Source organism: Bos indicus x Bos taurus, chromosome 23 (genome assembly GCF_003369695.1).
Source record: "Bos indicus x Bos taurus breed Angus x Brahman F1 hybrid chromosome 23, Bos_hybrid_MaternalHap_v2.0, whole genome shotgun sequence".
Classification (NCBI taxonomy): domain Eukaryota; kingdom Metazoa; phylum Chordata; class Mammalia; order Artiodactyla; family Bovidae; genus Bos; species Bos indicus x Bos taurus.
Genome location: NC_040098.1, coordinates 9,687,308 through 9,831,486, shown reverse-complemented (window position 1 = coordinate 9,831,486; position 144,179 = coordinate 9,687,308). Strand labels below are relative to the sequence as shown.

General features: G+C 42.1%; 1 protein-coding gene across 4 annotated transcripts; it reads left to right on the top strand.

Moving 5' to 3' along the window:
- The first annotated feature begins 33,833 nt into the window (after positions 1-33,833).
- Positions 33,834-141,022, top strand: C23H6orf106 (chromosome 23 C6orf106 homolog). Of its 4 annotated transcripts, none has more exons than XM_027525196.1 (5): positions 33,834-34,192; positions 75,963-76,117; positions 81,695-81,892; positions 122,156-122,484; positions 137,715-141,022. In XM_027525196.1, exons 1-5 carry the CDS (start codon positions 34,035-34,037, stop codon positions 137,748-137,750), a joined length of 876 nt encoding a protein of 291 aa, XP_027380997.1. In that variant the 5' UTR covers positions 33,834-34,034; the 3' UTR covers positions 137,751-141,022. The 4 variants fall into 4 exon arrangements, with proteins under 4 accessions (XP_027380997.1, XP_027380998.1, XP_027381000.1 ...); XM_027525197.1 differs by lacking the exon at positions 137,715-141,022 and adding an exon at positions 131,756-135,471; XM_027525199.1 differs by lacking the exon at positions 137,715-141,022 and adding an exon at positions 131,756-133,002 and having other exon boundaries at positions 122,156-122,259.
- Positions 141,023-144,179: the final 3,157 nt, after the last annotated feature.

The following is a 144,179-nucleotide window of genomic DNA, read 5'->3' as shown; positions in this document are numbered from 1 at the left end:
GTTCCTTACCAGGACCTTCTATCATAAAATAACTAATACAAATGGTTACTATGGTACCTGGGCACGGTGGGCACTTTTAGTCCATGTGTTCCCCCTAACAAAATCAACTGGAGGTGAGCAAGGCCTTGGAAAGCAATCCTGCTTTCCAAGGCTGGTTAGTGGAGACAAGGTCTTTGCCACCTCTCCTGGGCAAGTGAGACCAACACTAGGACAGTGAGGGTGCCCACCCGCCAGCCACGGGACGGCAGCAGACCCCACCCACCCATCGTCATCTGGGAGTGAGATAGAAATAATTACTTACTAATTCTTCCGTGATTGTCTTGTTTCCCTCACGGTAAACAAGGCGGTCATTTCTGGGACTAGAAAAGCCCAAAGTCCTAGGGCCCAAGAGACATATTATTTTTTTGAACCTCTTCATTAATTGAAGGCTGTCGGATCAACGAGCCGTGGTATCAGGAGGAAGCTGGGTCAAGCTCTAACCACGAAGGCAGAAGAACGGGTTTGGCTGGGTCGTTCTGAGTAGCTCCTCATTAAAATGGGGTTATTACTCACTCATGGAATGTCCTCCCTCAGACAAATACGATGTTTCCCTGCGAGCCCATTTTATTAGCACAGGAAGCCTTCACTCTGACTCTCAGGGTCCCAAACTGGAAAACTGGAAACAGAAACATAAGTGGCCTCTTTGTGGCTTAATACCCCAGCAGAACCTAAGGTCATGGTTCAGAGTCTCACACATAGACACACACACACTCCATTCTGCCACCCCAGGCATGTTGTTTTTAGAGACTTGGCTTTTACTGGAGAAAGGGGAAGCTAATATTTACTAAGCACTTAGACTGTGTCACCACTAAGCAATGTGCTTCCATTATATTATCAGATGGGATCTGATTTTGAAGATATGGGGTATTAAGGAAACTGATACCCAAAGAGGTGATGTTTTCCAAACAAAACACCTACTTAATACATGGCAAAGACAGGGTTTATACCCTGATAGTCAGAGTCCACTGCTTCCTCTCTTTCCATTGAGCACACTGCTTGTGTGTGCTGATTTATTCAAATAAGTGCTTCAAAGCACCAAGTATGTCAAACCCCCAGCTAGAAGGCCTTCCACATAAAAGGGACAGCTCCACTAAAAGGTGTAATTTATACTTCAGTAAGCCTGATTTTTAAAAAGGTGTTGAGTATAATATATAAAAAGCTCCTACAGAACAATAATTAAATGACCATCAACTCAATAGGAAAGTACAAATAGAAACTAAATATAAATATCCTTTAAACATAAGAAAAAATACTCATCCTCATTCATAATAAAATGAATTCAGAGCTTCCCTGGTGGCTCAGTGGTAAAGTATTCGCCTGCCAGTGCAGGAGCCATGGGTTCAATATCTCTGGGAAGATCCCACAAGCTGCAGAGCAACTAAGCCCATGTGCCATCACTTCTGAGCCAGTGCTGTAGAGCCTGGGAGCCACAGCTGCTGAAGCCCGGGCGCCCTAGAGCCTGTGCTCCACAACAAGAGAAGCCACGGCAGTGAGAAGCCGGTGCACCGCAACTAGAGAGTAGCCCCTGCTCGCTGCAGGTAGAGAAAAGCCCATGCAGCAATGAAGACAGAGCACAACCCAAAATAAAGAAAGAAAGACAAAGTTATAGAAACATAATCCACTGGAGGAAGGAATGGCAAACCGCCCCAGTACACTTGCCATGAGAACCTCATGAACTGTTTAAAAGGATAAAAAGATACGACACCAAAAAATGAGCCCCTCGGGTCTGAAGGTGTCCAATAAGCTACTAGGGAAGAGCAGAGAACTACCAATAGTCCCAGAAAGAATGAAGCGGCTGGTCAAAGTGGAAATGACTCTCAGTTGTGGATGTGTCGAGTGATGAAAGTAAAATCCGATTCTGCAAAGAGCAGTATTGCATAGGAACCTGGAATGCTAGGTCCGTGAATCAAGGTAAACTGGACATGGTCAAACAGGAGATGGTAAGAATAAACATTGACATCTTAGGAATCAGTGAATTAAAATGGATGGGAATGGGCGAATTTAATTCTACTATTAAATATATTTAGTATCTATGACTGTGGGCAAGAATCCCATAGAAGAAATGGAGTAACCCTGATAATCAACAAGAGTCTGAAATGCAATACTTGGGTGCAGCCTCAGAAATGACACAATGATCTTGGTTCGTTTCCAAAGCAAGCCATTCAACATCACAGTAATCCAAGTCTATCCCCTACCACTGATGCTGAAGAAAGTCAAGTTGATCAGTTCTATGAAGACCTAGAAGACCTCCTAGAACTAACACCAAAAAAGGATGTTCTATTCATCACTGGGGATTGAAATGCAAAAGTAGGAAGTCAAGAGATACCTGGAGGAACAGGCTAAGTTTGGCAAACAAAATGAAGCAGGGCAAAGGCTAACTGAATTCTGCCAAGAGAATGCACTGGTCATAGCAAATACACTTTTTCAACAACGCAAGACGACTTTACACATGGACATTACTAAATGGCGAATACTGAAACCAAATTGATTACATTCTTTGTAGCCGAAGATGGAGAAGCTCTATACAGTCAGGAAAAACAAGACCTGGAGCTAACTGTGGCTCAGATCATCAGTTTCTCATAACAAAATTCATAATTAAGCTAAAGAAAGCAGGGAAAACGACTAGGCCAGTCAGGTATGACTTAAATCAAATCCTCTATGAATATTCAGTGCAGGTAATGAATACATTCAAGGGACCAAAACTTGTAAACAGTGTGCCTGAAGAACTAGGGATGGAGGTCCATAATATTGTAAAGGAAGCAGCGAACAAAACCATCCCAAAGAAAAAGAAAAGCAAGAAGGCCAAGTGGTTATCTGAGGAGACCTTACAAATTAAAGAAAGAAGAGAAGTGAAAAGCAAAGGAGAAGGGGAAAAGTGTATCTAACTAAAAGCAGATTTCCAAAAAACAGCATGGAGAGACAAAAAGGTCTTCAATTCACAGTGTATGATAGTAGAAGAAAACAACAGAAGGGGAAAGACTAGAGATCTCTTCAGGAAAATTGGAGATATCAAGGGAACGTTTTGCCTAAAGATGGGCACAATAAAGGACATAAATGGTAGAGACTTAGGAGATACTGGAGCGATCAGGAAGAGATGGAAAGAATACATGGAAGAACTGTACAAAAAAGATCCAGATGAATTGTATGACTCCAGTGGTGTGGTCAGCCACCCAGAACCAGATTTTGGGGAGAACAAAGTCAAATGGGCCTTAGGAAGCACTGCTGTTAATGAAGTTAGTGGATGTGATGGAATTCCAGTAGAACTATTCAAAACCCTAAAGGATGATGCCATCAAGGTGTTACATTCAATATGTCAGCAAATCTGCAAGACCCAGCAGTGGCCACAGGACTGGAAAAGGTCAATCTTCATCCTAATTTCCCAGAAGGGTAGTACTAAAGAATGTGCTAACTGTCAGACAATTGGACTCATGTCCCGTGCTAGTAAGGTCATGCTTAAAAACTTGCATGCTAGGCTTCAGCATTATGCGAACCAAGAACTTCCAAATGTCCAAGCTGGAATTAGAAAAGGAAGAGGAATTGGAGATCAAATTGCCAATGTTCACTGGATCATAGAGAAACCTACGGAAAAGCGTCTACCTCTGTTTCATTGACTACACCAAAGCCTTTGACTTTGTGGAACATCATAAACTGTGGAAAGGGCTTAAAGAGATGGGGATACAAGACCATCTTATCTGAGGAATCTGTATGTGGGTCAAGAAGCAACAGTGAGAACCCTGCATGAACAGCTGACTGGTTCAAGATTGAGAGAGGAGTACAACAGGGCTTCTGCTGTCGCCCTATTTGTTTAATCTGCACGCTGAGCACATCATGCGAAATCCTGGGCTGGATGAGTTACAAGTTGGAATCAAGATAAGTGGGAGAAACATCAACGACCTTAGATATGCAGATGATACAACTCTAATGGCAGAAAGCAAAGAGAAACTAAAGAGCCTCTTGACAAGGGTGAAGAAAGAGAGTGAAAGAGCCAGCTTAAAATTGAATATTAAAAAAACTAAGATCATGGCATCCGGTCCCATTACTTCATGGCAAATAGAGGGGGAAAAGGTGGAAGTAGTGACAGATTTCCTGTTCTTGGGCTTTGAAATCACTGTGGATGGTGACTGCAGCCATGAAATCAGAAGACATTTGCTTCTGGGCAGGAAAGCTTTAACAAACCTAGACAGTGTGATGAAAAGCTGAGATATTACTCTGCTAACAAGTGTCCATATAATAAAGGCTATGATTTTCCCAGTGGTCACATAAACGGTTGTGAGAGATGGTCCATAAAGAAGGCGGTCTTGAAGAATTGATGCCTTCGAACTACGGTGCTGGAGAAGACTCCTGAGAGTCCCTTGGACAGCAAGGAGATCAAACCAGTCAATTTTAAGGGAAATCAAGCCTGAATACTCATTGGAAGGATTGATGCTGAAGTTGAAACTCCAGTATTTTGGTAATCTGATGCGAATAGCTGACTCACTGGTAAAGTCCCTGATGCTGGGAAAGATCGAGGGCAGAAGAAGAAGAGGGCGTCAGAAGATGAGAAGGTGTCACCAAAGCAATGGACATGAACTTGGGCAAACTTCCGGAGATGGTGAAGGACAGTGAAGCCTGGAGTCCTGCAATCCATGGGGTTGCAGAGTCGGACATGACTGAGCAACTGAACACCAACAACAAAATTATATAAAAATTTTTTTAATTAATTCAAATCAAGTGTCACTCTGATACCTTTTATTATTTGTTGACTTGTAAAAACCCAAGTGATGGAAAACTCTTAGCTTAGGCATAAATATGGATAAATAGGAACCATCATACCTTATGCTGTGCTTAGTCACACAGTTGTATCAGACTGTTTGTGACTCAAAGGACTGTAGCCCGCCAGGCTCCTCTGTCCCTTGGGATCAGATAAGAATACTGGACTGGGTTCCCATGCCCTCCTGAAGGGGATCTTCCCAACCAATATATATAAATTGGAACAATAGCTACTGAGGGCAATTTGGCAGTGTCTACCATAATCCCATATGTATATACTCTTACATACAGCATAGGAATTTATCCAACAGTTATAGCTACAGGTGTGAAAAAGATGTATATACAAGGTTTTTCACTGAAGCAGTATTTGAAAGAAAGAGCAAAAATCTGAAAAGTTAAATGTCCATCAACCAGGCTCTGGTTAGATAAATCGTTGGACATCATAGTGGAATACTATGCAGCTATAGAAAAGAATATGAAGTATCTGTGTGTGATATGAAAAGAAGTGATATGGAAAAATCTCCAAGACATATTATTTGAAAAAAAAGCAAGATACTGAACCGTGTTTATAGTAGGTAGCATTTCTATAAAAAAGGAGAGAGATCCTATGTATTTATATTATCTTGTAAATGCGTTTAAAAAATCTCTTAAGGGAGACGCAAGAAGCTAGTAAGAGTGGTTATCTATTGTAAAAGGTAAAGGTGGGAAAGATAATTTCACTATACTTTTTCAAAATTTTGAAGTTTGAAACTTAATGAATTTTTAAAATTAAATACGATTTTTAAAAAGAAAAGAAACCAATGTAGTGGGAGAACTGCGCCGCATGTACAGGCTGCCTGTGGGACCGCCTCCAGAACCACGCCCTTGGAACTGCTCCCTTCAGCACTCTTCACCTGAAGAAGTGACTCATAACACGCAGCCTCCAGAACTGGCTCACCACTGAACTCACTCCCCTAAAGACTTGCAGTTGTAAGAAGGGGTGGATCTGCTGAGATGGCAAAATGATTCAGTCTGGTTGACTCTAACCTAGGCTCCATCCTCTAACCTAAACTCCGTAACCTACACGTGAAGCTCATTCAACTTGAGAAAAGAACTTTTAGTCCTGAGATTTTAGTTCTAAGAAATCCTCTTCTTCCTTACCCCTTGGAAGTCCTTTAAAATCCTTCATTTGCTCACCAAAGAAATCGGTTTGGCAACTGACCTTGTGAGTTTAAAGAAGGGAAAAAAAATGTATTCATTTGATTCCAGCACTAATTTAAAGTACCTGAGATTCACAACCTGGAAATAGGCAGAGATTTCTTCAGGCACAAAAATCAAATAGCCCGGGACTTCCTTGGTGGCACAGTGGGTAAGAATCAGCCTACCAATGCAGGGGGCACGGATTTGAGCCGTGGTCTAGGAAGATTCCACATCCCATGGGGCAACCAGCCCCCTGTGCCACAACTTCTGAGCCCACGTTCTACAGCCTGCACACCCAGCTACTGAGCCTGAGTGCTCCAATGACTGAAGCCCTTTTGCCAAGAGCCAGCACTCTGCAACAAGAGAAGCCACTGCAATGAGAAGCCTGGGCACCTCGGTGAAGAACAGCCCCTGCTTGCCGCAGCTAGAGAAAGCCCTCGCACAGCAGTGAAGATCCGGTGCAACTAAAAGCAAATTAATTAATTAATTAAAGAGAAGAAAACAAATATCCATTTAAAAACTGGATAGGAAATTCCCTGGAGGTCCAGTGGAGACTTTGCTCTCACTGCCAAGGGCCTGGGTTCAATCCCCGACTGGAAAACTAAACTCCCACACGCCTTGGGGTGTGGCCACAAAATGAATAGACTTCATCAGAATTTGAAACTTCTGCTCTTGATAAGACATAGTTAAGAAAATGAATAGGAAATCCATAGACTAGGAGGATATATTCATAAAATGTTTATTTCACAAATGGCTAGTATCAAGAACGTATTTTAAAACTCTTACATGAATGGAGAGAGTAACATGGAAACTTTACATTACCATTTGTAGAATAGATGGCCAATGGGAATTTGCTGTATGTCTCAGGGAACTCAAACAGGGGCTCTGTATCAACCTAGAGGGCTGGGATGAGGAGGGAGATGGGAGGGAAGTTCCAGAAGGAGGGAATATATGTATACCTATGGCTGATTCATGTGGAGGTTTGACAGAAAACAAAATTCTGTAAAGCAATTATCCTTTACTTAAGAAATAAAAAAAAACTCTTACAAATCAATAAGAAAAAGACCAAAAAAATTTTAATGAGCGAAAAACTTGGACACTCACAAAAGAAAATATACAAAATGCTGATAATCTCATTAAAAAGTGCTCAAAATTTTACCCATTAGAGAAATGCAATTTTAAACTATGAGATACCATCAAAACCCCACTATAATGGTTAAAATTTAAAAAACTGAGAATACCAAGTGTTGGCTAGGATGGAGTGACTAGAACTCTTATATACTGATGGCAGGAGTGAGAAATGGTACAACCACTCTGGAAAAATATTCAGTGGTTTCTTATAAACATACATCTACTCTATGACCCAAGAATTCCAATCCTAAGCAATCACTCAAGAGAAATGAAACCTATGTCCATACAAAGACTTGACCAAGAGTATTCAAAGACATTTTAATTCATAATAACCTCGAGTTGAAAACAACCCAAATATCCGTCCCAGTAGAGTAGTTAAATTCATACAGTGGAAAGTTAGTCAATAATAATAAGGAACTAACTATTGAAATGCACAATAATGTAAACGAACTTCACGGATACAAACTTTATGTTGAACAAAAGAAACCAGACCCAACAGAGTGTGTGCAGTTTGTTTCAATTATAGGAAGATCTAGAACAGGCAAAACTAATTAATGGTGGTTAAAATGAGAAGTGTGGTTGTGTCTGGAGATGTCAGATTGCTAAGGCAGCGGAAATGTTCTATATTTTGATAGGAGTGAAAGTTACATAAATGTACGTATTTGTCAAATTTCATCAAATTTTGCACTTCAGATTTGTGTGTCTCATTGTCCCGCCCTCCCCCCCTCCAAAAAAACCTTATAAATAAATACTGACCTATACTTGGTAGATTAGGCTCCAGTAACATAAATATATGGGCTTCCCTGGTGGCTCAGATGGTAAAGAATCTGCCTGCAATGCAGGAGACCTGGGTTCGATCCCTGGGTTGGGAAGATACCCTAGAGAAGGGAATGGCTACCCACTCCAGTATTCTTGCCTGAAAAAAAAACACATGATGGGGGAGCCTGACAGGCTACAGTCCATGGGGTCACAAAGAGTCAGACATGACTGAGTGACTAAGCACAACACAGCACTATATATACGTATAATATGCTATACATACTATATGAAGGTAGTGGGAGCCTTTTATATCACGGTTGGCCAAAGGGAGTTACAAAAATGGAGAGGGAGAACATTCCGTGTGAAGGTCGATTCGATTTGGAGATATCAGTATGAACTCACAGTTTCAAATAAACGCCCTGACTTTGTCCACTGAGAAAGCCTAGAGAAGGAATGACATACCAGTTGTTACAAGTACACATAGCAACCAGACCTTTGGTTCCAAATACCATTCTCCAACAAGGGGTACCAGGATTTCTTGGTTAACAGACTTCTGCGAAGAATGTATAAGATAAACCTAAAATATCTTCTTGTGCCAGAAAGTGAGAAAGCGTTCAAAGAACATTGGGAATTTATCAAAAGATTGTATCAAATCTATCAAATTTACCAAAAACTTATCAAATCTATCTGATTTTATCAAATTTATCGAAAGAACACAGAAGCCAACCTTCAAGACCTCCCACTGGCCAAATTGAGAACAATCTGAGCATCAGAACTCTCTCATTTATTATTACTACTTTAAGGGACTTCCCTGGTGTGGTTTGGTCCCTGGGTCAGGAAGATCCTCTGGAGAAGAGAATGGGAACCCATTCCAGTATTCTTGCCTGGAAAATCCCATGGATAGAGGAGCCTGGCAAGCTACAGTCCATGGGGTCACAAGAGTCGGACATGACTTAGCGACTAAACCACCACCAGTGGTTAAGAATCCACCTCCCAATGCAGGGGATGGTGGTTTGATCCCTGATCAGGGAGCAAAGATCTCACACGCCATGGGGCAATTAAACCTTCGAGCCACAACTGCACCCAGCTCTGGCTCTGCCATACTGACTATGTAAACTTGAGCAGTTTATTTAAAATCCTAGGTTTCCTCATTCATCAAAAAGAGACAGCCATACCACCCAGGGCTCTTGTAGTAAATGAAGCCCACAATGTACATGACATGTGCAGCATAGTGCCCAGTTCGTAGTAAACCATAAATGCTTATTCTTCATGCAATTAACTTCCCATGTCTCTTATCGTGCTAGTTCTATTAATTCCCTGGCTAGTGGTGGGGATTATTCATGCCAAACCTTTCCACGTGCTGCCCATTTGCCCTTTGCTCTCTGCCCTAAGTGTAATGCAGATTTGTTTTGTCAGGAAGATCAAGGCCTTGGAGCTGGGCCCAGCAGGCAGGATGTAACATGAAGAGCAATGGGTTACAAAGTGTTTTGCAAAATATACCTCAAGGCAGAGATCTGGGGCAGTGCTGGCACCCTGAGCCCCCCAGAGATGGCCCTCTCCTAACAACAGGTGCTGGTACACTTCCAACAAAGCTAAGAAGTCTATTCTCTACTCAGGAATTTAGAGGGAGAAGAAGTGGTGTCCAGGGAAGGTCAGATATAACAGCTGTCCAGAGCTCACAACTGTTGCCACACTCAAGGCCACGGTACTTTAAGGTGGTCCAACTAAAGCCTGTCAAAAAGGCCAGCTAGGGGACGCTCCGGGCCTCCTGGTGAACTGGAAAACAGAACACTGGGACTATGAACAGCTGTAGGATGGACTCCTCCACAGAATCACACATGACCATTTCTTTTCTGCTCAAAACAAACAGTCTGGAAGTGGACATCTGGCCCCCAAATTTGGGATCTGCTGCTTGCATAGACCTTACTCCATTTCCTACACGCAACCAAATCATCCTTTGTCCCAACAGCAAGAGGGTGGTTTCATCTTCCAGTCTGTGACCAGAGTCAGGAAATTTAGCAAGTTTAGTTAACAATGTAACTCATGATGGTGTAGGGAAATTGATCTTGTTTTGGGTTAGTAGATGTCTAAATTCTCTTGGTTTTTACAAACTAGTAGATTTGAAACACAGTAAAAACTCGAGACTCCAGATCAAAATTTGAACCCACTTGAAACAGATGGCAACTTTTACTGAAGCCTTCAGTCCACCTTGCAACTTTTGTTCCTTCTTGTGAGAAGTCATCCCAACATTTCTGGTGGTGATGCAAAAGCCCTGGACTTCTCTGTGGCTCAGCTCGTGGTGAGGGGATTCAGAGCTCCTCTCTTCTCCATGCCAGACCAAAGTCCAATCAGCCTGCTCCTAGGATCAGCATTAGGCCCTGCATAATTGTGCTGTTTGCTGACTAACTCCCGAACTCTGAACTTTACCTGTCTCAATCTACAGTCCGGGTCCATTTCCCCATTATGTTAGTCATCTCTATGACTTGGCTCCTTCCTGCTGATAACTGTTAGATCTTGGGATGTCCTATTTTCTTACCACTTCTCATCCTTCAGTGGCCCCAGAATTTCTGTAATAGGAGTTCTTAGAAGTAGCAGTCTCTTTCAAAGGTGGTTAGGCATGTCTCTGTTCTTGTACAATTCTAGGGGCATCCCTTACTCTATATTTCACATAAATGATATTTCTTCAGAGAGATGAAACTTGAGGACTCATATTAGGAAATTGCTGTGAAGTTGCATTTCCCTAGAACTCTTTCTTCTTATGTGTGTGTGCTAAGTTGCTTCAATTGCACCCAACTCTTTACCACCTTGCGGACTGTAGCCCACCAGGCTCCTCTGTCTATGGGATTCTCCAGGCAAGAATACTGAGGTGGGTTGCCCCCTTCCAAGGGATCTTCCTGATCCAGGGATTGAACCCCACGTCTCCTGCAGCTCCTGCACTGCAGACGGATTCTTTACCGCTGAGCCACTGGGGTAGCCTAAACTGTGTGTTTATCTGGAGAAGTTGATGGGTGGGGAGGCTAAAATTCTCTCCAAGTCACCTCTTTGTGCTGCCACTACCACCCATGACCAGATAGGAAAATAAATGTGGGAAGAAAATTTGAAATCAAAGGTTGTGGTAGAAGTTTGCATTACCACCAACACTTTCAGAAGGGTCATAAAGTGACCCTTGCAGAAGTGAGACTTAAGTGAAAACAGAAATGGTAAGAAGGGAGTTCCCTGGTGGTGGTCCAGCAGTTAGAACTTGTTTCACGCTGAGGGCCAGGGGTTCAGTCCCTGGTTGGGGAACTAAGATCCCATGAGTTGTGCAGCTTGGGGAAAAAAAAAAAGAAGAAGAAAAAAGAGGGAAAGAATTTGCCAGAAGCAAACCTACCTGTAAAGACTCTTAATCCTTGCTGTTGATTAGGAGGATGGCTCCTGAATGTCTGTCAGTTAAAAGGTTTTTCTGGAAGAAGAAGGCGTCATGGGACCATGAGTCAGGTGACTTGAACTTCTAAATCCTCCAACTTCCAGTTACTGAACCCTGTGGGAACTACTACCCTTTCCCAGGGGTCTCCTGGTCTGGAGAAGAGGATCAGTGACCAGCCCACCTCACAGGTTGTTGTGAAGCTTAAAGCTCAGGTAAGATAGCGGTGTGAGAGTATAGTGAAGGGTTTGGTTTGCTTCATATTGTAAGTTTCAGTTTACCTAAAAACTTCTAAGCTTCTCGGAATTTCCTTCAGAAAGTTTAGGGAACCTGACAATCATTTCAAATACAAATTGTTTTTGTAAACTCCCCCTTTTTCCCAGATATAGCTGTGTCCAGAATGACCTTTAAGTCCCCCTTTATAATGCAAATAACCCTTGGGGGGTATTTCCAGGTAGCACTTTGAAGAGAAAACAAAGTTATTAGTCGCTCAATCATGTCTGACTCTTTGCAACCCCACAGGCAGTACTCCGCCAGGCTCCTCTGTCATGGGATTCTCTAGGCAAGAATACTGGAGTGGGTAGCCATTCCGTTCTCCCAGGGATCTTCCTAACCCAGGGATCAAACTTGGGTCTCCTGCATGGCAGGCAGATTCTTTACCGTCTGAGCCATCAGGGAAGCCCAATTGTCCATAAATGCTTCAGCTCAGCGCAGGATTGAGATGTGGTATGTTTCCCTAGAAGGAAGGCAGGACCACTTAGAGGTTCAGAGATCTGATAGCAGATGAGGTGCAGGGCTGGCCATCCTTCAACAATTTTGTTAAATGTGCTGATTCCTATCGAAAGGGTTGAAATCATTTATTTTTCTCTCTGTACTATGTCTCTATTTGTAAATGTACATGAATAAATTATATTTAGTCCAGTCCCTTAATGGACAAACCACAGATGGCTAGTTGGAGTTGGAATCTGAGGTTTGCCAAGGAGGGGAGTGGCGGTTAGTGCTATGTCAGCTCATAGTTCAGTTATGAGAAATAAAATATGAAAGGACAAGGAAAATACTGAATGTTTTCAAGAGAAAAGTTCAGAATTCTCCTTCATTGTCCTTCTCTGCTGGAGAGTAAGTCTGGCTTTTTTTTTGGCCACGCCTTTTGCAACATGCCTCTTGCAACATGGAGAAGGAAATGGCAACCCACTCCAGTATTCTAGCCTGGAGAATCCCATGGACAGAGGAGCTTGGTAGGCTACAGTCCATGGGGTCGCAAAGAGTTGGACACGACTGAGCGACTTCACTTTCACTTTCACTTGCAACATGCAGAATCTTAGTTCTCTGACAAGAGATGGAATCTGTGCCCCCGTGCAGTGGAAGGATAGAGTCTTAACTGCTGGACCACCAGGGAAGTCCCTGGTCATCTTTTATGGACTGATTTTTCCAGTTCTTAATATTTGCCATCTAAACACTGGATGGATCGCTTTCTTCTTGTTGCTCTGATAATTTGGCGGGGTTTTTTTTGGCTGTGCGAGTTGTTGTTCAGTCGCTCAGTCGTGTCTGACTCTTTGCGACCCCCCCATGGACTGCAGCACGCCAGGCTTCCCTGTCCTTCACCATCTCCCGGAATTTGCTCAAGCTCATGTCCATTGAGTCAGTGATGCCATCCAACCATCTTGTCTTCTGTCATCCGTCCCCTTCTCCTCCTGCCTTCAATCTTTCCCAGCATCAGGATCTTTTCTTTGCGTTAGGTGACCAAAATATTAGAGCTTCGGCTTCAGCATCAGTCTTTCCACTGAATATTCAGGGTTGATTTCCTTTAGGATCAATTGGTTTGATCTCCTTGCTGTCCAAGGGAGTCTCAAGAGTGTTCTCCAGCACCACAGTTTGAAGGCATTTATTCATGGCTCCATCATGCCACTCACCAAACCTCAGTTCCCTGACCAGAGACTGAACCCATGCCCCTACAGTGAAAGCACGGAGTCCTAACCACTGCACCGCCAGGGAAGTCCCATGACACTTTATACATATATATATATGCATGTATATATGTATAAAGTGTCATATATATACATATGTTGTTGTCGTTTAGTTGTTAAGTCATGTTTGACTCTTTTGCGACCCCAGGGACTGTAGCCCACCAGGGTCCTCTGTCCATGGGATTTCCCAAGCAAGAATACTGGACTACCATTTCTTCTCTAGGGGATCTTCCCAACCCAGAAATCAAACCTGTGTCTCCTGCATTGCAGGAGCTGGCTCAGTTGTAAAGAATCCTCCTGCAACTCAGGAGTCACAGGAGATGTGGGTTTGATCCCTGGGTTGGGAAGATCTTCTAGAGGAAGGCATGGCAACTCACTCTGGTATTCTTGCCTGAAGAATCCCATGAATAGAGGAGGTTGGCGGACTCTTCTTGCAGAGCACAGGCTCTAGGGCAAGTGGGCTTCTGCACTTATGGCACCTGGGCTTAGCTGCTGGGTGGCATGTGGGATCTTCCTGGATCAGGGATGAAACCTGTGTCCTGCATTAGCAGACAGATTCTTTATCACTGAGCCACCAGGGAAGCCTTAAATTTATATTTTATATAAATATCAGTTTCTTTTGATTGAGACTCTTTTGAGAAATCTGCCATAGTTTTAGGACTTTAGGCTCCAGTCTGCTCCGAGCTCCATGGCCATAGGAAAGTCACTTCAACTCTTTCTGCTCTTGAATTCTGAATGTCTGAGGATAACAGAGACTGTTGCTATGTGTCTTTTCCTTCTCAAAAGGAAGGAAAGTGAGTCGGTCAGTTTTGACTGACTCACTTGTCATTCAACTGACCTCTTAGGTCAGAGTAAACAAAAACCCTTGGGGAGCTGTCCCGTGGAAGGGTAACCATGTCCTTGAAGCAGAATGAGTGTAGAGGGGAGAGACATCACAGCTTTGCTTAAAATCGACTGTGGTTGTGTGACCCTAAGGGATTTCCCTGGAGAGGAGCTAAGAAATGAAACTGCTTTTTATCAGAAGGAAGGTGGTTTAGAGAGTTAAGGACTTTCAGGGGGAAATCAATGCTGTGTTTAATTCTCGAAAACTTGGGAGAACGAACCGCAAATTTTAAAAAAGCACCCTAAGAGGTAAACGCAAAAAGCACTGCAAAGCTCTGTCACTGAGAGAGTGGCACAGAGGAAATACTATCAGTTGAGTTACATTCAGAGATATCTTCATGAATTTCTGAGTGACAGTTAAAGGTCTGATTTGGAAAGTGAGGGTCAGAAATCTGAATTTTGGTTGGTTTTTATGTGTTTGCCACATTATTGTAAACTAGTGCTCTCTCCAAGCCTCTGCCCTCATCTATAAAATGAGGATCTTGTAAGCCTCTGGAGATGATTAGGAGAGATGATTAGGCAAAGCTCTTGGCCTGACTTAGCTGTGGTAAGCACTTTTGTGATTTAGAAAAATCAAGAGAAAAATCACATTCCATAAAGTTTACCATTTTAAAGTGTACAATTCAGTGGCTTTTTCATGTATTCACAAGACTGTGCAACTAGAACTTTTCCATCACCCCAAAAGGAACCCTGTACACATTAGCCCTCACTCTCCATTACCTCTTCCTCCCAACCTCTGGCAACCTCTAATCTACTTTATTTTCATTTTATTTATTCATATTTTTTGCCAAACCATGGGATCTTAGTTCCCTGACCAGGAATCAAACCGGTACGCCCTGCAGTGGCCGTGTGGAGTCCTAACCACTGGACCAGCAGGGACTCCCTAACCTACTTTATATTCCTATGGATTTTCACAGCACAGTCCCCCTGCCACAGATTTGCCTATGCTGGATATTTCATATAAATGAAATCTACACTATGTGGTCTTTTGTGACTGGGTTCTTTCATTCAACAATATCAAATATGTTATTGTTATTACCATTGTTCCTATCTCTGATGACTCAAATAGCAGGAGAATGAATGACATATTGGACATGGAACCTCTTTGTGTAGAAGAAATTGCTCTGGAAATGCAAAAATGGTTTTATGCCTTGAGGTGTCCACTCTTTCATGGGGACGGTGAGCTGCCCGCAAGAACTTGCTAGAAGGAAACAAAATTGTAGAATTCAGAAACGTGATAGGACTGAAAACATCCTCTATTATTCAAAAATACATTACCCACTTGAAAAATGTTCAGCGGGCTTTTCTCCTAAAGCTTTTGCTTTCTCAGTTAAGCAAAGCTTGCTACCACTCATTCAGCTTGTCAGTTTCCCCAACCCTTCGAGCCATGCTCTGCCTGAATGCAGAACATGGAGGCAGGGCTGCAGAGGACCTCAGGAGGCGGCATCAGCGATCACTCACAAACCCAGCTCTGAACCATAGCCTTTGACCAACCCCAGAGAGGTGCTGGAGGCTGTCAACAGGTCTGGAGGCAAACAATATGCCTGATTTCTATCTACTCTTAACATTGATCTTGTGTAACACAAGAGAATTGGGAGTAATTTTTTATTTCAATTATGTGAGATGATGACTCATTTGGGAATTTCCCCATTCAAATGGGCCTGCTCAAATGCAAATAATAATTTATCAACAATCAGAATTCATGGGAGTATTAGCTAGACTCTAATGAAAAGCCCTCTTCACTCATAGAACTAATTATTCTGTTTTGTGTTGGCTTCTGGAGAATTTCTTGGAGACTTGAGGCCTCAGAAGAATCTTCTCAGGGACTTCCCTGGTGGTCCACGGTTAAGAATCTGCCTCGCAACGCAGGGAACACAGGTTCAGTCCCTGGTCCACGAGCTAAGATCCCACATGCCGCAGGGGCAGCGAAGGCCGGGCGACTGCAGCTACTCAGCTCCAACTTCTGAATCCCATGCGCCCTAGAGCCTGTGCTCCTCAACAAGAGAAGCCGCCGCAATGAGAAGCCCACACGCACCTAGAGAGTAGGCCTGCTTGCCGCAACTAGAGAAAAGTGTGTGCACAGTGTGTGCAGAGCCTGTGCAAAGGCACAGCAAAAGACGCAGCACACACAGCACACCCCCAAATACAATAAATAATGTTTTAAATGTCAATGACCTTAAAAAAAAGGAATCATCTAAGAATTTGCTGTCTGATTTATCTTCTTCATCCCACCCAGATAACGTGGCCTGTACTGTAGTGTTACCACTGTGTAGTGATGGTGTGTGGCTTCTAGGTCTGGGCAGGACTCTCTGGCTTTTGCCATACGACCTGGTGGGAAATCTAAGCATTTCCTCTCAGTAGCAAAAGAAGGTCAGGAAAGAGTGTTGAACTGCTTTTTCACTGACCTGTGTGACGTGGATTTACCTCTATGCTTGGTCCCACCTCCCTTTTATTAAAAAAAAAAAAAAAAAAGTGTTTCAAGAGGCAGTAGGGTTTGGTTGCTAAGAGATGAGACTCTGAAACCAGACTCCCTTCAAATCCCAGGATCACCATATTGTCACCAAATATGTAGCATCTGGCAAGTTTCTGATCTCTGTGCCTTAGTTTTCTCCTCTATAAAATGGGGGTAATCATACTATAGATTGGCCAAAAAAGTTCGTTTGGGTTTTTCTTCTTGGTCAACCCAATAATTACCTCGTAGGGGTATTGAAATGCTTAAGTCAGCTACTACAGTTAAAGAACCTAACAGGATCACTGCCTGTGACAAGTAAAGCATTATACCAATGTTTTCTGCTTGTATACATATGTACCTACAAGTATAAAGAAAAATATAATGAACATCCAAGTCTTTACCCAAAAATCCTAACAATATACCATACTTGCTTTAGATATTTTTAAAGAAGTAAAATATGACAGAAACAATTACACACACAGACACCTGGGTATCCTTCCCCTATTTATATTTCTTTCTTGAGATAACTATTATCCTAAATTTACTACTTGTTACTTTTTAAAGTTGATATATATGAATCCGAAAAAAAGTATACACTATTGTTTCACATGTTTGTAAACCTTATAAAAATGATATTATACTGTATGAATCATTCTGCCACTACTTTTTCCATTCGGCTTCATGGTTTTGAGACTTACCTGTGTTGCTACATATGGCTAGTTCAGTCAACTTAATTGCTGTAGGTGTTTGATTTTATGACTGTGTCATGACTGATCAATCCATTTTCCTGAGATTGCTTCCGGATTTTTGCTGTCACAAGCGCTGTTGCCAAGAGTATTATTGTGTCTTTGTACCACACATGCAAGAATTTTCTAGGGCACATACCTCGAAATGGACCTGCTGGAACATAGGGGAAATCACCTCTTCAACTTTCCTAGACACAGCTCTTGGTGGTGCCAAGTGGTTGTCCCAGTTTCACTTTTCCAGGACAGAATGCGCAGTCCTCTGGTTCCACGCCTTCAGCAGTACTCATTAAGCCTGTCAGTTTCTTCATCCATCAGGGGGAAAACCATGCCTATGGTAATGCATCCACAAGGTCTTCTGTAAGTCCAGAGACACCTTGTGAGATGTTACTGATAGCCCACTATGTGCTGGACATCATGCCAAGCGCCTCATTTACCTTGTCTTGTTTAGGTCTGTTACTGACTATGGAGGAGGTGCTTAGAGTACAAGGTGCATTTATTTAGGAACAGCGTGAAATCAACTCTTGGTTGTGGTGTTGAATTTCTGGTAGAATGCCTTCTGCTGCTGCTGCTGCTGCTGCTAAGTCGCGTCAGTCATGTCCAACTCTGTGCGACCCCATACACGACAGCCCCCCAGGCTCCCCCGTCCCTGGGATCCTCCAGGCAAGAACACTGGAGTGGGTTGCCATTTCCTTCTCCAATGCATGAAAGTGAAAAGTGAAAGTGAAGTGTCTCAGTCGTGTCCGACCCTTGGCGACCCCATGGACTGCATTCTAGGCGTGAACAGTCTGGAGAAATAATGTGTCTGAACACTGTTTTGTTTTGTTTTTTTTTTCTAAAATTAGTGGTATATATTATGAATCATAGAAGATTTTCATGTGAATTTTTAATGTAAAGAATGATGTAAGCTTTTCATGTAAATTGAGGGGGAAAATGTCACCCACGTTCCAATGACTACACACACTATTGTCACTGTTAACCGTCCAGTTTTTTCCCCGTGAGTGCATTGTATTGTTTTAAGGAGAGTTTGTAGCCACTTTAGAGCTTGGAGTCATGGCAACAACATGGATGAGAACTTACCCGTAGTGCAATTTCTAAATGCCATTTATGCTAAGTGTCGTGTATAAGTTAATTCCTGTCTTTTTAAAAAATTGGAATGCATTTCAAACACCATAAAATTCAATGTCTTTTAAAGTCTACAGTTCTTTCTTTTCAGATGAGGGCTTAAGAACGGAAATATTCTTTTATGTCTATGAAAATTATAGAGGCCCAATGCCAGTTCAATGTCCAGTACTATGTTAATAGTAAGAGTGGGTAGGCAGGTATAGCTAAAACAAATTGCCTCTTAAGTTGATAATACTGAAGCTGGGTGATGTATACATGGTAGGTCATTATATTATTCTGCCTTCTTTTGTTATATGTTTCATAACTTCCATAATAAAAAGTAAAAAGCAGTTAAAAAAAGTCTACCTTTCTGCTTTAATAACCAATCTTTGCATACCTGAATTTGTGTCTCTTATGTGCAAATCAAGACTTAGTAATAAACTACTTTATAAAACATTGTATAGTTTACAAAACATCTCCACATTTTATCTCACAACTACCCTCTGAGGTAGACAGAGAAGGTATTGCCATCTCCATTTTACTTTATTTATTTATTTTTTGACCTCAAGGATTTTGAGGAATGTTAATTCTTTGACCAGGGACCAGACCCAGGCCCTCAGCATGGAGTCCTAACCACTGGACTTCCAGGAAATTCCCCTAACCATCCCTATATTAGAGAAAACAGTAGATCTGGGACTTCACCCCATTCCTCAGACATGGAATTCAGTGGCCTCCCCACTTTTATTCAAAATGAATACAGCCTTAGGGGTAGGGGACTAAGGGATACAAAACATTATGTATAAAATAAATAAGCAACAAAGATACATTGTATAGCACATGGAAATATAACCATTATTTTATATAACTTTAAATGTAGCATAATCTATAAAATTATTGAATCACTATATTATACTAATACAATATTATAAATAAATAACAAAAGAAATACATACTTATTGCTTTTTTCTGATTATAAAAATAATGTGTATTATTTTAAAACAATGTAGAAACATTACAAAGAAGAAAAAAGTATGTAACCTGTAACCATTACCAAAGAACATTTCTCTTAACATTTAAAAAATTTTATCCTTCCAAATTTTTTGTTTGCAAAAATGATAAAATGTTTCATAATCTTTCTCAAACAATGATATGCTATAAACATGTTTCTCAGTCAGTAAGTATTGATCTGCATTTATCACATGGCACTATGGTAACTTATTTAACAATCTCCTGTTGTGGGACATTTAAATGGTTTCAATTTTCTGTTGTTATGAACAATGGCAAAATAAACATTCTTTACATAGTTCTCGGCTTACTCTTTAAACTATTTCCTTTAGATACATGACTAGAATCGGAAAATAGGCATCAAAGCATTTAGAAAGATATTTACGTACGTGCCTGACAATTTCAGAAAGGTTGTATGGATTTACATTCTCAGTCATCCAGCGTTTTTGTTTGTTTGCTTCTTCATTAATTTATAATTGTTTTTCTTGAGATAGATGTAATTCAGATATACCAGTGAAAATGTAGAGGCTAATTTGTTAACCTATAATCAAGTTAAACTATTGAGCAAACCATTAATAAACAACTCACTGTGTTTGTTTAAATAATCGTCAAACTTTAGTACATAAGAATCACCTGGTAATGCCTGGGCTCCATCCCACACAATGACTTAAATTCCAGAGGTCTGGAAAGATTGAAGGCAAAAGAAGAAGAGGGCAGGAGAGGATGAGATGGTTAGATAGCATCACTGACTCAATGGGCATGAATATGAGCAAACTCTGGGAGATTGTGAAGGACAGGGAAGCCTGGTGTGCTGCAGTCAATAGGGTTGCCAAGAGTCGGACACAACTTAGCGACTGAAAAGCAAAGAGTCGGACACAACTTAGCGACTGAACAACAGAACGTAGCAACCGACATTTTTAACATGAACTCCCGTCCCTCAGGTGCCCCTCATGTAGGTAGTCTAGGGAATTAGAGAAACACTGGTTTAAGAATATACACAGGTGTAGATTGAGAGTTTGCTGCTTATGGGTCCTACTACTTTTTGGGGATGTCAAGTCTGGTAAGAAATGAAATATTCACTTGCTCTTTCTTCTCTTGGCCTCATCCGTATCATTCACTCAGCCTCTATCTCTTCCTCTGTCACACGCAGGCACATTTCTGTAGGAAAAAAAACAAATACTTTGGATTTTTGGAGATGCCTTTATTATAGGCTGCCATAAGTGGTTACAGACAAGTATTTGATGTGTTCAGGCTCCTCTACAGGGCTTTCAGTTTTGTTTCACGCTGTCCTGTTTTGCAAGCAGCCGCCTCTGACGTTCCTAATAAGCTGAGCATCTGAGTCACTTTTCTGAAGAAGCTGAGATGGTTTTTAAAGTGGTCTCAGAGGCTCTGTGGTAGGAAGACAGACTGAAGGTGAAGAGGCAGTCAAATTCTATTGCACCTCTGAGGCAGGGAGCCCTGGAGTCCTTCTCGGCCTTTTTAAATCCAAACTAGGTTTTCCAGTATCTACTGTTCCAAGAATGGCTCCCCACTGCCTCATTCAGGAAACAGCCTTTATTTTTCTCCTTGAAAGTCTGACTTTGCCACAAAGTCTCCTTTCTCATGGAACCGTTCAGCTTTCACACATGTGGTGGCTGGGCGAGGCCTTCAGACACGCGGCCTGCGCAGACTGATCTGCTTGTGAGAAACGTGTGAGGAGAGCAGGGCCTCACTGGTCTCTTTCCAACAGTACCTTTAGTGTGCCTGTTAAACTTCATATGAGTGTCATTGTGCAGTACATGTTCCTTTGGATGTGGCTGGTTTTGCTCAATATATTTTCAAGACTCATCCGTGTTGTTGTACGTATCAACGCTGCTGCTGCTGCTCAGTCACTTCAGTCGTGTCTGACTCTGTGCGACCCCATAGACGGCAGCCCACCAGGCTCCCCCGTCCCTGGGATTCTCCAAGCAAGAACACTGGAGTGGGTTGCCATTTCCTTCTCCAATGCATGAAAATGAAAAGTGAAAGGGAAGTCACTCAGTCATGTCCGACTCCCAGCGACTCCATAGACGGCAGCCCACCAGGCTCCCCCTGTGCATGGGATTTTTCCAGGCAAGAGTGCTGGAGTGGGGTGCCATTGCCTTCTCAGTGTGTGTATCAGTGGTTCATTCCTTTTGGTTGCTGAGTAGTATTCCACTGAATGGCTATATCACACTTTATCCTTCTTCCTGTTGATGAACATCTAGCTTGTTTCCATTATTTGAATACTACAAATAAAGCTACAATGAGGGCCTCCCTGGTGGTCCAGAGGCTAAGAATCCTCCTTGCAATGCAAGGGATACCGGTTTGATCCCTGGTCTGGGAAGATCCCACATGCTGTTGAGCAACTAAGCCCGTGCACCAGAGCTGAGCCAGGGCTCTAGCACTTGCAGACCACAACTACTGGGTCCTCGTGCCACAACTACGGAAGCCTGCTCTCTACAGCCTGTACTCCACAACACGAGAAGCCCCTGCAATGAGAAGCCTGAACACCGCAATGCAGAGCAGCCCCCACTCACTGCATCTAGAGAAAGCTTGCTTACAGCAACTAAGACACACCACAGCCAATAAAATAAAATAAATAAATCTTAAAAAAAAAACAACCTGCTATGAACATTCATGTACAAGTATTTGTATGGAAGTAAACTTTCATTGCTTTGGGGTAAGTACATCGGAGTGGGATGGCTGGGTTTTGTGGCAAGTATATGCTTAATTTCTCTTTTTTTCCCTTTGGCCACACTTCATGGCTTGCGGGATCCTGGTTCCCTGACCAGGGATCGAACCCATGTCCCCTGCAGTGGAAGCATAGAGTCTTAACCACTAGATAGCCAGGGAAGCCCTCATGCTTAACTTTTTAAGAAATGGGGCAGTTAAAAAAGAAATTCTCACTTTTAGTTGTCAAGTGCATATCCTATGTTAGTAATTCCAGCTTCTTGTTCCTGTGGTCTATCTAGTTGGAAAGAATATTGTTTTAAGAGTCAGAAGTCTGGGGTTTGGCCTGAGCAGCTTAGTTCTAGACTTGGATTGTGAAAAAAGGGATCTTTTAGCTTCTTGGAGCTTCAGTTCCCTAATCTTTAAATTGGAGTTAATTTTTCCCTTTTTTTTTTTTACTGCATTGTGAGGCTTATGGGATTTTAGTTCCCCGACTAGGGATTAAACCCTGGGCTTTCCACAATAAGACCACAGAGTCCTAATCACTGGACCACCAGGGAATTCCCAATAATTTCTATAACAATGAAAAAATTGGAAGTAGTTTCAGAATCCATCAACAGGAAATGGGTCAAGTAAAATAAATTCCTAAATTAGACAAACCGTGCTACAGCTCTTAGGCAAATCAGTGTTACAGCTCTATTTTATTTAGAAGATAGCAGGAGAGAGAGAGAGTGAGAGAGAGAGAGAAAGAAAGAAAAGAGTGCACGCAAGCGGGAGAGAGAGTCCCTGAGAAAGCGCTTTGGCTCCTCCTTTTATATGTTTTTTCCTCCACCTCGGCCTGCCCTATGCAAATTGGGCTTAGCCAGGAGTGCTGTTTGTTCTGCCTGAAGTCTTCACTCTGGTCCTCGGATCTTCTTTTGACCTTCCTTGTCTTTTAGCCACCGCCATTTTGGACTCCTTTTCCCTATTCTAGCTACCTAACAGAATACTATATAGCCAGCGGGGTGGGGGAGTTTGGGATGAGCAGATGCAAACTGGTGTATATATATATATATATTTATGGTTGTGCTGGGTCTTCACTGCTGTGTACAGGTTTTCTCTAGTTGCGGTGAGCAGGGACTAGTCTTTGTTGCAGTGTGTGGAATTCTCAGTGTAGTGGTTTCTCTCGTTTCCGAGCACAGGCTCTAGGCACACGGGCTTCAGTAGTTGCAGCACGTGGGCTCAGTATTAGTGGCACACAGGCTTAGTTGCCCTGTGGTATGCGGAATCTTCCTGGATCAGGGATTTAACCTGTGTTCAAGACTCTAAGCTCCCAATGCACGGAACCCGGGATTGATTCCTGGACAGGGGACTAGAGTCCACATGCTGCAACTGGGAACTGGTGCAGCTAAATACATCAATATTAACCATATAACCTAATGCCTGTGCTATTTCTGAGAATGAAATGAGGGAATGTGTTGAAAAACTATAAGATTTTATTATATAAATGTAAGATATTGTATTAATATTGATCAGTTTAGTTCAGTTGCTGTCATGTCCGACTCTTTGCGACCCCATGGACTGCAGCACACCAGGCTTCCCTGTCCATCACCAACTCCCGGAGCTTACTCAAACTCATGTCCATTGTGTCGGTGATGCCATGCAACCATCTCATCCTCTGTTATCTGCTTCTCCCACCTTCAATCTTTCCTAGCATCAGGGTCTTTTCCAATGAGTTGGTTTTTCACATCAGGTGGCCAAAGTATTAGAGTTTCAGCATCAGTCCTTCCAATGAATATTCAGGACTGATTTCCTTTAGGATGACTGGTTGGATCTCCTTGCAGTCCAAGGGACTCTCAAGAGTCTTCTCCAACACCACAGTTCAAAAGCATCAATTCTTGGGTGCTCAGCTTTCTTTCTTAATCAAATTATCAAAGTAAGAGAAATAAGAAAAAGGAATGACAGCTCCATAGAAACTGTCAAATTTGAACATGAGGAAGAGGTTAAACTCCGTAGAAATGAAAGAAATCTGGAATGACTAAAGAGCCAGTTTTATTCTGAGCTTTGGGCTTAAATTCTGGCTTTCTCAATATCCATGTCTCCTTGAACAAGTTATTTAAACCCTCTCTCTCCATTTCCTTATCTGCAAAATGGTAATAACAATAGTACAGATCTCATTTTGTCCTGAGAACTAAATGTCACAGCATTTAAAGTGATGGACATTTGGCACCTTGTAGGGGTTCATTATGTATTTGTTCCCCTTTTCCTCCTTTTCTGTCTTACCTCTGCCTAGGGGCAGATAGCAAGATCCTTTACATATTGTGACCCAGTTGGAGAAGAGTGAAAAGAATGATAATAATGAACAAGAGGAGTTGTGAGGGTTTTTTTTTAACAAGGGGGAGAGGTAAGAAATTGGTATGTTCTTGGAAGATGCTTTGGCTCTGATAAACTAGAGGGGCCAAGAAAAGAAGAAGAAGAAAGAAGAAAAGAATGTACTATTTCTGGATGTATCTAGGTCAAAGGACCAAGGGACATGAAATAAAGACAGGTTTTCTTTTCCATTGTCCCATTCACTACATTAGGGAAAAAAAAAAAAAGACCCAGGGCATCAGATGCTTTGTCCAGGAAAAAAAATAGCATAACGGGTTGGTTCCTTCTGTTTTTGTAGCTCTTGAGTAGGAGCATAATAGGGTAGAGGAACTGGAAAACCTCCAAATGTGGGGGATCTGGTCTTTTCCCATCATGCTCTGGATGGATGTTGAAAGCAGAGTTACTGCTCACCACAGTAGGCTGCTCTTCAACCTCACCTCTTCACTTCCCAGAAAGAATGCTCCCTCCAGGACACACAGAAGTGCAAATCAAAACAGAAATCAGGTATCGCCTCACACCCATAAGATGGCTACTATCAAAAAACAGAAAATAACCAGTGTTAGCAAGGATATGGAGAAACTGGAACACCTGTGCACTGTTGGTGAAATTATTTTTTTAATTTTTTGCTGCAAACTATCTTTTATTCATTTATCTTGTTGCTGCTGCTGCTGCTGCTAAGTCGCTTCAGTCGTGCTGCTACTGCTGCTAAGTCGCTTCAGTCGTGTCCGACTCTCTGCGACCCCATAGACGGCAGCCCACCAGGCTCCCCCGTCCCTGGGATTCTCCAGGCAAGAGCACTGGAGTGGGTTGCCATTTATTTCTCCAGTGCATGAAAGTGAAAAGTGAAAGTGAAGTAACTCAGTCACGTCCGACTCCTAGCAACCCCATAGACGGCAGCCCACCAGGCTCCTCCATCCGTGGGATTTTCCAGGCAAGAGGACTGGAGTGGGGTGCCATCGCCTTCTCCGTCATTTATCTTAGTTAAATTCATTTTTGGCTGCGCTGGGTCTTCGTTGCAGCACACAGGTTTTCTCTAGTAGCAGGGAGTGGAGGCTACTCTCTAGCTGCAGTGCTGCGGCCTTTCACTGCAGCAGCTTCTCTTGCTGAGCAGGAGATTTAGGCCTGGTGCCCAGTAGTCGTGGCCCACAAGCTTAGTTGAAATATAGTCGTGAAAAAACAGAGTAAGGACTCTGTCCATCCCTGCCCACATGTTTCTTTTGGAACAGTTTTCTTACGGGTGGACACTGGGGCTATTTTCAGCCTTTTAACTTTTCATTATTATATGTATTATAATGCCTCTATGAAAAGTTCATTTATAAACCTAGGATTTGGGGGTCGGAGTGTACGAATATTTCAAAGGTTCTTCATACCAGTTTATCTAAATTCACATCTACTCACATTTAGGGAAAAATATATCAATTTCCATTCCCAGAAGCAGTGATATTTGAAAGTACCCATTTCCCTACAATCTTGCCAACAAAAGCTATTACATATTTTTCAAAGCTTTGCCACTCTGATTAGGCAAATGTGATGCCTTATTGTTGTTTTAGCCCATTTCCTTATCTATGAGTGGTATACATCTTTGAGTGCTTGTTGGCTAACTCAATATTCCTTCTTTTGTGAACTATCCGTTTGTGTCCTCATTTTTCTTTTTTTCTCCCCCTGTGGTGTTTCCATTATATTTAAGAGTAGGATGTCCATTTCTATCTATAAATCAAATATTCACTTTATCCTACTTTTTCTCCTCCGTCTTTTTGAAATGACTTGATCGTTTCTTTGACTTCATCCTGGAGATAATGTATTTTTGTCTTTTAAAGGGGAGCATATATTTTTTAAAGTCTTTATTGAATTTGTCGCACAATCGCTTCTGTTTTATGTTTTGGGTTTCCTGGCCCTGAGGCATGTGGAATCTTAGCTCCCTGACCAGGGATCAAACCAGCATGCCCTGCACTGGAAGGCAAAGTCTCAACCACTCAACCTCCAGGTAAGTCCTGAGATAATGTATTTTGAATGGAGCTTGGAGAATTCCAGGAATCTAAGGAAAGCTGAACAACTAGGATGACTCAGGAGGACAGAAACCACTTTCTCCCATGCCTTCAGGCCTCTTATCTTTGCCTCTCTCTGCCTTATGGTCCACTTATTACAGATGGGCATCATCTCTTTTTCATGAGTGCCCCACAAAGGTCGTCTCTTTTTGTGTATTTCTATTATTCACTTTCAAGCACACAGCTTAGGTCTTGTCAAGTGAAAAAAAAAGCACAAGGTGAGAGTTGTGAGTTAAGTTTTATTTGGCCCAGGAGACAGCATTTCAGATAGCTCTGAGAAACTGCTCCAAAGAGGTAGAGGGAAGGCGAGTGTTACATATGATTTTAGTGAAGGGGGGTGCATAAAGTTAAGCACACATTTTTGGCAGAGGCTTGCTGCTAGTCATGAGGAGCAGATGTCACCGTAATGATTTTAGTGCTTTCCTAGACATGAGGGAATGCAAGACTTGGGCTCATAAATCTTCTCTTGAGAAGGTCTAACAATCTAAAGATCAGTTCCGCCAGTTTTCCCCAGAGGACAGGGTGCCTCATTCCTGATCTCCCCACTGAACTTTCAGCAGGTGTTGATGCTCAGCAGCTGCTGATCTAACCCTTATAGAGGTAGATGGCAAGTGCCACTTTGCAGTTGGCAGCCTATTCCACCAGCTCATGCATCAGTTGTGCCTGCTCACCTGTGTCAGCTCAGTTGTGTCCTACTCTTTGTGACCCTATGAACTGTAGTCCACCAGACTTCTCTGTTCATGGGATTTCCCAGGCAAGAATACTGGAGTGGGTTGCCATTGCCTCCTCCAGGGGAATCTTCCTGACCTAGGAATCAAACCCAAGTCTCCTGCATTCCCTGCATTGGCAGGTGGAATTTTTTTTTTTACCACTGAGCCACCTGGTGAGCCCTTTTCACCAACTCGCCGAGTTCCAATTTCAAATTCCTGATAGAGAGAATCTGATTGGCTGATCCTGGTCCAGTGTCTCCCTCTTGTCCCGTCAATGAGATGTGAGGGCTAAGGGACATGGTTATCTGGGGAAGAAACGGCTGCTGGGGGCCAGCTAGAATGTTGCTAAAAGTTTGCAGAGAAAGGAGGTCATCACAGTTTGCATGCACACCCAATAGCTTTCTACTACAAGTTGCTACTGTCATATAATGTATTCTAATATCAATTTAGAATCTAATATCAATTTAGAAAACTCAGCAGTGGCCACAGGACTGGAAAAGGTCAGTTTTCATTCTGATCCCAAAGAAAGGCAATGCCAAAGAATGCTCAAACTACCGCACAATTGCACTCATCTCACACGCTAGTAAAGTAACGCTCAAAATTCTCCAAGCCAGGCTTCAGCAATATGTGAACCGTGAACTTCCAGATGTTCAAGCTGGTTTTAGAAAAGGCAGAGGAGCCAGAGATCAAATTGCCAACATCCGCTGGATCATCAAAAAAGCAAGAGAGTTCCAGAAAAACATCTATTTCTGCTTTATTGACTACACCAAAGTCTTTGACTGTGTGGATCACAATAAACTGTGGAAAACTCTGAAAGAGATGGGAATACCAGACCACCTGACCTCTTGAGAAATCTGTATGCAGGTCAGGAAGCAACAGTTAGAACTGGACATGGAACAACAGACTGGTTCCAAATAGGAAAAGGAGTATGTCAAGGCTGTATATTGTCACCCTGCTTATTTAACTTATATGCAGAGTACATCATGAGAAACACTGGGCTGGAAGAAGCACAAGCTGCAATCAAGATTGCCGGGTGAAATATCAATAACCTCAGATATGCAGATGACACCACCCTTATGGCAGAAAGTGAAGAGGAACTAAAGGGCCTCTTGATGAAAGTGAAAGTGGAGAGTGAAAATGTTGGCTTAAAGCTCAACATTCAGAAAACAAAGATCATGGCATCTTGTCCCATCACTTCGTGGGAAATAGATGGGGAAACAGTGGAAACAGTGTCAGACTTTAGTTTTTTGGGCTCCAAAATCACTGCAGATGGTGACTGCAGCCATGAAATTAAAAGACGCTTACTCCTTGGAAGGAAAGTTATGACCAACGTAGATAGCATATTCAAAAGCAGAGACTTTACTTTGCCAACAAAGGTCCGTCTAGTCAAGGCTATGGTTTTTCCAGTGGTCATGTATGGATGTGAAAGTTGGGCTGTGAAGAAAGCTGAGCACTGAAGAGTTGATGCTTTTGAACTGTGGTGTTGGAGAAGACTCTTGAGAGTCCCTTGGACTGCAAGCAGATCCAACCAGTCCATTCTGAAGGAGATCAGCCCTGGGATTTCTTTGGAAGGAATGATGCTGAAGCTGAAACTCCAGTACTTTGGCCACCTCATGCGAAGAGTTGACTCATTGGAAAAGACTCTGATGCTGGGAGGGATTGGGGGCAGGAGGAGAAGGGGACGACAGAGGATGAGATGGCTGGATGGCATCACTGACTCGATGGACGTGAGTCTGGGTGAACTCCGGGAGTTGGTGATGGACAGGGAGGCCTGGCGTGCTGTGATTCATGGGGTCGCAAAGAGTGGGACACGACTGAGCGACTGAACTGAACTGAATATCAATTTGGACTCTTGTTTATTCTCTGAATCGGTTATGTTACCAAAAGCTCAGCCTCTCTGTACACCAGGGCTGAGTCTTGGAGATAGTTTTGGGTGAAGTAGAAAAGGATAGCTTTATTATTGGGTCTGGCAAAAGGAGACACCCCAGGATTCTGCCTTGAAAAACTATGTATACCAACCTGGGAGAATCTGTTGAAGGGTTTTCTGACAAGATTAAGGTGTGAGCAGGGTTTGCACCCTGGAGAAGGAAATGGCAACCCACTCCAGTATTCTTGCCTGGAAAATCCCATGGATGGAGGAGCCTGGCAGGCTATAGTCCATGGGGTCGAAAAGAGTCAGACAGGACTGAGTCACTTTGATTCACTAATCTTGTCTCAGGGGGGGCCTCCTAATCTTGATGAGCCTCTCTAATCACTTTAATCTTGCCTCAGGTGGTTTCTTGGCTGCCCCTCCCTTGACCAGCTCCTCCCTTGAATCTACTCTTTGGAATTCAGGGAAGGTCATGGAGGCTAAAGTCTTGACTACAAGGAGTGGAGGACAGAGTGGAGGGTCCTGGGGGGGACCTTGCTTGGTTTCTTATGTTGTGGCATAATCTTGTCACTTGCTGGCCCTGGCAATTCTGAATCTCAAGAACTTGGATACCTGGAGGCAATCTAAGATGCTCTGGTGAAATTGTTAGGGGAATCACTGACTGATACAATAGGAGGTCCTGGTAAGGAATGCAGAACTTACAAGCTACCACCAACTGAATGAATTCAGGAAAAGTCAAAAGGTGAAAAATATACCAGTCCATATTTCTACCAACATCCAATAATTCTTCTTGTTGGAATCCATCTTGGCTGAAAGATGCTCAAGTCACCAGGTAGGATCCTGAGTCAGAATGATTGGCTAGAGACAACTCAAAAACAAACTCTATTACCAAAAGCCTGAGACTGCTACAGAGCAGTTCTCCTGAGTTTTCTAACCCTCCTATTGTCCGCCCAATAGCCCCTTCCCAATAAAGTCTTTTGCTTTGTCAGTATCTATGTCTCCTTCCCTGGTGGCTCAGTTGGTAAAGAATCCACCTGCAATGTGGGAAACCTGGGTTTGATCCTTGGGTTGGGAAGATCCCCTGGAGGAGGGCATGGCAATTCACTCCAGTATTCTTGCCTGGGGATTCTCCATGGACTGAGGAGCCTGGCCGGTTACAGTCCACGGGGTCACAAAGAGTCAGACATGACCGAGTGACTAAGCACAGCACAGCACATGTCTCTTTGAACAATTTATTTTCAAGTATTAGACAAGAAATCCTGAAACTAGGAGTTCCCTGGTGGTCCAGTGGTTAAGAGTCTGCCTGCCAACGCAGGGGACACGGGTTCGATCCCTAGTCCCGCATGCCGAAGGGCAACTAAGCCCATGTGCCACAATTACTGAGCCTGTAAGCCTAGAACCTATGCTCTGCAACAGCAGAAACCATCACAATGAAAAGGCTGCGCACCACAACGAAGAGTAGCTCCCACTCGCCACAGCTATAGAAAGCGCATGGACAGCAACAAAGACCCAACGCAGCCAAAAATAAATAAATATTGGAAAAAAAAAAAAAGAAACCCTGAAATTTATCTGGTGTGGGATCTGGGATTAGTCTAAATTTTTTACATAAGATCACCAGCCGAAGAGATTTAGAAAGTGGCAGGTCTTGGGCATATTCCAGGCAGTGACATATTTAAGCATAGCCCCTGTGATGTCTGACTCTTTGTGACTCCGTGGACTGTAACCGGCCAGGCTCCTCAGTCCATGGAGAATCCCCAGGCAAGAATACTGGAGTGAATTGCCATGCCCTCCTCCAGGGGATCTTCTCAACCCAAGGATCAAACCCAGGTTTCCCACATTGCAGGTGGATTCTTTACCAACTGAGATGGTACCTAGAAGCCCCTTTGGAATATTGCTTCTCAGTTTTCCTTTCTTAGAGCGGCTCAGCAATTTATCCTTTTGCCTCTCAACCAGCCCTTCTTCAGGCTCTTTTCCTAACAGAACAAAACAAAGGGGCACAGCCATCAGGGCAGGACCATAGATGTTTTTATATGACCACTCAGACTCAAGTGGAGATTCACATGTCTGAGAATCTCCTGATTGGGTAACACCTCATTTCCTTCATCTCATATCCCACCCTACAAAAGAATCTTTCCATGGGGGGATGGGGTGGGCTGGTTCTTCATATCTAATATGCCAGCCACCTTGGTCAGTGTACACAGTGGTTAGGGATAGGGCAATATTTATTGGGCATCACTGTCCCAGGAATTGTAGATGATTAGCATCCTTGGTCTTCAGGGAATTCATGTTCAGGTTACAACCTCCAATCTCGTGAGAACCAGAAATGTCCCCATAAAGTTTCAGAATTCACTTAAGGAGTAGTTATACTGCTTTGAGATAGCTCCCATCATGAACTGAAGTTCTGAGCCATTTGGGTCTCTTATTTGCAAGGATCTTTTTTGTATTATGTGGGCTGTTTAGGTGTGAGCTGAGACCCTAGTACTGACTGAGTTGGCAAAGAACTTTTAATTTCCTTTGGGTCAGCATTCTAATAGCATCATCAGATTTCAATAACATTTTCTTCTTTAGATCCTTGGTCAACACAACTTTAATCCATGAATGTGCAAGTTAAAACAGTTCCTGGAAAAGTGTATACATTTAGAATTATTTTGTAATTTAAGGCCACATTGAAGTCAAAAGGGAACTGAAGCAGGATATAGTGGATAGAGTGCTAGACTGAGAATTTGTGTAATTACTAGCTGTGTCATTTCAGATTAATCAATTCTCTTCTCTCAGTTTCAATTCCTTTGTTTGTAGACAGTCTCACTTCCTTTCAGCTCTAAAGTTGGGATTTTTATAATCTTTCTGTGTTCTCATTCCATCATCCATAAGATTCAGACAGTAGGAGAAAAAAAATCATTGGAGAAAGGGTGGTCCCTTATTAAGAAAAGAGAAAGGACACATACTTCATATTGTAACAGAGGACAAGTAAGAGAAGTGAAGTAGAAGAGGGACCAGGTGAAGGAGTAATCCCTATCTCTTCATCTCCTCAAGATTATGGTCACAATATTAGTTACCATTTCTTGAGTGCTTCTTAGGGAGCAGGCAGGGTACTAAGTTTATATATTGTTAACTCTTTAATCCTTACAATAAACCACTCTGGACAAGCACCATGATTACCAATAACTGGCAGAATGAGAATTTTTCCCAAAGGTGTGGGACCTCAGAAACTTTTAAAACCTTTTAGTCTCATTTGGTAGTAGGACAGAAGGAAGTAGAATCTTTCTGCCGTTCCAAAATCTCATGGCACCCTAGATGCTCAGTTCAGTTCAGTTGCTCAGTTGTGTCCGATTCTTTGCGACCCCATGAATTGCAGCACGCCAGGCTTCCCAGTCCATCACCAACTCCCAGAGTTCACTCAGACTCACGTCCATTGAGTCAGTGATGCCATCCAGCCATCTCATCCTCTGTCGTCCCCTTCTCCTCCTGCCCCTAATCCCTCCCAGCATCAGAGACTTTTCCAATGAGTCAACTCTTCTCATGAGGTGGCCAAAGTACTGGAGTTTCAGCTTTAGCATCAGTCCTTCTAAAGAACACCCAGGGCTGATCTCCTTCAGAATGGACTGGTTGGATCTCCTTGCAGTCCAAGGGACTCTCAAGAGTCTTCTCCAACACCACAGTTCAAAAGCATCACCCCAGATGCTACTGGTCTCTTATTCTAGCTGTCTACTTGTTGAAATTGTTATGGAAAACATAGGAATGAAAGATAGTTTCTAGTTTTGCGGCTCTGTATTTTTGGACAAGGCATACAAACTTTCTGGTTCTTACTTTCCTTAAGACAGAGAGCCACTTAAAGGCAGGAGACCATTTCTTATTCATCCTTCCCCCATGGGGCTGTAGGAGTGTCGGGCAAACGTGGTGAAAGAAGGAATGAAGACGGTGAAGAAGGTGAAAGAAGGTAGTCCCTATGCTTCCTTTCTTATTCTTTAGTTTTGAAATGGGGCCTTGATCAGGTACTATATGTACTATATGCACAGTAACACTTTGCTTTCTAAAAACGAAACAAGGCAGGTCACATTCTCATGACTTAAACTTTATTTTGAGAGGCTTGGTGTTGACGAGTGGGTGGAAGATTACATGCGGTGTTGGCACGGACCCGTGATTGCCGTTTGCACCGAGGCCTCCTTTACTTTCCGGAGACTGGAGACTACCGTTGCATAACAAAACAGCACCGGTGCCACCAAGTGTGTGGCCGGCAACCAACTATTCAGGGCATTATCCCTCTGCGAAAGCAGCTCTAGAAACTTAAGCAAACAAGCGCTTCCAGCGGGAGGGGCAAAGCCCTGGCTGCGAAGAAGAATGGGTCCTGCGTGCAATCTGGTACTTGGATCTCGTCCTGGTCTCTAGTTTCTTTCCCGACTTCAGTTTCCTCACCTCCAAAATGCTCACACGGTCGTAGACCAAGACCCCCCAGCTTTCCCCCTGCTCCAGCCCGAGGGCTTAACTCCTCCTCCTCAGGGTAGGGGCGGGCCGAGAAAAAGGTCAGTCAGGGAGTCACCTCCCCGCGCCTCCTGGCCTTCCCCTTCCTCCTTCCTTCCGCCCGCCCCCTCGCCCCACCGTGGTGAGGTCACGCGGGGGACGTCACGGGGTTGTGACGCCACTGAGGGCGGGCCTCTGAGAGAGGAAGGGGCGGGGTCTAGGCAGGCGACGCTTGCGCAGTGGGCGCGGCGCGGGAGGAGGCGGAGGCGGCGGCGCAGCTAGAGGCGGCGGCGGCGGAGGCGGAGGCGGCGGCGCCGGGGGGGTGGGAGGGGGGGGAGCGCGAGAGCGAGTGAGCGGCTGAGAGAGTTTACCCCGATGAGGCGGTGAGAGGCCCGGGGCCTACCTCAGCGGAGCGGGCTCGCGGCGCCAGCTAGCAGCGGGCCCCCTCCCGGTCCCCGGGCCCGGCGGCGCGGCGACTGCTTGGTTGTGAGGAGGCGGGGAAGCGAGTGTCCGGCCCCAGCCATGGAGGGTATGGACGTGGACCTGGACCCCGAGCTGATGCAGAAGTTCAGCTGCCTGGGCACCACGGACAAGGACGTGCTCATCTCCGAGTTTCAGCGGTTGCTCGGCTTCCAGCTCAACCCGGCCGGCTGCGCCTTCTTCCTGGACATGACCAACTGGTGAGCCGGCTCCGCCGCCGCGCCAGCCCCTGGCAGCGGCCTCGGGGCCCCGAGGGGAAGGGAAGGGACACCCGAGCTCGGCGGCAGGGCGGGCCGGGCGGGCTCTGAGGGACACCCCTCTCTCCAGGGGCGGGGAGGGCGTGTGGGGAGCCCTCGGGGCCTGGGAGGAATTAGGGGCCCGAGCAGGGCTAGAGGGGGACATAGGAGGAGAGTTGGGGGGCCACGGAGGGCTGGAGAGGCGGAAGGGAGGTGGGGTGGGGGGAGCTGGGGCTGAGGTTCCGAGGAGTGTTCTTAGCCGCCGAGGACCGTGGGAAGAGGAGGAAAAGGGCTTTAGCATCGAGGAACGGGGTCCACCTGGGAAGAAGGGGGCCGTGGTGTTGGCTAAAAGTAAAGCGGAAAATCCGAACTTGCGGAGTGGGAAAAAAAGCTTGGGGTATGGAGTTAGAGGCTGAAGATGACGGGGGTTGAGGGGAAACTCTGGGAGAGAATTGGGTGCTATGGGCAGAACCTGGCGCACGGGTGAGACTTGGGAGTTAAGAACATTTGTGTGCGTCTCTCTTAAAGTGTATGTCTCCATTCGAGAACAGACAGGAAAAAGGGGAAAACTTTACTGGGAAGGACAAGTGAGTAGGGTAAGAAAGAGGACTTTCCGAAGAGCTGTGCCAGGGAAGGGGTGGGATCTACTAATGGAGGACCGGGCGTGCTAGACCCGGGGGGCAGGGTCTGGGGGGAAAAGTGAAGGAGAGGAGGTTATCCTGCGGGAGGGAACTTTTCTGACGGGATTGGAGCTCTGGGCTCCAGAGTGCGGGAAGGGAGAGGGGCTTCTCTCAGAGGCACTTACGGGAAAAAAAATGCTGGGTTGTTAGCCGTTTGGGAAAATGGAGAACTTGACTTTTTGGCCTGGAGTCTTCTTGTAGAAGACTGATTTGGGACAGAGGGCCGTGATAACTTCGACTACAGAGGTGTTTCTTGGTTTTGGGTGGAGCACTTGCTGTTTCTGGTAAGCAAGGTTTCCCCCTTGTTCTCTGAGGAGGGCTTGTCGAGTTCACTCTAGGTGAGTGATGAAGTGGAGACCAGTAGACTTCCTTTGAAAGGATTTCAGGTGAAGTAGCTCATCTTTCTTTGGTCAGAAAGCCATAAGATGATTGCCCTTTGCTCTCTGTGTTGGGCACTCAGTCCCCTGGCATGTGGAATCTTGTTTCTTTTGGCATGACTTACAGAGCCAGGCTCCCCTTTATTCCGTGTCTACTTGATGCCTCAAGCAATGCCAGAAAAAGAGTTTGTAAGCTTTGTCTTTATCGCCTTTCTCATGCAACCCTATCCTGAGTGGTGCTCATCGTATAAATGAGAGTTTTGTAGCTGTGGTGGCTCCAAAGGTGATGTGTGAATATTTTTGTGTGTAACATCATTGGTGGTGCCTGTTGTTTTATCATTAAAGTTGATATAGTAAGAGTGGGGTTGACTTCCTAGATGTTTAGAAGTATTTCTTTTTTTTTTTTTTTAGAAGTATTTCTGATCCCCACTTTTATGTCCAACAGGGACTACAGCTTCCAGTCGTTTTCTGAGCACCAGCCTGTGTGTTTAATAGAGAGTGGCATGGGTTATTGGAAACATTGAGCAGAGGTATTACCCTGGTGAAATTTGGAAGTAAAGCTATGTCTTGAGGAGGGTTGTGCCCTTGCCTGCCTGCTTCCCACCCCCAGGTCCTTTTCTTCCTGTTTACACTAGTTCAGCATAGGAAACTTGGCATATTGTTGCTGCCAGTTTGGTAGAAATCATTATTTCTCCCTACCCTCTTGTGAGTTGTACCATTTAAATCCTGCCCTAATAAGTTTTTAGTTTTTTAGAGTCAGTATTTATTAGTCCAATTATTATGGCTACAAAGACAGTGTAATGAATTTTATATGCTTGAGGTATATGTGTTTAACGTCTAAGATTGTTTTTAAGTGGTGTGAAAGGTGAGGCTCAGTGCGGATAAGAAAAAAAAATTATGGTTGCATTATAAAAATTTTATTTGAATTTTATCTAAAAATTATTAAGCTTAGTGACAGAGTAGCATGTGTTCTGAGAAGATGTTATCTCTGTGTAAAACAAGGTGTGATACATTTCTGAGCGAAGGAGTGAGCCATTAAAAATGTATTCTGGTTCTAAAGCAGTTAGAAGTCAGTAGCTTCTTAAGAATCCAGACTGTGAAGTGATAACTCAGCTGTAAGTACATTACCTATTTTTTTGACTGTGGAAGTCATATGTTATTTATTTTCTTTGATTATAAAGTGAAAAATCTGTGAACGAAAGGAAGTAAGGGTTGTTATTCTTTTTCCAATGAAAGCAGTTAGCGTCATAATCCAGTATTGTGTTTTGATTCCAGTGTTGACCTGGCTAAATTTGCCTTGTTAGATTTTTATTTTAAACAAATACTAATTATAATTAATAAATTCTAGCTAAAATAAAATACATGAATGCATACTTAGTCAAAATATTTGTGTGTTAAATATCTAAAGTCTAGAAATGTATTGTTTTTAAGCGTCATTTAGTGTCTGACTTTGAAAACTTCTGAGATAGTCCTGATACAGGTTGCCAAAACTTCTCTCAAATTGCTGTGGTTAACCTGTTGAGTTTGAGATGAATAACCTCTGACTTCCTAAGTGCCTGTTTTGGGTTGTAATAAATAACCGCCATTCAGTTGTCTAGTGATGGTTTAAAAAAATGTGGTAAAATAAAAATAAAAGTTTTAAAATGAAGGCTTAAAATGAGTCTTCTAAAATGAAACCCTATTTGGAAAGACAATGTATTTGTTTTCAAAAGTAAGAATTTATTTTCTGTTGTTAACCAGCAACTTTTTAAGAAACTGTTGAAAACTGACAAAATTGAATGTTTTGGCCTTATAAATTACCTACCCTGCACACAGATTTTTTTTAGTCTTAGGTTGGATGTGTACTATGTAGGTATTTCTTCTTAATTTAGAACCCAGTATTATTTCAGTTTTGTACTGTTTATACCTGAGCTGGCAGCCATGTTGCCAGAGATTGGTGGAACTGCCTCTTAACAAAAGTAGTCAATTTTCAGTTCCTGAGTATCTAAAGTACATAAATGGTATTGTGAAGGAACCCAGTATCTGCAGCAAAACTGAGATGATTTGTATATTAGAATAACATTGTATAGGTGAATGTCTTCTAAAGACAGTATTAGGCTGTGAGTATAGAACTTGGAATTCTGAAACTGGAAGCTGGCTTAAGATTCTCTGGTTCATTCCAGTTTTTCCTGTAAGATTGCATTGAACTCTTCCAGGTAGCTTATTCTTGAATCCTCAAGGGCAGAGATTTGCATGGTACCTTATTATAGTGTTTAATTACCTTGCTAGTTAGAATCATGTCAAAACTGACTCTTTCTTACTGTAATTTAAGCTTTTTTCATTTGTTTGTGTCCTCCTTGGAGATGAATATCTAATAAACACCTTCCTTAAAAGATCAGAAAGCCTCTATTAATACAAATCACTAGAAGTTTTCAACCATACATAATTTAAAAATATTCAATTTAATGGTTTCTCATCCTTTAATGTAATCTGATAGGTTTATTTTTTCCCCAACAAAAACCAACAGGATTGAGAGCAGAGTTTAATTGTGGTGTGATATACATAATATAAAATTTACCATTTTTAATCAGTTTTAAATGTACAGTTTAGTGCAGCATAAGATTTTAAATTCAGTTGTGTTCCCTCTAAGTCATTTGTCTCTGTTGTGTTTTCAAGGTGAGTTATTCTTTAGCATTTGTGACAAGAGGCGAATAACACTTCTAGGTTAAAAGAGGACATTAACGTGAAAGTTATTTCTCATTATGTGTGCATGCTAAGTCGCTTCAGTTGTTTTCAACTTTTTGCGACCCCATGGATAGACCACTGGGCTCCTCCGTCCATAGGATTCTCCAGGCAAGAATCCTGGAGTGGGTTGCCATTTCTACTCCAGGGTATCTTCCGGATGCTGAGATCGAACATGCGTCTCTCATGTCTCCTGCGTTAGGAGGTAGGTTCTTTACCATTAGGGCCACCTGAGAAAGCCCTATTTCTCATTATAGAGATAAGTTAATTATCTTTGACGAGCATGTACACAGTGTTGGTTGTTCTGTCCCTCCTGTCATTTGGCTAGCCTTCCCTGGTGGCCAGTGGTAGACTCCACGTGCCAATGCAGGAGACGTGGGTTTCATGCCTGGGTCAGGAGGATCCCCTGGAGAAGGAAATGGCAACCTGCTCCAGTATTCTTGCCTGGAAAATCCCATGGACCTAGAGAAGCCTGGCAGACTACAGTCTGTAGGGTCTCACAAGATCAGGACATGACCTAGCAACTAAATAACAGCATTCATTAGGCTAGTGCTTTGCAGTTTGGGTGTTGCAACATCCTAGGTTACCTACAGGTATCTTCAGGAAGCAGTGTTTATTTTTTGGAAGACTGCATGCACCCATTATGGATGGAACAGATGTTTTTTAAGAAAAATAACTCAGGGAAAAACATTTTTGTTAAATAATGTCCTGTAGACTTTCAGCTTTGTCAGAGGTACCGTTCTGGGTAACAGGAAGGTATAACCGCTGTGCAATGAAGTGGAATCAGAAGCTAGAGGTGAAAATCAGGTGTACTCTGGTCTCACCATGCCTCCCCTGCCTGATCGAGATCCGTTTCTCAGTCACATGTATGCTAAATGAGTTTCTGATGCACTTGCTGGTGTATACGTATGAATCTAGACGTCCCTTTATGACGGATTAAAACTTGTTAATGATGGTTTCCTTTAAAAATGTGTGCCAAGCAGCAGCTTTAGGATCAGTAGGAAAGGTTGCATAACGTGATAGAGTGTTGTCCACGCTCTTGCATTTTTAAGAAGATTGGGAGTTCTTGCTTTGGGCTTTCTTCCCCACTAAAAGGTTGGGACTCTGGGTATAGTATAAAATAGTTTGCAAATGGTACATCCAGGCTCCTTTTAGTTTTAAAAGGAGGATGGTAAAAGCTACCTTGTTGTCCTGTACTGTTCAGTTGCTGTGAGACTTGCATTTCTGATTATATATCAAGTCAGAACTAGTCTCCATTATAGCTAGGGTGGGTAGAGGTGTTTCTTTACCACCTCTTATCTTCCGACTCCCCACTCCAATTTGTTTAGCATATAACAGCAAAAACTCAACCTGACAGTATTTATTTATTTATTGGCCACATGACTTGTGGGATCTTAGTGCCCTGACCAGGGACTGAATCTGGGCGCCGAGTCCTGACCACTGGACTACCAAAGAATTCCCTCAACCAGACAGTATTTAAACAAATGTATTTTGGATGGACCCCTGGTAGATGGTGTAATACAAAGCAGGAGACAGCCTCTATTATCATTTGCTCTCTAGTAGAGAAAGAACATGCCTGAAACTAAGAGAGAAAAAGCTTGGGGACAATAAGGAAGAAACATTTATATATTGATGCTGAATTAACAGAGGAAAGCTTCAGAACTGGTAGGGATGGACTGAATCAGACAGAACCAGCGATTCACAAATATTGACTGCTCACTATGGGCAGATTTCTTAGAAGGTTTGACATGGCTGGGGGATTTGAACTGATGGAAAAGTTGTGTCATGTTAGGTTTCCTGAATGAAACCAGGAAGGAGCAAGTGGAACGGAGCTGTCTGGATGATTGGCTTGGCAAGAATGTGGTTAATGGGATCAGAAGTGAACAAGAGCTGGAGCTTATTTTTATTTTTGCTTTGGAATATTGTTGATTTTTTAAAAATTGCGGTGAAATTGACTTAAAATCGAACCATGGTAAAGTGAACAATTTGAGTGGCAATTAGTGTCTTCATAATGTGCAACCATACCTTTATCTAGCTGAAACATTTCCATCACTCCAGAAGGAAACCCCACACCCACTAAGAAGTTGCTTCCTATTCCTTTCTCCACCCAGCCTCTGGCAGTCTGAATTCTTTCTCTATGGATGTACCTATTCTGGATATTTCATATAAATGGAATCAAAATATTTTTCCTTTTTGTGTGTGACTTCTTTCAGACTTCATCTGTGTTGTGTCTAATATCCATCAGTACTTCATTCCTTCTAATGGCTATGTGGCTTCCCTTGTAGCTCAGTTGGTAAAGAATCTGCCTGAATACAAGAGACTTGGGTTTGATTCCTGGGTTGGGAAGATCCCCTGGAGAAGGAAATGGCAACCCACTCCAGTACTCTTGTCTGGAGAATCCCATGGACAGAGGAGCCTGGCAGGCTACAGTCCATGGGGTTGCAAGAGTCAGACACAACTTAGTAACCAAACCACTAAATGGCTGTGTAATATTCCATTGTATGTATATAAATGCAGTTTGTCTGTTCATCTGTTGGTGGACATTTTGAGCCATTTCCACCTTTTGGCTATTGTGAATATGTGAATATGTGCTATGAGTATGAGTTTTGATGTATTTGTTTGAGTACTTGTTTTCAGTTCTTTGGGTATATACATAGTTGAATTGCTGGGTGATATGGTAATTCTATGTTTAACTTTCTGAGGAGCCACCAAATTATTTTCCACAGTGGCTGAGTCATTTATTAGGTTGGTGAAAAAGTAATTGGAGTTTCAGACTGTCTAGACTCAAACACATCTTTATTAATCAAAATAGGAACCACTACAATCAACACATTGTTGCCAATGAGAAACAAGTTTGTTTTTAAGTTTGTAACCATCTGAGCTTCAGGATTCAATGAACTCTTGGAAAGCATTTTCTGCCTCCTGCTGGTTGTTACATTTTCCCTGTAACAAGTTGTTGAGATGCTTGAAGTGGTAGTCCCTTGGTGAGAGGTTGGTGAGAGGTCAGATGACGGATGAGGCAGAACTTCGTGGCCCAGTTCATTCAACTTTTGAAGTGTTGGTTGTGTGACCTGTGGTCAGGCGTTGTCATGAAGAATTGGGCCCTTTCTGTTGACCTAAGACTGGCTGTAGGTGTTGCAGTTTTCAGTACATCTCATCCATTTGCTGAGCATACGTCTCTACTTCTCAAATGTAATGGTTTTGCCAGGATTCAGAAAGCTGTAGTGGATCAGACTGGCAGCAGACCACCAAGCAGTGACCATGACCTTTTTTTGGTGCAAGTTTGGCGTTGGAGCTTCTTCTCTCTCCCAAGCATGAGCCGATCATCAACAGTTGTATACAATCCACTTTAAAAAAATTTTTATTTATGTATTTTTTTGCCTGTGCTGGGTCTTCATTGCTGTGTTGGCTCTTCTTTCGTTGTGGCAAGCGGGGGCTTCTCTCTACTTGTGGTGCAAGGGCTTCTCATTGCAGTGGCTTCTTTAGTTGGGGAGCATGGACTCTAGTGTGCACGGGCTTCAGTGGTTGCAGCACGTGGGTTCAGTAGTTGGGGCTCCCAGGCTCTAGAGCACGGGCTCCATAGTTGTGGTGCATAGGCTTAGTTGCTTCCCAACATGTGTGGGATCTTCCTGGACCAGGGATCGAACCTGTGTTTCCTGCTTTTGCAGATGGATTCTTTACCACTGAGCCACCAGGGAAGCCCTAGAATTCACTTTTCATCGCATGTCACAATCTGAGAAATGGTTCATTGTTGCATAGAATAAGAGAAGACACTTCAAAACACTGAATTTTTTATTTGGGGCAGCTCAGTTCAGTTTCATTTCAGTCGCTCAGTTGTGTCCGACTCCTCGCGACCCTGTGAATCGCAGCAGGCCAGGCCTCCTTGTCCATCACCAACTCCCAGAGTTCACTCAGACTCACGTCCATCGAGTCAGTGTTGCCATCCAGCCATCTCTTCCTCTGTCGTCCCCTTCTCCTCCTGCCCCCAATCCCTCCCAGCATCAGAGTCTTTTCCAATGAGTCAACTCTTTGCATGAGGTGGCCAAAGTACTGGAGTTTCAGCTTCAGCATCATTCCCTCCAAAGAAATCCAAGGGCTGATCTCCTTCAGAATGGCCTGGTTGGATCTCCTTGCAGTCCAAGGGACTCTCAAGAGTCTTCTCCAACACCACAGTTCAGAAGCATCAATGCTTCGGCGCTCAGCCTTCTTCTTCACAGTCCAACTCTCACATCCATACATGACCACTGGAAAAACCATAGCCTTGACTAGACGGACCTTTGTTGGCCAAGTAATGTCTCTGCTTTTGAATATGCTCTCTAGGTTGGTCATAACTTTCCTTCCAAGGAGTAAAGCATCTTTTAATTTCATGGCTGCAGTCACCATCTGCAGTGATTTTGGAGCCCAAAAAACTAAAGTCTGACACTGTTTCCACTGTTTCCCCATCTTTTCCCCACGAAGTGATGGGACCAGATGCCATGATCTTTGTTTTCTGAATGTTGAGCTTTAAGCCAACTTTTTCACTCTCCACTTTCACTTTCATCAAGAGGCTTTTGAGTTCCTCTTCACTTTCTGCCATAAGGGTGGTGTCATCTGCATATCTGAGGTTATTGATATTTCTCCCGGCAATCTTGGGGCAGCTCAAGGGGCACTCATTTACCCAGCTTTTTCACCTTTTCAGTTTGCTTCAAATGTCAAACGACCATGGAGTGTTCGACAGCAACTTCTCCTGTAGTTGTAAGAGAATCAGCTTTGGTCTCTGAGTTGTCACTGTCATCTTCTGATGGCTGGCTGCTGTGCCCCTCGTCTTCAAGGCTCTCCTGCTGCCTTTGCGCTACTTCTTGAACCGCCACTGCACTGTGTGTTTGTTCGCAGTTCCTGGGCCACGTGCACTGTTGATGTTGAGAGTTGTCTCCACTGTTTTATGACCCATATTGAACTTGAATAAGAAAATCACTTGACTTTGCTTTTTGTCTAACATCATTTCCGTAGTCTAAAATAAATGTAAAATAAACAGCAAGTCATTAGCAAGAAAAGTGAAGCGAGAAATGTGCATTAAACATAACCACATTTATTTAAGAATGTATTCCAATATCAAACATCAAAATTCAACAGAGCAAAACTGCAGTTACTTTTGCAGCAATCTGATACATTCCCCTAGCAAGGTTGAGGGTCTGTTCCAATTTTTGTACAAACTTGCTAACACTTGTATGCCATTTTTATATTAAAGTGAGTCTAAAGAGGTGCCTCATTGTGAGATTGATTTGCATTTCTCTGATTACTCATCATATTGAATGTCTTTTTATATGTTTGTTGGCCATTTATATCTTTATTGGTGAAACATCTGTTCAGGTCCTTTGCTGGTTTTCTAACTGGACTGTCTTTTTATTGTTCGGTTGTAAGAGTTCTTATAGACCCTTATCAGATATGATTTACAAATATTTTCTCCAGTTCTGTGGATTGTCTTTTAAATTTTCTTGTTAATGTCCTTTGGTGCATAAATGTTTTTAATTTTAATGAGGTCAAGTTTAATTTTTTGTTGCTGCTTGCGCTTTTGGTGTTACAGCTAATAATTCATTGCTTATCCAAGATCTTGAAGATTTACCTCTGTTTTTTTCCTAAGAATCTTACGGTTTCAGTTCTTATATTTAGGTCACTGATCTATTTTTAGTTAATTTTTGCATTTTGTTGAGGTAGGAGTCCATCTTTATTCTGTAGTTTAATTTTGTCATATCATATGCTCTGGAACTGGCTTCTCATTGACTCTGCACTAAATATACCCTTTACTTTTATTTAGTATGTACTTTACTATCTTTAGACTTCCCTGGTGGCTCAGACGGTAAAGCGTCTGTCTACAATGTGGGAGACCCGGGTTCGATCCCTGGGTTGGGAAGATCCCTTGGAGAAGGAAATGGCAATCCACTCCAGTACCATTGCCTGGAAAATCCCATGGACAGAGGACCCTGGTAGGCTACAGTCCATGGAGTCGCAGAGAGTCGGACACGACTGAGTGACTTCACATTCATGCACATTCATTCATTTACTATCTTTGCCCGCCCCTGAAAATTGGTCAATAAAAGTGTGCACGGTTTTCTGTTTGGGGAAAAAATGTATCATGTTCTATCGGCACCCAAACTAAATGTGTGTTGAAAAGATCAGTCCCTTCTAGCCCACACCAGTCTTTCAACTTTTTCCGACTTTTCTCTGTTCTGTTAACAGCCCCAGTGGTCTTGCAGACAGAAGCCTCCAACTGACTTATTTCCTGTGCCCTCTCCTTCCTGAACACCCCAGATCATTTGCCAAATCCAGTTCATTTCCACTCTGCAGTGCACGTCCCAACTGTCTTTTTTCCATTCTCCTTGGCATCACTTTAGTTGATAGATTATATTACCACTTTAACAGGGTAACATTGGAATAGTCTCCAAACTGGTGTTTTGCACCAGGCTCTCCTCCTCCAGTCCGTTTTGTGGATATCCCAGTACTAGGTCAGTCTTTCTGAATCACAGCTTTGATCAGGGCCCTTCCTTTTTCAGAAACCTTTGGGCTTGGTTGCCGGCCAGGTAGAGAGAAGAGAGCTTTTAGCTTGACTTTTAGGACTCTCCTTAGAGTGATCCAGCGGGCATGTCTTTTGTGATGGATATTGTGCTCCTCTCCTGGTGGGCTGCCGTCTTTGGGTTCGCATAGACTCGGACACGACTGGAGCGACTTAGCAGCAGCAACAGCAGCTGCCCCTTTCAAGCTGGCCGCCTGCTGATTGGCCACACATGCTTTGGCTTTTCCAACTTTTGACTTTTTTCTTCTACCTAGAATGCTATTATTTCCTCTTTATACCTCATGAAATCCTTTTTTTTTTTTAATTGGGACATTAATTCTTGGTAGTGCTGTCTGCTCTGAACTCCACTCTTGCCTTTTTGCTAACATCATGTACGATTCTGTGCAACACACAGATGTCATACATAGTGCACACCCTGGAGATAAACATGTCCCCTAACAGCCTTTGTTTCTCCCTAAGCAGCCGATGCAATGCTGTGTATGTGTAGGTGCTCAATAAATACTTGTTAAAGTACTAATAAATACCTGCCTGAAGGTAGACGAGAGTAAATATTTCATTTGTATGGAAGTCTTGAAGTCTAGTGCTGTTAGAAGAAACAAGTTCTATAAACTAAGCTTCCTTTCAGGCTTTTTTGTTTGTAGGTTTAATTTGGGTGTACATGACATGAAAGCAAATTAAAATTTAAGTAGCCAACAAAAATATCATTTCTGGAAGAAATTTGAACCCTCTACAGGTTGGTTCCACCATATTATATATCTGCCTTTCCAGGCCTGTCTGCTTGTACTAAATATCCTTTGTAATCAGTTTATGAGAGAATGTGTTATTCAAAACTAGGTAACATTTGTAGTTATGTAGATATGAATGGGGAAAGTATTCTGTAAACTTTCTAAAGTTCTCTTGGATCTGTGCCATTATATGTATATTTTCAAAGCTTTTATTTTTAGCTGTGCTCTTCGTTGCAGTGTGCACGGAGCGTCTCGTTGTAGTGGCTTCTCGTTGCAGCCTGAGGGCTCTAGAGCGTGGGTTTCAGGAGTTGCAGTTCCTGGGTTCTAGAGCACAGGCTCAGTACTTAGAGGCACACGGGTCTAGTTGCTTCACGTATGTGGGATCTTCCTGGACCAGGGATCGAACCCATGGCTCCTGCATTCACAGGCAGTTCACCACTGAGCCATCAGGGAAGCCTTCCATTATGTTTTATTGAGGAAAAACTTAAAAAGCATTATAAGCAGGTAGCAAGCAGGGTGGTGCTGGTGATGGTTTAGTCGCTCAGTCGTGTCTGACTCTTGCGACCCCATGGACTGTAGCCCGCCAGGCTTCTCTGTCCATGGATTTCCCAGGCAAGAATACTGGAGTGGGTCGCCATTTCCTTCTCCAGGGGATCTTCTTCACCCAGGGATCAAACTGTGTCTCCTGCATTGGCAGGTGGATTCTTTACCACTGGTCCACCAGGGAAGTTCATATATTTGTATATACATATACAAAGTTAAATGTGTATAAAAATTTTTCATAGTGGTATTGCTATTTGAATAATAATTCTTCCTATCCAGAGTAGTGAGTACCATATCTCTTGCACCTCTTTAGCTTCAGTGGGTACTGAATTAGCTGTCAAAGTACTTGGATAGGCTGATCAAATAGATACTCTTTTTAAATTGACAGGGCAATAGTGAAATTAATACATTGTAAATCAACTATACTTCAGTAAGAAAAAACACACAGTAAAAACCAACAGAAAGCAGCAGCAACAAAAAAACCCCATGCATTGGTGGATTTGGTCTCTTCAAATATAGTAGAATTCCTTCACTGTATTAACAGATTCTCATCTAGTGATTCCATGTTAAACCTTTGTTTTGGTGTATTAAGAGCAAAATATGTAAGTCAAACATCTAGTAGTGTGCTTGACTGAATTTACTCATGAGGTATTGTCAGAGAACACACTTCATAATTTGAACTTTTTAGGGACCCAAAACTCACTGAAGAGGTTTAGCTCTTTTTTAAAATTTGTATTATTTGTTTTACCTTTGGCTGCGCCCGGGCTTTCTGTAGTCTGGGTGTGCGGGCTTCTTGGGGTGGCTTCTCTTGTTGTGGAGCCTGGGCTCTAGGGCGCGAGGGCCTCAGGAGTTTTAACTCGCAGGCTCTAGGGCACAAACTCAGCCGCTGGGGCGCATGGGCTTTGTTGTTCTGCAGCACGTGTAATCTTCCCAGAGCAGGATCAAACCGCCTGGCGCCTGGCGGGTGGATTCTCAACCACTGGACCACCAGGGAAGTCTGAGACTTAACTTGTTATTAAGCCACCTTGTGCAAATGACACTAACACATTTTTTGCTTGGTGGAAGGGTAACTGATTTTGTAAGTGATTTTCTAATGATTTGTTAATGTGTGAGAGGAGTAGCAGTTTATTCTAAATATGAAACCCAACCCCATTGAATTTACTGTGTACTGGGTTTGAAAAGACTCACTTTAAAAATGAACAGTTGTGTTTTCTTAAAATGTGTGAGCCTGGAGTCTTCAGTGTGTTTCCAGGAGTTGGAACTTGACTTACTGTGCTTGAGGTCAGTGATTCATAGCCTATTGTGCAGCAACAGCTTACTAATGATTGATTGAATGGTACAATCATGTGCTTCTAAATGCTTTTCAGTGTTTTATCTTCTAAAGTAAATTTTGCTTTTTAATTAAAAAAAAAATACTTTGACAACTGGCTTTGAGTAGTGGAAATCATTAGCTGATGGATGCAGTTTGCATACAACTGTAACTGGGAACTGCTGCCTTTTTATTTTAAAATTTAATAATAATAATTTTATTATGGCATAAATCTTGTTACATATAAGCTAGGAAGTACCAAAAAGAAAAAAATAAGCCATACTCATAGGACTCAGAAATAAACAGTTTTAACCTTTTGATATATATCCTTCTAATACTACTGTGTTTGTGCCTGTGTTTGCATTACAGAAGTGGAGTATTTGCTATATTCTGGGTATCCTTTTAAGTGATTAAACTTAATATATAATTTAATGTTCATAAAAATTCTAAGAGGTAAATACTGTTACCCTTATTTTACAGAAAATAAGAGACTGAGTAAGGTTAAAAAGGTTACCTAAAGTTGTGTGGGTAATAAATAGTGGGATTAAAATATAAGCAGCTGGGACCAGACTTCTGTGCTCCTGATTGTTGTGTTTTACACACTATACAGGTTTCCGGGACTGCCATAACAAATTACCGGAAACTAGGTGGCTTAAAACAAATTTATTCTCTTACTCTGGAGGCTGGAAGTCTGAATTTAGGGCATCCCCAGGGTCATGCCCCCTTGAAAGGTTCTTAGGGAAGAATTCTTCCTTACCTCTTCTTAGCTTCTGATAGCTCCTGGCATTTCTTGGTATTCCTTGGCTGGTAGTTGCCTCAGTCCCGTTTCTTTCTCAGTAGTCTTATGACCTTTTTCTGTACATGGTAACCCACACCGGTATTCTTACCTGGGAAATCCCATGGACAGAAGAGCCTGGTGGGGTACAGTCCATGGGGTCACAGAAGAGTCAGACACAACTTGGCAACTAAACAAGAAAATCTATTATGACTACATCTACAAAGATTATGGTTCTGAGAGTCTGGGAGGACATGAATTCAGGGGGATACCCTTCAACCCATATACACACCATTTGTAATCTGTTTTCACTTAAAAACTCTCTTATTATGGGACTTCCCTCGTGGTCCAGTGGCTAAGAATCTGCCTTGCAATACAGGATATGGGGGTTCAATCTGTGGTCAGGGAACTAAGATCCCCCGTGCCACAGGGCAGCTAAGCCCATTTGCCCAGCTACTGAGCCTGCATACTTCAACTAAGACACAGCACAGCCAAATAAATAAACAAAACAGTCAGACAACAGCAACAACAACAACGTCTTGTGACCATTTCTTCATTCTTAATAAGATTCTACATTTTTTTAAATAGTTTTTTTTATGGGATCATTTTCAACGTCTTTATTGAATTTGTCTCAATATTGCTTCTGTTTTGGGCTTTTGGCCCCGAGGCATGTGGAATCTTAGCTCTCCACCGGGGATTGAACCCACACCCCTGCTTTGGAAGACAAAGTCTTAGCCATTGAACTGCCAGAGAAGCCCTTATACTTTTATTTTTAAAGGCTTCACAATATTCCTTTACCTGTATGTAGAAACTTGCCCCTGCTCAATGCTTTAAAAGAAACGTTGACATGTTATTAGTGTGGACTTTAGGCCAAGCCGTTTTAGGTCCATCATTCACCTTGGTTGTCAAGACTCGACTGGGAGAGCAGGATGTATTGGTGTACCATTTCATATATAGAGGTCTTATCCCTGTCACGCTTTAAAATACACACACACACAGGGAATCACACTGTGCATAACTGTTCTTAAGTTAGCTTAACTTCACAATGTGTACCATCTTTTTTTTTTTTTAATGGATGCATGGTATTCAGTTGTGGCTGACCACATTTTGTTTAGCTACTTTCTTATTGATGGACAGGTACTTGGTTTATATAAAGTTACTTTGGTATTAGGTGTCTTAATACAAACTTGCAGATGCAGTCCTTGAAGTGGGGTTGCTGGGGCTAGGTGTGTGGGCAATTTAAATTTTGATAGGTAGTATCAAATTCACTTCAAGAGTATTGTATCAATATTTATTTTTACTACATACAAGGAGTGCCTGTTTTGCCACCCTCTTAGCAATGGAAGAATAGTGTTTTACCTGTTGCTGGTCTGATAGGATAAATATGTATTCTGGTTAACTTGTATTGCTGTAATTCTGAGTGAGGTGGGACATCTTCCTTTATCCTTATTGGCCATTTGTATTCCCCCCAGCTTGACTGGAGCCATTTATATTGTTCTGTGGCTCGTGTGTGTTTTCCACCTCAAACAGTTGTTACTGTTTGTGTTTTTTTTTATTAATTTGTGTGAGCCATTTGCATATTCAGGAAAATAGCTTATTAAATGCTTGCCTTTCCTCCAGTTTGTCTTTTAACATTGTTTATAATTTTTTAAAACCATGTAGCAGGTTTTTTTGGTGAATTTTTATGATGTTGAATCCAGCAGTCTTTTCCTAAGATTTCTGCTTAAAAATCCAACCCCTTACCTAATTGTTATATAATTATTCACATCTGTTTTCTTTATGATTGCATAATTTACTTATAAATCTTCTATACAGCTGAAATTTATTGGACAGTGTGCTGGGGTTGGTATCTAACATGTTTTTCAGATGATTAGTCAGTTTTCTCATTCATTGTGAAATTCACATCTTGCCTGAATGATTTGAAGTGCTGTGCTTATATGTATATTTGGGCTTGGTTTTGAGCTGCTGCTTCTGTTGTATTGGTGTGTATGTCTCATTCCCCAAAGGCAATCTTTTTAAATTCTTTAAACCGAATTTTGGGTTTTTACCACTCTATTGATTTTTTTGTTTTGACCATTATCTGTTGACTTTTATAGGGAGATGAGAATGTTACTTTGTGAGAGCCAATGTGGTGAAGAGCAAAGTTCAAAGCTTCTACTGTTTACTATCTGTGTGACCTTTGGCAAGTTATTTTATTCTCTCTGTGCCTTGGTTCCTTATATGTAAAGGATAATATCAGTTTATATCTGAGGATTGGATAAATATGTGTAAAGATTTAGAGCTGTACGCAGCACATGGTTATTTTTAGTTACATTAATCCTCTCTGATGCTCCCATTTTAATTATCTAAGTCAGTTTTCAGTGTTTGTTTTTTTTTTTAACTATTTAAAATCCTCATTGACACTTGAGCCATTAGTGTGTTGGGATTCCTTTTCCTCTCCTGCACAATCCTTTGCTGCCATAAGGGGGATAATTGTCTTAATTTTTTGGTTTGCTCCGTCTTAGTTTTAAAATGCTTTATTTATTAAGTTCAGGTGTACAGCTCAGTTCAACATCTATACAACGTCTATATACAGGATATACAGAAAATTATATTTTTTTCTGTATAGGAGTCAGATTTTAAAACTGAGTTATCCTCAAACTCTTTCCGTTCAGTCGCTCAAAGTCTACCAATTACAAACATCTTCTCAGTAGGTTGAGACGCTTCAGGTGTCCGCTCTCAGTTTTATCTTTGTGAAGAAGTCTCTTGCAGAGTGTTGGCCTACTGCACTGCAGAACTCTTGATCTGCTGCGTATTCTCCCCTACTTTGTCAGAACCTCAGTTTCCCGGACCCTATTTGTAAACTTCCTATAGAGAGTGCTGCTGCTGCTGCTAAGTCGCTTCAGTCGTGTCCGACTCTGTGCGACCCCACAGACGGAAGCCCACCAGGCTCCTCTGTCCCTGGGAGTCTCCAGGCAAGAGCACTGGAGTGGGTTGCCATTTCCTTCTCCAACGCATGCATGCATGCTAAGTCACTTCAGTCGTGTCCAACTCTATGCGCCCCTATGGACAGCAGCCCACCAGGCTCCTCTGTCCACGGGATTCTCTAGGCAAGAATACTGGAGTGGGTTGCCATTTCCTTTTCCAATAGAGAATGTAGAGGAGATAAAATTTGACTTTCATATTCTGAAAACTATTTTACTCTGATGTTTAGTTTATACCCCAGGATTGTTTAGGTAGCAACTTGAAGATTAGAAATATTTTTCTCAGACTTTTGAAAGCATTGTGCCTTTATCTTGTGTTTTTCAGTGAAAATGTTGAAATGTGATGCTGACCTGGTGCTTTGTTCTTCGAATTCTGCGTTTTCCCTCTTTGGAAGCTTTTGGTAACTTAGCTGTGTCCCCAGTGTCCCGAAACTTGACAGTGATGCATTTCAGCCTGTGTTCTTGTACATCGGGCTTAGTTTTGGGGAGCCCTTTTAGTGTGGAAACTATTCTCTCTTGGAATATCTCTTATTTTTCTTCTTCCAGTTTTATTGAGATTCGGTTAACATGTTGTTGTTTAGTCGATCAGTCGTATCTGACTCTGTTGGATCCCATGGACTGGAGCCTACCAGGCTCCTCCATCCATGGGATTTCTCAGGGAAGAGTACTGGAGTGGGTTGCCATTTCCTTCTCCAGGGGCTCTTCCTGACCCAGTGGATTAAACTCGTGTCTCCTGCATTGGCAGGCAGATTCTTTTACCACTGAGCCACCTGGAAAGCCCCTGGCTGACATACAGCACTGTATAAATTTAAGGTTTACAGCATAATGACTTCACTACATACATCATAAAATGATTATCACAGTAAGTTTAATAAACATCCATCATCTCATATAGATACAAAATTGAAATAGAAAAAAACATTTTTTCACGCAAGATAGCTCTTAGAATTTGCTCTCATGTATAACATGTGGCAGTGTTGATTATATTTATCATGTTGTACATTACATCCCTGGTACTTATTTATCATGTATCTGGAAGTATGTAGCTTTTGACTGCCTTCCTGCAATTCCCGCCTCTGCCTCTGGTAACCAAAAATCTGATCTTTTTAAGGAGTTATGTTTTTGAAGTATGATTGACCTACAGCAACACTATGTTAGTTCCTGTCATGCAACATAGTGATTTGATATTTCAGAATATTTTAAAATGATCAGCACAGTAAGTCTGGTAAGTGTAGTTATGGTATGTCACTGTACAAAGATGGCTACTCTCGATGCTCCTCACGCTGTACATTTCCATAACTGTGACTCATTTTTTTTGCACCTGAAAGTTCCTCTTAATCTCCCTCACGTATTTCTTCCCTCCGCTTAGCTGCTTCTCTCTTGCAACCACCTGTTTGTTCTCTCTGTATTTCTGTATTTTGTTCTGTTTGTCCATTTGTTTTTCTTAGATCTTAGAAATTTTCTTGAATTAATTCTTTGATTTCCTCCTCTTTATTTTCTCTGTTCTCTTTCTTTAGAATGCCTATTTTTCAGATACTGGATTTTTTGGTCTGGTCTTCTGTCTTTTTTTTTTTTTTTTTTCTCTTTTAATGAACTTTTGACAAAATTTTTGCTCTGCTTTCTGAGATCTTCTGAGAGTTGTTTTCTTCAAGTTGCCTTTTGTGTTGACTTGTTTTAGTTTTTTATATTACGTTTTACCTTAAGTACTTGTTTCTTAGCTATCTACTTTTATTTAAGAGTAGGACACAAAAGTAAATTGGAAGTTGTGGGCCAGACTGTAGGGTTTGTTAACTGAGGGCTTAACAGCTCCACCCATTTCCTCCAGGGTGGAGCACTCACCAGCTCTACAGTGCTTAGACTGTATTGGGGATCTGCGTTCTAATGCATAGTTTGGGCAAATAAATGCATTACTTCTGTTTTTATCCATGTCTTCACCTTCATGTGTAGGGTACTTGGTGCTCTTAGTTTCTCAACCTTTTGGGAATCCTGATCTTAAGTTGGATTGCTTTTCTGCTTGTTGTCACTGCTGACCCAGGAGGAGTCATCTGTTGCAGGTCAGCTAAGTCATTGACCACTTTGCTCCCTGCTTTCTAGCGACCCATGTGTTGCCTCCGCACTTGTTTATTTTGTCCTTGTGATTTTTCTGACTTTTCCCTCCAATTTTTCTTCATTCAGGCTGCTATAACAAAAATATAGACTGTGAGCTGGGAAGTCCAAGATCAGGGTGCCAGAAGATTGCATGTCTGGTGAGGGTCCTGGCTTACAGATGGCTTTTCATTGTAACCCCATGTGATGGAAGGGGCAGACTCTCTAGGATGTCTTTTATAAGGACACTGATTCCATCCTCTGAGAGGGCTTTACCCTCATGACTGAATCACCTCGCAAAGGCTCCACCTCCTATTAGCATCGCATTGGGAGTTAGGGTTTCACAGTGAATTGGGGCGGGGGCAAGGGCACAAGCATATTCAGTCTGTAGCACAGTACTTAAATTTTAGGAGGCTTTCGGGAGAGAGCAGAGGCGAAAGTATGAAATTTTTAATTGGAAGCTGAAAAGAAGTATTGGATTTGCATCTAAAATTTTTTATTTTGTTTTTTTATTCTTATGATTCATGTGATTGGATATGATATAAAGTTTCAGTATACCAGTTGAATAACCGATCAGGTAATGATGTGTATTTAGATAGCGTTCATTCACTAAAATGGGTCTGCTTTTACCTGAAGGATAAAGAACAAACTACAAATGGTTATCACTGACTGTGAGATTATATAGTTGTTTATTTTCTTTTTTATACTTTAATTCTTTCTCACATTAATTTACAGATTTTCTGTAAAGAAAATGTATTGTGTAATTAGGAAAAATAATACCTAAAAGTAGAGAAAAATTTTTAATCACAGTCTCAGATAAAAACTGGACCTTGGTCCACTGTTTTTTCTTTTAAGCTAACCACTATTTTGAATTTATTTATAAACAGTGGTTTCCATATTAGTTTTTATTTTTGGCTGGGCTGGGGCTTCGTCGCTGCATGAGGGCTTTCCCTCGTCGCGCGCGAGGTCTTCTCTTGCTGTGGATCGTGGGCCGCAGGGTGAGTGGGCTTAGTAGCTGTGGGCCCCAGGCTTAGTTGCCCCGTGGGATGTAGGATTTTCCGGACTGGGGATTGAACTCCTGCCCTGGCAGGCGGATTCTTAACCACTGGGAATCCCTCTACTGTGTTCTTCTTTTATTTAATCCTAATCTTTTCAGAGTTGTGCTCTGTCCTTTTACTTCCTTTGGGAAATCTGCAGTTAAAAACTGATTTTGGGTAACTGTGTGCTTTGCAGAGTTCATTCTGGTCTATCCCCCACCTTTTTATTTTGAAGACTTTCAGAACTACAGAAAAACTAGCACAATGAATACCTGTGTAATGGCCATTTTACCATGTCTGCTTTATTTTTACAGTATCTTTATTGAATATAACTTACATATCATAAGTTAACCCACTTAAAATAATAACTGAATGGTTTTTGGTAAGTCTACAGAACTGAGCCACCATCACTGCAGTCCACTTGTGTGATATTTTCATCATTTCCGTAACATTCGTCTACATGTTTATAATTCATCCCCATTCCTACTCCCAGCCTCAGGCAAACACTACTTTTTTTTCTGTCTCTGAATTGTTGCTTTTTCTTTACTTTTCATATGAACGGAAGCATATAATAAGTGCTCTTTTGTATGTGGCTTCTTTCACTTAGTGTTGTGTGGTGTTTATCCATGTTTTAGCGCGTATCAGTATTTTTATTTATTTTCCATTTTATTATGTTGTAATTTTCCATTGTATTGATACATACCACATTTTGATTATCCATTTACCAGTTGATGGACCTTTGGATCTTTTCTTGCTTCTTGGCTATTATGAATAAAACTGCTATGAACATTGATTTGCAAGACCTTTTTATGTGTGTTTTAATTTCTTCTGGGTAGATACCTAGGAATTAACTGCCATTTTTTATTGTAAAGTTATGTTTAACTTTTTAAGAAATTCCCAAGTATCTTTTTCCAAAGCAACTATCATTTTACATTCCCGCCCGCAATGTATGGGAGTTCTTTCTCTGGATTTCATACTACTTTGCCCCCTTGAACCATCTGCGATAAATTGCAGTCATCGCCACATTTCACCCCTTAGTCCTTCAGTAGGTATTTTCTAAGAACGAGGGCATCATGCTGCATATCTGCAATGTCATTGTCACTGCCAAAGAATTTAGCCTGGAAATACTAGTGTTTTTCAAATACAGTTCATATCTAGATTTTCCTATTTTTTCCCCAAATGCCCTTTGAAACAATCCAGAATCTTCTCAAGCACCTCGTGTTATGTTAGGTTGTCATGTCTTTAATCTGGAACAGCCCCTCACCTTTACCATTTGCATGTTTTATGACCTTGGGTTTTTGGTGGTGTTTTCTCGGGGCGTGCTGCGCTGGGTCTGTGTTGCTTGTCTGGGCTTTCTCTCGTTGCGCTGAGCAGGGGCTACTCTCTGTTGTGGTGCTCAGGCTTCTAGCGTTAGCCACTTCTGTTGCAGAGCGCAGGCTCTAGAGTGCGGCTCAGTAGTTATGATGCAGGGGCTTAGTTACTCCCCAGCAAGTGGAGTCTTCCCGGACCAGGGATCAAACCCATGTCCTCTTCATTGACAGGCAGTTTCATATCTACTGCACCACCAAGGAAGTCCAACATTGACATTTTTTAAGAGTTCGGGTCAGTTGTCCTCTTGAGTGTCCCATATTGTTGACTAATGTGTTTCCTCATGGCCAAATTAAGGTTAATAAGCATTCTGTTGTTAGAAATAATAACAGATGATTCTGTGTCTTCTGTTACATCTACTGTTTGTTCCATTATTGGGCTAAATTTGAGTATTTAGTTGTTTAAGACAGTGTGTATCTGTTAACTGTCCTTTGTAATTAATAAGTAATCTGTGAGAGACTGTGAGAATATCCCTTTTCCCAGCAATCTTTAGTATCCATTGATGTTTTAGTATCCATTGATGATCCTTGCTTGGGTTGTTTACTGCCAGGTGATTGCAATAAGATAAATTTTCTGAATTTTCAATTCTGTTGTTCCTTCTGTGTATATTGGTTGGCAGTCTTTTCTGAAGATACAGCTTTTTTTTTTTTTTTTTTTAACGTGGTCAATGAGGCCTTTCAGAAATTTAGTGGGAAATGCAGTCTAAACCTTGTTTCAGAGGTTTGAAGGAAAAGATTGCTTTTTTAAAAAAACTAACTTATTTTTATTGAAGGACAATTGCTTTACAGAATTTTGTTTTTTTCTGTGAAACCTCAACATGAATCAGCCATAGGTATACATATTTCCCCTCCCTTTTGAACCTCCCTCCCAGTCCCACCCCTCTAGGTTGATACAGAGCCCTGGTTTGAGTTTCCTGAGCCATGCAGCAAATTCCTGTTGACTATCTATTTTACATATGGTAATGTAAGTTTCCATGTTACTCTTTCCATACATCTCACCCTCTCCTCCCCTCTCCCCATGTCCGTAAGTCTATTCTCCATGTCTGTTTCCTCCATTGTTGCCCTGTAAATAAATTCTTCAGTACCATTTTTCTAGATTCCGTTAAATGTGCGTTAGAATATGATATTTATCTTTCTGACTCACTTCACTCTGTATAATAGGTTCTAGGTTCATCCACCTCATTAGAACTGACTCAGATGCGTCCCTTTTTATGGCTGAGTAATATTCCATTGTGTGTATATACCACAGCTTTTTTATCCATTCATCTGTCGATGGGCATCTAGGTTGCTTCCATGTTCCAGCTATTGTAAATAGTGCTGCAAAGAACAATGGGATACATGTGTCTTTTTCAATTTTAGTTTCCTCAGGGTATATGCCTAGGAGTGGGATTGCTGGGTCATATGGTGGTTTTATTCCTAGTTTTTTAAGGAATCTCCATACTGTTTTCCATAGTGGCTATATCAGTTTACATTCCCACCAACAGTGCAAGAGCATTTCCTTTTTTCTCCACACCCTCTCCAGCATTTATTGCTTGTAGACTTTTTGATGAGTGGGCATTCTGGCCGGTGTGAGGTGACATCTCACTGTAGTTTTGATTTGCGTTTCTCTAATAATGAGTGATGTTGAGCATCTTTTCTTGTGTTTGTTAGCCATGTATATGTCTTCTTTGGAGAAGTGTCTGTTTAGGTCTTTTTCCCACCTTTTGATTGGATTGTTTGTTTTTCTGGCATTGAGTTGTATGAGCTGCTTATATATTTTGGAAATTAATCCTTTGTCAGTTGTTTCATTTGTTATTATTTTCTCCCATGCTGAGGGTTGTCTTTTCACCTTGCTTATAGTTTCCTTTGCTGTGCAAAAGGTTTTCAGTTTAATCAGGTCCCACTTGTTTACCTTTGTTTTTATTTCCATTACTCTAGAAGGTGAATCATAGAGAACCTTGCTTTGATTTATGTCATTGAGTGTTCTGCCTGTGTTTTCCTCCAAGAGTTTTATAGTTTCTGGTCTTACATTTCGGTCTTTAATCCATTTTGGGTTTATCTTTGTGTGTGGTGTTAGGAAGTGTTCTCATCTCATTCTTTTACATGTAGCTCTCCAGCACCGTTTTCCCAGCACCGTTTATTGAAGAGACTGTCTTTGTCCCAGTGTATATTTTTGCCTCCTTTGTCAAAAATAAGGCACCCATAGGTGCATGGGTTTATTTCTTTTTTTTTTTTTTTGCATGGGTTTATTTCTGGGCTTTCTTTCTTGTTCCATTGGTCTATATCTCTGTTTTTATGTCAGTACCATACTGTCTTGATGACTATAGCTTTGTAGTATAATCTGAAGCCAGGGAGGTTGATTCTTCTTTCCAGCTCCATTCTTCTTTCTCAAGACTGCTTTGGCTATTTGGGGTCTTTTGTGTTTCCATATGAATTGTGAAATTTTTTGTTCTACTTATGTGAAAAAATGCCATTGGTAATTTGATAGGATCACATTGAATCTGTAGATTGCATTTGGTAGTATAGTCATTTTCACAGTATTGATTCTTTCTCCCCAGGAATATGGATACTGCTAATTTTTAAATGGGACTTAACCAGAGTTATAAAGGATTTTATGATGAATGAAGCAGATTTTGGTTACTTGTCTTAATAGTGTGGAGCTGAACATATTTACCTTGACCTCAGCTATAGAGGATCCAAAGAAGCAGTACCGGAGAGAGAGATCTGCTTGACCTTTGTGAAGCTTGAGAAACATATACTTTTTCATTGTGTTTGCATTGATTGGAGATGTTTGCTTTTCTGTCTTTGAGAGACCACTCTTTTTAGGGAAAAATCAGAACAAGTTACAGAAAGTTTTTTCCTGAGTTTTTGTTAGTTTTTCTTTGTGAACCAAATTAGTTCCCCCTCCCCACCCCATGTTTCTTTGAATAGTTTTGTGATTTTTTTTGTTTGTTTTGTTTTTTTTTTGGTAGTAATTTAACTGGTGGTAATTATGTAGTATCATGCAAAGTAGCTATTTTTAAAAATCCTTTTCTTCTGTAACGTAGAAGAAATGCCATAGTTGGATGAGCCGCCCAAACCTGACTGTTCTCCTGTGCAGATGGTTGCCCAGACGTGAGAACATTAAGAATACTTGAGACTGTTGTAAGGACTTTTACAGGAAATATTCTCTCCATGTTGTCTTCCTTGTTTGTTCTCAGTGGGTTGTTACTAAAGATGGCACCAATTTGTGACACTTTATACTTTTGTTTTATTTGTTCATAAAAGAAAAAGGGGCCTGGTCCTGTCAGGTTTGTGAGTTGTGACAAAATCTGCCTTTTCCCAAGTTCTGTCCAATTTAATTTAGTCTTCCAGCTCTAAGTATGTAGCTTTTTAAGGTACCTATCCCACATGTACCAGAGAACAGCCAAATATAGCCAGAGTATTTGGAGATGTGTTGGCTGCAGAATGAGCAGAGTAGACATTAAGACCACGAGACGTTATTTGGTAGTGATAACGTTGCATTGGCATTGTTCATCATATTACATAGGACTTGGTCAAGTTTTATTAAGATTCATAAGGTACGGTCATTTTTGGAGGTGAATAGGCTGAGGCTTACTGTTGTGTTCTCCAGAGATGGTTTGGTCAATGTAGTTCTTGTAGCACACCATCAGGAAATCCCTAGGCAGGACATATAAGATTGGTGTGGAGCCTTTTAGTCAAAAGTATAGATAGAAGACTTCCCTGTAGCTCATACGGTAAAGAACCTGCCTGCAATCAGGAGACCTACCTGGGTTCAATCCCTGGGTCAGGACTGGAGAAGGTAATGGCAACCCACTCCTGTATTCTCACTTGGAGAATGCCATGGACAGTGGAGCCTGGGAGGTTACAGCCCATGGGGTCTCAAAGAGTTGGGCACAACTGAGCAACTAAGTGTGCGTACACACACACACACACACACACACACACACACACACACGTAAAAGATGTGTGATTTCTTTTTGAAGGCCCTTCATTCCTTTGCTCTATATGCAGCAACAACAGCTAGATTTGAGAGTGGAATGTTGGTTTAAAATTTGGCTTTGTGGCACTTTTAAAAAAATAATAAAAGTAGTACCTTTTAGACACATTTCTGACTAGGTTGTAGGGTAAGACACATTTTAACCATTACTGGCCTATTCTAAGTTCCTTGTGAGGTAAACACTTCTGAAAACCATACTTAATTACAGATTTACCTGATCATTCTGTAACTGCTGCCTTAAATTATGTGCCAAAGAAAGTTTCATGAACAACAATAAGCCACAAATGCTTTGTTTATGAAAATAGTTTTGTCTGAATCGTGTTTTGTGTTCGTCATTCTGGGACTTTTTGGGTGTCATACACTTTCACGTCTACTTTGGGCTTGACTCCAGTATCTTCAGAATTGCAGTTAGCACTGAACCTAGCGATTGTTGACCTTTTTAGGAAGTATCCACGACAGTTACATAGCCGAGGGTGGGGGACAGAAGCAAGAAAGATGGGAGTTATTTCTAAATGTGCATCTTTAATGGGTAATTGAGTTCTTGAGAGCACAGCTATGATGAAGGAAATGACTCAGCAGAAAATAGCAGCTTTTTATTTGTAACATTTCTTTATTTTTTTTTACATTCATAGTTTCCTTATATGATATACATTTTCAAACACATGTTAACAGTAAATTAGCAAAACTAATACAGCAAATAACCATTGTATTAATTTTTTCCTGTTTTTTGTTAATGAATTACCACAAATTTAGTGGTTTTAAAAAACACCAATTTATAATTTCACAGTTATGGAGTTCAGAAATGCAAAATGAGTCTCACTGGGTTACAATTAAGGTGTATCAGGGCTGTGTTCTTGTTGCTGCTGCTGCTGCTGCTAACCTTGCTGGAGAATTCAAATTCATGTCTTTGCCTTTTACCACTTCAGGGGCCACATACTGCCCCATGGCCTATGGCCTCATTTCTCCATTTTCAAAGCCAGCATGTCAGGTGGCTCCTTCTCACACTGCTTTCTCTCTGCTTCTCTCTGTCAGTTCCCTCTTCTGTGCTTAAGGAAGTGATTACATTGAGTTCACCTGGATAATCCAGGATAATGTTCCTATGTCCAGGTCACCTGATTAGCATTCTTAATTCTGCTGTGCCATTAACATATGTATACATTGCAGGCATTCGGACTTTATTGGGGTGATGAAAATGTTCTGAAACATGACGATTGTTTTATAGTTCAGTAACTTTACTAAAAATCATTCAATTGTGCCGCTGAAATGAGTATTTTATGCTGCCTAAGTTGTACTTCAAAAGAGTTGTTTTTATAACCTTTCTGTGCTCTCCGTTCCTTATAGGAATAAGTCCAAATTTCTTAATGAAACACATTGGTTTCATCCTAATAATTTAAAAAATTGTGGTAAAATACATGTAACATAGAATTTATTATCTTAATGGTTTTTAAGTGTATAGTTCAGTAGTGTTAAGCATGTTGTACAGTTAATCTCCAGAACCTTTTTATCTTGCAAAATGGAAACTCTGTACCCATTAAACAATAACTCCTCATTTCCCCCTTCCTTTTGCCCCTGTCAGTCAGCATTCTACTTCCCGTTTCTGTTAATGACTACTCTAGATACTTATGACTACCATTAATATTGTATTTGTCTTTTTTGGTGACAGCTTATCTCTAAGCATAATATCCTCAATGTTTACCCATGTTTCAGCATGGTACAGTTTTTCCTTTTGAAGGTCGAGTAATATTCCACTGTATGTATATACCACATGTTGATAGACATGTGTTTCCGCCTTTTGGCTATTGTAAATAATGCTGCTGTGAACATGGATGTGCACATTTCTTTTTGTGACTGCTTTCAGGCTGCTGCTGCTGCTGCTAAGTCGCTTCAGTCGTGTCCGACTCTGTGCAACCCCATAGACGGCAGCCCACCAGGCTCCCCCGTCCCTGGGATTCTCCAGGCAAGAACACTGGAGTGGGTTGCCATTGCCTTCTACAATGCATGAAAGTGAAAAGTGAAAGTGAAGTAGCTCAGTTGTGTCCGACTCTTTGCAGCCCCATGGACTGCAGCCTACCAGGCTCCTCCGTCCATGGGATTTTCCAGGCAAGAGTACTGGAATGGGGTGCCATTGCCTTCTCTGCTTTCAGGCTGGGGCAGCTTAAAGTAAGAGAACAATGAAGTTTGCCAAATTGATTGCATCTTCCTTTCATGAATGATTTGTCTGTAGCATGCAGTGCTGTTTGACAGTATTGTACCCACAGTAGAACTTCTTTCACAATTGGGAGTGAGTCCTCTCAACCCTGCCATTGCTTTATCAAGGAAGTTTATGTAATAATCTAAGTCCTTTGTTGTCATTTCAGCAATCTCTGCAGCATCTTCATTTGGAGTAGATTCCATTTCAGGAGCCACTTTCTTTGCTCATCCCTAAGAACCTCATTGGTCCAAGTTTTATCCTGAAATTGCAGCAGTTGAGTCACATCTTAAGGCTCCGTTTCTCGTTCTCTTGGTACATCCACCACACCTGCAGTTACTTCCTTCACTGAACCCCTCCACAGTCATCCATGAGGGTTGCAATCAGCTTCTTCCAAACTCTTGTAAATGATGGTAGTTTGACTTCCTCCCATGAATCACAAATGTTCTTAATGGCATCTAGAACGGTGAAGCCTTTCCAAAATGTTTTCAATTGCCTTTGACTATATTCACCAGAGGAATCACTATCTGTAGCAGCTGTAGCCTCAAAAATGTATTTCTTAGAGAATAAGACTTGAAAATGGAAATGACTCCTTGATCTATGGCTACAGAGGGATGTTGTGTTAGAAGGCATGAAAACGACGTTAATCTCGTTGCACGTCTCCATCAGAGCTCTTGGGTGACCAGGAGCATTGTCAATGAGCAGTAATGTTTTGAAAGGAATCTTTTTTGAGCAGATCTCAACAGTAAACCATATTGTAAACAGATGTTCAGCCATCCAGGCTTTGTTGTTGCTTTACAGAACACAGGCAGAGTAGGTTTAGCGAAGTTCTTAAGGGCCCTAGGGTATTTGGAGTGGTACAGAAACATCAACCTCCACTTAAAGCCACCAGCTGCATTGGCCCCTGCGAGAGTCAGCTTCTCATTTTGAAGCTTTGAAGCCAGGCATTGACTTCTCTCTCGCCACTAAAGTCCTAGGTGGCATCTGCTTCCATTATAAGGCTGTTTCATTTGCATTGAAAATCTAGCCACTTTCATGAATTTTCTTATCTAGATCTTGTGGATAACTTGCTGCAGCTTCTGCATTAGCACTTGCTCCCTCCAGGACCTTGCACTTTTATATTAAATGGAGATCACATCTTTTCTTAAACTTCAAAACCAACCTCTGCTAGCTTTAGCACTTTTCTGCAGCTTCCTTACCTCTGTCAGTCTTCATGGAGCTGAAGAGAGTTAGGGTCTTGCTCTGGGTTATGTTTTGGCTTTAGAGAATGCTGTGGCTGATTTCATCTTCTGTCTACACCACTCTAACTTTCTCCACATCAGCAATAAGGCTGTGTCACTTTCTTATGATTTGTGCGTTCACTGGCGTGCTCTTTTTCATTTTGTTGAAGAACTTTCCCTTTGCTTTCACAGCATGGCTGTTTGGTGCAAGAAGCCTGGCTTCTGGCGCTCTTGTATTTTGACATGCTTTCCTTACTGAGCTTAATCATTTCTAGCTTTTAAAGTGAGAGATGTGTGACTCTTCCTTTCACTTGAACACTTAGAGGCCACAATCTAATTTCAACAGTGTATCTCAGAATAAGGAGATCCAAGGAGAAGGGAGAATGACTGGCTGGTGGAGTGGTCAAAACACATACCCTTACCAATTAACTTTACAGTCTTATGTGGGCACAGTTCATGTTACAATAGAAATATCATAGATCACTGATCTCAAATGACCATAACAAATATAGCAATGGAAGAGTTCGAAATATTTGTAAGACTTACCAAATGGGATACAGAGACACAAAGTGAGCAAATGCTGTTGGAAAAATGTACTGATAGACTTGCTTGCCACAGACATTTTTTGAGGGGTATGAAATAGAAAAGAATAGCTTTATTGCTTTGCCAGGCAAAGGGATCCTGTCTTGAAAACTGTGGGTCCCAGTGGTGGAGAATTTGATGAGCAGTTTTATAGCCACTGTTCAGGGATGGGGTTGCTGATAAGATCAAAGATCAGGTGTGCACAGGGCCTGCACTCCAGTCTGGCCTCAGGTAGTCTGATGGGTTTCTGTGGTTCCTAAGCTGGCCTCAGATAGTCTTTTTCAAGAGCTTCTCTGTTCCTGGCCTCAGGTGGTCTTCTCTGGTATGAAGAATACTGACATCGCTGACATCGTCCATTCGTCTGTGGTTTTAGTCTTGCTGTAGGACTTAATGAAGCTTAGGTTCTTGATGTCTGGTGGCAGAAAGAATTCAGTGAGAGGCAAAGTGATAGGTAAGAAGTGGATTTATTTAGAGAGAAACACACTCCACAGAAAGAGGGTAGACCATCTCAGAAGGTGAGAATAGCCGCCACAAACTTGCAGTTTGTAAAAAGGCAACTCTAGGGACTTGCCTGGTGGTCCAGTGGTTAAGAGTATGCCTGCCAATGCAGGGGACATGGGTTTGGTCCCTGGTCCAGGCAGATTCCATAGGCTTTGGGTTAACCAAGTCCATGTGCCACAACTGCTGAGCCTGTGCTCTAAAGCCTGCAAGCCGCAACTCCTGAAACCCGCACATTGTAGAGCCCAGGTACCACAAGAGGAGCCTGGGCACGGCAGCTAGAGAAAGCAGGGACAAAGACCCAGCGCAGCCATAAATATGTAAATTAAGTCACAGTCTTCACAAAGAAAAAGCAATTATATCTGTAAAGCACAATAAATGAAGATATGCCAATACTTCCAGTATACAGTTGTGAGGAAAATTGTGAGGAAAATGTGGTAAAAGGAAAGGAAAAATACAGTTGACTTTTTAATAATGCAGGGGTTGGGGTGCAGACCTGTCTTGCAGTGGAAAATCTGTGTATAACTTATATAATTTGACTCTCCATATCTGCTTTTCCCAAGCTGTGGATTCTACCAGTCTCAGATCATGTACTATTTACTATTGAAAAAAAATCTAATTATAGTGAACATACTCAATTTACCTCATGTTGTTCAAGGGTCAACAGTACTATATTTGGTCACTAGTGTATTCTGTTCAAACAAAGATTTATTGAGCACCTTCTATATGCCAGGCAGTGTTCTCAATCTGGGGGATACAAGCAGGAAGAAGTGTGCACCATGTTCTGTAGGGCAGGAGCAGGAAGAAGTGTGCACCATGTTCTGTAGGGCAGGAGCAGGAAGAAGTGTGCACCATGTTCTGTAGGGCAGGAGCAGGAAGAAGTGTGCACCATCTTCTGTAGGGCAGGAGCAGGAAGAAGTGTGCACCATCTTCTGTAGGGCAGGAGCAGTAAAATACAGTCAGTAAGTCTTGCGGTCACCTGTTGACTCATTTCATTGGCAGAGAACTAAAAGCCTTGGCCTGCCTTCTCCCAGAAAGACTCCACATGTCTGATATTTTTCTTGCATCCTTGAGAGGAGCACAGGAGATACAGGGACAGGGTGGGAGAGAGGTCCTTTATGAGGCCATGCTGCTTAGCTTTCCCCTTCCAGTGAGCTGCTACTTTGGGGGCCTAGGGCTTGATGAGGAGTGTAGTAATTATAGGCACCTCTATAATTATAGAGCTCTTTTAAAAACTTAAATTCATTGCTTATCCATTTCATATTCAAACATCCCCTTTGATAAATGACCAACTCCAGTAATAATATAATCAGATTTGAGTCTCCTGAGATTGCTAAAGAGAATTGCTAGCATTGGGTTAAGTCCCTTAGCTCTCCTTACCACTTCAGGTTAAAGGTTTCTGTTCAGGGCATGGATGCATAATTCTGGATTTTGAGCTTTCTCAAATCTGTGGAATGTCACTCCCTTTAAAATTTCCCCTCTCCCCAGCTATGTTTCTTTCAGATATGTTTCATAATGAAGGGAGGAGATGGCAGGTTGGGGGACCCTGGGAGAAGTTTGGAAAGGGGCTGTCTATATTGTGTTCATCAGGGTCTCACAGTTTTCTTGATACAGAGAATTCTTGCCCTGAAATTCAGCATAAATCTCTTAATTACCTGACCATTAGTAGTTTCAGGTCTCTGACTTTAGGCAGAAAGTTATATTCTTTTTTTTGTTTTGTTATTGTTACCATCTTTCTAAATTCCATATATATGCGTTAGTATACTGTATTGGTGTTTTTCCTTCTGGCTTACTTCACTCTGTATAATAGGCTCCAGTTTCATCCACCTCATTAGAACTGATTCAAATGTATTCTTTTTAATGGCTGAGTAATACTCCATTGTGTATATGTACCACAGCTTTCTTATCCATTCATCTGCTGATGGACATCTAGGTTGCTTCCATATCCTGGCTATTATAAACAGTGCTGCGATGAACATTGGGGTACACGTGTCTCTTTCCCATCTGGTTTCCTCAGTGTGTATGCCCAGCAGTGGGATTGCTGGATCATAAGGCAGTTCTATTTCCAGTTTTTTAAGGAATCTCCACACTGTTCTCCATAGTGGCTGTACTAGTTTGCATTCCCACCAACAGTGTAAGAGGGTTCCCTTTTCTCCACACCCTCTCCAGCATTTATTATTTGTAGACTTTTGGATCGCAGCCATTCTGACTGGTGTGAAATGGTACCTCATAGTGGTTTTGATTTGCATTTCTCTGATAATGAGTGATGTTGAGCATCTTTTCATGTGTTTGTTAGCCATCTGTATGTCTTCTTTGGAGAAATGTCTATTTAGATCTTTGGCCCATTTTTTGATTGGGTCATTTATTTTTCTGGAGTTGAGCTGAAGGAGTTGCTTGTATATTTTTGAGATTAGTTGTTTGTCGGTTGCTTCATTTGCTATTATTTTCTCCCATTCTGAAGGCTGTCTTTTCAGTTTGCTAATAGTTTCCTTTGATGTGCAGAAGCTTTTAAGTTTAATTAGGTCCCATTTGTTTATTTTTGCTTTTATTTCCAATATTCTGGGAGGTGGGTCATAGAGGATCCTGCTGTGATGTATGTCGGAGAGTGTTTTGCCTATGTTCTCTTGTAAACCACTTGTAAAAGAATGAAACTAGAACACTTTCTAACACCATATACAAAAATAAACTCAAAATGGATTAAAGATCTCAACGTAAGACCAGAAACTATAAAACTCCTAGAGGAGAACATAGAAAGTTATATTCTTACCTTGTATGTCATACTTGCCTTTGGAAGGCCAGACTGGATTGTCTTGAAGAACTTGACTCAAGTTTGCCCAGTGTTCTGTGGGCAGTTTCCTTTTATTGTCCAAGCTCCTAAGACTTCATCTAGCTTTGGAGTATGTATGGAGTGTAACCAGTCACTTTGCGACATAACAGGACTGCCGTCTTGCTAAGCCAAGACAGAGGGAGCCCATTTCTTCCTACCTCACCATGACTTTGTTATATATTGTGGATTTCTCACTTTTGTAATACTTTAGTCTTGTCTCAGTTAGGACTTTATTGGAGAGAATGGAACTCTGTCTTAAACTAGTCTGAATAAAAATGAGAATTAATAACGATACAAAAGTATCTTAGAACCTAACTTAGCAATTCTTTTAGGCTTCAGAAACAACCAGAACCAGAGACTTGAATGTTGTTAGACCTCTTTTTCTGGCTGTTTGTGAGTGTGTGGTGTTCTGTGTGCCTTTGGAGATTCTCTCCCTGTATCTGAAATGCCCCTTCACCCCCTTTCTTTAGATGGTTAAACAGTTCATTGGGGGTACTGTTTTGATGTTACCTAGCTGATGATGCTTTCCCTAACGTCCTAAGTTGGAGAAGGGTATTTTCTGTACTTTTGTAGTTCTTGGTTAGGTTTCCTCTCTGAAATTTACTTCATTGAATTGTGATCATGTTTCCACATCTTTTTCTTTTTTGATATTAACCTTTTTTTCCTTTAAACTTGGCGCTGTCTTCTTGTGGCACGCAGGCTCTTTGGTGCGGGGTCTTCTCTAGCTGCGGCACCCTCAGGCTTCTCTGCGTGCAGCTCACAGACTTCTCTTATGATGCACGGGCTCTAGGGTGCATGCACTCAGTTGTGGCATGCTGGCTCTCTAGTTGTGGTGCTTGGTATCTTAGTTCCCCAGCCAGGAATTGAACCTGTGTCCCCTGCTTTGGAAAATGGATTCTCAACCACTGGACCTCCAGGGAAGTCCCCCAAATCTTTCTTAACAGACTTTGTGTTCCTTGGTAGCAAAGACTTTGTCTTATTTATCTACTGTTCTAGTACCTAGAGTCATGAATGAGTGAAAATTTAACAAAAAGAAATATAGGAGAAGTAAATACTATCTATAGTTATTGATTGGCAGTTAGGGAAAGGTTTTTATGCTGCTAATTTAGTTTGATTCTGAACATAACTGTTGTTGGTTCTTTCAGCCCTGGATACTGTGTTTGGGAGTGGGATGTGTCTCTCAGTTGCTCAGAGCAGAAGCGCACTGCGCTCGAGTCACGGCGAGGTGTATCGTGCGTCGCAGCTTGTCCCCGCTCGGTTTCCGAGGGCTGAGCTTTTCCGTTTATTGCCCTTGCAACCGAAGTGTCACCACTGGCTAGCTAGGATCACACAGAGGACGGAATCCCACTCACACCCAAGAGGCTGTCCAGCTTTTTGTTCTATTAAAAATATTTGATCTTCTTTAACACATGGGGCTGGTGCAACTGGATAACCACAGACAAAAGAATGAAGTTAGACCCTCTGCCTCACTCTTTATACAAAAATTAAATAAAAAATGAATCAGTGACCTAAATAAAAGTAAAATAATAAAACTATTAGAAGAAACATAGGGATAAGTCTTCATGACCTTGAATTTGGCTACTGATTCTTAGATTTGACATCAGAGTCACGTGCAATAAAAGAAAAACTAGATAAATTAGACTGCAGTAACAAAAACAAACTTCGTGTTGCATCAGAAGACTTTATCAAGAAAGTGAAGACAGTCAGCATAATGGGAGAAAATATTTGTAAATCTTATATCTAATAAGGTTCTAGTATCCAGAATATGTAAAGAACTCTTTCAATTGCACAATAGAAAGACAAGCAGCCCAGTCACAAAAATGAACAAAGGATTTGAATAGATGTTATTTCCAAAGAGGATATACAAATAGCAAACAAGTACATGAAAAGTTGTTTATTGCTCATTAAGAAAATGAAAATCAGAACCACAGTCAGACACCACTTCACACCCACTAGTGGTAGTTGCTTAGTCATCTCCGACTGTGACCCTATGGACTGTAGCCCACCAGGCCCCTCTGTCCATGGGATTCTCCAGTCATGAATTCTGGAGTGAGTAGCCATTCCCTTCTCCAGGGAAATCTTCCTAACCCAGGGACTGAACCCGAGTCTCCTACATTGTAGGCAGATTCTTTCCTGTCTGAGTCACCAGGGAGTCACCCTAGAATGGCTCTAATAATAGAAAAAAGAAGTATTGTGAGGATGTAGAAAAATAGAAACACTTATACATTGTTGATAAAAATGCAAAACGGTTCAGCTGATGTGAAAAACAGTATGGTGGTTTTTCAAAAAAGTTAAACAGAAGAATTACACGTGACCCAGAAGTTCTACTCTTGGGTATATATCTGAAGAAATGAACACATATGCCCACCCAGACATTTGTGTATGAATGTTTATAGCAGTAATAATCAAAAGGTAGACACAATCTAAATGCCCATCAACAAATGAATGGATAGTCAAAATGTAGTATATACATATAATGGAATATTGTTAGGCCATAAAAAGGAATAAATACTGATCAACATGCTACCATTTGGGATAAATCTCAAAAATATTATGCTAAGTAGAAGAAGCCAGACATAGAAGGTTACACATATTGTGTCATTCCTTTTATTTATATAAATTATCCAAAATAGACAAATTCATAGAGACAAAACAGATTTGTAGTTGTCAGGGGATGGAGAGGAAGGAATAATGAGAAATGATTACTTAATGGGTAGGTGGTGTTTATCTCAAATGATTTAAAAGTTTGAAAGTAGAGGTAGTTGCAAATCCCTGTGAATAAAATAAATACCATTGAATTATATCTTATCCTTTAAAGTACGTAGCCTGAAACTGCATACTTATAATCTGAAACAGTGCCACTGCCTTGGGTTTTCATGCAGAATGCTAGTTTTTTACTTTCTCTTTGGAAGCGGTATAGCTGCTGCTGTTAGAAGGACCAGTTCTAAAAAGTTTAAGAATTAATGGGCCAGTAAATAGCCAGGAAAAGAAGGATGAAGAAACAATCTTGGACTTGGCGAGGGCTCTAAGAAGTGGGTAAACAGTGGTGTGACCTTTGCTGCTCCTCTTAATAAAATCTTTCCCTAGTTCTTTCTTCCTGTCTTCACATATTAAATAGTATCATCTGTTAGTTAACTTTTAGGTTTGAAAATATTTGAGCCTTCTTTAGTTCAGCTTCTGTTCCCTACCTGCATTCATCTTTGTTTTAATAAAATTCTCAGTTTCTTCGAGGCCTTAACATTATTGAGAGTCACATTTTTTGCCCCTCATTTTGGTCTTCCACACAAGAGGCTTGTTGAGTTGATGTTGGAAAGCCCTGGTAAGAACTGCCACCTGTTTTGCTGACCCTTTTTCTAGTCAGGTTTTCTCAGTCATTCAGGATAGTGAGGTCTTCTGGTTCCTGCTAGGCCTGTGCCTTGAGAGCAGGGTCGTTGACACTCTATAGGTGAGAGAGACTTCTTGAAGTTCTGAGTAAGTATTGCTTGAAGCCTGAAGATGCTGCTGTTCATGTTTAACTGGATTGATTCATTATTCTGATTTCCCAATTTATGTCCAGATTGTATGGATAGTTTTCTTTTTTTTTTCTTACAAGTAATTTGAATCCTTTTCAGTTTCTTGTTCAGAGAGGAAAAGGAAAGATATCTAATTTTATTTTGCTGAAAATCTGAGCTAATACTTGGACTTCTGGCATTCCTTCTTAAATTCTGATTTCCTAGTTTTTTTAACTGTTTTCTTTTACTCCTGTATTTTTGGGATGATGTTCCTGATGTATATTCAGTATATTGATGATTTTTCTTCATAAGACTGTTAATCTGACTTATGTTTGTATAAATAGTACAAAAATAAATCTTCTGTGTTTGTGAATATATACACAATTAGACATTTGACCACTTTCAAAAATTTGGCTTAATGAGATGTTATAATTAGCTGATTTATAGAATTCATGATGGTACTTAGTATGTTCTTAAGAAAATAAGATGTTCAGAGCATTGGTAGATAATTGGAACATTCTGGATAAGTTAAAAGATATAGATAGACGTGTGCAAGTTATTTACCTGTCGGTGTGTCTGTGGCCTCATCTATAAAATGAAGGTTGGACAGTATCACTTCTGAGTTACAGAATTGTGTTTCATCAGAAAACACATATCAGCACTACCAGATTCATCTACTCCAATCAGGTTAACTTGATTATCAGTGTGGTTGAAACTGTGTTGTGCACCAAGCCCATTTTTTTTTATCCCCAGATGGAAAAGCTGCCTTGGGCTGATAAGCATCAGTGTGAGAGATAGTTGCAGTTACCCTTGTTTGAGTCCCTGGTTTGCTGCAGACTGCTGGGCTTTATAATGGAGAGGACCCTTGCCTGTAATGGGTGTCTTTTCTGTCCAAGGCTGAGTGCCTTGCACATGGATAAATGTTCGTTAATTAAATGTCTGCCAACCTAAGGCATTGGCATTTACACACATTGCCTCATGCAGTCTTCACAGCCCACCTTGTAACACCAACTTTGTAATATAAAATATAAGCCAAACTTACCATAAAAAACTCAGTTTTGTACATGAGTAAACTGACACAGATGATTAGCCACTTGTTCAAAGCCCCACAACCAGGGATTAGGAGCTTCCTCTAAATAAAGCCATTTAAAATTTTACCTTTTTATAATGAAATGGGATCTAATAAAAAACTTAAAACTTTTCCACAGGAAGGAAGCCATAAATAAATTGAAAAGACAGCTGATGGACTGGGAGAAAATATTTGCAAACAATGTACTGACAAAGGCTTAATTTCCAAAATACACACAGAGTGCATACAACTCAATAATAAAAAAACCAAACCCAATGGAAAAATGAGCAGACTATCTAAATAGACATTTCTTCAAAGAAGACAAACGGATGACCAGTAAGCACATGAAAAGATGCTCAGTATTGCTAATTATTAGAGAAATGCAAATCAAAACCACAGTGAGGAATCACCTCACACCAGTCAGAAAGGCCATCATTAAAAAGTCTACAAATAACAAGTGCTGTTGAGGGTGTGGAAAAAAGCGAATCCTTCTGCACTGCTGCTGTGAATATAAATTAGTGTAAGCTCTTCCATAGAGACAATTGGAGATTCCTTAAAAAACTAAAAATAGAGTTGCCACATGATCCAACAATTCCATTTCCATGCCTGTATCGGGAGAAAACTAGTAAGATACGTGCACCCCCACGTTCATCGCAGCACTGTTCACAATAGCCAAAATATGGAAGCAGCCTAATTGTCCATCAACAGATGAATGGATAACAAAGATGTGATGAATATGTATAATGGAATATCACTCAACCATAAAAAGAATGTAATAATGCCACGTTCAGCAACATGGATGCACCTGGAGATTATCATACTGATCAAAGTAAGTCAGAAAGGCAAGTAACAAGTGATATTACCTACATGTGGAACCTGAAACACCTGAAACATGATCCAAATGAATTTATTTACAAAACAGGCTCACAGACATAGAAAGCAAACTTATTGTTACCAAAGGAGAAAAGGGGGTGCAGAGGATACAAATTTAGGAGTTTGGGATTAGCAGATACACACTACCAGATGAACAGCAAGGCCCCACTGTAGAGCACAGGGAGCTATATTCAATATCCTGTGATAAACCATAATAGAAAAGAATATAATAAAGAATATATTTGGATCACTTTGCCGCACATCAGAAACCAACACAACATTGTAAATCAACTTCAGCTCAGTTGTGTCTGACTCTTTGCAACCCCATGGACTGCAGCACGCCAGGCTTCTTGCCACCAGCTCCCGGAGTTCACTCAAACTCATGTCCATAGAGTCAGTGATGCCATTCAGCCATCTCATCCTCTGTCCTCCCGTTCTCCTTCTGCCTTTAATCTTTCCCAGCATCAGGGTCTTTTCTGATGAGTCAGTTCTTCACATCAGGTGGCCAAAGTATTGGAGCTTCGCATCAGTCCTTCCAATGAATATTCAGGATTGATTTCCTTTAGGATTGACTGGTTTGATCTCCTTGCAGTCCAAGGGACTCTGAAGAGTCTTCTCCAACACCACAGTTCAAAAGCATCAATTCTTCAGCACTCTGCTTTCTTTATGGTACAACTCTCATATCCATACATGACTCCTGGAAAAACCATAACTTTGACTAGATGGACCTTTGTCAGCCAAGTAATGTTTCTGCTTTTTAATATGCTGTCTAGTTGGACATATCAATAAAAATAAAGTAAAATAAAAATTGAGCATTTTAACCATTTTAAAGTGCATAGTTCTGTGGCATAAAGTATATTCACGATGTTATGTAATCATCACCATCACCCATCTTCTTCGCCTGTGCCTTTTTTCCGCTTGTTACACTGCTCCCCTTCGTTCTTTAGGCACCTTTAACTTTGAGATCAGAGTAAAAACTTTTCTTGAGCGAAGACACTGAAGGAGCCCGGAGGTTTAAACTTTCAGGCTGGGCTGAACACTGCATGGTGTCCGGGTTTCTTTCCCATGTCTTCAACCATCTGTGTTGCACGTGGAGTTTCTTGTTGCCTAATAGTAGTTGAGCATGTTGTTTTAAGCAGGAGTGCATGCTATCATGTTTGCTTATTCTCACACTGAATTGGAGCTGTTTAAGTCTGTTCCTCCTGTTCTTCGGCCCAGGGAGGCAGTAATCTAAATGGTCTAAGCGCTGATGGGGGCTGTGTACCTGCCCTGTGGGTTAGGGAACTGCCAGGCTAATGTCCTCTCTTTCTGCCTTGTACTTGGGCAATGATTATGCTTTGTCATCCTTCACTCTTTCCTGCCAGGAGACTAGTTCTCTACTTTCAGTTTCACTTTGGGGTTTAAAAATGTTTCTTAATCTTTCTCTGGCTGAGTTCTCTGGATAATATAGGTACAAGTAAGCAGTTTTGTTGGCTTGGCTGTGGGTTAAGTAGGAATGTGTGAAAAAAGGTTTGAGGAGTGGGGTGGATCCGCCTAAGTAGAGTAACTGGACTTTTCCACTTGTTCGTGTTTCTGCTATGCTGGTCTCAAAGTCCTGTCTGATAGCAGGCACAGCCAAGTGGTGAAATATGACACAGGCTGAATATGAGAATTGGCAGTTGTCCTGAGTGCACAAATAGTTTCTTCGCTCCCAAGCATATTTTACAGCGAAGTGAACAGAAAACAATTCAGGCTGTCTGCCTGAGACCTTTGGCAAAAAAAAATTATCTTTATGAAAAGGTGGACAGTTAAAAAGTTTTCAGAAGAACAAAATACAAATTCGGCCTCTTTTTCTTTCCCTCATTTTATGTCTGATCTCTAAACGTAAGGCTGATTCCAGACATACTCCTGAGTCTGTTGGTGAGTGGTAGGATCTGGGACTCCCTAAGTTCGACCAGTCACATATTCTTCACTTTAGATAAGTACCAACTAGATAAGGAAGTTGCTGGAAAGACTGAAGCCCAAGCTTTCCTATTGAATGGTCAAATAAACAGGCACAGTTTGGACCCTCACCCAGCTCTGCTCCATGTAAATTTTATCTGGCACACACGTGACAGGCCAGCATTTGGTGGTAATGTAATTCCGGTCATTACTCACTAATACTGCAGGCCACCGTTGCATGGGGCTTGACCTGAGGTGGCTGCTCTAAATATAGCCCTCCTTTCTGGCAGCTGCAAACACCTGGAAGAGTAGGCAGGCCCTCAGCAGAAAGCATTTGCTGTTAACAGCATGTGTGTTGGGCAGTTGTGTACCGTCAGGCCTTACATCATGCTATGTTTATGCATAATTAAAAACAACCCACTGGGTCCGTTGGCTTATGCTCGGGTTATATTTGGAAAAATGCTCTTTGTGTTTTTCCTTGGGGACTGGGGATGATGTCACTAGTTTGAGGAGGACCATAAGAGAAGCAGTTAATGTAATTACCAACAATTTCTTTAATGAACACAGCTTACTTAACTTAGCGGCCTTTGGTTTCTGCCACTGATGAGCCAAACTGTCAGCTGTATGATTCTGTTCAGTTAGGGACTGGTTTGTATGCTTGGTAGTTCCTTCTCATTAGGAAGTTTATAAGTAATTTAAAAAAACACCAACATTTACAAAATTGTGCTTCTAAAAAGAAGCTGCACATGGCTCGTGAAAGTGTAAAAGATACTTGTGTGCTCAGTTACTCAGTTGTGTCTGACTCTTTGCAACCCCATGGACTGTAGCCAGGCTTCTCTGTCCATGAAATTTTCCAGACAAGAATGCTAGAGCGAGTTGCTGTTTCCTGCCCCAGGGGATCTTCCTGACCCAGGAATTGAACCTGCATCTCTTGCACATCACTGCGCCACCTGGAAAGCCCCAAAAGATATTTAACCTCTCATGAAAAGAGAAAACCATTTTCAGACCTCACCAAGATCTTGTTTTTCACCCATCAGATTGACAGAAATACAAAATGTTAGAGAAGTATTGTTAATGAATGAATGGGGAAATAGACATTCCATACTTTCATGGTGAGAGCATTCACTAAGTGTATAACTTTTTATTGAAGGAAGTTTAGATATATCTATTAAAGCCACAAATAATACCTGTGTGTGTGTGTGTATGGAAAAGAAGAGATGAGATAGGTATTTTTCATCGTATGAAGCTTTTTTAAAACTTTGTTATTTTTGGTTGTGCCAGGTCTTTGTTGCTGTTCCAGCTTTTCTCCAGTTGCAGAGAATGGGGGCCACTCTTGAGCTGTGGTGTGTGGGCTTCTCATTTCAGTGGCCTATGTTGTTGCAGAGCACAGGCCCTAGAGTGTGGGATCAAAACTTGTGCAACACAGGCGCCCTGCGGCATGTGGGATCTTCCTGGATGTAACCCACGTCCCTTGCATTGACAGGCAGATTCTTAACCACTGGACCACCGTGGAAATTCCCATTGTATTAAACTTTGTGAACCAAGTATTGCCTTTTTAAAAAATGAGAATTTTCTTTAATGCAGCTTCCTTGAAGTTTAGTCACATCTATGGAGGACTCTTTTAATTGACTTTCTTAGCCATACTTGCTGTCCTTATGGGTAAAAGGGGAACTTCTCACATTGTTGCTGATGGTGCTAATAATGCTTACTTTCTATGTGGGTACCTTGTGAAGAAAGTATTGCACAAGTTTGTTGGTCCTTGTGTTTTTTCCTGTTGTTCCTAAGCCAGAATCAACGACTCTGAAGATTAACATACTAGGAGCCATCTGTATACCTTCTTTATACAGGTTCTATAACATGGCCTAAGAAAACAGGCCTAGTTTTCTTTTGTTTGACAATTAGATTATATGCTCTGGAGAGGACTGAAGTCGTTTGCCTTTTCTTTTTATTTGTAGGAACCTACAAGCAGCAATTGGCGCATATTATGACTTTGAGAGCCCAAACATCAGTGTACCCTCCATGTCCTTTGTTGAAGATGTCACCATAGGAGAAGGGGAGTCGATACCTCCTGATACTCAGTTTATAAAAACGTGGCGGATCCAAAATTCTGGTAAATGTATAAAGAGCAATCTTCCCTTGCCCAGTTTTCTTTTCTTAGCAGTTAAAAGAAACAAGGAAATGTTTTAGCTTAAATTACGTGATTGTGTAACTCTTTTTTTCCTTATACATGATGTAGCATTTTCTTGTACTGGTATGATGACCCAAACACCAATAAAATATTCCGTGGATTAGGAAGAATTTCGGTCTTGACATTTAAACACAATTCAATATTCTTTTGATACCAGGAGCTAGGCATGTGTTGGTTGTGGTATTGTCTCCACAAGTATAGCTCTACTCCATCGTTTTATTTCTGCTCTAATTAATCTTCCAGTTATTTCCAGCATGCTAGAGAAGGTACATCCTTGAAAAGAACAAGGTAGCTAGAGTTGTGAGCATCTGCTCTTTTGAAAGCTCATTTCTTTGCAACCACAAGGATTATTCTGTCTGAAATTTTCATCGAGCTATCTATCTGAGCTGTTATCATCACTTTGAAAAATAGGGTAAGAAGTGTACCAATTTGCTCAGAATAGAAAAGATGGAAAGATTGAGAAGTTGCTTTTTTAAAGAATTATTGATTGTTTTGACTTACTGCTGACTTAAGAAAAATTCAGCATAAATTAATTATGGTTCTTTGAAAATAATGTCTGATAACTTGTTACATTCTTTTCAAATGACTTTTAAAATTTGAATGAGTTTATTAGCATGTCTTATTCCATCCAGTAACAATTTATGCTGACTAGGTGAGGATGCTTTAACTTCCTTATTATTGAGTGTTTACAAAAGAAATTCTGAGAGATGGAAAGTTTTCTAAAAGTACAAAAGGAGTATTTAGCTAAAATTTCTTGGTGTGGGGGATCCCTGTCTAGCATGGTAATAGTAATGGTAATCTGATGTGAAATCATAGAAAACTCTGAGGACTCAAACCTTTTGTTGGACGCTGTTTACTTCTCAGTTCTTTATACTTCAGTTTTTTATGATGGGGAGAGACTGGCTAAGCTAGCCTTTTATATCATAATTAGTATACCAAACTTATTATTAGTTTGTCTGGCTTATTTGGAAATAACTTTAGCTTGGATGAAGGTTTGGTGTGTGTTGGAGCAAAAACACATAATCTGGATTGACCCATTGTTACAGGTGACTGGACATCAGTGACTTTATAAAATTTTCATTAGCTTCTTTTCCCCTTTGGTTGTAACAGTGTGGTGCATTGTCAGTTTGAGAGGCACATGGTAATACAGGAAAATAGCCATGTTTTCTATTTTTGTTGAAATTCTTGTTACAAGTTTGATTGTTTTATGTTCCTAATTTGTCTCACCTTCTTAATGTTGCCTGCTTTTAAAAACGTTAAAACAATTTCTTCACGTCAGCTTTTATTCATCATGTTTCTTCTCTGACTCACTAAAATCTGTGTTGCTGATCAAAAATGCTTTTGAAACCTAGCCATGAATTTTTTAAATGAGTGATGTTTGTTTAGAAAGTATAACTTATTAAAAGTTTTGTTTATTTAAAATAATGAATCCAAGACCTTGTTTACTTAATAGTGAAAACACTGGAAATGGTCTGGCTTTCCATGGGTTCTTTATAGTGTTCTTCAATACTGAAAGTTGTCAGAGTACTGTTAAATGTTTTAAATACCGTTTTGTTGCAGAATACCATTTTATATTTCAGAAAGCCTCTTTGAAATATCTTCTCACTCACTAGACAGTTCCTTGGGTTAATGGGAGGTTGGAAGGGATTGATATAAAATGGCTAGAATGTCAAATCAGAACCCCAAAGAGACTTTCACCTTGACTTGAAGCAAAACTTGTTTTGGTGGAACTGGCTCTTTTTCCTCCTACTTTTTGCATAATAAGTGCAATTTAAAACAGTCTCTGGGTCTACAGCCTTTCTTCCTATAAAGGACATTTTTGTTCCTGTACACCTCTTGAAAAATTGGGCAACAGTTGCTAGAAAGGTACTTCGAACAAATAGGTTTTGTCTTCTTCTGGAAGTTGTTATACCAATTGTAAAATAGTTTTGTTTGTAGACTAAATGCTTTCCATTTGATTAAGAAGAAACTGGCCTGCCATAGTTACGTGACAGATATGTTATTAGAGATACAAGGAAGGCAGGCACGTGAGCTGGTTCTTCGGCGTCATCCTAATCTGGCTTGAGTTCTTTCTGCAGGTGGAGTGGTAACACAGGAGTAGTGTGGACTGGAACTGCCCTGGTGGTCCAGCAGTTAAGACTCTGTGCAGGAGGCATGGGTTCAGTCCCTGGTCAGGAAACTAAGCTCTCATATCCTGCGTAGTGAGGCCAAAAAAAAAAAAGGAGGAAGAAGTAGAGTAGGCCTGAGCTCTTTCTCCTCTGGCTCTCATTCATAACCTTCCTTAAGAGATAAGTTCCCCCTGAAAGAGTTTCATAAATAATTTTCATGGTGCCTCTCTGCTGTCATGTTTCAGGCATACTGGACATTCAAGTTTACAAAAGATGAGATTGATAGGAAGGAACTGCATATAGCTGTCCCAGCACCTTCCCCAAGGAAGATAAATGTCATGCATTGTTTAAAATTAAATGCCTGCTATGAAAGTCCTTAGATTCATATCACAGAAAAAGAGAAGTGAGACATATAATGACATAGATGCAGAATCCCAGGATCTACACTTTTGGTACTGTGTAAGTTTTAGAAGTTTGGGGAAACTTGCCAAGGATACTTTATGGTTTAAAATGAAAATTTGAAACTGTCCCTCTTAAGCCAAAAGTAGACCATTCTCTTTACCATTACTTAAAGCTTCTCAGTTATCATAGCCATGCTCTGCTATCCAGCTGTGATGAGTGTTTAACTAAGCATATTATGATAACTCTTACATTTATATGACTTTAATGAAGTAGTTGTGATTGTCATATGAGAGAGTGACCGCAAAGTCATCTATATTTTCTAAACTACGTAGAAATGAATATAGAACAAGAGTTGATGGGGGAGGAAGGGAAACTTGAGAAAGAACAACTATTCCCTCCATTTTTCTTCAGCTCCTTAATAGAGTTACATTTCTTATGTTCCAGTCACTTTATCAGGTACAGGAAAGAAAATGGTACCCAGATCAGTGAAGGTCTCTGTTTGCCTGTAGCTTAATTTGAAATGCATTCTCTAAACTACGAGGGGTTAAAAAACAGAAGGGGGTCTTCGTTGAAGTTTGTCTTTTGTCTTGCTCTTTGGCTGTTCCTTCTGTCCCCAAACTAAATCTCAGACTTTCTGAAACTGGTGGACTTTTGTTTTTGCCATACTCACTGTCATCTCAAAGTTGCCATATGATAGGGTTTTTTGTCTTGTTTTGACTTTTTATTTTTTAATAAAATTATATTCCGTAATAACTGAAGAATCACAACCTTTGTGTGCTTGTGATACTTAACTTGAAAAGTTGTAAAACATAGACTAGTCTTTCTTTTCTTCTAGAAGCATGTATCTACCCCACAGTAAGCCAGTTTGTAAGAGACTTAATTTGAAGCCCTATTATGTTACACTTCTCAAATCCAGATTTTTCTGGTATGCTTAGCTTGGTAGGTCAAACAGCCATCAGTATTTCCCTTCCTTCTGTATCAGGAACCAGTATCAGTGACCTTTTCAGAGTTACCTGCCTTTACATTTGGGGTTGTAAGAACTATATGTCATTGTAAACTGTTGGCAGCTCTCAGAAGGCAGATGATTGGTTCTTCATTTTATAGCCAAGTAACACTTTAGAGCTGATGATGCATAACCCTTCCAGTTTTTTCTTCAAGAAGCTCTCCAAGTACCACATCAGTAGGGTCTGACATAGAAAAAGATAGGACCGTAGCCATCTAATTTTTAATAGTTTCACAGCTTACCAAGTCTCCTGGGAATAGAGCAGTACTCCCTCTTTTGCATAGATGAGAGATCCAACTGTCTCAGCTGCTTGTGCTTGTCTGATCAGGGCAGCCAAGTATTTCCCATACCCAGGCGGTCTTGGTTTTCATTTTCTTTAAAGTTCTAAAAACATTCTTGGGTTTTCATATAAACAGATGTTGTCTTGTTTGATATGTGTGTGCGTGCGCGTGCATGTGTGCATATGTGTCTTTTAAAGAATAATTACGGATTCACCCCTATAGTAGTAATTTAATTTTTCTTTTGGATATTTATCTTTAAAGAGACCAACATTTTCCAAGGTACTTCACGTCAACTGCTACTATTCTTGACCTAAGACAAATATACTTTTGCTAGGCCATAGGCCCCAGAAATGAAAAAAAGAATTTGCGTGTATTACCCGTGTATCATCCACAACCTTCTCAATAGCAGCAGTTGCCCTTTAAAGTGTTAATTTAAGAGGGCACTTTGCTGTTAGAATTTAAAAAAAAAAAAAAAAAAAACATAGCAACCCCTGCTCCATCTGCTACCCTAAATAGCATGAGCCACAGCAGGTACCATTCATGAGGCTGAGATCTCAGCAGTAGAGTGTTGGTTGCTTTTCCTGTCTGGTTCTCCCTTTTTTGAGTAGTAAGCCATCAAGTTTCTAAACTGGCCTGGCACTTCAAGAACAAGGGACTGAGGAATCCTAGAGTACTGTTAGATGAGTTTTCAACATGCTGAGAGTCTTGCCGTGCCCAGCTTTTCATAGTGATTTATGTTTATAATGAATGTAGAAAAGATACAGAGAGGTTTCTGTGTATAGTAAAAAGGAGTGTGTCAGAGAGACTTCACAGAAAGTATCACATCTAGTCACTGTATGTGGCTACCTGTGACCGGTCAGAAGTCAGTGTATTGATTTCTCATGTGAGTTAGTTACATGAATATAGGTGCACAGGAGTGGGAACCAAATAGGACCTTTGCCACCTCCAAAGGCGGACAAGGCATTCTTGCCAAAGCTATTTCTCTGTCTTGCCGTTCCTGTTCTTTCTACAAGCACCTCTGGCTGGTGTCACCACCCCTGAGACCATGGGTCACTGTACTGTTATCAGGGCCTGCTGTTCATACTTTCCCCACTACTGTTTGCCCCTGAAAATGAAGCTTTCACTTGACTCCTCTGTCTTTATTTGCAGTCTTTTGACCCTCAATCTTTTCATTGTTAGGGACTCCAGAAGAAAAAGCAGGGAAAAAGTAGTTTTAAAATGAAAGTAATACAGAAATTACTCTTCATGAGTTTCATCCTCTTTCCTCAACGGAAAAACTGGGGACAGTCAGGCATATTTTTACTTTGAATGTCAGTTCAAAAGTTAAAGTGCAAATGGTCGTGTTTCTTAGTAGAGAAGAAAGCAGTCCTCCAGAGATGTGGGGCTGAGCTTCGTTTCCATGGCTCCTTTCAGACTTCATTCCTAGGTTCTATGGGTTAGTGTGATGTGTAGCCTTCCCTGGGCCCCCAAAACACTACTTCTTGAGAAACCGCCTTGCTTTTGCCATGTGTGCTTTCTCTTAGGGATAGACCATTGGTCAGAGGTTGTCGACTCTGATTCTCTCTAATCAGTGTATAGCTCAAGAGTATGGGTAGGTTTATGTATGTGTGAGAGACCAAGAGGCATCTTCTACAGTTTTGTAATAAACTGCACCCAGCATAGGACCACTGATTGCCTAACATTTTTTTCTTTTGCTTGAACTCAGGGGCAGAGGCCTGGCCTCCAGGGGTTTGTCTTAAATATGTCGGGGGAGACCAGTTTGGACATGTGAACATGGTGATGGTGAGATCGCTAGAGCCCCAAGAGATTGCAGATGTCAGCGTCCAGATGTGCAGCCCCAGCAGAGCAGGAATGTATCAGGGACAGTGGCGGATGTGCACTGCTACAGGACTCTACTATGGAGGTGAGTATGTCCCTGTGCAGCCCAGGGGCGAAGGGGTTAAGGTAACTTCTCAGCTTCCCCAGCACTGCTCACAGAGCTTGTCAAATTATGTAGCAGGGTGTGGTCTCTTTTCCAGCCCCATGCTGGTAAATGATTTGAATTTAATGACTAATTGATTCGGTCAAGTGTTCTCTTTACGCTGGAATTTAGTTAACATTTAGTGAAGTGTATGAGATATATCTTGCAGTCTAAACAATGACTTAGTAGCGCTGCTGTTTTTATAATATAATCTAGTAGGTGCTCTAAGAATACTGAAGGCAGTTTTGTTCTCACAGTCTCTAGAGACAAGTTGTATTAAAGAAAGATATAATGCACAAAATGTGCCTATGTCTCTGATGACCTGTCAAGATACTAAAACCTCTCACTCCTTCTCTTTATTGCCACACTTTGTGGACAGCGTGATTTCCATCCATTGTCTTTTATTTCCATATCCCTTATTCTTCAACCCGGTCAATCCTATACCCACTTCGATAATGTTGATTAACAACTACCGAGTTTCCAAATTCAGTAGCTCCTTTCCAGTCTTCACACTAACTGACCATTTGGCTCCAAACTCTGAATGGTTTCTGAAATGTCTACCTTCTTAGTCACACATGATCCCTTTCTAGTTTTTCCTCTGAATGTTCTTTCTCTGTCTAGCCTCATCTTTGCCCTGGGACTACAGGCATACCTTGATTTATTGCTGTTCACTTGATTGTGCTTTATAGATAATTCTGTTTTTTACAAATTGAAGATTTGTGACAGCCTTTTGTTGAGCATATCTGCTGCTGGTGCCATTTTTTCAACAGCATTTGTTCACTTTGCGTTTCTGTGTCACATTTTGGTAATTCTACCAATATTTCAGACTTTCTCATTTTTATTATATTTGTTATGGTGGTCTGTAATGAGCAATCTATGTTGTTTCTATTATAACTTTTGGGGTGACATGAGCTGTACCCACATAAGACTGTGAACTTAATTGGTAAATGCATGTGTTTTGACCACCAACCAGCCATTCCCCCATCTCTCTCCCTTCTCCTTGGGCCTCCGTATTCCCTGAGATAAAACAATGTTGAAATTAAATTGGGTGATAACCCTTCAATGGCCTCTAAGTGTTTTAAGTGAAAGGAAGAGTCACATATTTCCCACTTTAAATCAAAAGCTAGAAATTGTTAAGCTTAGTGAGGAAGGCATATCAAAAGATGAGACCAAATAAAAGCTAGGTCGCTTTCACCAAACAGCTAAGTTTTGAAAACAAAGAAAAAGTCCTTCAAGGAAAGGAAAAGTGCTACTCCAATGAAAGGAACATAGCCTTCTTGCTGACGTGGAGAACGTTTGAGTGGTCTGGATAGAAGATGAAATCAGCCACAACATTCCCTTAAGCTAAAACCTAATCCAGAGCAAGGCCCTAACTCTTTTCAACTCTGTAAAGACTGAGAGGTGAGAGAGTTGCAGAAGAAAAGGCTAAATCTAGCAGAGGTTAGTTCTTGAAGTTTAAGGAAGGAAGTGATCTCCATAACATAAAAATGCAAGGTGAGGGAACGAGAGCTGATGTAGAAGTTGCAGGAAGTTTTCCAGAAGATCTAGCTAAGGTTATTCACCAAGGTGGCTGCCCTAAACAGCAGTGTAGACAAAATACTAATATTGTTAGAAGATACCATCTCAGACTTTCATAGCTAAGGAGGAAACAGCAGTGCCTGGCTTCAAAGGACAGGCTTTCTTGCTAGAGGCTAAGGCATCTGGGGGCTTTATGTTGAAGCCAGTGTTCACTTACCATTCTGAAACCCTAAGATCCTTAAAAATTATGCTAAATCTATCCCGCTTCTGCTCTGTAAATGAGACAGCAAAGCCTGGATGATAGTACATCTGTTTACAACATGGTTCACTGAATATTTCAAGCCTACTGTTAAGACTTTTACTGCTCAGAGAAAAGGATTCCTTTCAAAATATTACTGCTGATTGACAGTGATCCTGGTCACCCAAGAGCTCCAAGGGAAATGTAGGAGATTTTCGTGTCTACTAACACACTATCCATTGTGTAGTCATAGATCAAGGAATCATTTCTACTTTCAAGTTTTATCCTTTAATAAATACATTTTGTGAGTCTGTAGTTGCCGTAGATAGTGAATCCTCTGATGCACCTGGGTAAAGTAAATCCTTCTGGAAAAGATTAAGAATATTTGTGATTCATGGGAGGTCAAAGTATCAACGTGATCAAGATTTTGGAAGAAGTCGATTCATCGATGACTTTGGAGGGGTTTAAGAATTCACTGGAGGAAGTAACTGTAGGTGTAGTAGGTATGACAAGAGTACCAGAAGGGGAGCTTAAAGATATGACTGAATATCTAAGCTCAGCATACAACTTGAACTGGTAAGGAGTTACGTCTTACGGATGAAGAAAGAAAGCAATTTCTGAGATAGAATCTACTCCTAGTGAAGGTGCTGTGGAAGTTGTTGAAAGAATTTAGAATATTACATAAACTTAGTTGATAAAGCAATGGCAGGGTCTGAGTCCCAATTTTGAAAGAAGTCCTACTGTGGGGAAAATGCTGTCAAAACAGCCTTTCGTGCTGTAGAGAAACTGTTCATGAAAGGAAGTCAGTGCAGCAGACTTCATTTTTGTCCATAACATTTATTTGTACTGGGAAACAAAAAAATTCATGTGACTCACTTTATGGCAATATTCACTGTATTGCAGTGGTCTGGAATCGAAGCAGCTTTATCTCCAAGGTATGCCTGTATTAGATTGTGAACTGGGTGCTGTTCCTGCTCAGTGACCTCATCCACCCAGATGGCTTCAGCTGTCACCAGTACAGCATATACGGCAGTGCTCAAAGTCATGTCTGTGGTGCAGACTCTCTGGAGCTTCAAACCTTTATTGAAGTGCTTATGGACAGACAGAACCCCTGGATGTTTTGTAGAGTTTTGAATTTTAACATCTCCTAGGCAAAACTTATTCTTATGGGAACCCAACTCAGATGATCAGGCCAGAGGCTTGAGTCATCTTTTGTTCTGTCTTATCATCCTTAATCACACACCAATTCCTATTTGTTTCTCTATATCCCATGTCCTAGAGACCCAGAGAAAAATAAATACAAATCGCTCCTGTCCTCAGGGAGCTCTTATCTGGACTCATAGCCAGTGGGACCTTTGGAGTTATTTCAAGAAGTCCTGGAATTAATTTTCTCATATGTATTTTTGCAGCCAGTGGAAACTTGAAATATTTTTCTGCCTGAAAAAAAACGTTAGAAAGTGTGTCTCATAGTGTCATCTTTTGTGAAATCATTCCCTTCTGAAAACCTTTGTGCCTTCTGTAATAGAGCCAAGTTCCTTGGCATCGGGCATAAAGCTCCTCACCATCTGGTCTGGCCTCATTTCGCTTTCATCCTGTCACCTCTTTACTCACGCATCCAGTTCCCAGAGGCACCACATGGTTTCTCTTCTCCATGCCCTTGCTTGTGTTGTTCCTGTTGCCTGAAATGCCTTTTTCCTTACGACAAACCCCTGCTCATCCTCAGGGCCCTGGTGAAGTCACCTTTCCTCCTTCCCTCTTCCGCTCTTCCTACTCTCCCCACCACCCCAAGGAAGTTCGTATGTTACGCACACGCTTGAAACATATCGTGTTTTAGGTGTTTGTTTATTTATCCTTTTCTCCTACTAAACAGTAAACTGTTGGCTAAAGAGTCGGCATCATGTAACAGTCATGTTACAGTCAGCATGCAGAGAGAGTGTCTCTTCCTTTTTGGACTCTGTCTTCAGGCCGCCGCTCCTGAGAGTCTTCCTGCTTGCATAGGCAGAAGTCGTTTCCCCATGCTGAGCTCCGTTTCCCTATAAGCTTCCCTCTCCCTCCTTTGCTTTTCTTTGTCACTGTACCTCTTTCTGCCCAGTTAATTTGGTGAATGTCTAATATCACTTTTAAAACTTAAGATGATACATGTCTTGTGTATCTTTGTATATCTTGAAAAAGCTGAGCCCATTGGAGAGTGGCTGCTCAATAAATTTTTAAATGCATGTCAGTGTTTTTAAGGGAGGAGGAAGATAACATACATGACTTTTTAAAAAAAATTTCTTTGATGCAGAGATACTGCTTCCTAGTGTTCTCCCTTGTTTGAGAGCTCTAGTCTTATTTTGTATGTGTGTGTGTTAATGTTAAATTAAAAATAATTATCACTATATGGGACATTAAAATTTATACTTATAACATCCCTCCCAAATTCTGTAAGTAGGTAGAGTGTAAATATATTAGCTCTGAAGGCAGTAAAAAATGGAAAGCCTTTCTTGGTTGTATAGTCTGTGAGTTGTTTTTCAGGACTTTGAAATCTTATACCTTCATGGGATCTTAATAATTCATCTGAATCCATGGTTTTCAAGCATTTTTCTTAATCAGTGGAATCTTTTCCTTGATAAATGTATGTGAATGCCTCCTCCAAAAAAGAAAAGATAAAAATGAAACTGACTTTTTTGAATTGGGAGCCTCCTTGGCCTATGTCACCTGCTTTCTGAGATAATCTCCATTGCTGTGGGGAGAAGAGTTTGCAACTGGTCATCTAGTCTAATAAAGAATTTAATTCCATTCACAAGCTACCATATTCCAGTGAATTCCTTTTACTGTTAATTATAAAACACATAATGATAGCAGAACTGCTAAATGACAGAAAGTGAAATATACATAATGTGCATAAAGCCGCAGCTGTGGCCTCGTGGGGAAAAAACAAGCTGCCGTGTTCACCTTGGCATGATTGGCCTTTCAGGTTTTCTGCTCACTCTTAACTTGCTAGTGCACTGAGGTTAGTGTAGTGCTAGGAGTTTGGAATGTAGGACCATGTTTCCTGGGCACAAACTTGTATAAGTTAGGTAACTTCTCTTTGCCTCATCTTTCTGTTTTAAGAACAAAGCTTATTTGTTTGCTTGTTTTTGGTTGGGTGGTCTTTTCTGTTGTCTTTAGATGGTCTTTTCTAGAAAGAATCCATTCTCCTTATATTTGTAGTAATACTTATGTTGTTTGAACTCATTTCTCTTCCTAAAAGGACCTTTTGCTTATATTTAACAGTTTACAGAGTGGGTCTTCTTTCACTTTAGAATGGTTGTACTGTTTCAGTCTCTCAGCAGGATTGTGCTGTTGGCTTGTTGTCTGGACAGTTCTTCATTATGTGAGGCGTCTATGTCCCTCTCTGAGTAAATACCTGTAGCTCCCCATGTTCGTCTTGACAGCCACCCCTCCTCTCTCTCTGCATACATTTCTAACTCCCTGCACACATTTCTGACTCACTGCACACATTTCTGACTCCCTGCACACATTTCTGACTCCCTTGATTGAGTGCCACTAAGTATTTGATTCTTGGCAGATTTATTTTCAGGCCCAAATATTTTATCTTCTTCCTACAGACTTTTGCTTCTTAGATAAAAGCAACCTGTTATCTAATGCCTACTTTACGTTTGGCATTGTATTGGGCTTTTTCGTATAAATTGTCTTAGGGAAGTATTAGCTGTACTTTATGGGTGGGGAAACTGAAGACCAGAGATAAGCAATGATTTGTTTTGGTAAAAGTTATGAATTAGCTGTAAATTATAGCTATAAATCATCTGAAGTAGTTTTATGATTTTTTTGCCATTGGACATACAGGGTTCACAGGAAAACTTTGGCTCCTGGGTGTTGGAACTTGGCAGAGTTTAGGGAGACTGGGGTAAATGGTCCTCAAGTTCTCTCCATTTCCAGAGTGAGCGAAATGAGAGTTAGACTGAGATCAGCAGGGTGACTCTTAGGTAGGAAGTGTTTCCCAAGGAGCTCATGCTTGTCAGTGGGACACTTTGGACTCTTGGAAAGGAGTAAGGAGCGTGAGGGAGAAGGCTATGGCACCCCACTCCAGTACTCTTGCCTTGAAAATCCCATGGACGGAGGAGCCTGGTAGGCTGCAGTCCATGGGGTCACTGAGGGTCAGATACGACTGAGGACTCCACTTTCACTTTTCACTTTCACACATTGGAGAAGGAAATGGCAGCCCACTCCAGTGTTCTTGCCTGGAGAATCCCAGGGACAGGGGAGCCTGGTGGGCTGCCGTCTATGGGGTGACACAGAGTTGGACACGACTGAAGTGACTTAGCAGCAGCAGCAAAGGAGCATGAGTGCTCGTCCCCATTTTAGCCTTGATACAAACATGCCTCCCCTCTTCCTAATGGAGCACCCTCTTTCAGAGTTCCACAAGAGAGCTGTACCCCTGCCCTTGATGGTTCCTTCTAAAACAGAGTGGTTTTAGTTGTAAAGTAGGCACTGTTGTCATGTGATACTCTGGTGATCAAGTGCTAATGAAGGTTTCTCCCACTTGAAATAACTCTTCGTACTAAAGGCTTCACACAGGTTTTTAGGGACAATTCACATGTAGACAAAATACTTAAACATTATTCATTTAGTTTTCTCAGAGGTTAAAAATGGAACTTCTCTTATTAAGCTCCCAAATCATAATACATAATATAGACCCACAGGTTAGGAAGCTTGATGGGTGCCCCTGTGTAAGCACACCATTTGTTTAAAACCTTTGTAATATCTCCCAGTTTCTCCAGTTTACAGAATGTCCACCTTAACCAGGTAGTGCAGGATTTGCCACTCCTCATTCTTCTCCAGCGTTTTAACTGATCATGTTATAAAAGAAGTTCTGGTTTCATAGACTTCCTCTATACTCTACACCGGTGTCTTCTATTAATATATGGATGCTGTCCTACTTTGCACTAATTACCAGTTCTCTTCCCTTTTACTTATTGACCCCACCTTTAGAATGTCTCTCTTTTATGTTGCACTCAGAAAGCCTGTTTCATTTACTTCTGGACTATCCTCAATAGATGCTCTCTGTTTCAATTCTAATTTCTAGATCCCTTCAGTATCAGAAATATGAGTAGTCATGAAACATATTTCTTTTCCGATAAAAGAAATGGTAGCCTAAGCTGATTGTGATTTGTATGGGAAATGTTTTCAGAAGGGACATTTCAATTTGTAAATGAGATCCGAAATCCTTAAATATCTTTACATTCTAAGGCCTATATTAAGTTTCAAAGGTGATGGGTTGGGGAGTGGAAAGAAGGGAATATATGAATATATATACACTTATGGTTGATTTTCGTTGTTGTATGGCAGAAACCAGCATGATGTTGTCAAGCCGTTATCCTTCAATTAAAAATGTAAAAAATGAAAGGTGATGGCCTGTTTCAGCTTCAGAGAAGCCCCTGGTTCGTATGAGCCGCTTTGTTGTGCTGACACCAAGTGGTCGTTACTGTTGGGTGTTGTGTCCAGGAGTCAAAGGCATTGTGAAGATTAGTCTCTAAAATGTGGACATGTGGGTCCTGAACCTCTATGAAGTATGGAAAATCGAGAGATGAGATGAAACAGGGCTATATCTTTAAAATGTAGTAAATAAGATATTTGCACGTCTAGGTATGAATTGTCAAATGTTTTAACTATAAGGATTTGGTAGAGGAGCAAAAATATAATTTAAAGGCAGCATCTCTTTTTCTTACAGGAGCCAGAGCCCTTCATAGTAGAAACATCTTTGATCTGGAATGTTAGGTTCCAGGGATTCAAAGTTTGGGGATTGACAGTTCATTTAAAAAAACAAATATATTTAGTTATATTTATTGTTATACTTATTGTTAAAAAGAAAATAATCCCAAAACCACTGACCATTTAAGAAGTAAAAACTTCGGCATAATTTGCTTTTTTAAAAAAACATAATCCTTAACTTTTTTGTGTGTATGCATTGGTAAGGGCTATAGCTGAGACTGACTCTAGTTTTAAAAAGTATTTAGTTAGAGAGTATATCCTTATCCTAGTAAAACATATACTCATAAAACTTCCTGCACTTCTTTGATTCTTACATAATTTTAATATGTATCATTGGTTTAATGACTACTTTTCTTGGAAAGAGAAGGGAAGAGCCATTATATTAAATGAACATATTTGGTCATATTGGTTTTGGAAACATTAAAAATGAGGCAACAAGTAAGACTTACAGTGGAGGAGATATGTACATTTCTCCATCACAAAAAAATGTTTATATATATGCAGAAATTGTTTCAGATGAGTAATTTTTACTGAATTGTTGTGTGCTGGGAATTTTTAATAAGTGTCATTATGTACACTTGCTTCTGAATCAGACCAGAGCATATCTCTTAAAAATAAGGATGCAAACGTAGTTGCTTCTTGTTCAAATTATGCTGAGTACCTAATTTATCAGTATGATAGCCTCATCCCCTCTACCCACTTTGAGGGATGTATTTCAAGACCTCCCAGTGGATGCCTGAAACCATGGATAGTGCTGACCCCGTGTATATATTTTTTTCCTATACATACATACCTGTGATAAAGTTCATAAGTTAGGTACAATAAGAAATTAATAATAATAAAATAGATCAATTACAGCAATATGCTGTGATAAGAGTTACGTGAGTATGGTCTTCCTCCTCCCCCCCCCCGCCCCGCAGTATCTTACTGTTTGTACTCGCCCTTCTTGTGATGATGTGAGATGATAAAAGGCCTACGAGGGGACCATTTGCTTTGGGGGATCCTGGATCATCAAGCTGTGTGGGTGTGAGTGGTTGGATGTCCAGAGCAAGCAGTGCTGATGGCTGAGGGTTCTGGGTGGGATGGGGCAGGAAGGCGTGAGGTTTCCTCATGCCACTTAGAAATGGTGTGCAGTTTAAAACTTACAGGTTGTGTATTTCTGGACTTTTCCACTTAGTATTTTCAGATTGAGGTTGGCTTCAGGTAACTCAGCTTGCAGAGAGCAAAACTGAAACTGGGGGATCTATGTAACTACTGAAAAATATGTGGGTTTTTGTTTTTTTTTTTAAGCAGACTGGTGATTAGGATCTAAAATAATTGAAGGATAGGGCTTTTAACTTTATCTGATATCTTAATTTCTGTGATGCAGTTTATATTCCTTAATTATGGCTTATGATACACTTTTTTATTTTTAACCCCCTATTAGTCTTGTAGTTAAAGGTAGGAATATTTGAAGAGGGTATCTTCTTCAGTTCAGTTCAGTCACTCAGTCATGTCCAACTCTGCGACTCCATGAATCGCAGCATGCCAGGCCTCCCTGTCCATCATCAGCTCCCGGAGTTCACTCAGACTCACGTCCATCGAGTCAGGGATTCCATCCAGCCATCTCATCCTCTGTCGTCCCCTTCTCCTCCTGCCCCCAATCCCTCCCAGCATCACAGTCTTTTCCAATGAGTAACTCTTCGCATGAGGTGGCCAAAGTACTGGAGTTTCAGCTTTAGCTTCGTTCCTTCCAAAGAAATCCCAGGGCTGATCTCCTTCAGAATGGACTGGTGGGATCTCCTTGCAGTCCAAGGGACTCTCAAGAGTCTTCTCCAACACCATAGTTCAAAACCATCAATTCTTTGGCACTCAGCCTTCTTCACAGTCCAACTCTCACATCCATACATGACCACAGGAAAAACCATAGCCTTGACTAGATGGACCTTTGTTGGCAAAGTAATGTCTCTGCTTTTGAATATGCTCTCTAGGTTGGTCATAACTTTCCTTCCAAGGAGTAAGCATCTTTTAATTTCATGGCTGCAATCACCATCTGCAGTGATTTTGGAGCCCAAAAAACTAAAGTCTGACACTGTTTCCACTGTTTCCCCATCTTTTTCCCATGAAGTGATGGGACCAGATGCCTTGATCTTCATTTTCTGAATGTTGAGCTTTAAGCCAGCTTTTTCACTCTCCACTTTCACTTTCATCAAGAGGCTTTTGAGTTCCTCTTCACTTTCTGCCATAAGGGTGGTGTCATCTGCATATCTGAGGTTATTGATATTTCTCCCAGCAATCTTGATTCCATCTTGTGTTTCTTCCAGTCCAGCGTTTCTCATGATTGAAAAGCAAATTCCATTCTGTTCTTTTCATGATGGTTTGACTAGCCACACAGTGCTCTAATGAGTTTTTCCTTGGAATGACAGAGATACATATCACTTAGAAATTAGTTCATTCTATAATCTTTACCTTGAAAAAAAAATCTCCCTTTAAAAAATACTTAATTTGTCTTCCCTTTTACTTTAAACAGCTTATAGTTTCCTTTCTTTACAAAGAGAATGTCCCTATTGGACATTTCGCTCCAAGGTAGGAGTGCTTTGTTGTCGTTCAGTAGCTCAGTTGTGTCCAACTCTTTGAGACCCCACGGACTGCAGCACTCCAGGCTTCCTTGTCCTTCAGTATCTCCCAGGGTTTGCTTAAACTATGTCCATTGAGTCGGTGATACCATCCAACTGTCTCATCCTCTGTTGTCCCCTTCACCTCCTGCCCTCAATCTTTCCTAGCACTAAGGTCTTCTCCAGTGAGTTGGCTCTTCACATCAGGTGGCCAAAGTATTGGAGCTTCAGCTTCAGCATCAGTCCTTTCAATGAATATTCAGTGTTGATTTCCTTTAGGATTAACTGATTTGATCTCCTTGCTGTCCAAGGGACTCCCAAGAGTCTTCTCCAACACTACAGTTCAGAAGCATCAATTCTTCAGTGCTCAGCTTTCTTTGTAGTCCACCTCTCACATCCATTCACGACTACTGGAAAAACCATAGCTTTGACTATATGGACCTTTGCAGGCAAAGTGATCTCTCTGCTTTTTAATATACTGTCTAGGTTTGTCATTGCCTTTCTTCCAAGGAGCAAGCATCTTTTTTAATCTTAGGACTGCAGTCACCGTCCACAGTGATTTTGGAGCCCAAGAAAATAAAGTCTGTCACTGTTTCCATTGTTTCCCCATCTATTTGCCATGAAGTGATGGGACTGGATGCCATGATCTTCATTTTTTGAATGTTGAGTTTTAAGTCAGCTTTTTCATTCTCCTCTTTCACCTTTAATCAAGAGACTCTTTAATTCCTCTTGGCTTTCTGCCATAAGGGTGGTGTCATCTGCATATCTGAAAGTGAAAGTTGCTCCGTTGTGTCTGACTCTTTGTGACCCCATGGACTATACAGACCATGGAATTCTCCAGGCTAGAATACTGGAGTGGGTAGCCTTTCCCTTCTCCAGGGAATCTTCCCAACTCAGAGATCAAACCCAGGTCTCCCTCATTGCGTATCTGAGGTTATTGATATTTCTCCTGGCAATCTTGATTCCAGCTTGTGCTTTATCGAGCCTAGCATTTCACACAATGTACTCTGAAGTTGAATAAACAAAGTGACAAAATATAGCCTTGATGTACTCCTTTCCCAGTTTTGAACAAGTCTGTTGTTCTATATCCAGTTCTAACTGTTGCTTCTATTGTTTCATTCAAATGAGTGCTTTGAGCCTCTAGGTTTTGCTTTGTAGTGGTCAGTGCCCTTCCAGTTTCCTCTTACAGCTTCTAAGGATTTTGCTTATACTTGGTTTTGAGATCATCTTGAAAGTAATTGAATTCTAGAGTGCATCAGGCTTTGCTTTGTAGCCACTTCAGTTTTGTCCTTTAGTTTCACAGTTGTCTTGTAGTTAGAAGTCAGAAGTGATTAGGAAAGCAGACCTTATCTGACCTAAGTCTTACTAAGAGTTTAAGGAACACTTAATAATAATACATTTTATTTACTTAACTCAGTATAGCCAAAATATTACAGTTTCAACATGTGGCTCTAGCTGCATTTCAGCTACTCAATAGCTACGTGTGGCTAGTGGCCTGCAGCTATATAAACTGATATTTGTACCAGTTTTTTTTTTCCCCGTGTAGCAAATTATACAGAATTGGTGGTCATCTTCTTGAAAATTTGCTAGTGAAACCTTCTGGGCCTGGAGGGATCTTTTTTGAAGGTTTAAAATTACTAACTCAGTTTATTTTTGTAATTATAAATCTGTTCAGGTTATCCTTCATCTTGGATGACTTTGGGTAATTCCAAGGAATTAGTCCTTTTCACTGAATTGTTGGATTTATGTTGTGTAGAATTGTTTATACTATTCTTTATTAAATCATTTTAATGCTTTCTGTGCATGTAGTGATAATCCTCTCTCATTCTGTATATTTTGTGTCTCCTGTCTTTTTTTCTTTGATAATCTTGGTAATTTTAAAGAATTTGATAATTTAAAGAAAACAGCTTTTGGTTTCATTGATTTTTCTCTATTCTTTTGTTTTCAGTTGCATAGGTTTCTGTTCTTTTAATATTTCCCTCCTTTTGCTTGACTTGTGTTTATCTTTACTCTTTTTGTAATGTCTTAAGATGAAAGCTCAGGACTGGGTGGCTTCTAAACAACCGAAATTTATTTCTTACATTTCTGGAGGCTGGGAAGCAAGCCTAAGATAGAGGTGCCGACAGATTCAGTGTCTGGCAAGGTCTGGTTCCTACTTCATGATACAGCCTTCTTTTCACTGTGTCCTCTTTGTGTATGTTAGTCGCTCAGTCGTGTCCGACTCTGTGACCCCAAGGACTGTAGCTCGCCAGGCTTCTCTGTCCACGGAATTCTCCAGGCAGGAATACTGGAGTGGGTAACCATTTCCTTCTCCAGGGGATCTTGCCGACCCAGGGATTGAACCCTGATCCCCCACATTGCAGGCAGATTCTTTTACTGTCTGAGCCACCAGGGAAGCCCTGTATCCTCTCTGGGATCTTTCAAAATAAAGATGCTAATCCTACTCATGCGGGCTCTACCCTCATGACCTAATCACCTCTTGAAGACTCAACTTCAAAATACCCTTATATTTGGTATTATATGAATATTTCAAAGTAAGAATTTGTGGGGAAGGGAAGATACAAATATTTAGTCTATAACAACTATAAATTTCCCTCGGAATACTGCTTATAGCTGCATACCATAATTTTGAGATACTGTATTTTCATTCAGTTCAAAGTATTTTCTAATTTCCCTTGACTTCCTGTTTGACCCTTTTAACCTTCCTATATCATTATATTTGGAGTTTCTTATAGATAGCATATAGTTAGGCTATTTTCCCCCATTCTGACAATCTTTGTCTTCTAATTAATGTGTTAAGAGAATTCACATTTACTATAATTGTTGATATATTTGAATTTACTAAAACCATTTTATTATTTGAAAACTTTTAAATCAGTTACATACCAAACTTATAATGTATTTGTTCTTATAATAAAAGAAATATATGACCTAGGAGATACAGAAAATATAAACCAAAAAGAACATTTATTCTGAAGTACAGATATAGATCCTGTTTATGTATCCAAATATTAAAAGCATAAAAATTTTTGCTTTTAAGGTTTGGCATTGTGCTACATATAATCATATAAGCTACTTTTTTACTGCTCACTAATATTTTAGAACCTTTCCTCTTATTATTAACCAAAATATTTTAATAGATCATTCTTTTTCAGTTGAGGTAAAATTCACATAACAAGTTAACCACTTAAAGTGAACAGTTCATTGGCATTTAGTACATTCACAGAATTGTGCAACCATCATCTATTTAGTTCCAACATACTTTTATGACCCCAAAAGGAAACTCTGTACCTGTTAAACATTCATAAAACTCCTGGTGTCCACTAATGTACTTTTTTTTCTCTGTGGGTTGATAATTCTTTTTATTGTGTTGGGGCAAGGTACGTAAATAGTGATCAAACAATAAACTATATTAAACAGCCATCTTGAAGACAGAATCTGGGTTGCTTACTAAAAAAGAGTAACCATAACTTATTTGGTTCATTTATAGTTAAATTCTTAAATATTCTTTTTTTACTGAAGATGGATAGTATAGTTGTAGCATGAATAGTGCAATAGCACTGTGACCTTAGGAAATTATTTTACCTTTCAATGGCTGAGTTTCTTCACCTATAAAATAGGAAAAACAGTACTTACCTCATAGGATCTTGAGGGAATGTGGTGAGTTAACGCATGTGAAAGCTTTTAGAACAGCACCTGGCACGGTCGTCAGTGTAAAGGTGTGAGGTGCCGCTGCCCTCCTGCTGCTGCTTTCTTCTACGGGACTGTACTGTGATGCCTTGTGCAGTAACCCTTGTCAACTCTTGTATGAATTCGCTTGGTAAATGCTGATTCCTTAAGTTTTTCTTTCTCAGGTATCTCAGTGATCTCTTGCCCTAGTGGCATCTTCAAGGTGAGTCAAAAATTCCAGGTCATAAAACAAGAAAGTTAAACACTTATGTGGAGTACCCAAGGCAGAAGATTATATAGCTTAATGTGCACTGAAAATTTTGCAGGAAATTAAATTTTACCAGAGCAGAAACCAGCTACAGAATCCTCTGTGGGAACCAGTACTGGGGTCAAAAAACTAGAACTATAGTTGACAAAATGCTGGAGGCTCAGTGTGGACAAGCCTGAGAGATGAAGAGTCTAGGAATGTCTTCTCAATTTTGTCAAGAATCTCTACTGGGTTTTCCCAGTGAATACTGGAAGAAAAATCCCCTAAATCTTCTGGCAGGTGAAAGGGGAAAGTAACTGTTTTGCAATTACCCAGAATATTGTGTTTTTCTTAAGGCCTGCCCTCAGGAGAAATTATTTTACCAGAGTCTTACCCACTGTGGGTTTATCAGAGCCTGACTGACCTGGGGAAAGGGAAACGCCCAGTTCCAGTCCGCTTAGCCTTCCTGTCCCATAAATGGGGAAGAAAGCTGAGAAATGCTGATGAAGTTCACAGTTCAGGGGCACAGGATCACCAAAAGACTGAGGCCTATCAGAGGACTGCAGAATGTACTTTTCAGCAGTTCCTTTTACACAGTATATCATGTACACCTTTCAACAGAAAAGAAAAGAGACAGCAGACATGGTTCGAAGAGACTGAACAAGCATCAGAGTCAAACATGGCAGGAGTGTTACAATTATCAGACTAGTAAATCTGTGATTTAATATTTAATATGTTATTTTAATATGTTAACACGTTTAATATGTTAAACACGTTAACATATTTAATATGTTATTTAACATATTAAATACCTTCCAGTGAGTATTCAGGACTGATTTCCTTTAGGATTCATTAGTTTGATCTGGAATGAAAAAAGTAGACAACATGAAAGAACAAACGGATGATGTGAACAAGAAGAAAGCAAAACAGAAAGCCAGAGATCAAAAACTGTAACAGAAATGAAGAATGCCTTTGATGGGCACTTTAGTAGACTGGACCCGGTGAGGAAAGAATCTCTGAGCTTGAGGATATATCAGTAGAAACTTAGAAAACTAAAAAGCAAAGAGAAAAAAAGACTGGGAGTAAAAATGGAAAAGAATACCCAGGAACTGTGGGACAACTACAAAAGATGTAACAAATGCATCATTGGAATACTGGAAGGAGAAAAAAGGAACAGAAGAAATATTTAAAGCAATAATGACTGAGAGTTTTCCTAAATTAACATCAGACACCAAACCACAGATCTAGGAACCTAAGTGAACCAGATAGATAAACAAAGATAGAGTATATAATGACTTCTTAGAAATTAGGCAAGGAAGAAGACAGTGAAATGAAATATTTGAAATACTGAAAGGGTGAAAAAAACTCTCCCAACGTAGGATTCTGTGCTCTGGAAACTTATCCTTCAAAAGTTAAGGAGAAATAATTTCTCAGACAAACCAAAATTAAGGGAATTTGTTGCCAGTAGTCCTCCCTACAAACCTAGACAGCGTATTAAAAAGCGGAGACATCACTTTGCTGACAAAGGTCCGTATAGTCAAAGCTATAGTTTTCCAGTAGTTAGATACAGATGTGAGAGTTGGACCATACAGAAAGCTGAGGACTGAAGAATTGATGCCTTGAAATTGTGGTGCTGGAGAAGACCCTTGAGAGTCCCTTGGACAGCAAGGAGAGCAGACCAATCAGTCCTAAAGGAAATCAGTCCTGAATACTCATTGGAAGGACTGATGCTGAAGCTCCAATACTTTGGCACCTGATGCAAACAGCCGACTCATTGGAAAGACCCTGATGCTAGGAAAGACTGAAGGTGAAAGGGGAAGGGGGCAGCAGAGAATGAGATGTTTAGATAACATCACCAACTCAGTGGATATGAATTTGAGCAAACTCTGGGACATAGTGAAGGACAAGGGAAGCCTGGTGTGCTGCAAGTTCATAGGGTTGCAGAAAGTTGGACATGGCTTAGTGACTGAACAAAAAAAAATGTCCTCCCTTGCACAGAATGTGAAAGAAAGTTTTTTCTGAGAGAGGGAAAACTATAGGTTACAAACTCAGATCTACACAAAGAAAATGCACTGAGGAATGAGAATGTGAAGGTAGAATTAAAAGTTTTGTTTTTATTATTATTAATTGATCTAACATAACAATGTGTTCAAAATAATAGCAGTGTAATCACTTATGTATGCTTGTGTTCAGTTATATGCGCTTGTGGTGTGGATCTGTGTGTGTGTACCTATATATATGCAAATTAATAAGTGAAATGAACGACAGCAATGATACAAGGGACTGGAGGCAGAAGTTAGGAGTATTTTGCTAATATATGATACTTGAACTACTCATGAAATGATGTAGTGTCATTTATGATTTCATCTGAATTAGTTGTAAATATACACTGCAAACTGACAATCTCATTTGAAAAAGAAAGCTAATTTTTATACTAGGAAAGGAGAGAAACTGTCATTGTGTAAAATACTCAATTAAAACCTAGAAGACAGAGACAGGGTAGAAAATTAAAACCTAAAAGACAGAGCTAGGGTAGAAGACAAAAATCAGAACAAAGAACAAGAGCAACAAATAGAAAACAGTAACAAATATCGTAGATATTAATCCAGCTATATTGGTCACCACTTTCAAGCCTCAATACTCTACATACACAAATAGAAAGAGATTGTCAGAATGGATCACAAAACGAGACCCAACCCTGGGTTGCTTTCAAGAAACTCACTTCAAATATGAATGTATTTATACATTAAGAATAAAGGGATGGAGAAAGATGTACTATACTGACACTAGTTCAAAGAAAGCAGGAGTAGCAGTGTTCAGTTCAAACGGAACGAAAGTGATCAGAGATTAAGAGGATAACATGTAATGATAAAGGGGACTATTCAGTATTTTTTTAATATAATTTATTTTAATATTTTTGGTTGCACTGGGTCTTTGTTGCTACAGGCAGGCTTTCTCAAGTTGTGGAGAGTGAGGGCTACTCTCTGGTTGCGGTGCGTGGGCTTTGCATTGTGCTGGCTTCTCTTGTTGGGAAGCATAGGCTCTAGGTGCGTGGGCTTTGGTAGTTGCAGCACACAGGCTCAGTAGTTGTGGCTTGCAGGCTCTAGGACACTCGGGCTTCAGTAGCTGTGGTGCAGGGCCTCGGTAGTTGTGGCTCATGGGCCCTAGAGCAGGAGCTCGGTAGTTGTGCATGGGTAACAATTCTTAATTTGTGTGCACCTGACAACAGACGCTGAGACTCTGGGAGGTGAAGGTGATAGAGCTGCAGGGAGACACAGATGACTCTACCACGGGAGCTGGAGATGTCAGTACTCCTCTACCGGAAATAGGCAGGGAGGGGGACAGTACACAGCCTTGACGTACTGCTTTTCCTGTTTGGAACCAGGCTGTTGTTCCATGTCCAGTTCTAACTGTTGCTCCCTGCCCTGCGTACAGGTTTCTCAAGAGGCAGGTCAGGTGGTCTGGTATTCCCATCTCTTTCAGAATTTTCCACAGTTTATTTCCACACAGTCAAAGGCTTTGGCATAGTCAATAAAGCAGAAGTAGATGTTTTTCTGGTACTCTCTTGCTTTTTCGCTGATCCAGCAGATGTTGGCAATTTGATCTCTGGTTCCTCTGCCTTTTCTAAAACCAGCTTGAACATCTGGAAGTTCACGGTTCACGTATTGCTGAAGCCTGGCTTGGAGAATTTTGAGCATTACTTTACTATCGTGTGAGATGAGTGCAGTTATGCAGTAGTTTGAGCATTCTTTGGCATTGCCTTTCTTTGGGATTGGAATGAAAACTGATCTTTTCCAGTCCTGTGGCCACTGCTGAGTTTTCTAAATTTGCTGGCATATTGAGTGGAGCGCTTTCACAGCATCATCTTTCAGGATTTGAAAATAGCTCAACTGGAATTCCATCACCTCCACTAGCTTTGTTGGTAGTGATGCTTCCTAAGGCCCACTTGACTTCACATTCCAGGATGTCTGGCTCTAGGTGAGTGATCACACCATCGTGATTATCTGGGTCATGAAGATCTTTTTTGTACAGTTCTTCTGTGTATTCTTGTCACCTCTTCTTAATATCTTCTGCTTCTGTTAGGTCTCTATCATTTCTGTCCTTTATTGAGCCCATCTTTGCATGAAATGTTCCCTTGGTATCTCTAATTTTCTTGAAGAGATCTCTAGTCTTTCCCATTCTGTTGTTTTCTTCTATTTCTTTGCATTGATCCCTGAGGAAAGCTTTCTTATCTCTCCTTGCTATTCTTTGGAACTCTGCATTCAGATGCTTATATCTTTTCTTTTCTCCTTTGCTTTTCGATGGGAGAAATATCAGTAACCTCAGATATGCAGATGACACCACCTGGCAGAAAGTGAAGAGGAACTGAAAGTGGCAGAAAGTGAAGAGGAACTAAAAAGCCTCTTGATGAAAGTGAAAGTGGAGAGTGAAAAAGTTGGCTTAAAGCTCAACATTCAGAAAACGAAGATCATGGCATCTGGTCCCATCACTTCAAGGGAAATAGATGAGGAAACAGTGGAAACAGTGTCAGACTTTATTTTAGGGGGCTAAATCACTGCAGATGGTGATTGCAGCCATGAAATTAAAAGACGCCTACTCCTTGGAAGGAAAGTTATGACCAACCTAGACAGCATATTCAAAAGCAGAGACATTACTTTGCCAACAAAGGTCCATCTAGTCAAGGCTATGGTTTTTCCAGTAGTCATGGATGGATGTGAGAGTTGGACTGTGAAGAAAGCTGAGCGCCAAAGAATTGATGGTTTTGAACTGTGGTGTTGGAGAAGACTCTTGAGAGTCCCTTGGACTGCAAGGAGATCCAACCAGTCCATTCTAAAGGAGATCAGGCCTGGGTGTTCATTGGAAGGACTGATGCTAAACCTGAAACTCCAGTACTTTGGCCACCTCATGCGAAGAGTTGACTCATTGGAAAAGACTCTGATGCTGGGAGGGATTGGGGGCAGGAGGAGAAGGGGACGACAGAGGATGAGATGGCTGGATGGCATCACCGACTCGACGGACATGAGTTTGGGCAAACTCCAGGAGATGGTGATGGACAGGGAGGCCTGGCCTCCTATGATTCATGGGGTCGCAGAGAGTCGGACACGACTGAGCGACTGAACTGAACTGAACTACCAGGAATGGACAGACCCAGCAGGCAGAAAACCATTAAGGACATAGTTGAACTCAACACCACCAACAATCTGCTGGATATCATTGACATATGCAACTGCTGAACAGTAGCTGAATATACATTATTATTAGGCTCACATGAAACTTTTGCCAAGGTAAACCACATTCTGGGCCATAAAATATCTTTAACAAATTTAAAAGAATAGAAATTATACAATGTATCCTCTCAGGCTACAATGAAATTAAACTAGAAAGCAGCAACAGAGAGCTAGTGGGAAAATCCCCACACTTCTAACTGACACATGGATCAAAGAAGAAATCTCAAGAGAAATCTAAATACTTTGAACTAAATGAAAATGAAAATAACACCTATCAAAATTGTGAAAAGCAGTTTGCTCTACTTTAAGCAGTACTTAAAGCAAAATTTACAACACTGAATACATATATTAGAAAAAGAAAAACCTAAAATCTCTAATCAAAGCTTTCACTTTAGGAAACTAAAACAGTAAGAGCAAATTAAATCAGAAGTAAAATGTAAATTAGAGCAGAAAATCAATAGAGAAAATCAACAAAACCCAAAACAGTTTTTTGAAAAGATTAAGTCAGGAACTTCTGGCCAGGCTAAGAAAGAAAAGGAAGAGAACACAAATTACTAAAGTCAGAAATGAAAGAGAGCATCAACTCAGATCCCACAGACATTTAAAGAATGATAAAGGAATATTAATGAGCAACTTGTGTTGGTAACAAACATATGTAATGCCCACAAATGTGATAGATGGATTTAGATGTGATAGATCAATTTCTTGATGCGTACAATCTACCAGAGTCACAAAAGAAGAAATAAACCATCTGTATTGGCCGTTTCTATAGAGAAATTGAACCAACAATTACTAATCTTAGAAAATAGAGAGCACCAGGCTTAGGTGAGTTCACTACTGAATTCTACCAGACATTTAAAGAAGAAATTATACAACTACTCTGGGATCTCTTCCAGAAGAATGAAGCAGAAAGAATACTTTGTGACTCATTCAAGAGGCCAGCATTATCCTAATGCCAAAGCAGACGGTACAAGGCAAGAAAATCATAGACCATTATCTCATGAATATAGATGTAAAAATTATCAACAAAATACTAGCATATCAAAGCCAATAATGCACAGAAAGAATAATAGCACTACGTCCAAATGAAATTTATCCCAGATATTCAAGGCTGGTTCAACATTCAAAAAATCAGTTAATATAATTAACTATATGAACAGGATAAGAAAAATCAGCATGTTCATATCAGTAGATACAGAAAAATCATTTGCTAAAATTCAGTACCTATTTGTGATTGAACTCTCAGCAAACTAGGAAGAGAGGAGGGGCTGTCTCTGCTTGATTTAGAATATTTACTAAACTAAAATATTCTTACCATATTTACAGCAGTTTTATTCATAATTGCCAAAACTTGGAAGCAGTCAAAATGTGCTTCAGTAGGTGAATGGAGAAATAAACTAAAAAGAAATGAGCCTTCAGTTCATGAAAAGATACAGAAGAACTTTAAGTGCGTATTACTAAATTAAAAAGCTGGTCTGAAAAGGTACAATTCCAACTGTATTAGCATACTAGAAAAGGCACAGCTGTGGAAACAGTGGTTGCCAGTGGCTGGTGAGGGAATAGGCAGAGCACAGGGCAGTGAAACTATTCTGTGGGATATTGTAGTGATAGAGACATGTCATCATACATTTATCAAAACCCGCAGAATGTGCAACACCAAGAGTGAACCCTAGCTGTTGACTTCAGACGATAATAATGCATCTGTGTAGGTTCATCAGTTGTAACAGATACATCACTTCATGGGATATTGATGGTAAAAGAGATGGTGTGTATGTGGAGCAGAGAGTATATTATCTTCTCAGTTTTGTGGTGAACCTGCATCTACTTTTAAAAATAATACAATCTGTTTACAATGCTTCTTTTCAATAATAGTAATAATAAACATTAGGAAATAATAACATTCTAGGTCAAATGGTGTCTGAAGGGGCTTCCCCAGAGATGCAGTAATTTAACTGGAAAGATTCAGATTGGCAGCGTATCACACTTCCAGGTTGTAATAAATAAGTATAAACTATGGTTGAGCTTGACTAATGCAGTTTGACTTGAATTGAAGGTTCTGTGTGTGCAAAGAGTGGGAGATAGATTGAAGGTGACGGGCGTCTGAAAGAGACGAGTAGCAGACTTGTGGTCCAGACTGAAAGGCGCAGTGCGCTGCACCTCAGCAGCGAGACGGTAGTGAGGGTGGCTCCCGCTGTAGGGTTAGAAAGTCTCGGTGGCCTTGAGGAAGTCCTAACACCCCAAGGTGGTGGTTGCTGCTACTTCAGTCTAGGGATGATAATCATTTGTTCTCTCAAAGCTCTGTGCCCAGATTCAAGCCAGGAGAATATTCTGGCCTGTTAAGTGGCTGGAGTGGAAATGAAGAGGAAGGGGTACTTAGGAACAAAAAAAAGTTAATGCAAAATGATAGTTTAAATACCAGTTTAATTCTGTGTGTTTCATGCCAGTTGCATATGTTTGGCTCTTAATGTGCTATAGTTTTGATTCCCTTTGTAGTTTTGATTATACTTTGAGATTTAAATTAGTAATTTAAGTTGCTTAAATGTATTTTCAGGCTGTATTGGTTTTCTGCAGTTGCACTATCGTCCATTCAGTTATATTAGTGGGCTATAAAAGTTTTAATTATTAGAATGTTAATATTTTCATCTTTTTTGCCAGGAACAGTTGTGTCCATGAGTACTGTCTTTACTGGTTTGTGGAACGCTCAAAGCTGACTGGGGAGGGAAGGAAGCGGGAGGTAGGGAGGAAGTAAGCACTAGTCCAGGAGTTAAAAGATCTGACCTCTGGTTTTGATGCTGCCATGTAATATATTACTGATTGACCCTGAGCTACTAATTCAAAGTTACTAGACCTCAGGGTTTTGTTTGTTTAATTGTGGTGAAATAAATACCCATAACAATTTACCATCTTAACCATTTTTAAGTATACAGGTCAGTGGCATTAAGTGCATTCACATTGTTTTACAACCATCAGTACCATCTATCTCCAGAACTCTTGCAAGAGTGAAACTTGGTACCTATTAAATATTAACTCCTCTTTTCCTTCTCCCTCCAGCCCCTGACAACCACCATTGTACTTCCTATCTCTCTAGGTACCTCAGATGAGTGGTATCACAGTTTTTGTCCTTTTGTGACTGGCTATTTATTTCAGTTCATCTTAAAGGCTCATCCAAGTTTTAACATGGTTCAGAATTTCCCAGTTTTATGAAGCTGAATTATATTCCGTTGTATGTATATTCCACATTTTAAAATCATCTATCCATTGATGTACACTTGGATTGCTTCTCCATTTTAGTATTATGAATAATGCTGCTATGAAAACAGGTATACAAATCCCTCTTCGAAACTCTGCTTTTAGTTCTTTTGGGTGTATACCTAGAAGTGAGGGTTGCTGAACCATGTGGCAAAATATTTCTAATTTTTTGAGGAAATGCCATACTGTTTTCCATAGTGGCTATACCATTCTACTCTCCCCAGGGTACAAGAGTTCCAGTTTCTCCACATCCTTGTCCAGACTTACTAGTTTCTGCTTTTGTTTTGTTTTTGACAGTAGCCATCCTAATGAGTATGAGATGGTATTGCATTGTAGTTTTAATTTATAGTTCTCTAATGATGAATGATACTGAGCATCTTTACCTGTGCTTTTAGGTCCTTCTGTTTGTCTGTTCAAAAGTCCTTTTGCACATTTTACCCCCCAGCATGAATACTTTTATATAACTGAGGGAAAATAAGTCACATATTTTAAAGATGAATCCATTGAGATTAGTTAGTAAGTTTTTAAAAGATTTCTGTAGTCAGTTGATTGTTCCATTCACATTAAAACATAATTGAAAAGGGTTTTTTTTTTTTTTTTAATGTGCATTGTCTCTGTGGTAAGGTAGATGTCCTGGGTGACCCATTCAAGGAAGTTCACTTAGTCCAACTAAGTGAAGCCTATATCCTTCAGGTACTGTTGGAAACAGCATATTAAGGCTGTGTTTTTGGATCAGACAATGCGGGTTTGAGCAGATGCAGCAAGAGTAAGAACCCTGGCCTGGTTTTCCTGGATGACTCCAGTAGAGCCGCTGGTGACCCATCTTTCTTTCTCAGATGCAATCAGGCACAAGGCCCTTTGCCCATTTTAAAACTCAGGTTATGAGTTTTATTTTTTTAGGAGTTCTTTATATATGTTGGATTGACCAGTGTATAAAGTAGTTATGTAAGATGTTAACAGAAAAACCCAAACCAACTTTTTGGCCCATTATCAGATATTGATTTGTAAGTTTTTTCTCCATTTCATGGTTTGCCTTTGCACTCTATTGATTGTGTCATTTGATCCACAAACATTTTAATTGTTTTTTCCCTGGGTTGTTGTTTGTTTGTTTTTAATGACACAAATATGAATATTTTTACTGATAAAAGGTACAATTCACAAAGAAGATAGAGATCATAAAACATTAGACACCTAACAGAAACCAAAATATATAAAGCAAAAATAAGAAGAAATATAAGGGAAAAATATATATATATATTATCATAGTGAGACACGTTAACATTTCTCTGAGAATATTTTATCAAGTGCAGAAAAAATAAGAATAGGAGCATCTTGAATGATGTCATTAATAATTTAAATATAATAGATTTAATAAATATAAAGTAATACCTGTACATTTGTAGTTTTCAAAAAATTCCAAAATAATTCTGATATGCATCTGGATTTTAAAAAGTAATTCTAGAGTTTTCTATTAAATGTTAGTTTTGATAATATAGAATTCTATTATTTTTCTGCTGACCAATCATGATACAGTGGTGTTGTGAGTAATAGTTACATAATCGCAATAGTGAAAGGTGTTTTATCAGTTTTCACAGTCAACAGCCAGACAAAAAATAAAAAATAATTACAATTGCAAGGGACAATGATAACATGATTAACCTAACAATATAACACAATTACATACAATTTGGGGGGTCAAGCAGAGTGATGTGCTGAGTGGAAGTGCATACACCTGCTCAGCCTGTCTGTGTGTTTTGGTTGGTGCATTTAATCCATTTATATTTAAGGTAATTATCAATATGTATTATCCTGTTATCATTTTCTTAATTGTTTTGGGTTTATTTTCTGTAGGTAGGTCTTTTCCTCTTGTTTCCTGCCTAGAGAAGTTCCTTTAGCATTTGTTGTAAAGCTGGTTTGGTGGTGCTAAATTCTCTTAACTTTTGCTTGTCTAGAAAGCTTTTGATTTCTCCATCAAATCTGAAGGAGAGTCTTGCTCCATAGAGTATTCTTGGTTGTAGGTTTTTTCCTTTCATCACTTTTTTTTTTTTTTTTTCCTTTCATCACTTTTAATAGATCATGTCATTCCCTTCTGGCTTGTAGAGTTTCTGTTGAGAAATGGGCTGATAGCCTGAAGGGAGTTCCCTTGAATGTTATTTGTCATTTCCCTTGTTGCTTTTAATATTTTTTAGGGCTTCCTTGGTGGCTCAGATGTAAAGAATTCGCCAGCAATGTGGGAGACCTGGGTTTGATTCCTGGGTTGGGAAGATTCCCTGGAGGAGGGCATGGCAACCCACTCCAATATTCTTGCCTGGAGAATCTCCATGGTCAGAGGAACCTCACAGGCTGCAGTCCATGGGGTAGCAAAGAGCTGGACACGACTGAGTGACTAAGCACAGCTCTGTCTTTAATTTTTGTTGGTTTGATTATGGTGTGTTTCAGTGTGTTCCGTCTTTGGTTTACCCTGCCTGAGATTCTCTGTGCTTCCTGTACTTGGTTGACTATTTCTTTTCCCATGTTTGGGAAGTTTTCAGCTATTAATCTCTTATTAATAAATTATAAATATTTATTATAAATATTTTTATCTTATTATAAATATTTTCTCAGGTCCTTTTTCTTTCTAATCTCTTTCTGGGACCCCTACTGTGTGAATGTTGGTGTGTTTAATGTAGTCGCAGAGGTCTCTTAGGCTGTCTTCATTTCTTCTCATTCTTCTTTCTTATTCGCTTCTACAGCAGTGATTTCCAGGAAAACAGACTCCAGTCTTGCAGGGCACAAACAAAACCTTTTGTGCACCAAGACTCAGAAGAAAGGAGTGACCCCACAGGAGACTGAACCAAAACTGCCTGCTAGTGTTGGATGGTTTCCTGTGGGGGAGGCATGGATTGGCAGGGGCTCACCACAGGAATGGGGCAGCAGCCTGGAAGGTCCCCCTTGGAGGTTGCCATCAACCAGAGGGTTGGGTCACCTCAGGCCAAAAAATACCGGGGAGGGAGCACAACCTCACTCATCAGCAGATAGTTGGATTAAAGCTTTACTGAGCAAGGCCCTGCCCACTAGAGGAAGGCCCAGTTTTTTTCACCACCAGAAGGCGATGGCACCCCACTCCAGTACTCTTGCCTGGAAAATCCCATGGACGGAGGAGCCTGGTGGGCTACAGTCCATGGGGTCGCTAAGAGTCAGACACAACTGAGCTACTTCACTTTCACTTTTCACTTTCATGCTTTGGAGAAGGAAATGGCAACCCACTCCATTGTTCTTGCCTGGAGAATCCCAGGGACAGGGGAACTTGGTGGGCTGTCGTCTATGGGGTCGCACAGAGTCAGACACGACTGAAGCGACTTAGCAGCAGCAGTCCCTCCCATCAGGAAGCTTACACAAGCCTCTTAGCCTCCTCCATCAGAGGGCAGACAGAAGAAGCAAGAACCACAGTCCCACAGTGACTAAAACAAAAACCACATTACAGAAAGTCAATCAGCATGTTAAAGCAGAAAGTTATGTCTCAGATGAAAGGACAAGATAAAACCCCAGAAAAACAACTGAATGAAGTGGAGATAGGCAACCTTCTAGAAAAAGAATTCAGAATAATGATAGTGAAAATGATTCTGGATCTTGGATAAAGAATGGAGGCAAATATTGAGAAGATATAAGAAATGTTTACCAAAGACCTAGAAGAACTAAAGAAGAAACAGAGATGAATAATATGCTAGAAGGATCCATAGCAGAATAACTGAGGCAGAAGAACGGATAAATGACCTGAAGGATAACCGTTTTAATTTTGATGTAGTCCAATTTATCTTTTTTCTTTGGTGCTTTTGGAGTCAAATCCAAGAAATTACTTCCAGATCCAGTGTCGTGACTCTTTTCTTCTAAGAGGTTTATGTCTAGATCTTTGATCCATTTAATTTTTATATATGGTGTAAGATAAGGATCCAAATTAATCATTGTGCATGTGGATATCCAGTTTTCCCACCACCATTTGTTGAAAATATTTCCCTTTGCCATTGAATGTTTAGTATTCTTGTCAAAAATCATTTGACCTTAAATGTGAGGGTTTATTTTTGAGCTCTTCATTCTCCTCCATGATCCTTATGTCTGTTTGTAAATACCACACTATTTGGATTACTATTGTTTTGTTGTAATAATACTTGAAATCAAGAAGTGTGATACTGCCATTCTTCTTTTTCAAAATTGTTTGACTCTTAGTGATGCTGAGATCAGTGAAAAGGTTCAAGTGGTAACAGCCTGATCCCTGCAAAGATCCTCCCCATCAACCAACCTTTTGCCTAATGTTTTTGTTCATTGATTATTGCCTGAATCATTTCAAATAGGGGTTAGAGAATGGCAATTTTCCCCCACATTTATTAGCTGGGGTAGTTCTGGGGGGAAGAAGCTTTTCTTTATCAACAATGATTTATTTTCCTGAAATTGAGTTTTACAAATAAGGCTAGATTAAATGCTTAATTCTTTACCTTTAATTGCAGTTCTTTAAGAGTAAGGGTTTATTGCTCTATTTACTTTGGTGAAACTAATGAATGATGAGCATTAAAGATTATATATCCTTTTTATAGGTATCAAAAACTCTTAGATTTTATACAAGAAATCTGTTTCACTGTTATTGTTAGAGTCCTCTACTACTACAGTAGTCCTGACTACTGATGATGTCACCAATCATCAGACTTTATTCTTATCATTGACTCTATCTTCCAACAAAGTAACACAGTAAACATTTTTTTTTAATGTCACTTACAGTGCTAAGTACTTCTGCATAAATAATTTAATATTTTTTTGTATTTATCGAGCACTCCTACCCTGTGTGCCGTCACCATCCTGGGATGTTTCCCCAGACATCTCCCTCCCGTGCTGCCCCTTTCAGTTAGGCCGCTGCTCTTACTCTAGGCGCTCGTTTCTGTTTATTCATTTATGGAGTGTCCATTTGGAGTTGTGTTTTGCAGACACCAGCAGATGTATGTAAATGTGTCCCTTATCTTACAAAGGAGTGTTATAACTATAGATACTGATATACATCTTACTTTTTTTTCCACTTAATTCTAGAGATTAGTGTAGAAATCTTCATTCTTTTTCTGGCTGTGGTGTATTCTCTTTGCTAGATATGTCTTCATTTTTCTAGCTTAGACTCCATTGATGGACATCTGAGTTATTTAAAACTTCTTCCAATATGAAATAAAAATCCTTTGGAGACATAATATTGGCACACATTATTGTTTTACATGCCTTGAAAAAGTACGTATAGGTTGGATTGATAAAAAAAATTTCTTGGTGTTGCATATATAAATAATGTACTATTAATTTTTCTCTAGCTTCTTCCCCATTTCTCTTCTCTTTTTCACATTCCTGATAGTATCAGAAATGGATATTCCCTCCTGTTTGCCTAGTCTCATGACTTCTTTCCATTCAGGCTTCTGTCCCTCCTACGCCACTAAAACTGCTGCTCTTTTCAAAATCACCAGTGACCTACATGATGCTGCAGCCAGTGCTTTGTTTTCAGTTCTCAACTTACTTGATTTGTTAGCTGCACTGGGTCCAGTTAATAATTCTGTTCTCCTTGATATACTCCTGGTTTTCCTTTATTCTTTGGCCTCCTCCTCTTTCTTTTTTTCTGGCCTCCTGAATTCACTCCTCTTTTTTTTTTTTTTCTTCCCCTCCCCGAATTCACTCCTCTTTCCTTTTGTTATCAGCTGGTGGTAGGCCTACTTCAGGGGAGGGTAGTTGTACAAGAAGAGAAGACTGGTAGGAAGGGGTGGAATCTCTGTGCTTCTAGGAGTTGAGGCTGGGAGTGGGAGGAGAGGAGGGCATCTGGGTTCAGAGAGCACCTGAAATGAGCCTGTAGTCTGACAAAAGCGTATTGATTGACATGTGGTGAGAGAAGGCATTCCAGGGGAACTGTGGGGTGCCATGTATGACATCGGCCGGGGTCAGCAGCTTCTGTAAGCTTGGGTTCCTGCTGAAGGAGTCAGAAAAGGCTCTGGGGAAGTGGGATTAATTTTGGATTGGCTGCTGTTTCTGAGGTAGGGCTAGAGGGGAGGATTATTAGGATTTGGGTGATGTTGTGGGGAAGGGCACTTTGGCAGTTGGATAGCCTCAGTGATAATAGATGGCTCTAACAAAGCTAATCTGGGGGCATCATTGATAAGAAAGCAAGTAGCCACTGAAAGAGAGTCAGTATAACATTTTACAGCATCTGAATGACCTTGCGAGAAACAGTGTCTCCTGTTATCTTTGTGTCTACCTTTCTCTGTGTCTGTCCTTCCAGCCCAATTAATGGCAATTTTCCCCCCATTCTGAGCCAGTTTTCATCTTTTGTCTCAGACCTGTGTATGTTTTTACTCTTCATTTCGTGGCACTGATTTTACTGGGTTTGGGAAGTAGGAATCCTTATTTCCTAAGACCTTATTAAATCCTAAGATTTAATAAGAGATTATTAAATCCTAAAATTTAATAAGAGATTATTAAATCCTAAAATTTATTTATTTTTTTTTAATCCTAAAATTTAATAAGAGATTAAATGACGACTAAAACCCCCTCTCTCCCCTCACCTGCCGTGTTACGGCAGAAGCTCGTGATTATTACATAGGGCATGATTTGAAAAAACTGTGAAAATGAATCGTCTCTTTGTTGTTGCCATGTCTGCTTTTCTTTCTGAGCCTCTCTCCCTATTCCAGGCACTGAATACCCCTCACTGTCTCGTCTCATCCAGGCTTCCAGTGCTCTGTCCTGGGCTTCTCTTTCTTCTCCCCCTTGTGCTCTTAGGCCTATTGGCTAATCTAATGATGAGGTTAATGTAGCTTAATATGTTCCTTATGGAGGCGTTTTCATTTTAAAATGAAATTCCTTACCTCACACCAGTCAGAATGGCCATCATAAAAAGATCTACAAATAATAAATGCTGGAGAGGATGTGGGGAAAAGGGAACCCTCTTGCACTGTTGATGGGAATGTAAATTGATACAGCCACTATGGAGAACAATATGGAGATTCCTTAAAAAACTAGGAATAAAACTACCATGTGATCCAGCAATCCCACTTCTGGGCATATACCCTGAGAAAGCCATAATTGAAATAGACACATATACCCCAGTGTTCATTGCAGCACTATTTAAAGTAGTAAGGACATGGAAGCAACTTAGATGTCCATCAACAGATGAATGGATAAAGAAGCTGTGGTATGTATATACAATGGAATATTGCTCAACCATAAAAAGGAGCGCATTTGAGTCAGTGCTAATGAAGTGGATGAACCTAGAGCCTACTACAAAGAGTGAAGTAAGTCAGAAAGAGAAAAACAAATATTGTATATTAATGCATATATGTGGAATCTAGAAAGACGGTACTGAAAGGTTACTGCTACGAGCTGTGAAGGATGCCGGGATTCTTGGCCTCCGGAGGAGAGGAATTTGACCTGGAGCCAGTGACAAGGCTTGATCACTCAGAGCTTTATGTGTAGCAAAGTTTTATTAAAGTATAAAAGAGATAGTGAAAGCTTCTGACATAGACATCAGAAGGGGACAGAAAGAATGCCCCCTTGCTAGTTTTTAGCAAGGAGTTATTTACCTGTTAGGAAGCTGCTAATTAGAGGAAGGAAACACCTCAAAACTGAGAGAGTTGCACCAGACCCCCTCACCCACAACATGCATTTTGAGGTAGCATTGGCACCAGGTGAGTCATCCCCAGTCATAAAACAATTGACATGAATCTTGAAGAAAGGCAGATTTTCAAGCAAATACATAGTTCATTAACATAGCTTCAGTTCAGTCACTCAGTCGTGTCTGACTCTTTGCGACCCCATGGACTGCAGCACGCCAGGCCTCCCTGCCCATCAGCAACTCCTGGAGCTTACTCAAACTCATGTCCGTTGAGTCATTGATGCCATCCAACTGTCTCATCCTCTGTCGTCCCCTTCTCCCTTAAGGAAGATATGTCCCTGAGAAAAACTCATTGGTTAGCTCAAGATTTGAGATAAAGTTCAGTTCAAGTGGAACCAGGTGCCTTGACAATGCAGGATTAGAAGAGAAAAAAAAAATAAAAGTCTGCCACTTGCCGTTTATTTCCTCCTGCTGCTTGGGGACTGTTAACGAACCTGTTTGCAGGGCAGCAGTGGAGATGCAGACACAGAGATCAGACTTAGGGACAAAGGGAAGTGGGAGGAGAGGATGGGATGAATTGAGAGAGCAGCATGGAAGCAGACACACTACCATATGTAAAATAGACAGCCAGTGGGAATGTGCTGTGTGATTCAGGGAACGCAGACTGGGTCTCTGTGACCACTTGGCGAGGTGGGATGGGGTGGGAGGTGGGAGGGAGGTTCAGGAGGGAGAGGACACATGTATACCTGTGGCTGGTTCTCGTTGATGTATGGCAGAGACTAACACAGTATTGTAAAGCGGTTATCTTTCCATCAAAAGTAAATTTTAAAAAGAAATTCCTGAGAAAATATGAAACTAAGGGATACGTTTTTACTACACAGTGTGGCAAGATGGAGGGGAGTGAAGATGGGGAGGGAGGCGGAGTTGAGTAGAGGCAGCCCTGGAGCAGTCACTCTGCTGTAGATGGCGCCTAGGCCCCAGAAATCAAGAGTTGCCTGTGAGGAGCGGATGAACTGGAGCCCGGCTGTCCCTTCCCCCGTAGATCCTAAGGTAGGTGTTGTGTTAATAGTGAAAGTATCTAAGTGCCTGGGCAGGTGTCATGGGAGCAAAGTGTGTGTGGAGTAAAGAGTATGGAAATGCAGACTGGAGATTGATGCTGGACAGAGACAGAGGTGTCGAGACCTGCTGTAACGCCGACCTTTGCACTACCTGATAGAGGCATGTTTCAGGCTGCCAGAGCACCAGCGCGCAGACTCTCCTTTCCATTGACTCCCTTCTCACTGAAGCCAGGCAGCGCACACCCAGCCTCCCTACTCTGGAAATGAAACATGAGCCCCTATGGCTTGTAGCCCAGCAGCTGACTAGAGCCTGTTTACCTCTGTAGACCTAAGTTGTTTCTTAATCCTCAGGGAGAAATATGGAGTTCCTACAGTGCTTTGAAGATGAGTTGAGCTTTAGGAAGGATTTGAATTTGCAGTCTCCAAATCCAAATCTAGGAGTGGCTAAAACCAGCCTGTGTCTCCTGGTGCTGTCTCACAGCTCTTGGGGATGAGCCCAAGGCAGTTGTTCTAGAGCTCAGAAGACTGTGAGATTTCAGTCCTAGCCACAGTTGGAATTACTTTGAGGTGTCCTTATATAATGGATCTTTGAAAGTGGTACTTTCTGAAGCCTCCAGCCCTTTCCCCTTGGGAACCCAGACCAAGTAGAACCTATTAATGCAGCAGTTTATCACTTGCTTTCCGTGGCTTCCATTTGCATCTTGTGTGGGGCACAGGCAGGCTCTGGAATTAGGCAGTTTCAGCCCAGTATCCACATCAAGCTGGTTCATTTGTGCAGTCCTTGCTGTTCCTGTTTGAAGACTGTAATGCCCTTACTGCACTGCTGAGAAGGGGCTGACCCATAAGGGTGAGATTTCCCTGCAGGTAGGAATGACTCGAGTCCAGTTGATGGGGTGGTCTTTTTGAGGCCTCTGAAGAACTGAGTGAGTGATGGCTCCTCCTGCCTGCCCTGCTACAGCTTTGTTCTGTCCCCTGTAGATCAAAGTACTCTCCTTTATCGTCACTTCACTACAGAGAGAACTGTTAGTGTTGGCTTTGTTACAACTTTACCTTTTAATGTCTGAAAATACACTTTTAAAATACTATACTAATTATTTTAGTAAACTTGTAACAATTTTTAGCTTTACAGTTAGTTTCATAGATGAACAGAGTTCCCATGTACCCGGTTTGCCCCGTTGTTAGCATCTTACATAGTCACGACACTCTTGCTAGTGTGAAGGCGCCGATGTTGGTACCTTACTATGAACTCAACTCCAGACTTTGCATTTCATCGTTTTTCCTACCTTTCTGTGTCAGAAATCCTTCTGTTCCAGAAACTAGAGCCCCATGTTACGCTTACTGGTCATGTGTCCCAGTCTCCTCTGGTCTGTGACAGTTTCTGTCTTTGCATGTTTTTCATATCCCCTGATAGTTTTGAGGAATACTGGCAAGTATCCTTTATATAAACTGTCCTTTATAATGTCCTCCAGTCTGAGCTTATCTGATGTTTTCCACATTATTGGACTGATGTTACAAGTTTAGGAAAGAATACTACGAAAGTGAAGTGCCCTGAAGTGCCCTATGGCGAGGTAGGGGTACTTGATATTTGCAAAATATCTCTGATGAAACTAACCTTGGTCACTTGGTTAAGTAGTTTGTTTGCCAGTTTCTCCACCATAAAGTTAATCCTTTTCTCTTTCCCTATGCTATCACTAAGATAGAGTGGGTTGGGGACGGTGTATAGAATTAAGCTGTACCTCTTGGAAGGGAGAGTATCTTTATATATTATATATCTATATCTATCTATCTATCTATCTATATGTATGTATGTATATTATTTGGAATTCTTTTGTAAGAAAGTTTGTCTCTTCTCCCTCATTTATTTATAGAACTATGAACTCATGTATATTTATTTTATAATTGGAGTTACAATGCAGTGCTCCATTATCTTGTCGCCCATGTTGTTCCAGCTCCAGAGGGAGCTCTTTCAGATGGCTCCTGTATCCCTGTAACATGCTCCATCTTTTTGTGTTTTGAGCACTTCCTTACTTTCTGGTGCAACAAGATGTTCCAGGCTTTTCTTAAATTTTCCATGCCCCAGCCCTAGAATTAGCCATTTCTCCAAGAAGCCCTTGGTTTTTTTCATTAGAGAATAGTGTTTAGGAACCACTGAACACTAGGAGTGGCCATTGCTCCTGGGGAGTCATTACTTGTAGGTCACATTAGTAATTAGAGCTAGAGTGTGTGTATATGCCCACTACCCCTGTATGCAGAATGTCTAGTTGTTTCTGTTTCTTTATTTGTATATATATTAGGATAATGGTGAGTTTGTATTGATGTGTCTGACTTTAATCCAGTACCACAGGGTTTTAGAATGCCTTCTTTGCTTGCTTTACTGTAATGTCCTTCTTCCATGAGGAAAAACCTTGCACCCACTATCCATTTACTTACATTCAGCCCAGTATACCCGTTCCTGTACTATAAATATATTGTAACCTATATTCCCACAAGAAACAAGTTTACCAGTTCTAATATTGTACTCATTTTTTTAAACTATTTCTATTGTAGTGGACAAATCGTAGGTGCTTGTTTACTTTTATTATGATGTTATTTAAGTGGTTTTCATATTCTTTAATCTGGGATGTGTTTGTATGTCAGCATGATTGATTAAGATGATGGATTTTGTCTACAAGTTTAATGTTTCCATTTTACTCCACACTTCTGATAGTCTAAACTTAAGAGTTAAAAGGTTATGTTCTTTCTTCAGTAATTTATGACACATTTCTACAAAAGGAAGTATAGACTTATTAAAAGTTTATACTTACTATTACAGGTTTTATTATATGTAAAAGAGACGAGTTGAAGGAAATAAGATTTGCATCACCTTCTCACCCCAAAGTTCTGGCTCAGGTGCTTTTTAAAAATTTGCCTTAAGGCAAGACATCTAAACTCAGTTTCTCCATTTGCTCAGTAAGTCTTGACAGTGTAGGCTTGATACTTGGTTATATTTTCTTGGCTACTTTTCTAGTACATCCTGTGTTGACCCATTCTTGTTATTGGTGCCAAAGATCATATGCCTATCAGTAAAGATATTATGGTCCTGGGAAATGAGACTGACTTAACTAAAGCTTTCATTCCCTAGACACTTGGTTCCCAAATTCCTGTGGGGAAGAAAGAAATGTGGGTTTAAAAAGCTATACTAAGAGCTAGAAGTTCTTGATAATCATCATGGTTAACTTCTAACTTGAAGTCTGACCTTGGGCCATCACTTCTACCTCCAGACCACAAATCCTTCATCTAGAAAGTGAAACAGTTCCATTAGATAACTCCTAAAGTTTCTTACAGCTGTGGTTTTATCATCAGAGACAGTGAAATAACCTGGTATACGGCCATGCCATCCTGAATGCACGGGTTCTCTTCTGATCTCAGAAGCTAAGCAGGGTCGGGCCTGCTTAGTACTTGAATGAGAGATAGTGAAATACCTGGTTGGCAGGTTTAATCTCAGTAGTTAAGGTGCTCTGGCAAGAATTGGAAATGGTCAGCCTGTTTGAAATAAGCTTATTGGACCATTCATTATCATCCTTTTAATTTGTTTAATTAAAATACACACACACACACTATGTGTGGGGTGAAATGTGAGGTCTATAGGTAGAATGAGGAGGGCTCAGATGGTACCATGGAGAAGATGTAGTCTTCATAGTGTAGTGAAGAAGTAGTAGTATGAAGAAGACTTCGTAATGTAGTCTGCAGAATGCTCCATCATGGTAGTGACTTTGGAGAATCAGAACTGGGCTGTTTATTATTTGGTGTTTATGAATCAGGGACTCCTTAAGTGACATTCCTTTTACAGCTATTATGTAGAATCTGTGAACAGTACAGAAAAATAGCCAAGGTGAAGAGACTATGATGGCTTAAGTATGATTAAGGCTCAGTGAGTTGTATTGAAGAAGCTTTCGCTGTCAAAGCATTAGTCTCGTACTGCTAACAGCCTTCAGAAAAGTCTGTTCCTTCTCATAAGAGTTTCCTGAGCTAAGAGAATGAAACATATGACCTATAGCCGAGTATGCTATCCATACCATATTTTACAAGACAATTTTGGTAAACAGATGAGTGGAAGACAAAAGTAGGAATTAATATACTATAAAAGACAAGGCATTTTGCTTGGAAAAAATTAATAATAGAGTGAAGGAATGTTGCCTTTGGTTAGAAAGTATAAAATAAGAGAGCACAGAATGAGTCTCCCTCAGGCTGCCTGCCATTGAATTGTTCTTTAAAAGCCACATGGTATCAGTTTATGAGATTGAACCTTGTATGAAAGTCTTGAATGATAATGTCCTCTGACCCCCATTCCTGGCTCCTCTTCCACATTTCTAAATGAAGTGGTACTCTGCCTGTCTTTGTTTACAGTGTTAAATCCACAAGTTGAACTTTTTTGATACTTATGTAAAGTTTTACACTTGCTTTAACAGTGTGTCTGAAATGGATGTCCATTCCTTGATCCACACTGGTGTTACTAGCAGCTTTAGCTTCCTCTTCACAATAGGTAAAAAGAGTTGCTCATTATAGAAGTGAACAGTAGATGTCACTGCATCTCCACTCACTACTGCTCTGGCTCAGTTTATTTGGATACAACCAAGTTTTAATACAGCTTCCAAATCACTAACCTTAAATCAAGTATTTATGGCTATCTGACAATTAAGATCCCCTTTTTCAGATATAGAATTGAAAACTGAGAACAAACATAATCCAGAAGAGTTTTCTTCAATTTCCTTTTTAGTGTATTTGTTCTCAGTTCAGTTCAGTCGCTCAGTCGTGTCTGACTGTCTGCGACCCCATGAATCGCAGCACACCAGGCCTCCCTGTCCATCACCAACTCCTGGAGTTCACTCAAACTCACGTCCATCGAGTCGGTGATGCCATCCAGCCATCTCATCCTCTGTCGTCCCCTTCTCTTCCTGCCCCCAATCCCTCCCAGCATCAGGGTCTTTTCCAGTGAGTCAACTCTTCGCATGAGGTGGCCAAAGTATTGGAGTTTCAGCTTTAGTCCTTCCAATGAACACCCAGGACTGATCTCCTTTAGAATGGACTGGTTGGATCTCCTTGCAGTCCAAGGGACTCTCAAGAGTCTTTTCCAACACCACAGTTCAAAAGCATCAATTCTTAAGCACTCAGCTTTCTTCACAGTCCAACTCTCACATCCATACATGACCACTGGAAAAACCATAGCATTGACTAGATGGACCTTTGTTGGCAAAGCAATGTCTCTGCTTTTTAATATGCTATCTAGGCTGATCATAACTTTCCTTCCAAGGAGTAAGCGTCTTTTAATTTCCTATCTGCAGTCACCATCTTCAGTGATTTTGGAGCCCAAAAAAATAAAGTCTGACACTGTTTCCACTGTTTCCCCATCTTTTTCCCATGAAGTGATGGGACCAGATGCCTTGATCTTCATTTTCTGAATGTTGGGCTTTAAGCCAACTTTTTCACTCTCCTCTCTTACTTTCATCAAGAGGCTTTTTAGTTCCTCTTCACTCTCTGCCATAAGGGTGGTGTCATCTGCATATCCGAGGTTATTGATATTTCTCCCGGCAATCTTGATTCCGGCTTGTGCTTCTTCCAGCCCAGCGTTTCTCATGATGTACTCTGCATAGAAGTTAAATAAGCAGGGTGACAATATACAGCCTTGATGTACTCCTTTTCCTATTTGGAACCAGTCTGTTGTTCCATGTCCAGTTCTAACTGTTGCTTCCTGATCTGCATACAGATTTCTCAAGAGGCAGGTCAGGTGGTCTGGTATTCCCATCTCTTTCAGAGTTTTCCACAGTTTATTGTGATCCACACAGTCAAAGACTTTGGCGTAGTCAATAAAGCAGAAATAGATGTTTTTCTGGAACTCTCTTGCTTTTTCCATGATCCAGCGGATGTTGGCAGTTTGATCTCTGGTTCCTCTGCCTTTTCTAAAACCAGCTTGAACATCTGGAAGTTCACGGTTCATGTATTGCTGAAGCCTGGCTTGGAGAATTTTGAGCATTACTTTACTAGCGTGTGAGATGAGTGTGCAATTATGCAGTAGTTTGAGCATTCTTTGGCATCGCCTTTCTTTGGGATTGAAATGAAAACTGACCTTTTCCAGTCCTGTGGCCACTGCTGAGTTTTCCAAATTTGCTGGCATATCGAGTGCAGCACTTTCATAGCATCATCTTTCAGGATTTGAAATAGCTCAACTGAAATTTCATCACCTCCACTAGTTTTGTTGGTAGTGATGCTTCCTACAGCCCACTTGACTTCACATTCCAGGATGTCTGGTTCTAGGTGAGTGATCACACCATTGTGATTATCTGGGTCCTGAAGATCTTTTTTGTACAGTTCTGTATATTCTTGCCACTTCTTAGTATCTTTTGCTTCTGTTAGGTCCATACCATTTCTGTCCTTTATCGAGCCCATCTTTGCATGAAATGTTCCTTTGGTATCTCTGATTTTCTTGAAGAGATGTCTAGTCTTTCCCATTCTGTTGTTTTCCTTTATTTCTTTGCATTGATCACTGAGGAAGGCTTTCTTATCTCTCCTTGCTATTCTTTGGAACTCTGCATTCAGATGCTTATATCTTTCCTTTTCTCCTTTGCTTTTCTCTTCTCTTCTTTTCACAGCTATTTGTAAGGCCTCCCCAGACAGCCATTTTGCTTTCTTGCATTTCTTTTCCATGGGGATGGTCTTGATCCCTGTCTCCTGTACAATGTCACAAACTTCCGTCCATAGTTCATCAGGCACTCTATCATATCTAGTCCCTTAAATCTATTTCTCACTTCCACTGTATGATCATAAGGGATTTGATTTAGGTCATATCTGAATGGTCTAGTGGTTTTCCCTGCTTTCTTCAATTTAAGTCTGAATTTGGCAATAAGGAGTTCATGATCTGAGCTACAGTCAGCTCCCGGTCTTGTTTTTGCTGACTGTATAGAGCTTCTCCATCTTTTTGTTCTAGGCTTATATATTTATACAGTACTGCTGCTACTGCTAAGTCACTTCAGTTGTGTCCGACTCTGTGCGACCCCATAGACGGCAGCCCACCAGGCTCCCCCGTCCCTGGGATTCTCCAGGCAAGAACACTGGAGTGGGTTGCCATTTCCTTCTCCAGTGCGTGAAAGTAAAAAGTGAAAGTGAAGTCGCTCAGTCGTGTCCGACTCCTAGCGACCCCATGTACTGCAGCCCACCAGGCTCCTCCGTCCATGGGATTTGCCAGGCAGGAGTACTGGAGTGGGATGCCATTGCCTTCTCCCATTTGTACACTAGTCCCCCACTTATCTGTGGGGGATATGTTCTGAGACCCTCTAGTATGGACGGTGAAACCACAGACAGCACTGAACCCTATATATACTGTTTTTCCCTATACATACCTAACTATGATAAAGCCTAATTTACAAATTATTCACATTAAGAGATTGTCAACAATAATATATTTGAACAGTTAAGACAATATACAGTAATAAGTTATGTGAATGTAGTCTCTCTCAAAATAGCTTATTGTCCAAATTCAACACCTTTTCCATCTTAACAAAGCACTTACCACTTGCTGTGGATCTCACTTTTGCAGTTTAAAGTGTAACAGCAAAACTAGCATGAAGTTTCCTTTTTCCTTCACAGTTTCATGGTTAGAAGATTTGTTACTCTAAGTCTTAGCAACCTCAGTATATGGTTTTGCTTCTCTTTCCTTATTCAGTTGAAAGCTTTTCACCTTTGCAGTTGAAGCACGTTATGACTTCTCTTTGGCATATCTGAATTGGCCAGCATCAGTACTCTTGCGCTTTGGGGCCATTGTTAAGTGCCATAAGGGTTACTTGAGTACAAGTGCTTGCTGACAAGGAAAGGAAAATGAAGAACTGAATTATGACCAAAAGTCCTACAATGCATCTTTCCAAAGAAACCTCTTACAGTTTCAATGTAGATGGTACAGTTTCCATATCTGACAGATTAAGTTGGTATTAACTTGAATTATTTTAGAAAGCCTGAGGCATACTGAATTTGATATCTTTTGAACTTGTTGTTGAGTCACTCAGTTGTGTCTGACTCTCTGCAACCCCATGGACTGCAGCATGCCAGGCTTACCTGTCCATCACCGTCTCCTGGAGTTTGCCCAAATTCATGCCCATTTAATCAGTGATGCCATCTAACAATCTCATCCTCTGTTGTCCCCTACTCCTCCTGCCTTCAGTCTTTCCCAGCATCAGGGTCTTTTCCAGTGAGTCACATCAGGTGGCCAACGTATTGGAGCTTCAGCTTTAGCATTAGTCCTTTCAATGAATATTCAAGATTGATTTCCTTTGTCATTGACTGATTTGATCTCCTTGCTGTCGAAGGGACTCTAAAGAGTCTTCTCCAGAACCACAGTTTGGAAGCATCAAATCTTCAGCACTCAGCCTTCTTTATGAACCAACTCATAGATGGTGAAAATAGCCAGGGTGATATCTGTTCTCATATGTTAGGGTTAGTGCTGGTTTCCTCCTGGTATAACTACTAATAGTTGCCTCGTTTACTCTCAGTTGTCCTAGTTTGGACAATAGGTGGTCACTCTAAATAGCCCAAGAGGGAGGTGGTTAATAAGTTGCAATTCTAGTCATTACAGGCACTTCTTTTTTTTTTTTTTAAATAAACTCAAGAGTTATGCCTGCCCTGAATTTTCTGAATTAAATCTACAAAATAAAGTAAAACCCATGAGTTTGTAATTCTGAAAATATTACCTTTGGGTTTGTATATATTGATCATTGTTCTTTGGAGTAATGATTTCCAAATATGGTTATGCATCAAAATCAACTAGGGACCTTTTTACAAATAGTTTCATGGGTCTCAACCATAGACCTCTACTGATTTTGTACCAGAGTTTGAACTTGACATTACTAAAAATGTAGAACTGCATGCAATGCAAATGTAATAGGTTACTCTGTCAGTAAAGCTTCTAAAGTAGCATGTAGGAACATTTCTTTGTGTGGTTTGGGTGGTATCTGGGGTTCTCCGTGATGGCTGCTTTGAGCCTTGAGGGTATGCCGGGCGTTGACATGAGTTGCCTTTTTGTTTCAGATGTCATCTGGGTCATTCTCAGTGTGGAAGTGGGTGGACTTTTAGGAGTCACGCAGCAGCTGTCATCTTTTGAAACGGAGTTCAACACACAGCCACATCGCAAGGTAGAAGGAAACTTCAACCCGTTTGCCTCTCCCCAAAAGAACCGACAATCAGATGAAAACAACTTAAAAGACCCTGGGGGTTCCGAGTTCGACTCGATCAGCAAAAACACATGGGCTCCTGCTCCTGACCAAACCGAGCAAGATGAGAATAGACTCTCACAGAACTCTGTAAATCTATCCCCCAGCAGTCACGCAAACAACTTATCAGTAGTGACTTACAGTAAGGTAGGTGCCCTCGGAGAAGAGGAGAAGGGATAGGCGGTGGGCGTTGGGATTTGTGATACCCCTTCTGGCAAACCTAGAAGCCTAGAATGTTCTTTAAGACTGCTTAGCTCTCCTGCCAATGCAATAGCACAAAAACCTACCCCTTCTCCCCTCCCCCCCTCCCCCATCTCCAGGTCCTGTGGGTATTAACTCCTCCATCCACATTTTATAAATACTGCTGTCTCTCTGCTCTGGTTTGGGTGTTGAAAGAACAGAGTTCTTTACCTTTAGCATTTAAAAAAAAAAAGTCAAAATATCACCAGGCATTCTTCCAGTGTAAATGTGTACTAAATGTAGAGCAATAACACACCTTTGGAATTTGTTCCTACTGTTTATTTTTTTTGGTTTTGGGTAGAGTGTTTTTCCTGAAGAAAAAGACAGACTCAATTATTTATCCTACGTGTTGTTGGGCTTCCACTTTACTGACCTAGTTCCCAAGCCTTGATTATCTTCCCGTCTCTTGTGGCCCATCTGCCTCCTCACTGACAACCCAGAGTGGCCCAAGTGATATTTTGACTTTTCATGTGTGCAGAATAAGTGAGAGAATTGTTTGTTGAGTTAATCATAATTTTAAATATTCTGATTGTTCTAAGACTGTCTTCTAGGTGTTTGATCTCTTGATCTGCTTCCCTATGCTTGCTGATTACACAGCGCCTTCCATATTCTGCTAAGGGTGAAGACGGTTGCTGGTTGTTTTTGGTTGGTTGAATAAAGCCCTGCTGCTGAGAGCTAACTGTTGTAGGTGATTTGTGTGGCAGGGCCTGTGAGCACTGCTGTTCCTTCTTCGAATAAAAATGTGATGCATTAAGCTTAGCTTCCCATTTATAGAATCGTATAACTGTTAAGTCTTTGCTTGCTTCATGCTGGCATTCACCCTCAATATTTTAAAAATAAAATTGATTGTTATTTGAGGGACAGCTTGCTGTGTTTTAAGAATGGCATTTTTCTGATCAGTGCTTTATATGTGGTCTAGATCCACAGGCAAATTAAGAAAACAAACTTGGTGATGTGAACTCTTTCTCCACATGGTCGAAAGAGGGACTTCATTCAGTAGAAGGGTAACAAGATTGATTTATTAGTTAGATGGTCATTATAAAGGATTGTGTGGAATCATGTTAGTCGTACAGGATATAAGAAGCAAATAGGCGAGGGAATGGCTTATATTGGAGGAAAGTCTTCACGTCTTAACATTCTAAGAAAAGATTTTTCCTCTAAGTTCCTATTGCTCCAGATAGCTCTTGCTTAAATTTAACCCTTCAGGGTATGGCTATTCCAGGTGGTACAGGCCCTAGGGTAAGCATGCCCTGTTAGAAGGAGAATTCTGAAGCAGTTGAGTGTGCTGTGAAGATGGGAGCTGCAGAAAGCAGAACCTGTTGCCCCAGTGCTTTCTGTAATGGAGGCCCCTCCACCCAGTCGAGCTCCATGGCTCGGCCGTCACTGTAGCCTGAGAGGGCTGCTGCTCCTGGCCAGAGACTGCACTTTTTTCCTGGGTTTCGAACCTGTTAATTATTTTTTGCTCCTTTATGGCTTTAGGGACTGTTGCCCTTTAAGTCTGTCATTGCCCTGGCCTGGGTGGAGTTGGGGGCTTATTTCATAAACTGTAGGATCATTTAGAAATAGCATTTGCAAGAACCACAGAGAAAAGTTTCTCATTGCAGATGATATCCAAGACTGTTGCCTATAATGCATTGAGAATGTGGCACTTGGACCCCAAAGAGAAATCAGAGCCTCCTTTTCTTCTTAAGTGAATCAGAATCTTATTCAGAAGGCACTTGTGTGAACACTAGCAAGTCCTCCGGTAGCAATTCTGGCTAAAATGGAGTCAGCTCTGCCTCTGAGAACGCCTTAGAATTGGGGTAGAGGATAGACAGTCACCAGTAAGGACTTATCGACACATCTGCACTGATGTACAAATCAGTGTACATTATTGAATGTGGAGACTTGAAGGATAAGTTATCACTCCCAGCTCGAAGTTCTCAGTGCAGTGGGGAGATGAAACACGCGTGCCATTCGGTCCAGGTGAAGTGTGAATGTGGTCAGTAGAGCACCACACAGTCAGAATGTATGATTTGTGTGCACGGCTGGGGGTTAGTTAAGAAGGCAGAGATAAAGCAGAGGTGGACCTGATGTAAAAGCACAGATTTGGAAAGACAGGAAGGATAATGATAGCAGAGCAGTTGCAGTGCTGAAGGCAGAATACTGAGTAAGCGCGGTGTGGTCAGGAGTGATGAGTGGGGGTGACGTTCAGTTAGTTGCGATATGTTCCTTTAGATGAAAAAATTTGGATAGAATAATTACAAATGGCTCTGAAAAAAATTGGACTATAGTTAAATGAATATCTTCAAGCAGGGATCATTCATAATTCTAAGTATTTGTGTTTGGCTTAAGAATATAGATTTATTTATTTATAAGGCAAGACTGCTTAAGGTTCTGAAGGGGTGTACTTGACCAAGTGATGAGATCAAGTAGAGACTAGAGTTATTTTTTAACCATTCCCGTGTGCCAGGTGTGCTGCCAAGTACTTTACATGTATCATCTCGTATTTTGATAAGAAAACAAAAGCTCTGAGGGGCTGACTTGCCCCAGTATCACACAGCTAGTGAGGGGCAGAGCTGGGACTCCAGTCCAGGTGCCACATTACTGAAGGTATTAGTAGGTGAGCCTGGGCTCCGCTTAGATCTGCCTTTGTTTTGTTTTTCCTGTGATCAAAAGCATTAACTGAGTCGATGACCAGTATTATCAAGGTGTGAAAGACACAGAAGTTGAAGAAAGAGGCTCTAATGTAAACTGGGGATTGCTGTGGCATTTCTTTTTGGTGGAGGGTGGAAGAGTTCCTCTATTTGTTGAGTCTTTACAGTAGTGATTTCTTTTTATAGTTGATAAAAATAAAAACTTTTTAAACTCTCAGGGTGCACCAACCATGTGGTGTTAATAATAAATAGCCCCCTTTTGTTTATGAATGAGTGGAAAGACTGAGATAGCATCCTAGAAATCTAGAGTTAGAGCAGAGGTGTTCAGTTCACCCCAGGTGCCATCTTTATTGGATAGGAAAGCTGAGCGCCAAAGAATTGATGCTTCTGAACTGTGGTGTTGGAGAAGACTCTTGAGAGTCCCTTGGACTGCAAGGAGATCAAACCAGTCCATTCTAAAGGAGATCAGTCCTGAATATTCACTGGAAGGACTGATGTTGAGACTGAAACTCCAGTACTTTGGCCACCTCATGCGAAGAATTGACTCAATGGAAAAGACTCTGATGCTGGGAGGGACTGGGGGCAGGAGGAGAAGGGGACGACAGAGGATGAGATGGCTGGATGGCATCATTGACTCGATGGACGTGAGTCTGAGTGAACTCCGGAAGTTGGTGATGGACAGGGAGGCCTGGTGTGCTGCGATTCATGGGGATGCAGAGTTGGACACGACTGAGCGACTGAACTGAACTGACTGAGGTGGAGCACCTGGTGCCCTGGTATCAGGGATCACTGAGTTGGCAGTAGATTTGATTTACTCTAAAGAAATTCCCTGCCTGCCCTGAAGGCTGGAGAGAGCATGATGCTCTGGGAAGCCCATGACCACAGTTGTAGGAGACCCGTCCAGTTTCCTGCTGCTTCCATAGTTACAGTTTAACTTGCTAAGGTTGGTAGGATGAGATGAAAAGATTGCTCCATGCACCTTCTGTGAGGGCTGGGTAGATAATATAATGGCACATCTGTCAGTGCCAGGAGCTGGACGCCCTGGGAGCCCTTCCCCTGCCTCCCTTGAGTAATGCCAAGCTCTCTGGACCCAGTGCTCTGTGCTGTGGGCAGGGAGTCAGGGAGCTCTGTCTGTCCTAGCTTCATCCCTCAACATCCAGAGGGCCTGGGCCCTCCTTGTGTGAGAACTGTCAGAGGGAGTCAGAAAGGTGAGTAAGTATATGCTGACCTGCTCCAGGGATTCATAAATCTGACTGCTTTTGTTAAAAACTGGCTGGCCTCATTATCAGCTCAGTTGTGGCTGACCTGTCCCAGGAGAACAGTCAGACCAAGTATTGGTGAAGGTTAGGTGCTGTTTTAATGAACCCTTTTATTTGATTCGCTCAGGAGCCTGTGAGGACAAACAGTCACACTGTTGACTCAAGGCTCGTCTTGCCATGCGTTCTAACGGTGACTCACCTCTGGAGGTCGGGGTAGCTTCTATTTGGGCAGCATTAGATAGTAGCAGAAAACAGTCTACAGAGGTGTGGAACGAGAAAGTAAGTCCTGTTGAAATTAGATACTTCTTTTTCTTACTTGCCAGTAATTTTTTAAATTTCTCAATGTTTTTTAAGAAGGCCTTACAGAGAGGAGCAAGATACAAACCAAATGGTCTTATTCAGGGTAGCTGGAAGTATGAGTATGACTGGCCAAGACCAAGGGCCTGCTCTTCAGGACAGCCCAAATGCTTGCTTCCTTTCTCTAGCAATTGAGTAATGATTTACATCGGAGGAGCTGAAAAGAATCTCAAATTCATTTATTCATTTTGTTACTTGGACTATACCTCTTATTTTGTATTTGTTCTTCTTTTTTTAATGTTTGGAGCTGCTGTTTGTCATATACTCCTCCTTTAAACTGATTACAGCCTGAACCACTGTTATTACTTCCGCCAAGTGCTGGTTTGAAAGGAGAAACGTGTTATTATCTTTGGGGGAGGCTCCTCATGCTCTTCAAGCGTCAGCCAGTGCCGAGTGCCATCTGCCCTGCCTGCCCACAATTTCCACCTGCTCCTCTTTCTCTCTGTCTGACAATCACCCTTCAGTATATCTTGGATCTGGAGCTGAAAAAGTTAGTCTGCTTTTATTATATCAGAAATCACCTTTCTTCTAACCTACAGCAGGGAAGAGCTCGTTTCTCTCTGTTTAGGTGAGGGTTTAGAAACGTAGGCAGAGGATGAGGTGTTAGGTAGCATCACTGACTCAGTGGACATTAATCTGAGAAAACTCCAGGAGATAGTGAAGGACAGGGAGGCCTGGTGTGTTGCAGTCCATGGGGTCATAAAGAGTCAGACACAACTTAGCCACTGAACAACAGGAGGTTAGAGGGAGAAGTTTAGAAAAGCAAATCTGCTTTATGGGCCTGAGGGTGTAATGGCTTGTGGATCTTATTATCTACCTTGAAGTAGCCAGTCCAGTCAGTGTAACATAATAATAAGAAATGACTTAATGGAATTGGGCCCAACATTTGCTCGGTTCTGAGGGCACTGAATTTGACCCACAGGCTGGCGGTTGGTGTCCTTAGCTGGGCTGCCAGCGGTGGAGGGCAGCACGTCCTTCCCGCTGCCTCGTGCTTGGGGGCAGCCCCTTTCCCTGAGAGGTTTAAAGATGGCGCAAAGAAGCTGGAAGGAAAACTTGTGTCACTTGGTGCTCTGTCCAGCTGTGCTCTCCTGTCGAGGGACAGCTAACAGAAGCATGCACCTGCCCCCTCCCCTCTGGGGGCCAGTGGGAGTGTGGTAGTCAGTTATATAAACTCATTGAGCACTTACTCTGTGCCAGGCACTGTGCGGAAGACTTCTTAAATTTAATTTTTGTTAAAATTATCAATGTACATAGTATAAGGAGCTAAGTAGTTCCACAAAGTTTATATAAAAACACCAGTCACCTCCCTGCCTCCCAGCCCCCAGAGGCAGAGGCAGCAGTCTGACATCGTTTCTTTTAGTCCACACAACAGGGCCATGATACAGGCTCTGTTAGTATCACTGTTTACAGCTGCTGAGACTGAAGGCCCACAGGTTCCATGGCCTGCCCAAGCTCATGCAGCCCAAAAGTGGTAAAACCAGGATATGAACAAAACCAGTTCTTTTTGACTCCTGAGTCTGCTTTCTTGACCATCTATTGCCTTGCTTCCTAGTTACAAATAGTATTCAAGTACATGTTTTTATTGGCTGAGCTTACAGCTGTCGGCTCGGAATAGCATGCTTTCTGTGGTACACTGCTACATTTCAAATGAGAATCAAGCCAATTATTGACCAGATATTATGTGACTTCTCTACTGCTAAACCCCTCTTTCTCCACAAGCTGCTGTCTCTGGCGGCTACAGAAATTAGCCCCTCTCTTCAGCCTCCATATAGGGAAACGAGTCCCTGGAACCTCGTGGTCACTTGGGTATAGATGTTTGGTGATGTTGAGATTTCCTTTAACTCACATTTGTGACAGCAGCACCTTGTCTGTGTTCCGTGACTGTGGCCAGAAGATACAGTCTGGAGTTTTTTTTTTCATTTTCCTGTAATGAATCTAAAATCTCCTTTTGAACATAATATTTTAAAGCTAGAACATGCTTAGGGCTGTCTTAGTCCCTTTAAAGCCAGATTTTGTTTCTGCAAAGGCTATCTGGACAATGAATATTTTACAGTTAGTATGAGCCCTGAAGTGGAAGTTTACGTGTTTTGTTAAGACCAAAGTGGGTAAGAGAAAGTAGAAGGAGAGGAAGATGCAGGATGGAAACCAGATCATGGAAGGATTTATGGATCTTTGTGAAGCTTGGGCTTTTGCCCTGAGGAGCAGAGGTTGGAACCATTAAAGGATTTTGAGCAGAGGGGTGATGTGATCTGACTTCATGTAGTGAAAGATATGCTCTGACACTCCTGTGGAGAGTAAAGGACAAGGATAGAAGCAGGAGACCAGTGGGGGAGTTAGTGCAGTCATGTGGATAAAGAGAATGGGCACTTTGTGCCAGAGTGGTAGCCAGATAGGTTGGAGCAGTGATCTGTGTCTGGGTCTGCTTTATTAGCTAGAACAAACAGGATTTGCTAATGAGTCCGAAGGGTGGTGTAAGGGGGAATAAACGATGACAACAAGGTTTTGGCCTGAGCAGCTGGAAGGGTAGAATTGCTCTCCATGGAGAGAGGAAAGGCTGTGGGAGAGGGGGGCAGAGATCAGGAACTCTATTTGGAATACATTGGAGATTTCTATAAACATCCAAATGGAGGCATCAGGGAGGCTGTTGTGTATCCAAATTGGTAACATGGTTTAGGAGAAAGGGTTTGGTGGAGATAACATATTTGGGAGTCATTCCATATGGATGATATCTAACACTGTGAGCCTGGCTGCCGTCCACAAAATGATGAGTCTGTGTTGAGCAGGGTTCTCTCAGCCGGCTGAATAAGACTATTGGCATTTTAGGTCAGACGAGTCTTCTTTTGTTGCAGAGGGGTGCAGATCTTATACGCTGTAAGATGTTCAGTAGCATCCCTGGCCTTTACCCATTGGAAGCCAATAGCACCTCCTTGGCCCCAAGTGTAACACAGGAAGGAAGTTGTCACTGACTTGCTCACATTCACTTGCTCACATTCACTTGCTCAGATGACTTGCCCAGATTGGGGGTGGGCAGTGGGCTGGAACTCAGGGAACCCAGTTTGAGTCTTATGTTCTGGATTGCATTATGCTGAGGCCTGCTGGCAGGAAGGAAAGTTTGTTTGCTGTTCTCTGAAGGTAGTCTCTACACTTACGTCAGGTGGTAAAGACCTTCTTGTTCATCTTCAGGAGCAGGAAAGAATTCGTGGCCAAGGAGAAAGCAGTGCCCGGCAACTGAGGAAGCTGACCCAGTTTGCTGGCAGATTAGCACATCTTGGACAGAAGAGGTTTGCTAGGAAACTTGGTTTAATGATATTAAGATGACTCCCTTCTGAGAGCCCAGAAGAACCTGTAAAGTCCTCCCAGCCTTGCTGGTGTTTGCATTGGCATGGGTCATATGTGCATTTTAAAAATAGGCAAACACCATGAGCCTTAGAAAATGTCTTTTGTTGTTTGTAACATTACCATTTGAGAATAAAAAGTTACCTCCAGGAACTCTCCCTTTTGTACTTCAACAGCTTCAAAGCTGAACGCTCAGCTCCATCTTCTGTGCTTTGGGGCTCTGAGCATTGTTTTAGGCGGCACTGACACTGGGCAGTCTTGTAACTGAAACAGAGCTAGTGTTCCCATATTTTTACTTCAGTTGTAAGGATGTATTCTTTTCCCTATAAGGATGTATTCTTTTCCCTATACTCTGAATTTAGCATTTTAATTTCTGATGAAAATTCTCAGAGGGGGACTTTCTCAATGTGTAGGTTTAAACAGATGAGTTTAATTCAGAAATGTGAGGATGTGCGCCGCGCAGGCGCTCTCGGCCAAGTCTGCTCCGACTCCAGCAGGGCCGGGTGCACAGCGTGAAACCCGTGGCAGCTGCACATCAGGGGGCCGTGCGGGCGTCCTTAGAGCTTTGCTCAGGGAGACCCTTGTCAAAACTGTGGACATTCACCTGCAGAAGCTTGAATGTCCAAGGTCTTGGACTTTTTGCTGTAATTTCACCACCTAAGGGCAAGTCAGAACTAACAGGGAGCTTTGGTATTTAGTCAGTAAGGGACATGTCCTCGGGTGCTCAGCCTGTGTTAATCCTTCCTAAGAATTTACTGTCTGATTACATAGATGTGACTAGCTCATAGGAAAGAATGAGACCAGTAAAGATGGAGTATATTGAGTTTTGAGTGCCCTTGAATTTGAAGGAAGGAGAAGGCAATGCAGTTTGGGAGTAGCCAGGAACTGCTATCTTGATGAATGATAGATTCATACTGAAACTCCATGGTGGTCCAGTGGGCAGGACTCTGTACTTGCATTGCAGGGCCTGAGTTCCATCCTTGGTCAGGGAACTGAGATCCCACATGCCGTGCAGCACGACTCCCCCCCCCCCCCAAAAAAAAAAAAAAGAAGAAGAAAGAAAGTAAAATGATAGATTCAAACTGATTTGGAGGAAAAAGGAACCACATGCAGGAAGGCCCAGAGGCATTCACAGGCAGTGTTCTGGGACACCAGCCAGCCTGACTGTGCTGAGTGAGGTGTGCTTAAAGAGGGTGGGGTGAATTTTGGAGGAAACCTTTGAAAGCCAAGCAAAGGAGAGTTCACGTTTAATGTGAAAGGAAACAAGAGAGCCTGCAATGCTTTTGAGCAGGGAAGTGGCAAGATGAAGCCAAGTATGGCTGAAGGAGAGACAGTTTATTCTCCCTCAGTCAGCCAGTGGTTGTCCAGGGTAGGGGAGGTGATGCTGTGAATCCATGGTGAGAGAGGCGGGGGAGTCCTGGGGCTTGGATGGAGACTGCGAGAGGAGGTGGGGCCCACAGCCTCACCCCGTGCCTCAGGGCGCCCACGGGACAGTACCTATGGCCACGTGGCGGGGAACTGGGGTGAGCTTTCCCTCCTTTTAGCTGTCCTCCCCAGTGAGACTCTTATCACTTCTTTCTTCCTTTCTAGGAATCTCCTGTACCCTAGGAGATGGCCATGAGAGAGCTCTCTGTCTGCCAGCATGTCACCTGGATTCTAGCACACTTGATATTGCATGAGATCTTGGGGGTTAGAATTTCAAATAGTAAATAGCCTTTTCTGAAGTCTTTAATGAAAGGCGAAGTCGAACATAGCCAATATCCTTCATCCCCTTGTAGGATTTTCAGTAATACAGTTTCATTCGCAGTGATGTTTGAGTTTTATTCTTTATGGTGATTTTCTTGATCTGTCAGAAGGTAGGTGAAGGCTCTGAAAGCTTGGTCCTGGGGAGCTCGGGAGGATGGGAGGACGAGTGACAGAGGAAGAATGAGGGATGCATGATGGAAGGAATGGGTGGGTGGATAGAGGGGGATGGAGAAGGTCCGCAGCAGGATTGTAGAAGTTAGTTAAGAGCAACAGAAAAACTGTCTTATTGAGGTAAGTATAAAAATTGCTTTATAGGGCTTTTAAAACACCAGTTCACCATGCTTAAAACTGAGTTAAGCTTTTCAGCACAACTTTGACACAGAGGCTGTGAACTGAGCCTGTCCCATGAACAGTTTTCATGCATAAAAGTACATTTGTTTTCTTTTCTTTGGCTGATTCTCACACTTGTCTTCAGCCATTGCATCAAACACATCTTTGAAATTTTGAGGACTGTCGCATGAAAGCGGCTTGAACACCAAGGTTAAAGCGTCCACAGAAGTTCCCGTCGTGCTGGTCTGGCCCTGCTGTCCCACCAGCGAGCCGCCTTGAGTGGTCAGCACCTCTCGAGGGAAGGGCCTTGCTTTGTGTGCTCCTGGGAGAGGAGTCCTCACTGCGCAACCTGTTGCTGCAGTACAGACTTGACTTGTAATTAACGAGAGACGAACAGGTTCCATCAGGGGTTGATCAGTCTCTGGTCCTCACCAGCCAAGCCAGCCCCTGACAGGGCCTCGAAGCAGATCTGCAGTGCAGGATCAGAACAGAACTTAGCACTAAACCGTGTATTCTTCTGTGTTTGCATTCAGGGCACATAAGCAATACAAAAGAAGTGCTAGGTGGGCAAAGCGTTGGCTGGGACTGGCCCAGAGGGAGAGAGAGGAGGGCCCGGTGGTGGTATCTGACGCTGCCATCAGTACACACGGCAAGAGCATGCTATTTCACAGCCGTGCAGCAAACACTCTTGCCTATTTTATTAACCGGCATGAACCTTTTTATTTATTTAAATCAAATCACAAATAAAATAAAGACAGGTATGTGAAAGTTTTTGTGTTGTGATGCTTTATCTAAACCAGCTTTCATATAGGAAGAGTAACCCCAAAAGCCCTCATAAGACATCCTTGTTTCTTTAGGAATTTTAATCTTTTTTTCTCCCCTGGAAGGTTAAACAGATGGCTCAGCAATGCAGAGCATTCCATAGTTCATTCATTCATTTTACTGAAACTTGGGTCTTAACTCTATGCCAGGCACAAATAAGTGGCAGAAACAGGTTCTACCATCTTGAAAGGGTGACTTTCTCTTCTAATAGCACGATCGTCCTATGGGTAAACATCAATAAGCATTCCAGCTGAAACAAAACTAGTTTCCTGGGGGTTTTTGTACTCCTTTTTGGAAAAGTTATTTTGATTTCTGTGTAATTTTAGGAAGAATTTAAAGATATTGTAGGTGCCCATTCACATAAAATCAGTGAAAACCAGATCACCGTGGGCTTTATCAACCATTGTGAAAAACAAATCATAGAGATAGTTTTATTTTTAGTTTTGCTTTGAGCCCAGGCCCACAAGTGCTAGATCTTAAATTGTCCTTTCAGAAGATTGTGATGAATGAAACTGAGCTTGTCTGTTTATCTCTACTAGTGTTCTCTTTTAAAAATATTTTAGGAGGTTAGCCAAATTATGGCTCACAATGGTTATTACCTTTCAGAAGCCCAGTCAGGGACCTGGCCCAACTACAGGAGTCCTCCAGCTGGCCTGAGGCCAGAGTCTCTTCCCAGACGCCCTTGAGCAGAGAGGCCCCTCCGTGTGGGCCTCGAGTGGTTTAAGGGGACTCACGTGCCCCGTTGCCAGTAGAATTGAGGTCCCAGTGCTCACAGCCATGACAGTGTCCATCAAAAAGCTTAGGGAAGACTGAGGCAAACAGGCAGCACCTCAACCCTGTGGACCTAGAGGCTGCCACTCCTTCATCAGGAATGCTTTCTGGTCCCTTAGCAGATGTGGGGCCTCTCCCAAGAAATGTCGCTCTTGAAAAGCCATTTCTGCACAAGTTGGTCCTGGGTTTTTTTAGACCTGGAGAGTCAGATAGAGGAGTTCTTCTCTGGGTTTTGTCATTCACACCCTCTATTAGTATGCCTAAATCCAGCCTTGCTGCTAGTGATGTGGTGAGAGATGAATCCTCATAGAGAGGAGGGTGACCTTCTGCATCAGACTCAGTGAGCTTTGTAATCATGCTGTGATGACCTCCTTCTCTGCTTGTTGGAGTTTAACTCGGCTCTGTGGCACCATCTGATGCATCCATCCCTTTATCTGTTTTCCTTATTCGTGGCACAGTGGCTGTAGAAGAGATGTCAGGGATGCCAGGCTAAGGAAAATATTTGGCATTTGATTTTCCCAGGGGTAACAGTTGAAGAGCCGCTACGTCTCAGGAGAGAGTGAACACTTACCTGTATTGCCAAACCCTACTTTTAGACTGGTGTTGGAGACATTAGCCACCAGAACCTGTTCCACGGGGTCTTGGAACTCCGGTGGAAGCTGAAATGTGGATGGGCCTCTCGTTTCGAATATACGTCTATCCCACTCTTAGGAAAGGCACTTCATGCTTGGCCTCCTGCCATCAAACACCCTGGACAAGCTGTTCCTGGACTCTCCACCAGGCTTCTCCTGTGTGACTGGTGTTGCGTTGCTGTGTTCTGTGATCCACTTGTAATGCCTATAATCCTGCATGTGGAGAGTCTAGATGATCAGGTAGTTTTGAAATAGACTCAGCTCCTTCTCTCTTCCTTGAAGTGATCGTAGTTAATCTGAGGGGAAGGAAGATAGAGCTTGTTCTTCAAGCCACGTTTCTGCACCAGTTAAACGTCAACAACTCCAATATGCCATTATCTGGATGAAAGGAAATTAGATGGCATTTTTCTTTCCAAAAGGCACACAGCACCTCAGTCAGTAAATAGGGGGTCACCGATAATTCTTAATCTAAGCTAGTTAAATACCACACTGCATATTCTAAGGACCAGAGTCTTCAGGTGGAAATCTGAAAATGCCTGTATCTGTACTCCTCTCTCTGCCAATTGCTTGGGATCCATTCACTTTATCTGTAATTAGGAACGCACGACCACTCCTTGGCAAAGTCATCAACTCCCTTCTCCAAACATTCCAGACAAGTCACAAGGCTAGTGCTGGCTTTATAAAGGCCCACATGAAGTGTGTGAAGCTTCCGTCTGGAAAGTAGTCTAATTTAGGGTAAAGGGGAAAAAAAATTCATAAAAGACAAAAGCGTGTTTGTTTTTCAGGGTTTCTTTTCTCTGTGCGTGTTTTCCTGCACGAAGCCCTTTGAGCATTGTGTTGGTTCTGAATCTTACAGGGATCTAAGCCTTTGTCGCTCTCCTTGGATTGTAGTTCGTCAGTGAACGTTGTCAGGAAGTACTGAGAGCAGCGTGTTTTAAGCTTCTTTAATTTCCGCCTCTGGGGCGTGTGACCCTCCAGCCAGGCCCCACACCATGGGGTCTGAGAGCCCTCTGCTCATGCAGGCCACACTTGAGCGAGTGGCTGGGTGTGTGACCACCGAGGTGGTGTGACAGCCTCCACTCGCCTGCTGGCAGCACAGTGAATCGGGGACTTGCAGACCTGGCATTTGAACCACCACCGCTCCGCTCGCCAGCTCTGTGCTCCCAGTCAGGTTGCTGCCTCACTTCTGTGAGCTTGGAGGGCGTACTCACCCCGGTTTGTCTGTGTCAGAATTTAGGAGAACATTCTCACCTGCCCCAGCGGCACCCAGCACACCGCTGACGCTGTATCGCTGTTGGCCTGTCTGTCCCCCATTTCTACCTCTCCGGCAATACCACCAAGCAGCTCGAGACCTGTATCTGATCTCTCGAGGCTTTTTATGGGGAAGGAAATAAAAAGGCAAAAGGCAATTTCAGTGTTTTCCACTGACGGGGAAAAAAACTGAAAACTTGAATCTCATGTTCCCTATTCTTGGCAGCTTTGACCTCTGGTCTAAATAAGTGTGATCAAAGGGCTTTTTTTTCCCTTTAGAATACTGTTTTTCAGCCTCCTGAGTTAGGTACTTTGAGTCAGCTCCTAGAACCTTAAACCTGTAAGTTTAAAGGAGCAGTCTGAGATCCTTTGAGGGGAAGGGACTTTACTCAGGGCCACTTGGAGAGCTAAGTGCAAAGCCAGGAGCAGAACTCAGATCTCCTGCTTCTGTGGAACCCGCAGCCCACCACCTTGGGAACGAGTGCGAGCTGTGCATCTCGAGCTAACCACCCCCAGGGAGCCCACCCTCTCTGGGACCTAGGAGGCTGTGACCAGATGGGTGCATGACTCGGATGTGTGTGTCCCCAAGCCTGGGTGGCTGTTTAAAAACTTGGTATAGGGGACTTCCCCAGTAGTCAGGTGGTTAAGGCTCCACCTTTCAATGCAGGGAGCACAGGTTCAATCCCTGGTTGGGGAACTAAGATCCCACATGCCACACCATGTGACCAAAAACAACAACAAGAGAAACTTGGTTTGGAAAGGCCAATATTCTTGTGACTTAAAAGGGTCTGATGCTGCAGGTAGTCGTCTGAGAAATACCTGTCTTCTTTCAGCTGTTAATTCAGTAGTACTTACTGGGTGCCGATAAGCACTGCTCAGGGACAGGTGTGCTAGAGAGATGGCAGCAAACAAAGGGATTTGTGCTAATCATTGGCAACCCTGCAACCGTGCACTTTTTTACATTTTTTTCCCAAAGGAAAGTGTCATTTTTTAAAGAAAATCAGATTCTAGCCATCCATGTCTTTAACAAGCTAATGGTCCAAGGGCCCTGCTGCTTCTGAGTCAGCTTGGGATGTCGGACCTTTCTTGAGGCTAGTTCCCAGTTACCTTTGCCCACCCAGGTCTTGGCATTGACCCGGTCTCTTCAAGGCCCACGCTTCAGGGAGCTTTGGAACAGGGAGGCACAGGACGTCCTCCAGCGAATTCATGCAGCTGCTTTTGGGGTTGGCACCTCTTTGTGTCTCATTCTTAACATAAGGAAAAAGGGAAACTCTGGTGCTTTCTCCACCAGCCAAGCAGCAGGGAAAACGCCTTTGGAAATTTGGAACAAACCTTATCATCACATGGCCAGGGAGAGACAATGTGAAGAGAACAAAGATCAGACCTGGGCTTGACTCTTGGCTCTGCCCTTTACTACCTACATGACTTTAAACAAATCTCCTCCTGTCTGCGGTCAGATGGGCATAACAACACTCAGCCTGGCCTTTGGGGTGAGAGGTGAAGACAGTGTACGCCAAGCCCCTGCCTCCATGCCCATCCTGGGTGCCTGCTGGACGGCTGCTGCCTCTGCTCCAATGTGTGTGCTGCTGATATGTGTGTGTGTCGTCAGCCCACAGCGGCCTGCATCTGAGGTCAAGGTGCAGAAGGCGGTGTCCAAGGATCTTTAGCAGAGATGTAAGGTGTTGTCAGGAAGGAGGGAAGACTTTGTGACCTGGGTGGAGGGAAGTTGGTACCAGTTGATGTAGAAATTGAGAGATGAGGAGTCTGCCCACCAGCCTCAGCTCTCTTGGATGATGTCTTTGAGGGATGAGACTCAGCACCTCACACTGCCGATCTGTGGCCTCCCGAGGATTTGCATGGCAAAGTCAGCCCTCAAGCCATGTTTGTGCCTCGGGGCTTCCTTCTGGCTCACTGGGAACCGTGGGTTCTTTTGCTCGGGTTGGTTGCCTCGTTGTCCCTGCTGTCTGCCACCACTGACTGTGTTCACTCTCTTCCAGGGGCTCCACGGGCCTTACCCCTTCGGCCAGTCTTAAACGGGTGTCAGCAAGAAGAAAAACTAACAAAAGAAGGCTTGACTCTGGGGGGGGAAGGGCAGGGGGTTCCTCTGGATTGCAGACCACATCGCACGGACCCCTGGCTCTGACCCCCGTCCTGGAAGAAGAGGAAGACGCAGAAAAGACTAGTTTTGAGTAAACTCAGTGTGCATGTGTGAATGCCGAGTCGCAGGAGTGGTGTTGAGGCTACCAAGAAGAGATCCATGCAGCCACTTTGGGCTTCGTTTGTTAGGTGTCAGTCTAACAAGTCACTAGGTTGCTCGGGAAGGAAAAGAAAAAAATGTTTAAATGGGGGAAAAAAGCCATCTTTTTAAACAAAAATTATTTTGCCTACAGACAGGTTGTAGTTTTGAGCACATGTTAATTTTCTTCCCCTCTTTCCCCACTTTTTTTTTTTTTTACTATTTTTTTTTTTTTTTAGATAAGGGATAACATGCTGTTTATAGAATAGCTGCTTGCTCTGGAAGCGATTCAGGTCAAAAGCTGGCGCGGCCTGCTCAGGACCGTGCGGGTCGGCGCTGCAGGACGACACCTGCCTCCTGACTCCTCGAGTCTCTGACCCCGTTTTTTTAATGGCACCAGCCAGTGAATTACCACGCTTTTCCTCCTCTTTTCTCTTTAATCTTCTGTTGATGTACACCTTTGACATTTGTATGCGTCAACCCTGTGGCTTGTTACCACCAGAACCTCTCCGAAGACCAGACTTCCCTGTGCGGCCAGCAGTGGAAGCCTGGAGGACAGAGCGCAGGTGACGGAGCTTCTGAGGCCGAGAGGTATCCGCCTGCACACGCGTGTAACAGCTCAGATCACTTCCCTTCCCGGCGCCGGCACGCTCACCGCACAGCTCTCTCGGATGCTCGGCACACAGCGGCTCCCCATTCACTCTGGGAGCAGTGCCTCTGTGCTGCGTGCATGCATGCGTGCATGTGCGCCCTGTGCCCGCGCGCAGGGGTCGGTGCTGCTCACCAGCGAGTGTGCAGCAGGCGGGTGTGAAGGTGCCCATGCTTCTCTGTTGTCACACAGCTCCCTCCCCCGTGTCTCCCTGCCGTCGTCCCGTGCGGTGTCTTCTCAGCCTGTTAGTGGAGGCTGTGTTATTCAGGTATGAAAACGTAGCCCCAGGTGGGGGATTCGCCACAGGGAAGGGCCACGCTTACTGACCGCGTGATCTTGGAGACCACGTTTTGCCGGGAATGAAAGGACCCTGCCCCAAGCAGGATGCTTAGTGACTGGGAGGAGGCGGGCTCGGGGCAGCCCCGCGGAGCCCGGGCGGACAGGCCGGCTGCTCACAGGAACGGGTGGCCCCACGGGCACCCTGTGGGTTCTGAGCAGGCTGGGATGTGGACGCCTCCATGGGGAGCTGGAACCAGGCCAGAACAGCTGTCTGCCAAAGATACAAGAATATGCAAAGGCCCTCTTCTCTTCTCAGCCCCTCCTTCCCTGAGTCTTGGTTGGTTTGATAGCCGGGATACAAATCTAGGGTGCGGCTGCTGGGTCGCCTGCCTGTTGCCACACCGTCCCCCTCCCCGGGGGTGTGAACCGGCAGGGAGGCCAGGTCGATGAGGCAAGGGGTCGTATAGCCTGGGTGTGGGTGAGGGTCTGCCTGCCTATCTGTCTGTCTGGGTGTCTGAGTTTCGAACGTGTGTGTTGTTTGTGCCTCCTCATTCTCTTCTGAGACTGTTGTTTTTTTAAAAGCTTGACTGTGAGAGAAAAGCTTGTATGAAATTCCCCCAATGCCTCCCCACCTCCCCCCCACCCCAGAATAAAGGGGGAGTAAACTCTGGTCCACTGGAGGAACCCCAAGGGAGGATGGAGCCAGGCGCTGAGAGGGCGGTGCAGCTGGGGTGGACCAGGGCTCACCCTGGGGCACCCACTTTCTATGCACACCAAGAGCACCCCATTGCCAGCAGAGGAGAGGGGAGTCCCTGCCGGGTTCCCAGGCTACCACAGGCCTGAGCCAGGGGCTCACGATGGCTTTTTGTTTGAAGGCCCTGCCAGGCCCAGACTGCCACCACTGTTGGTACCAGCCTCCCAGACACTGCCCCCACTGGAGCACACCCCCGCTCAGCCCCTCCTGGCTTGCTGGCATCACATCTTCAGCTGCCCGCATGGGATGGCAGGAGGCTTCACATCCCCTGGTTCCCAGCCTCCTGATCTGCCCCACACCAGCCGCCCCTTCCCCTTGCCCCACGGGGAGCTGCCTGCCATTGGTTACTCAGCATTGGCTTCCAGGTCACCGTCAGTGGGTCTGGCCCTGCCAGGGGGCTCCTGCTCCTCCTCTTGCTTCTAGGCAATCTCACCTGGCAAGGTAATTGTCCCAAGCATGTGGGCTTCCCTCCCAAGAACAAAACCATTTCTGTATGTGTCCTCAGAGAGGTGGGCTCCTTGCCGAGACCAGAGCATGCACAAGCTGTGGAGTAGGGGTGGGAGGAGTCTGAGGTTGCCCCAGGACCTGGAGGCCCTTGAACCATCATCTGTCTCCTCTCTCTGACTTGAGTTCCAAGCAAGTCCTGGAGTCCCTCTTCCATCCTGGTGGGACGGCAGAGGCTACCCCCTCAGTTCCTCTTGGACTCTTTACCAAATGGCAGGCTGCCTCTGGGCAGGACCACCTGTGTCTAGCAGGCAGGAGGGGAGGCATGCGCCATCCTTCAGGACCTGAGTCCACGGGGGAGGCAGAGGGGCTCAGGCTTGCGAGGAACCTCTCTGTGTGCATGGAGTGAGGTGTGTGTGGGTGTGTGTGCACGTGTGCATGCTTTTTTTCTTTTTGCCACGGGGACAGTTGAATTTGGGGCATTTTTCTACAAGAAACAAGCTTTCTCTCCCCCATCAAGGACTGGCCGTAAACTTTAGTCCATCAAAGGCACTTGTAGCCAGAAAAGAACCTCACCAGAACAGCTGGTGTGGCCCCAGGATGGCCAAGGAGGGGAGAGGGCTTAAGAATAAACACCTCCCCAAATCGAGTGTGAGCCCCGGCAGGAGAGGGTGGTGGGGTTGCCAGGCCCCAGAAGTGCAAGCCAGTTCCCTGCCCCACCCCGCCCTGCCTTTTTGCTGTTTCCTTGGGTGAATGCTGGAGCAGCTTAGCTGCTGCTTCCTCCTGGACACTGGCGTGTAGCAAGCAAGCTGGGTGGGTGTTCCTGGTGGGGCCTCGTGGTGCCTGGGAGGAGATGAAGATGAGGAGGTTTTTCCTTACTGTATAAATGAATATTTGTATGATTAAATTAACACACACCAAAAAAAGAGAAACAAAAACCCTATTTTCATGTGTGTCAGTGACTTTATCGCGCCCTGAAGCCCTGTGTAGCCTGCTCTGTGACCCGGTCATGTGACCAGAATCTCCTTGCAGTGGCCTTCCGGTTCCCAGGGCCCCTGCCATGCCTCTGTTAGGCACTACCCCATCCCCAGCACAGATGTACCGGTTAGTGTGGACCGGCAGCGGGCACTGTGTGGACACGTGCTGCGTGTCAGGCCCGGTGTGGGGGTGATAACACCAAGCACCACCAGCCTCTCCTACTGGAGAAGCAGACAAGGCTGAGTTGGGACTGGGACTTAGAAGAGAAGGAACCTTTTCCCTGATGTGTTTCCTTGGTAGTTCTGGTTGATTTCAGATTAGATGCATTTTTGCAGAACCATTTAGGGCCCACACTCCAGGCAGTTGACAAGCAAATCTGGATCCTACCCCCATGTACTTTTGTGAGACAGACCTATGACCTTGGCTAGGAGATGGTGAGGCAGGTTTCAAGGTCTGTAGCATGAAAGAAACTTAATTGACAAATGCATTAGCAAATGGTGGGCTCACTAGATCCATGCTTTCATGACTCTTGGGAGCTCAGAACTCAGCTTTGTCCTCAGCCACATCACTCTTGTGTGTATGTTGAAGGGAAAGTGAGATCAGAGGGGGAAGAGAGTTACTTGTCACCCAGGCTGGGACCCAGCACATCGGCTCCCAGATGCTGGCGTTTTCACTTAATTGCGGGCCTTCACCCTGTCTAGCAGAGCTGAATGTTCTAAATGGTGGCCCTGGCGCTGAGCCAGAGTCTAGGATGTAGGTATGGGGAGGGGGATTCCCCAGCCATCGCCCTGTGGGCAGTTTGGTGAGGAAACCTGTGGCCACAGATTACACGAGACAGAGGTGCCACAGAAGAACCAGTCTTGGCCACAAGGTCTCTGTATAGCGTGACACGGAGCCCAGTGCGAGGGAGACTGGCCCAGAGACCCCTGGGGTGAGCACCTTGCCTCCGCCCGTGCCGTGTGAGTGCTCCCGCATCCTGCTTCCTTCCAGGTACCCGCGGCTATTTGTTTTCTGCAGAAGAAGGGCCCCCACCCTGTCACCTGGGTCTTCTGGCAGCTCAGACCCACTCCCAGGCCTTCCCCAACACCTCCGCCACTGGACAGTTATTTGCTTGGCAGAATCTGTTTGTCTTTGGGGCTGTAACCTGTCAAGAAGTCACCAGGCCCTGGGAGAAAGAAGCAGATTTGATGGTAGCTCCTGGCCGGAACCATTCCCACGGGGGCTAGGTGACAGGGAGGGCGCTCAGCCGAGCTTTTGTCTGGGGGTGTGGTGGCGGAGGTTGCAGTGGTGTGGGCCCAGCCCTCCAGGCAGAGCAAACAGGTCTTCTCGGCCACCTCCCTGTCCCAGCTCAGGTGGTGCTGGGTGCCTCCCACCCTGTTCTTGGGAAGGCCCCTCCTTTATCTGCTTGCTCTGACCCGGCCACTTTCCCAGACACCGCGTGGTGTCCAGCCCTGTCTGGCGGCCAAGAGAACAGGCTCCAAGGGCACTCATGGCCGCCCTTTATTTCAATAATTAAGTAATGGGAGCTGGAGAAGGAAATGGCAACCCACTCCAGTATTCTTGGCCAGAGAATCCCATGGACAGAGGAGCCTGGCAGGTTGCAGTCCATGGGGTTGCAAGAGTCGGACACGACTTAGCGACTAAACCACCACCACCACCAGAGCAGGGAGCGGGCAAGGCTGCTTGAGAAGAGTATATGAGTTTGGGAGTCACGAGTGTTCAGAGAATGGATTCTGACAAGCTAGCGTGACTGACGGATGGGCCTCAGATACCTCCTCTGTAAAATGGAGATGTATTGGATTAGAAAGCAGGACTTGGGTGGAACTCACAGGTTTTTAAAAATATTCTGAGGTTCTGTGATCTGGAATAGTGCTTCTCAAACCTGACTGTTAAAAATGCAAATTCTGATTTAGTAGATCCTGCGGAAGAGGACAAGATTCCACCATTCTAACAAGCACCCTAGTGAATGGGCTCTGCTAGTCCTCCGACCGCACTTCACGTGAGGATAGTAGGTGGTGGTCTGAAGGGGTTCACCCACCCCTGCAGCCACCTGGGCTAGGAGACCAAGCCAGATCTAGCCAGGGCTGTGTTGTCCAGACCCACGAGAATTGGAGGGAGCTGAGATCTTTTAGAACGGTAATGTTCAAGCTGGGCCGTGGCTCCCCGACATTTCCCAGGGTTTATCCAAGGCTGTGATTTCTGCCTTAAATATTATTTCTAGCGTTCTGTTTTTCCATCACAAACAATAAATGTCTGAGTGTCCACCATAATTATGGTACTATTGGCTGACCAACTCCTATTAAACTGTTTATATGGATGACCTCATTTAACCCTTACAACCTTCTAGACGTAGCAGCCAGCCTGGTGCTCAGTTTGTGAACAGGTAACCCTGGAGTGTTCCGACTCCCTGGGAAACATGTGTGAAGGCTGGGAGCATGGTGTAAGCAACCTCGACTTCTCCCAGGGGTGTCCGGGGGCTCCTCTGAGGGTGCGGAGGTGGCGGATGGATGCACAGCCCGCAGTTCAGCGGGGAGGTTGGGGCAGGAGACGGTGTGGCAGAGTCATCAGAGACCATTTAAAGCCTCAGGACCAGATGAGGTCATCAGAGGAGTGGCCGCGGACCTGACCCCATGTGTCACACACTCCCTCAGTCTGCCGGGTGCCCCAGCTCCCTTCTGCAATGATCTCTGATCAAGGAGACTTCCTACTCCAGTGGCTAAGACTCTTGCGTTCCCAATGCAGGGGGCCAGGGTTCAATCCCTGATCAGGGGACTAGATCCTGCATGCCACAGTTAAGACCTGGCATAGCCAAATAGATACAGTTTAAAGACAACGGCCCCCACCTCCCACCCCCCGCCCCTGACTCACCGCTCTGACCGCTCTCCTATCCGATCCCCATCCTGTCCCTGACCCCTGTGTCCCTGCGGATGGTTATAGAGTCACCGAGGGACTAGATGGAACCAGGTGGCCGGGGCCTGGGGGGAGATTGGAGCCCCAGGAGCTTGTTGCTTACTTCCTGTGGCCCAAATCCCTAGAGCCCCAGAGCCAACTCTAGGAATTCCTCCAGCTGGGCTTTGGGAAAGGAAGTCTGAGAGGGGCGGGGCTGTGTGCCTGGGGCCCAA

Bases quoted from the DNA above. Each gene is read 5' to 3' on its own strand.
- C23H6orf106 (XM_027525196.1), top strand. From the start codon at position 34,035: ATGGAGGGTATGGACGTGGACCTGGACCCCGAGCTGATGCAGAAGTTC. The intron at 76,118-81,694 runs GTAAATGTATAA...GCTTGAACTCAG, and splicing joins GTGGCGGATCCAAAATTCTG to GGGCAGAGGCCTGGCCTCCA. The intron at 122,485-137,714 runs GTAGGTGCCCTC...ACTCTCTTCCAG, and splicing joins CAGTAGTGACTTACAGTAAG to GGGCTCCACGGGCCTTACCC.